General features: G+C 42.2%; 1 long non-coding RNA gene and 1 pseudogene across 2 annotated transcripts; both read left to right on the top strand.

The window, feature by feature from the left end:
* Positions 1-12,037: 12,037 nt before the first annotated feature.
* On the top strand, positions 12,038-14,091 carry LOC100981922 (prohibitin 1-like; annotated as a pseudogene).
* An 18,718-nt stretch (positions 14,092-32,809) lies between these two features.
* On the top strand, positions 32,810-76,849 carry LOC134729676 (uncharacterized). 2 transcript variants are annotated; one of them, XR_010110967.1, is made up of 3 exons: positions 32,810-33,052; positions 33,919-34,015; positions 74,890-76,849. It is a non-coding gene; the product is annotated as an uncharacterized LOC134729676 (long non-coding RNA). The 2 variants fall into 2 exon arrangements; XR_010110968.1 differs by lacking the exon at positions 74,890-76,849 and adding an exon at positions 57,910-57,999.
* The last annotated feature ends 67,330 nt before the right edge of the window (positions 76,850-144,179 follow it).

Raw genomic sequence — 144,179 nt, 5'->3', positions numbered from 1 at the left:
ATGGAGGGGAAGGTCATGCTGGGTGGAAGGACATGCAAAGACCCAGGGATGTGTAAAGCGAGGAATCCCTTTGGAAAGAGAGGCTGAAAGATAGATATAAACCCTATGTAGTTAAAATCACTTCCTAACTGTGCCACCTCACAATGCTATGCTGTCTGTGTTTGGGGCACTAATTTATACCTGTTGGCCACATGGTTCAGTGGCAAGAACAGGGTTCTAGAGTCTTGGGCTCAAGGTCCATTGCCAGCATCTGTTCACCATGTGTGGCTTAGGCAAGACACTCAACCTTTCTGAGCCTTTGTTTTCTCTCTGGTCAGTTAATCAGCCAGCATTATTTTGTGTCTTCTCTGTTCCAAGCCTCAAAGCTATAGGGATGCTTGGTGCTGCCCTTGGGAACCTATAGTGGCGGAGGAGGCAGACTCTACACTGAGCCCCTCTGTGCATATGGAGTGGCTTCCAGGGCTGGGCTCAAAGTGCTCTGGGAACACACAGGTTAACGCACTTCCTCCATACTTCCCAGGGATTTGGAGGGAGTTTGGAGAAATAACAAAACAGGAAATGCTTGTAAGCTGCTTCTATTATTGGGTGGCAGTCATGGTTGCTGACATTTAGGTGAGGGTTGTTTCGTTTAGGCATTCTCATTGCACTCCCTCATCATCCCTGCCTTTGCACCTTGGCTCACACTATGTCCACTTTATACCTCTCTGACTGTGTAAATCCTATCCATCTTCATGGTCAAGGTCCAGACCCAACTTCTCCAGGAATCTTGTCCAGAGCATCGCAGGCCATAGAAATAGCACCCTCCTCTTAACTCTGCTACATTTGCAGGCACATTAGGCATTTATGCATTAGTAAAAGACAGTTTTGTGCCATTCCAAGAGTGGTCTAAAAACTATCTGGATCAGAGAATTCTGGAGCTGGATGGGACCTTAAAAGGCCATCATCAAGCCTCTAGTTTTATTCCAAGCTAGTACACATGGCAACTAGAGTGAGCATCCTACAATACAGATTGGAGCATATGTCTCTCCTACTTTAAACAAGGTGACTCTGCAACTGATTGCCCAAATGGGGATACTTTCAAGGGTGAAAGTCAATGCTGTTATTATAATGCTTGGACAACAGGCCTAAACTAGGATGACACCAAGGGCTAAACTAGGATAGCACTAAAATTTGGGCACATAGTCCCTGTGTGACCTGCTGACCTCTCCTGTACTCCAGCCAACCTACAGTTTCCCAGCATCTGATGGACAACTAGTAGTTAACCAAATGTTCCTTGCTTGTTCTGGCCACTGTGCCTGGGACATGCTGTTCCCTCTGCCTGAAATGCCATCCTCCTCACTCCATCCATTTCATCCTTAAGTCTCAGGCTAAGGGTTGCCTCCTATGTGAAGCCTTCTGACCCCTGGGCAGAGGCATCTGCTTCCAACATATTTTGTTAGGTCTCCTAGCATGTGGCATAGTTACCTATGAGCCAGTCAGCTGCCACCACTGGACTTGGAGCCCTCAGAGGCTGTGTCTCATTATGGTTGTCTCCCCCATCACTTGTCCAGGGTCTACATCTGACCCACTGTAAACACTAAGTATTTTTTCATTAATAATAATGACAAATGAAATACAAGATTATGACACATGAGATAGTGCACCTTTGCATTTCTTCTTCTGGATTGTCACTTCTTTCTTTTCCTATTGAACTTCGGGTATGTAGGTCAGACACCCAGTGAGGGCAAACTTCTCAAGCATATCACATCGTGAAGACTAAGGCTTATTCCAGGGAAGCTGCTATGGCTCCAGCATTTCCTGGAGCTTCAGAACCCAAGGCATGTGTCTCCTAGAGGGGCAAATATTCACCTTGTAAGTCTACATACATTGTGTAAAACTAGTCAAAACTCTTTCAGAACCAGGTGAAGAGGATGAGTGATGGAAACAGGGACTGGCTCATAATGGGTGCTCTAGTCCATGTTTGTTAAATAAACCAGAGCAAGAAGACATGGAGGGAAGGAAAAAAGGAAGAAAAAACAAGATGAATTTTCTTATTTGGCTCTTAGACTAAACTTAAATGTCACTTTACAAAAAGGGAGTTGGCAGAGAAATAGACAGAATCATAAGAGAAGGAAAAGGAACCAGCTTTTGTTGGGTGTTTATAATGTGTTTAATGGACCAGGCATTTTGTTTATGTGATCTTACTTTAATTTAAATGTGATACCACCCCACCAGAGCAGATATTATCATCTGAGTTCTATAGATGAGAAAATTTGAGCGCAGAGAAGTTAAACAGTTTCCCAAGGCCTTATAGGTTTAAACTGTGGGTCTAATGAAATCAAAACTAGACTTAAACCCTTAAACCGGAGTCTCTGTGACTTCACCTCCCCTGATTTCCCCACATGAGTGAGATGTCTGGAGTCTCCCAAAGGGACTTCTTACAAGAGTCACACCCATTTGGATCCATGTATTCTGAGTGATTTTGTTTTTAGAAATCAGTCTCATTGCTTCATAATCACAGTTTATAGGTACCATGAGGACAAGTGCTGTGCCTTATTGATCCTAGTATCCCAAGACACTATCACAGTGCCTTTCCCCACCAGGAATGCTCAGACCATATTTACTGAAGGCCTTAAGTCAGATTCTCTGGCTTTATATAGTTGATCCACCCCAACATGCTCAATTCTCTGAGTCTTCTGATTTCTTCCTCCCTTCTCGCCCCTGGCTTGTCTACTTCAGTTAGTGTGGGCCCCTAGCATGGCCTCCTGAAAGATCCCCACACCCAATCTAGTGGCATATTGAGACTGTCTCTCAAGGTCCTTACCATGTGTTAAATCCTGTGTAACACTACCGAGTGCTCCCATATCAATAAATTCTCCATTATTCGACTGTCTATACCATCACCACCACCCCCCGCCCCTGCCCACCACCCCCATGTCACCCATCTTGGATCCTCAGGATCCAGTTCTAGACACACACTCCTGGCACCTGCCGGTGCAGGTTGACTAGGCCCTACAGCTCCTTCAGGGTCTAGTTCCTTTCCTGGAAGCCCAGCAAGTCCCTGGCAGAATTATGTTGTGACTCGATCCTCATTTTTGGTCTGTTGGCCTGGAAGGGGAGCAGAAGTGTTCTACCTTGCCAGGCAGAGTCCTCTCTGTCATCTTCAACCAAGGAGGAAGAGTTAGCCCATAATTGGGAAGACTGAGCCACTTCTGCAGCCCAGGAGGTACAAGCAGAGCTGGAATGTCAACATTCTCAGGTTCTCAAGGGCTTCAACCCAGATATTCTTAGCCCACATCTAAGGGTCCCACACCTCCTGACCAGAGCCCTGGCCTTCGTCTGTCAGGATGGTAAATTAGATTTCATTGAAACTCTGCTACCCTTGTAATTAAGTCATGGCCTGATTCTCAGCTTTTCCTGCCCTCCAACTGCAGGAGATAAGAATATGCTGTCAAGGAGGCCCTCTGACTTTCACACTTTGTCTTAAATTGGTGAATAATCACTTCAAGCCTGCACGACTTTCTCCAATACACTGATAGCACTCAGCAGCAGCATCTCATTCCACCATCTTAATAATTGTGCTTTCCTCCATAGCTCTTGAATATCTGATATATTACACCTGTGGGTGCCTTTCCTTTTACTATAACCCCATCTCAGCTCCCTAAAAGTGAAAATTCTCCCATTTGTCAGGCTATAGCATGCCAGGTTCTATCAGTACTCTCCCTGCTCCAGAGATGGGATTTTAGTTGCCAGCCAGACAGCAGGTGATTCAGCTCCAAAATCCCAGTGTAGAGCCACTCTTGGTACCAACTGTCTTAGGTTGAGGTTCAGTGCCTTGGGAAACAGACTCTAAGGCAGATATTTGCATGCAGGAAGTTTACTGGTGAGTGCTTCCGGAAACACCAGCCATGAGGGAGTAAGCAAAGTAGGATTAGGTGGAGGGAGAAGTTGAGCTGGGATGCAGCAGTCAGAGGCTCTGCAGTTTGGATGGCGCTTCTGAATTGTCACAAATTGAGGCCAGGTGACCAGGTTCTTGTACCTTTGACATCAATCCATGATGGATATGGACTGCCAATAGAAACCAGGCATAGCTTTGCTTGGGGGAGTACCATTCAACCAAGAGTAAATCTTGAACAAGAAGAACTGTGAGCTGTCAGTTACCAACACTATTGGCAATTAGGGGAATGATCTTAGTTGGGCATCTGGGCAGTACTCTACAGCATTCTCTACACTGGATGAATAGATGGATGAATGAATGAATAATGAATGAATGAATGTTCTGCTTGTCTTCCTAACTACTTTGGAAATCCTGAGAAAAGGACTTTGATATTCTGTGGCCTTTTTAGACCCAGCAGTGCTGGTTGCCCAGTTATTATAATTGTTGCTTTAGCCTTAGAAAGAACCTTTGAAAATGCCGCTGTAATTCAATTTACTTATTTTCCAGATTAAAAAAAAATCAAGGTCTAAAATGATTAAATAATTTGCCTAAAGCTCCACAGTAAGTTTGTGATTCAGCCTAGACTTCATAAGTATTTTATCAGCCTCAGAAACAGAGGTTTAAGCACATGAGGATTTCCTCTATTGTACAAAAGAAGTCCGAAGTCCCAGCGTTGGTTGAAGGCTCTATGGTTATCAGGGACACCCCCATTCTATCACATGGCTTCCATCCTCAAAGTCACCTCAAGGTCCAACATGGCTTCAGAGATCCATGAAACACATCTGGTTTTAGCTTAGCAGCAGGAGAAATCAGGAGAAAGCAAAAGGACACTTTACTATTCCTTTCGAGGAGCCTTCCCTGAAGCCCCACTAGCCCCTTCTGACTACACCACCCTTGAGCAGAACTTTGTCCTGTGACTTCTTCACCTGTAAGGAGAGCTAGGAAATGTAGCTTTATTCTAGATGACAATTTGCCCAGTAAAGAATAGGAGTTCCGTATTGCAACACAAAGGGGAAAACAAGTATTTGGTAGGTAATTTACAGTCTCTAACATATTGGTTATTGGGCTGTTACAGAAAAGCATACATTTCGGAATCATACCTGGATCGGTCTCCTCCTACATGTAAGACTAGCTTAAAGTTATTTAACCTCTAGACTTTTAGTTTCTACATGTGTGAAACAGACAACAATCCTTATCCTCACAGATGTATTGTGCACTAATGTGTGGAAAGCACCTAGCACAGTGTCAAGTATTTGGATTGGTAGAATGTCTATCCCTCCTACTCCCACATTATTGAATAACTTGGTTAAAACTTAATGGCATTACACCCCATTGTCCTGTTCAAATAAACCTGAAGAACAGTTACTATTTTGTTCTTGGAGCATAGTGTGATTGAGACACATGTCCAAGCTTTCCACCCATTTGCTGGGTATAGTTTAAGGGGGAAGAATAGAAAAGTCTGTTTCGATACTTTCCACTGACTTTTCCTTGCATTCAGGTGGAGGCAGACAGACATAAAACAAAAACCATTCCCAGAGAATTTTTGAAATAAAAGCCTTTCTTCTCTATTTTATCCCATTCAGGAGACCAGATCTGAGTTCACTTGCTGGGCAGATCCTCCCCATGCAACACAGCCACTGCCTCCTCTACGCAGACCTCCCTGCTCCTTTGGGTGGCTCAGCCCCTCAGAGAGTTTATAGTTACATTAATGAGTTAGACCCTGTGCAAGAAGCTGGGGATATAGACATGTGGAAGTAAAGGTTTCTGCTTTTGAACAGCCCCAGTCTAGTGAGAGAGACCAATATGTGAAGAGATAATATCACTTACTTTAATTGGATGCTCTATAAAAGGACATAGGGGGTACAGAGAAGCTCCTAACCCAACTTGGAGCAGGAAGTTCATTGAGGACTTCTCAGAGGTGGTTATGTTTAAGTTGCATCTTAAAGGATGAAGAAGAGGGCAAAGCAGGGAGAGAGTATCCAAGAAGAGAGAACAGCAAGGACAAAAGCTTTGTAGAATGACACAGGAGTGTGTTAGAAACTGCAAATTGTTTCGTAATAGTTAGATTATAAATGAGGACATAGGGAGACTTCATTATTGGAAGGGTCATTGGGTCTGACATTTGAAGTACCAATGCTTTGCCCCCAAGCCACCTCTCTTCATGAACTCTGGAAAGCAGTGACCTCCGACATCAGTGTCGGTATTCAAGCAGTGGCAAATGGCAGGGGATACAGCATAGTAAAGCTGCTGTAATCATTCTGTAATTGATCATTGCTAGAGTCACTTTTAGTTTTAGGATTCTGTGATTCAGGATGCTGCCAGAGCACTTTTTTGTAGATGTGTCATCTGAAAACATCTGGCCTTGAGTTTCTTTGTGTTCTCTTGGCAGTTCCTAATTTTCTTTAAATAGAAAATACACAAGAAAATAGATGAGCAATTTTGAACACCTACATTGTAATAAACAGTTACTTTCACATGCCAGCTTCTGTAAGCCTCACAGGTAATTGTGATAAAAATGACTAGCCTACATCTTAACAGATAATGAAACTGGCCCAGAGAGGTTAAGTGACATGCCTAATGTTACACAGCTGGTGAGTAATGGCATGGGGAGTTAAACCTAAGAGCACCTGACTCCAAGTCTCTGCAAACTTAAGATGCACCATCTTGGCTGGGCGCGGTGGCTCACGCCTGTAATCCCAGCACTTTGGGAGGGCAAGGAGGGCGGATCACGAGGTCAGGAGATGGAGACCATCCTGGCTAACATGGTGAAACCCCGTCTCCACTAAAAATACAAAACAAAAAACAAAAAAAAAAACATTAGCCGGGCGTGGTGGCAGGTGCCTGTAGTCCCAGCTACACGGGAGGCTGAGGCAGGAGAATGGCGTGAACCCGGGAGGCAGAGCTTGCAGTGAGCCGAGATGGCACCACTGCACTCCAGCCTGGGTGACAGAGCGAGACTCTGTCTCAAAAAAAAAAAAAAAAAAAAAAAAGGCACCATCTTAAATGTCCATCCTGGGTAAGACGGAACTTCGTTTTACTCCTCTCCTTCCCTCCTTTCTTCAGTTTTAAATCATTGCTCTTTAGGAAATTTTTCCTGCACTCTCACCTTGAAATTGAGACAGTAACTGAGAATTCCAAAAGAGACAGCCTGAACATGCTGAGGTTCAGTTTTCCCTAGGAGACTGGGGATTTATTTCATAATTCACTCTTTTGTTAGCAAATTCTTGCCACAGATGGTTTTTAATGTCTCAGTATCATAGAAGGTTGGACTTCAGTCTACTGTAAACCAACCCTCATTTTTGTACATGTGAGGACATCAAGGCTCAAAGTGGAGCAGAGTGTTACACATGGTCACTCAGAGAGTGAGCAGAATTTAATGTAATTTCATGAGAATGTTGCTTTTGGATTTATTGTCTCCCTTTTTCTAGTGGATTTTTGGCTCCAGGAAAAGATGCAATAAGCGAGGCATGAGCCTAGACATGCAGACTTTTGGCAGGAGTTGTTGTGCTAGTTCAGAAACTGGTATAAAAACTTTAAAGGGGGTGGGAGAAGATCATCAGGTTTCTGCTGACTTGGGATCATCAGAAAGTCAACTCTTCTCAGCATGAAGCACTGTACCGAAGGAATGTGTAGGACCATGTGGGTATTGCAGAGAATTTTATGTCTCCAGGAGGAAAAGAAGCTTACAGACCATTAAGTACAATTTTCCAATTTTGCAAATGAGCAAACTGAGGCTCAGAGAGGTGAGGTGACTTTTACATAGTCATAAAGCTAGGGAGAGGCAGAGCCAGGATTCAAATCCAGTCCTTATGAGCCAGAAAGGCTCTGCATCAGTCACTAGAGCACCAAACACTTGGGTTCAGTCTCTGGTTCTGCTGCTTTCAAGCTTTGTGTCTTTAGTAAGTTGCTTAACATCTCTGAACATCAGCCACCTTGTCAATAAAATGAGGTCAGTGGTCTATACTCAGAGTGTTGCTGTGAGAATTAAATATTACTATTACATAGGTGGAAGTGTCTGGTACATAGCAGCTATTCATTCTGTGCCAGAGCCTCCCACCCCACCCTGAAGCCTTGGAAATATTCCTTTGAGGCAAGGGAGATAGTGAGTTGTCACCGGTTATTTTAAATATAAAGGTGTCAGTTAGGAAGTCAGTGTGTGAAAATGCCTGGTGTTCTGAAGAAGAAAGAAGCAGCACAGTGTTTCTGGAGCATAGGTGTGAGCAGGAGTCCATGGGGCTGGAGGAACCAGCAATGGGCAGAGCCTGGTGGAGTGTTTTGTTGTTGTTTGCCATGTGAAGTAGCTTACACTTGGTCCTCTATGTGAAGGAAAACACAAAAGGTCTTAACCCAGAAGAATACCTGGATTTGCATGTTTTAAAGGGCCCCATAGAGACTGTGTGTCTAGGTGAGAGCGGATATCAGGGAGCTATTAAGAAACTATTATAATTGTCCAGGAGAGAGGCAGTAGGGCCTGAACTGGGGCAGAAGCAGTTAATGTGGCCTAGATGGCAGAGACAGGGTTTGGAAATCTAGATCAATAGGGTTTGGAAACTAACTTAATGTAGAGGGTAAGAAAGAAGAAAGTATTTACAATGATTCCCTCTTCTGGCATTAAAACATAAAAACTTCCACAGACCAAAGTTACGATAAACAAAGTGAGAAAGACAAGAGACAAATGGGGAAAAGTATTTGCTACGTATATGAAAGATAATAGACTATATACAAGTATTAACTAAGAATATCAATAAGAAAAAGATTTTTAAAAGTCTAACAGAAAAGAACTGATATAAACAAATAAATCCAGAAGAAGAAATATAAATGGGCAGTAAACTTTGGAAAAGAAGCCCAATATCACTAGTAATCAGAAAAATAAAACACTGAGGTGTCACTTCATACATATTGTCACATACTGAAAAATCTAATGATACCAACAGTTGATGAGCACAGGAAACAGTGAAAAGACTCAGACATTGCTGGTGTAAGTCTAAATTGTTACATCATCACTTTGGAGAACATTTGGGCATTATTCAGTAAATTTGATGATAGGTATACTCTGTATCTCAGCAATTTCACATTTAAGTATATATTGTGGATAAGCTCTGCATATATTCACAGAGAATATGCAGACAAAACCCAAGAGCGTATCAATGGAGAAATGCATTGTAGTATATTCATCTCATGTAAGACTTATAACAGTTAAAAATAACTGAGCTGGGACATTCTGGTTTTAGCTAGTGAGCACACTCTAATCTGTCTCTCTTACTACTGACAACTAAAAAGCCTGGAGAGAATACATAAGGAATTATCTGAGGACTCTGACAAGTAAACAATAACAGGTGGGTTGGGAAGGGAAATAAAAACTAAAAGCACAACTGATACAGGGGTGTAATTAGTCAGCATTCTCAAGAGAAAACCAATAGGATGTATATATATATATATTTTTCTTTATGTGTGTATATATATATACACACACATAAAGATATATGTACATATATACACACATACAGATGTATCTATAGATATATATCTGTCTATAGATATAGATATATATCTATATATCAAGAGAGATTTATTGTAAGAAATTGGATCATGTGATTATAGAAGCTGAAAGGCCTCAAGATCTTCAGTCAGTGAACTGGAGGCCTAGGACAGATGGTGGTATAGTTCCATTCTGAATCTGAAGGTCTGAGAACCAGGAGAGCCACTGGTGTAGAACCAGTCCACAAGCTGGTAGCCTCAAGACCTAGGAAGAGCTGATGCTTCAAGTTTGAAGGAAGGAAAAAAACAATGTCCCAGCTCGAAGTCAGTCAGGCAGGATGAGCTCCCTCTTATTCATGGGAAGGTCAGTCTTTTTGTTCTATTCAGGCCTTCAACTGATTGGATGATACCCATACACACTGGGGAGGGCCATCTGCTTACTCAGTCTGTCAATCTAAATATTAATCTCATTCACAAAAAACCTTGTAGACACACCCAAAATAATGTTTGATCAAATGTTTGGGTACCCCAATGCCCAGTCAAGTTGATACATAAAATCAACCATCACTGGGGGGTTAAGTGTCCTGAGGTTTTCTCCTGCTGCTATATCTCCTAGCTTAAACGCTAGGGCAGCCTGGATCTCTGAAGTGTGCAGTAAACATGGACAGAAAAACATCAAGGTGAACTCTCTCTTTCTGGCTGGAAGACTGGGAAGGCGGGCCCTTCAGGACAAAGACTGTAGGAGTACTCTCATTTTACTTTTTTTATTCTCCTAGCTTGGTGCCAAAGCCAGACTTAGTCATGAACTATACTCCTGCAGCAGTGGTGGCAACAGTGGTTCTTAGGCAATAAAAAGTGTAAGAGAAAATTCTTCCCGCTGACCAAAGGAACTGGGAAAATAGACCCCTGTAGTCTAAAGACTGTGAAGCAGTCTCCATTATTTTGTTCCTCCTTTTTCTAACTGCTTCATTCTCAAAGTGGACACAGTTGTGAAAAATGTCTGACAGCACAGGAGGCTAAAACCCTGGCTTTCTATCCAGCACAACAGGAAAATGTGACCCTGCATAAGGAAGAGTGGGGAAATCATAGAGAAGAGGGAGATGGAAAAAGAGATCTCTTAAATCTGGGTATGAAATCCTGGGCTCACTCACAGGATTCACGTACAAGGAACTGACCCACAACAGTATAATGAAGGCTTTGAGTCTGAACTACAATGTGGACCGTTTCCTAGGCCCCAGACCAGCCCCTGGATAGTGTCCACATGGGGCAGACCCTAATAGCACTGCAAAGGCTTTGAAAATGAAGCTAGCATTAGAACCTCATCCCACAAAAAGTAAGTTGGGAGTTGGGGTATGAGCCTAACTCTTTTAATTGCTTTAGAAAAAAATCAACATTCTTCAGAGAATTTTTTTTTTTTTTTTGAGACAGAGTCTCAGTGCAACACCCACACTGGAGTGCAATGGAATGATCACAGCTCACTCCAGCCTCAACTTTCCTAGGCTCAGGTACTTCTCCCATCTCAGCCTCCCAAGTAGCTGGGACAGCAGGTGCACACCACCATGCTTGATTAATTTTTTGTATTTTTTGTAGAGACAGGGTTTTGCCATGTTTCCCAGGCTAGACTCAAACTCCTGGGCTCAAGTGACCTACCCATCTTGGCCTCCCAAAGTGCTGAGATTACAGGCAAACCACCACACCCAGCCTTTTCAAAGAATCTTAACAGGACCTAGAGAATTATACATAATTCAAATGTCTAAGATACAATTCAAAATTAATCAATACACAAAGAACAAAAAAAAAAAAAACAAGAAAATCTCACCAACTCTCAAAGAAAAAAGACAATCAACCAATCAACAGACACCAACACCAAATTGACCAAGGTGCCGATGGTGGAATAAACAAAGACTCTAAGAAACTGTTATACACACACACATACACACCTCCTCCACACACACAAATATAATTAAGCTCCATGAAGTGGGAGAGAACATTAGTGAATATGGAAACAAATGAAAAGATGGACACTTTCAGCAAAGAAAATAGAAGCTATTGAAAAAAAATGAAAATTTTATAATGAAAAATACAATGATAGAAATAAAATAATTCGCTGAAGGAGATCAGTAACATAATGGAGATAGAGTCAGTGAACTTGAAGATGAAGAATTAGGCTGGCTATCTTTTCCTGTAAAGGAACAGATAGTAAATATTTTAGAATTGAATGACCATAAACTATGTCATAACTCCTCAGCTCTACAATTATAGCATGAAAACAGCCATAGATCATATGTAAATTAATGGAAATAGCTGTTTCAATAAATCTTTATTTAATGAACAGGCAAGCTAGATTTGTCCTGTGAACCATGGTTTTCTGACCACTGAGATAGATCAATAGAAGCTATCTAATCTGAAAAATACAGAAAAGTAACTGAAAAACAATAAGCAGTCTCAGGGACAAGTGGCCTGATATCACAAGATGTAACATTCATGTCATCAGAGTGAAATGACAGAATGATAGAAAAGAGAAGTAAGAGATTAGTATTAGAAAAATATTTGAAGAAATCACGGCTAAAACTTCTCAGATTCGGGGGAATTCATGTGGAGGTCAAAGTGGAAACAGGTGTGAGAGGTCCAGCAGAAGAAAACATGGCTGCCAAAGTGTTTGAGTCCATAGGCAAGTTTGGCCTGGTCTAAGCTGTTGCAGGAGGCGTGGTGAACTCTGCCTTATATAATGTGGATGCTGGGCACAGAGCTGTCATCCTTGACCGATTCCGTGGAGTACAGGAAATCGTGGTAGGCGAAGGGACTCACTTTCTCATCCTATGGGTACAGAAACCAATTATCTTTGACTGCCATTCTTGACCACGTAATGTGTCAGTCATCACTGGTAGCAAAGATTTACAGAATGTCAACATCACACTGCACATCCCCTTCCAGCCCATCGCTAGCCAGCTTCCTCGCATCTTCACCAGCATCGGAGAGGACTATGATGAGCGTGTGCTGCCATCTATCACAACTGAAATACTCAAGTCAGTGGTGGTTTGCTTTGATGCTGGAGAACTAATCACCCAGAGAGAGCTGGTCTCCAGGCAGGTGAGCGACAACCTTACGGAGTGAGCAGCCACCTTTAGGCTCATCCTGGACGACGTGTCCTTGACATATCTGACCTTCAGGAAGGAGTTCACAGAAGCAGTGGGAGCCAAACAGGTGGCTCAGCAGGAAGCAGAAAGGGCCAGATTTGTGATGGAAAAGGCTAAGCAGCAGAAAAAGGCAGCCATCATCTCTGCTGAGGGTGACTCCAAGGCAGCTGAGCTGATTGCCAACTCACTGGCCACTGCAGGGGACGGCCTGATCGAGCTGCGCAAGCTGTAAGCTGCGGAGGACATCGCCTACCAGCTCTCACGCTCTCAGAACATCACCTACCTGCCAGCGGGGCAGTCCGTGCTCCTCCAGCTGCCCCAGTGAGGGCCCACCTTGCCTGCACCTCCACGGGCTGACTGGACCACAGCCCTGATGATATTTAACATCGACTTCCTTCTGCCCCCACCCCAGAAATCACTGTGAAATTTCATGATTGGCTTAAAGTGACGGAATTAAAGGTAAAATCACTTCAGATCTCAAAAAAAAGAAAAATTCTCAGATTTGATGAAAGTCATAGATTTACAGTTTTAAAAAGCTCAAGAAACCCCAAACAAGACAAATTCAAAGTAAAATACACCAAGACACATGATGAAACTGAATACAATGAAAAACATCTTGAAAGAAACCAGAAAACATTGGGGAACAATGATCGCATATTTCTCATCAGAAACCGTGGAGACCAGAAAACAGTGAAACAACATTTTTAAAGGCCTATGAGAAAAGAGCTGCAAACCCAGAATTCTATATCTAGTGAAAATATCCTTCAGGAGCGAAGACAAAATTAAGATATTCTCAGATAAAGGAAAATCAGCAAAATGTGTTACTAGTAGACCTGCTCTAAAATAAATGCTAAAGGAAGTTCTTCAGGTGGAGAGGAAATGATAAAACAACAAAAATACTTGGACTTTAGGAATGAAGAAAGTATAAGATAAAAAGAGAAAAGATATAATTTACCAATATTTGGAACAAAAAAGAGGCTATCACCACAGAACTCACAGATTTTAAAGGATAATTGATATACTATAAATAACTCATAAATTTGACAGCTTAGATAAAATGGTCCATTTTCGTAAAATACACAAACTACCAAAACTCACTAGTGAAGAAATATATGACCTATGTAGTCCTATATTTACTAAAGAAATTGAGATTATAGTTAAAGACCTTCCAATGAAGGAAAGTTTGGGTCCAAGTGGTTTTACTGGTGAATTGCACCAAACATTAAAAAAAAGTTAATTGTATATAAGCTTTCAAAAAATAGGGAAAAGGAACATTCTCAACTCCTTTTATGTGGCCAGCATTATCCTGATACCCAAACCAGACACAGCACAATAATATAAAATAAAATTAAACAAAATATTAGCAAATCAAATCCAGTAGCATATGAAAAGGATAATAGCTCACAACCAAGTGGGATTAATATGAAGAATGCTAGGTGATTCATCATCGAAAAAAATCAAAGACTGTAATCCACCCTATTAACAGACTAAAGAAAAACTACATGATAATAGATGCAGAAAAAGCAATATCTATCTATGGCAGTCTCAGCAAACTAGGAATAGTAGGGATCTTCCTTAACATGGTAAATGGCAACTACAAAAATAGAGTACATAATTCTACATGAATAAATCCCAAAGATAAAATGTTGACCAAGAAAGAAAATTGCTGATATTTATAGTATGATATCATTTATATAAAGTTTTGCTATATGCAAAATTATTACAATTGCTTATGGATAAAGTATAAATGTTTGCAAGGGAATAGCAAACATTAAAATCAGAATAGTGGCCACATCTGGGGAGTGACAGAAGGGAATAGGATTGGAGATTGACACACAAGGAGCCACAGCTTTACTGTAATGTTCGAACTCTTCTTAAAAAATCTGAATCAAATATGACAAAATGATAAGATTTGAAGAGCAAAATGAAAGAGACATGACCATTCATTACATTGTCTGTATTTTTCTGCATAGTGAATATTTTATAGTTTTTTATTTTATTTTATTTTATTTTATTTTATTTATTTTTGAGAAGGAGTCTGGCTCTGTCACCCAGGCTGGAGTGCAGTGGTGCAATCTCGGCTCATTGCAACCCTCTGCCTCCTGGGTTCAATGATTCTCCTGCCTCAGACTCCACAGTAGCTGGGATTACAGGCATGCAACACCACGCCCGGCTAATTTTTGTATTTTTAGTAGAGACAAGGTTTCGCCATGTTGGCCAGGCTGGTCTCGAACTCCTGACCTCAGGTGATCTGCCCGCCTCAGCCCCCCAAAATGCTAGGATTGCAGGCATGAGCCACTGTGCCCAGCAAGTTTTTTAACTATGTAAGCACTATATATTTAAAATATATGAACACTCTGATAAAAGCGTCCTCAGGATCTTACGGAAGCACAAAGCGTAGGGGAGGAGGAAAGAATAGGTCTTCGAGGGCTTCCCGCAGGTGACGCTAGTAATTCTTAAACAGTTACCACATGCCAGGTAATGCTCTAACTTCTAGAAGTAGTAGCTTCCTTATTTTACACAACAACCCTATGAAGCTTGCACACCTATCCTCAGTTAGAGATAAATTGAAACCCAGAGAGGTTAAATAACTTGCTCCAAGTCAGAAAGCTAGAAAATAAGAGTTGGGATGAAAACCAGGCAGCCTAGACCCAAATCCTGAACTGGTCAACCACACGAACAATTCACTGAAATGCTTTACTTTAGAGCAATTACTCTGCTTGCTGTGTGGACAACAGTGTAGACTCAGGCAAGGCTGAAGACAGGGCGATAGTGGGCCCTTTTTGCTTATTGATTTCCTTACTAAATTATTTATTTATTTATTTATTTATTTATTTATTTATTTATTTATTTATTTTGAGACGGAATCTTGACCCGTTGCCCAGGCTGGAGTGCAACGGCAGGATCTTGGCTCACTGCAACCTCTGCCTCCCGGGTTCAAGTGATTCTCCTACCTCAGTCTCCCAAGTAGCTGGGATTACAGGCCTGCGCCACCATGTCCTGCTAATTTTTGTATTTTTAGTAGAGGAAGGCTTTCGCCATGTTGGTCAGGCTGGTCTCGAATGTCTGACCTCAGGTGATCCACCCCCTCGGCCTACTACAGTGCTGATATTACAGATGTGAGCCACCACACCCAGCCTCCCTACTGGAATCTTATATATTCTTAATGCAAACCTTTGTGTATTTTATATATTTAGCAACTACTTTCCCATTCATGCCTCATCTTTTCTCTTTGTTTGTGGTGGCTTTTGTATATAGAAGTTTTTACTTACCTCTGGAAAATGGAACCTGATTCAGGGGTGAAAGAGAGGAAAATTCAAGAGAGGTTATAAAAGTGGAGGAAATGGTGAGGTTTGGTGAACATTCCGACCTCCTTGTTTGCAAAGCAGGCTGGCTAAGCAGCGAGAACACTTAATTCTCTCTGCCGTGTCCATGACTAAATTTGTCTTCTGTAGTTTTTGAAGGCAGCCTCACGTTTGGCTTTGCATTTCCCACGACACCTACACAGCACCTGAGGGCCTGGGAGCCTGGTTTACTCCACACCTAGAAGCCAAGGACTGGCCATAGTTTGAGACATGATCCTCACTACTGGGGCAGGGAAATGAGGAAAATACTGGCAATGGAGTGGGGTTCTTATAAAGCTCAGTTTATTCAGTTGAATAAACTTTCTTTTATCATGCATGTGTGTGTGTGTGTGTTTTTCCAAAGGGTATGTGGTTAAAATTTCTTTTTATGCAGGGATAGTGGCATTAGATCATAAATTAATTGATTTCCAATGTTCTCATTTTGCCAAATAAAAAGTTGGCAACACTCTATCGATGTCTCGAAATTATTTTTATATTTTTCTGCTCAGTTAAATTTTAAAAAATATTTGAGAACAACTGTCATAGACAAAAGAGCTTTTAAGTCTCAAAAACATGTGTTTTCAGTTGGGTCACATATATTAGTTCTATGACCAGAATGCAAGTTACTGAACTTTGGAGAATATTGGTTTCTTCACTAAAATGGGATAATTACACCCACCTTAGGGAGATTGTAAGGATCAAATGAGAGAATATCAGTAAGGGGCTCAGTTTCACATATGGTTCACTTCTGGTTTATTTTTCTGCCCTCTCCCTTCCTGGCAGGCAGGAACTAGATTTTACTTGCATGCTCTGACAATCATTCAGTTTAGACCTGGATCATAGCAGGTGCTCAAAAAATAGTCTGTTAAAAACCACCATGAGATGCCATGTCACAGTCATTAGAATAGAATAACTACCATCAAAAAGAACAATAACAGAAAATAACAAGTGTTAATGAAGATGTAGAGAAATTGGAATTCTTGTGCCTTACTGGTGGAAATGTGACATGGTGCAATTACAGAACAAAACAGTATGGTAGTTTATCAAAAAATATTGGATTACCATATGATTCAACAATACTACTTCTGGGTGTATACCCCAAAGAAATGAGAGTAGGGACTTGAACAGATATTTGTACACCCACATTCATAGAAGCATTATTTACAATGGAAAAAAGGTGGAAGCTACTCAAGTGTCCATTAACAGATGAATGGATAAACAAAATGTGGCCTATACATACAATGAAATATTGTTCAGCCTTAAAAATGAAGGAAATTCTGAGATATGTCACCGCATGGATGAACCTTGAGGACATCATACTAAGTAAAATAAGCCAGTTACAAAGGGGGCAAATACTGTATAATTCCACTCCTATGAGGAGCCTAGAGTAGTCAAGTTCATAGAAACAGGAAGCAGAATGGTGGTTGTGAGGAGCTGGGGAAAAGGAGAAATGGAGAGTTATTGTTTAATGAGTATGGAGTTTCAGTTTTGGAAGATGAAGAATGTTCTGGGGATGGATGGTGATGATGGTTGCACAACAGTGTGAATGAACTTAACGCCACTGAATTGCACACCTAAATATGGTTAACATGGTAAGTTTTATGTCTATTTTTCAACAATTAAAAGTAAAAATTTACAATTTAACAAAAACGTTTAATTGTCTGTTAAATAAAAGAGCTAATGAATGAATGAGGAGAAGGATAGAGCCAAGAGGATGCCTAAGGCAAGAAACTTCCAAGCAAGGAAATAGCAAGTGTGTTTGCTCAGCCAAAACCAGCTAAGGGGTTTGCTCACCTGCTGTAGGTAAGAGAGGGGGATGGCAGAGGAAATGAGGGCTGAGGTGTTGCCAGGGGGCAGATCATGCAGGGCTGTACAGGATTTTGCCTTTTATCTTAACTGAATATGATGGGATGTGATGGGAGGAAACAGGTAAGAGAGTAAATGAGTCAATGGAAGTGAGGAAGGAGTACTAGAAGTCCAGAAGTGTGTCCAGATGCTGAGGGCCTAGAGCAGAGGTTCTGTGTCCTCCACTCCCCAAGCACACACCTGCTCTCAGGACTGAGTTGACCCCTGGAACATCCCAGAACCCTGGATTATCTGATCAGACCCCTCCACCCTGGCATGTCCTAAGGATGATTTTGCCTGAACAGGGGAACATGTGTGTCTTCCCCAGTGATGGCTGGGGCTCTGGCACAAATGCAGATCATTACTCTTGGTTTCTAATGTGGGAGGAGGAAGGGTGAAGGGTGGAGGAGGTGTTTCTTTTATCACACAATTAGATTAGAAACTGGCTGGCTGCTCAGGGCAGGGTTCCACCCAAACTAGGCCTACAGGAGAGTTGTCCTGCTGGGTGGCCCCATCTCACTCTTCAGGGGCTTAATGTTTTTAGACCTGACTTCTTCACTGTTCAAATTCTTGAGAAAAGGCATATAGTGTGGTTCACATGAAAACTCAAACCAGATTCCAAAAACTCACTTTGAGTCCTCATATCATTCATGTATTCATTTATTAATTCATTCACTCATCCAACATTTACTGAGCACCTACTATGTGTCAAACACTATGCCAGGCATTGGGAATACACACATAGACTCTAACCTTGAGTTGCTCACAGAATCAATGGTGGAATAAAATAAACCTTGAATTATACTACAGTGAGTTAAGTACTATGACAAAACGGTAATAAAAAATAAAACTAAGTTAGCCAATATTTATTCTTACTACATACTTACTATATGCCAGGCATTGCTTTAATTGATTAGTATATATGGACTTATTTTTTCCCTAGGCAAACCCTATGTGGTGGGCACTATTATCAGCCCACTTTATAGATGACGATAATGACTTACCAAGAGTATTAAGTGGCAGGCACACAATGCAGCTAGAGACTAGGGCAACCAGGAATAGCCCTGCTTATAACTCTCTGCTGCTTCTAGAGGTATGGGAACATAGAGAAGGATTGGCTAGGTATGTTTCACAGAGAAGGTGATGACTGGCCTGATTGTTGCAGGATGAGAAGTTGGCCAATCAGAGGAAGATGGGGGCAGAAGATTGGTGAGGATTTTCACCCATCGAAAGTTTCAAACAGAACTGTAAGTGAAAAGCAGGGAAGCATGACAGGGCATGTGCATTCCAGAGAATGCAAGAAGGGGAGAAGCAGGAGATGAGCTGGGAGAGAGGGCCTGGGCCAGGATGCCTGGTGAGAAGGGAGCTCATTTCTTTAGGCACTAGAGTCCAATGTGCTTTTTTACACCTGAAGTGATGTGATCACAGTCACCACTTTAGGATTTTTGCAGGAGATTTATTCATGGTTTGGGTGGACTAATACTAGCCCATATGTGAATCACAGTAAATTCTCTCTGACCTGGTGATTCTCCGTTTGTACCCCCTTCCCAACCAGATCTGTTCTCTGGTCTGCATTGTGCCATCTGCACTGTGCCATAGAGAGGTTAATGCCCCTGATTGCCTCGGGGGACTCCTTTGCCTCCTATCTTCCAGTTGGGTTTAGCCAGTGGTAGGCATCGGCAAGAGATTAAAGGGTGGGAGGAGAAAGAGGTTGGGAATTTCCTCCAGCTCTTTCCCTGCTTCCGTGCCAGGGTCTGCCAGTGGCCGGGTTCCTCTGCAACCGTCGTTCCTGCCAGCAGCCCCTCCTCCATGGCTTCAGCAACATCTCGCCCTCTTCCTGACCTTGCAGATTCAGGGTAGCAATGGTTCCCTGGTGTTGCAAGTCTCTGAGTGCTTCAACATCTCTTATTGGTTTCCTTAGCTCTGTCCCTATCCCTATAAATTGTTGTCCCTTCATCAAATCCCACTTCCAAGTCCGCGCTGCATGAGCCTTCTTTTTCTTGATCATAACTAGTCATGCTGAGAACTTACCTGATACCAATTACCATTTATTGAGTACCTACTGTGTACTTGGGGCTTCAAATGCATTTTTTTTTCCATTTAATTTTCACCACAGCTCCATGAGTTATAGACCATTTATATCCATTTCAGGAATCCCAAAAACAAGGCAGGCATACATTTAACATAGATGTTAAGTAACTTGCCCAAAATTATATAAGCCTTTTGTCCAGAGTTACACAGTTAGTCAGGAGCAAAGTTAAAATTCAAACCCAGGTCTCTGGACTCTAAAACTCATCCTCTTTCTGTTGCTCTGCGGTCACTGAGTCAATTCTTATAAATGCTTAATTTGTCAGACTCTGGAAAACCAGTAACGGTAGCAGTAGTAAAATCTCTAGAGGAAGAGGGGATAGGGTATTCCGTGGAGGCTATAGGTCGTCTTGAGGAATGGTGGATCTTTAAGTAAAAGTTCCAGAACTTTGCCATTCCTGCATTGGTGGAAAACACAATGGCAGGTGATTCACCAAAATATCCCTTGCTTCACAATGTGCAGTTCCTCTGTGGAGGGGAACTTAGCCCTTACTGAGTTCAGAAAGAAGAAGAAACTCATCCATCCAAGACCCACAGCAGAAAGCATAAGGGTTTATTTATAGAGAAGAATTTTATTATTTTTAAAAATCACTTGTGGGCTTCTGCACCAAAGCGTAGGAAAAAGCATGTGTTGGTTGCCAAGGGTCAAGGGAAACCACCTTGTTTTCTTGACAGCGCTGTGGCTGAAACAGCCCTTCCCAAAAACAATACGTGGGGGGAAGAAAGGCAAAACCAGTGGGAGGCCTGAAAATGCTGTGGTTTGCTTTTTATTTTATTTTTTTCCAGTGTCTTTGGGGCTGAAAAAGGCAGTGGAATGAATACTACAACTAGTTTAAAATGCAGTGCCTCTTGCACTGGGAGCTCCGGGGGCTGCCCTCACATGACTCATGCCTTCCCCAACTCACCTCAGACCTCTTGTCCAGGCCCATCTGTCAAGGATAATAACAACAACACAGAAGTGATGCTGCCTTCACCTCCACCGTAGACTGCAGCGGCTCTTTCTGTTTCCTAAAACTCTTTCATAGTCTAACAAAAATGGCTGCCTTTCTCCTAAGTGCCAGGCTCCTTACTCTTAGGATTTTATCTCATCTGAACCACAACCTTTTGGAGACATCATTGTTATGCTCATTTGACAGATGAAGAAAGCCAGGCTCAGATGATTAAATACCATGCCCCAAATCACACAGCAAGGAGACAAGCTGAGATGTGAAGTTGGTGGTCTTATGCTTCAGAACAGTTCTGGGAATTCACGTTGTCTTCTCATTTTCCAGAGGAGAAAACCAAAGTAGAGAGGTGGAGAGGATACTACAGACCAGGGCTCAGGGTGGCCCAGGCAGTGCTATCTCTAGGCACATGGTTCTGTCTCCTGAGGCTGTGACTTATGACGGTGCCAGACCATCAGCTAGACAAACCACCACCCAATGGGCCACTCCAGCCAATTGCAAACCTTTGGCTTCAGAACCAAACATGTGTCCACATTGGCTCGGATATATCCACAGCCTTGCCTTGTAATGCCATCGGGCCCTCTGTATATTTTAAAAGCAGAGGCCTCAGACCTCCAAAAGGCCAAGGGTTGCTTCTTGAATCTGACCTAAAAGGGCCTAACCTCAAGGACAGATCTGAATTCACCTGACATACAGCCCCAGGAGGAATCACAGAGAAAATGCTCTTACCTGGAACACCTCTACACAGACTGTTGCTGTTCTGCATGCTGCTTGCATTGAACTATGTCATTCACCAGCTGTGTGTCCCCAGACAAGGTACTGAACCTCTCTGAGCCTCACTTTCTTCAGAGGACCAGTTTAAGTTTTCACAGTCAGGAATTCATTCTTTCTAAAAACCTGTGCTAAGGAGACATGGCAAGATGTTCTGGGTCTACAGAGACATGGGCAGAACTGGGTCAGAAGAGCAAAATGGATACGAAAGCTCTAAACCTGCCCACCAAGGTTCATAGTTTATTTTAAATTGGGGCTGTTTTGTGTCATTGCAAAGGAGGGTGAATATGCTTACAGTTATAAAATTCTGCTCTTCTTTCACAGAATTTCAGAGTAGATGGGTTGGTACAAGCTATCTTGTCTGACCACCTCCACATGGTATAGAGATTAAGGCCAGGAAAGGGAAGCCCTGGCTTGATACCTCACAAGGGCTTGAACCCAGACACAGTGCTCTTTCCAGTAAGGGTCACTGCCAATCTAAAGAATTCTCTCATCTGCATATTGGACTAGGAACCTCTAACACATAGCACTTTTCTGAGGATAATAAGAAAAAAGGGATAGGAAAATGTTTTGTACACAAATGCAGTACATGTCTGACAAGAGGTATTATTAATTTCAAATAGTCATGTGATGCTTCTTCAGTGACGCTGAAGAAGGGACCTGTGGCAGGGCTTCTAGGAGGTATGGCTCAACAAGTGTGCTTTAATTTGTCTTTAGTCAGTATACTGACATTATTTAGAAAGTTTAATCAACGTTGAAGGTAGAGAATATCTGATTTGTTTGTCAAAATGAGTGCCTGCATGTTGAAAGATATGGGTTACCAAGAGTCCCCAACCTGCGTGTCTATAGGAACCTGGAGATTAAAGCCTGAAAGTGAGTGGTAAGAATTAAAATCTACCTCCTTCATTATGTTGATGGCTATTTTTTTTTTTTTTTTTTTGAGACGGAGTTTTGCTCTTGTTGCCCAGGCTGGAGTGCAGTGGCGCAATCTCGGCTCACTGCAACCTCTGCCTCCTGGGTTCAAGCAATTCTCCTGCCTCAGCTTCCCGAGTAGCTGGGATTATAGGCATGTGCCACCACGCCTGGCTAATTTTGTGTTTTTAGTAGAGACATGGTTTCTCCATGTTGGTCAGGCTGATCTTGAACTCCCAACCTCAGGTGATCCCCCCACTTTGGCCTCCCACAGTGTTGGGATTACAGGTGTGACCCACCGTGCCCAGGCGGCTATTTTTTTTTTTTTTTTACTGCAGGGATGGGCTTCATATTTTCTATAAACCTTGGGTGAGCCCATCCAAAAATGTATCTTCAAGTCTGATCTAGCCTGTGGGCCACCTCTACTATTGTAGGTGTTCATATCGTGTAGTTTCTTTCCTCTGCACTATTGGCATCTTCTTTCCTTTGTCCAATGGACACCATGACCATGTTACCATGACTTAGCCCTGAGACCAGGGTGGCAGGCCAAAGATGTTGGAAGGCAGAAAGAACACACACCCGTCTGGTGGCTTAAGGATGGATCTCAACTCTGCCTGCCATCTACTAGCTGAGCAAGGGACATAAACTCTCTGATCAAGCCTCGGTTTCATTTGTAAACATATATATATAATACCCACCACCCAAGGTTGTGGTAAGGAATAAATGAGATGATAGGTATGAAAGGTTCAGCCCATAGAAGATGTTCAAATATGGTAGCTTCTTTCTACTTATTACAAATCCTACCTACTGTTCAAAACTCGATACAGGCTGCAGCCTCTCCAGCCTTCTCTGACCTCCTCAGCTCACGGGGCACTTTCTCTTCTGAATTGCATTTGCCCTTCATGGCTTGTGAATTAGTAAACAATCCTTGGCATTACTAGGCAACTTTTCATGTGTATGTGTGATATATTGCCACAATTTGGTCATCAGCTCCTTAAAGGCACTTTTCTCCTTCTCATGAGCTTAATTCTTTATCTTTTACTGTTGAGTAGGCACTGCCTTGTGCGAAATTTTCTCATAACAACCGTGTAAGGGAGAGGGCATGCACCATGAACTGGACACTCCGATGAGGCAACTGGCTCACAAAGTTGGATAGCTGGAAAGAAATCAGTAAACATATAGTGTTCACGGTCACCAAGCAGACCAAGCAAGATAGTGTGGATGATCAAACTTAATCCCACTTCCACTTCCGTAAAAATAATGCAAAGTGCAATTTTCTGAGGGAAAGTGCGGTTGGCTAAAAAATGTCCCCCTAAGATATCAGGTCCTCATCCCTGAAAGCTGTGATTATTTCCTTAAATGGAAAAAGGTGTGATTAAGTTAAGGAGCTTGAGTTAGTGAGATTACTTTGAATAGTCCAGAGGGGTCCTAAATGCAATCACAAATGCCATTTTAAGAGATAGGCAGAGGGAGATTTGACACAGACAGAAAAGAAGGCAATGTGTGGAAAGAAGCAGAGAGGGAGATTAGACTGCTCCAAAGCAGCCATGGGTGCTGAATCAGAGAAAGAGATGCTACGCTGCTGGCTGTGAAGATGGAGGAAGAGGCCATGACCCAAGGAATACAAGGAATGTATCTCTAGACACTGGAAAAGGCAAGGAAATTGAGTCTCCCCAGGAGCCTCTGCAGAGAGTGCGGCCCTTCCAACACCTTGATTTCAGCCCAGGGACACTGATTTCAGACCTGTGACCTCCAGAACTGTAAGAGAACAAATGTGTGTTGTTGTAAGCCACCAAGTTTGTGGTAATTTGTTACAGCGTCAATAGGAAACTATGACATCAAGTGAGGGGGAAAAAATAGCAGAAATAAAGAAATAAGAATGAGGCATGGAACTAATGTGGGGGATTTGAAATAACCCTGCACAAAATCTCCACAGACCTGAGTGCTTGTCTCAGTAATTTCACCAGCTGGCTATTTCATCTTGAGCAGATCACTTCACCTCTGTGAGCCAGAATCTCCTCATCTGTAAAATAGGATAAAAACCTACCTGTCATATGTAGATGCTCGAAAAAGGGCAGCTGCTATTACATTAATATTAAAGAATGACAAAACATGGCCGGGTGGTGGAGGTGGGTTCTAACTCTCCTTTCGTGGAACGCAATAGCTGAACCGATGTGACCCACTGATGAAATTCAATAGGAACCCTCTATACTCTACAAGGAGAGAAAGAAGTCAAAAGATAGAGATGTATTAATTTTATGTTTTGCCTTCATACTTTTTCAACCTTATACTTTCATTTAGGTCTTTGGCTTTTGCCCATCCCAGAAACCTGTTAAGATGGTATGCGACTTAGCACAAAATTATACATTTAGTCATTTCAAGTTTAAAAAAGAAAATATTATGCCTATAGGTGATATTCTGCAGTGACCACCAAGACCCCAAGACTCTTCACATGAACCTGTCTTTGAGCCACTGGTAGAACCTAGCTGACACTCTGAGATTGTTCTGCCACCTACTAGCTGGGTGAGCTTCGGGAAGATCGTCATCTGCTCTCTGACTCAGTTACTTCGTCTGTAAAATGGGAATACCAGCTTCCTCAAAGGGTGCTTTTGTGGAGAGGTTAAAATAACACAGAGAAAGCACTTAGCTTGAGCATATATAGTCAGTGCTCATTAATTAGTAATTTCTTAGCACTATTATTGTTATTATTGTTACTCAGCTCTCAGGGAACCTAATTAACTGTAGTAAAATTTCGACTCCTGTATTTTTGAACCAGTTAGCTTCTGTAGGCAGGAACCTTCTGTTACTCAAACAGCAGAGCTTAGTGATTAAGAGAAATGAAGGTAGAGGCTGTAGTTTGCATTCTATTCTCACCGTTTATTGTGTGGTACTGTGTGATACTGAGCCAATCACGTAAACTCTGATCCTCCGCTTCCTCATCCTCATCTGTAATATGAAATGATAATGGTATTTATCTCACAGAATTGTTATGCGGAATATATAATACAGTGCTTTTGAAGCTGGCATACGCAGGTAGTAGGCACTCAGTCAATATTCAATGAATTAAATTCCTTCACTTGAATTTCCATTTAAAAACACAGAAAAAAGTCTACAGATCTGAAGCAAAGAATGTTATTGGGCTCTTCACCACATGTGAAAACTGCAGCTTGGTGCCCCACCCCTGTGCTCATTTTATAAGGCACAGGGTTTTCAGTTATTCTCAGTGTTTCTAGGAGGTTGACTTCTCAGGAAACGGTACCTGTCTCTCCCAGAAACCTGAGGTGTTTGCCTGGAGAAAAATCCCTTAGCCAAGAGACCGTTGTGACCTTTCACAGGCAAATTTACTCACAGCCTAGGGCGGGAAGAGGCCTAGGGAGCTCCCCTTCCAAGGGCACCGGGCTATGGGAATTTCCTCCAGGGCCTTCCTGGGCCGGCCCTGGCCGCGCCTCACTGAGCTCCTTGCAGTTTCTGTCAGCGCTGAAACTGCTGTGGAAAGTTCAGCTCGAGAAGAGGGAACTAGGGTGTTTTGCTTTTTTCTTTCTTTTTGAAAGTTGAACAACCCTAAGACTTGATTTAGAAATCTTAACTCAAGCCAAATGCTTTTCTGATGGGTGACCACCCCAAGGAGCAACCAGGCAGGGTACTTTGACTTTGCAAGGACACTGACACTGGCAGGAGCCAGATCTCTCCAGAAATCAAACGGCGCAGGTTCACACGCCACCAGGGACGTGTGCTGGAATGTTGCTTTGTTTTTGACTCTGAATTTACAGTCTCACTCCTCCTTCCCCGCCCCCTGGAACGCGATTTATTATTGTGCAGACCTACTGGCTTTTCTCCAACTTTATTTCTTTTTTCAGAAATGAACAAGGGTTTTACAGCTCCATAACCTCTCCAAAGTTTGTTTATTCTTCCCTCTGTATAGTGTGGGCCATGTTCGTTCCCTGGGAAAGTCTCTTCCCTAATTATTTTCACATTTCAACAGCTTTTGTTTCTCTTTCTGTGAGGTTTATGAAAATGCTGATGGTGGATTTGCTTCAGGCTAAATTGTACCGTAAACATTTTCTCCTAGGCACATGGGAGCCTCGGTGACCGGGGACCATGTTGCTATTCCTTATTGTGTACCATGCCAGAAGGAAATTTTAAAATCCTGAAATACTCTTTTTGATGGCTGGAAGAAAAATAAGTAAATTGGTAATACAGAGAAAATCTGCTAATCTTGTACAAGGAATTTTGGACAATATCATGTAGGTAAGAGCCAGCTGTGAAAAGGGCTGCCTCAAACGCTGAGCTTTCATTTTAGGTTGAGCTCTTTCTGCCTCCAACCACAGACTGAAATTTGTTGTGTTTTAAGGAAATAAAGATTTTTAAAATGAAAGGCTAGTATGTTTTAGCAAAATCTTGGGATTCTGGGATAGGTAAATGTTTGTTTCAGGCAGAAGGTGTAAACCTAATCTTGATGTCTGCATATTCGGTTTGAAGACTGAAGAATCTTTCTACCAATAGCAATCCTGAGTTCTAGGAGACATGGAGGCTCAAAAAGATGGTGTATAGTTTCTTTCTCTCATCGTTATATGGTTCTCAGTGCCTCGCTTGTTTCTGTACAACCTCTCCCTCCATCCACCTCTGGATAGTGCTACCACCTATGGCTCCAGGAGCTCAGATTCATGTGTCCAGGCTGCCATAGCATCTCACCTGATATCAGACAGAAACCTCAAACCCACCCTGTTCAAAATGGAATTTTTGCTCTTTTCCCCAATCTGTTCTCTCTCCAAATTCCCCACCTGGTGACACCATCATCCCCAAAAGCCCTTGCAGGAAGCCTGGAGTCCTTCTAACTCTTTGCTGTCTTATCTGATCAGGCCTTGAGTTCTGTTTATTCTATCTGCCCAATATCTCTCAAATTTGTCCACCTTTCTCTTTCCCCACAGCCATTTGCCTCATTCAGACTCTTACTGCCTCTCACCTAGACCAGTGCTACAGCCTCCTTGCTGGTCTCCATCAAATCTCACTCTCTCTGCCCCCCATGAAAAGAATCTCCTCCAGAGCTACAAGAGTGTTCTGACCGCAGTATCATTGCTTCCCTGCTCAGAAACCACCTATGTTCCTCTCACCCTATGCAGCTGGTCCAAGACCTGGAGCGTGGCACTCAGAGCCCTCCCTAAGCCAGTCCCAGGCTTGCTCTGCCACTCAATGGCCACATCCACATGGCCTTTGACATGTGGCCACTCCCTGAAACACTTGCCATGCTCTTCTGTGCTTCATGCTGGTCCCTTGACTTAGGGTGCTCTTCTCCCTCTTCTCTAGCTGAAAAAACAAAACAAAACAAAACAAAAAAACACCCTCCTTATGCTTAAAGGCCCGATTCAAACCCCAGCTCCTCTATGAAGCCTTCCTGAATTCCCCTAAGCAGAGTGCTGCTCCCTCCAAGTGTTTCTGAAGCAGCTTGTACACATCTTCACACTATATCCCTTCTACCCATTGTAGAGTCTGGCCTATGGGAGAGACTTAAGACGGACATAGGAGGCCTTACTGAGCCTGTTTCAAGAGAGGCCCATGTGGGGATGTGCTCATGGTGATGAGGGTGAACACATGGCTTCCAGTATTGCTTAGAAAACCATGGATAGAGCTTTGTCTAGGTCTAAGGGTGACTGAGGAGACTGGAACAGGGCAGGGGCTGCTATTATAGGCAGCAAATTGTGTCCCCTTCAGAGATCCCCTTGGAGAATAAAAGGGAAATCAGCTTGGACCTCCCCTAACTCCAGGTGCCGCGGATTGTCTGGATCCTCCTGCCACCAAGTACCTCCATCCCCTTGGACCCATGTAGGGTCAAGCCTAAATTTGTCATGTCCCTTAAACATGAGGAATTAAAGTAAGGGCCAGCCTGGCTCAGGCTCCCACCTCCCCCGACTCTGATCTGGCCCTGACTCAGCTTCTGTTGCATAGGTGGAAGTCCCAGGATGCTTCCAAGATGATCCCACTTGTGCCTGTTGGCACATGTTTCATTTAGGAATAGGATAGCAAAGAGGCTCTGGGGTTGAGGGCAGGGGTCCCCCTGCTAAGACTTGAATGAGACAGTAAGGATTCTCAGGTCTGAGAGGCCTAAATTCCAGTGCTTGATTCACTCATGAAAACTCACTCTTCAGAGAGCCTATTCTATGCCAGGGATTGAAGCCAGCATCCTTGTCGTACAAGAACTCTTAACTCTGTGTGGGAGGTGACTTCAGGGGTCTACCCAACCCCTGTCTGTATGATAGGGATTAGCACCCTTGCTCTGTTTGCAGTACAGGGGTGTGAGGACCTGCTCTGTAGACCCCTGGGTCAAAGTTAGGGATGCGACATGTGCCAGGTGCAGTGTCTAGCACACTGTGGATGCTCAATAAATATCCGTTGAGAGCATGAGGATAAATGAATGGTTTCTGCTCTCAGCCTTATTGGGGAAGGGCATGACCATTTACAGAACACCCGCTGTGCTTCACTGATGTCACAGCAGCAGGCACACAGCTACAGCTAGGCCTTCCACCACACTGTCTCCCTCTGGGTCTTTGTGTGCCTCTGATGTCTTTTTCTTGCTCTCATGATCTCTTTTCTCTTTGCCCACTTCACTCTCACTCCTATGCAGGTGTCCACCTCTCTCTCTCTCTCCCTCTCTCTCTCTCTCTCCCCTCTCGTATTTAAAAGTGAAACAGCAGGGCCAGGCGTGGTGACTTATGCCTGTAATCCCAGCTGCTCGGGAGGCTGAGGCAGGAGAATCACTTGAACCTAGCAGGAGGAGGTTGCAGTGAGCCAAGATCGCACCACTGCACTCCAGCCTGGGCAACAGAGCGAGACTCTATCTCAAAAAATAAAAAATAAAAAGAATAAATAAATAAATAAAAGTGAAACAGCTTTGGGGCTGACTGGAGTTGGATATAACCTGGAAGTTCTATGATTATACACCCCTTTGAGGGCTAGGATCCAGGTCAGTTTGTTCACCACAGTGTGCCTGACACCTAGCATTAGAGGCCATATTCAGTAGGAACCCCAAATATTGTTGCATAAACACATCGGTTTATATATATATGGGTGAGGAATGTATGCTTGGGAATGCTGAGGGGACCGGCACAGAACCAAAGAACACTGAGCAAGAAGCTACAGTTTTGCTCTAGCTTGGGTCTAAGCTTTAAGAGATGGGTTGAAAAAATTCCTTGAGGTTTTTAGAATGTCCAGCCAAGCTCCCTGTGTGAGAAATCTGACCGAGATTGTGAGTAGAAGCTTCTCTCCGGAATGAAGAGGCTGTGTCTAGAAGCACCATCTCTGGGTTTTATCTCTTAGAGACATGAGGACCTGGGGAGCAGGGGGCTCTACAGAAGCCTAATGTTTTAGGAGCACGTAATGCAACATTCCTGACCTCAAGCAATAGTCAGCTCATAAAGATCTTAACTGTAATAGGGGTCCCTCCTCCTATTCTGCTCTGGTTGGTCGCATCAACCTGCACAAGTCCCCACTCTTTAAGCCCTATCCATCTGTTAAATGAAGGGTGCAGGTTAGATGATCCTTAAGGCTCTGCTGCTCTTGGATTTGTGAAATTAGCTGACGGATGAGCTGGGGATTTAAATAGGATTCCATGCCAGGGGCTTTTACCTTCACAGGACAATGGAAAACTAGGCTCTGATTGATTTCATTGCCTGCAGCACTGAATATGCCTGAGTTGCAGGCTGACTCATATAGGCCCTTCTAGAAGAGCTACTGGCCCAGAGAGGACGCTGCCTTCACTCTGAGGGTGGTCACCAGTACATGTGAGTATGAGCGTAGAAATCCAGGTCTCTGCAGTACAAGTGTCCATAATGGGGGAAAAACCACAAATATTTCACAACTGTCAGAAAAATAGTACTTGGTAGCCTATGCATGTTTATATTTCCCCCTTCAAGTGGTCCTCCCGCCTCCCAACACACATACATGCATATGACCACAACTAATGCGATCAGGCAGTGTATACCTCCTAAACCACACACGTCCACATGCGCTCTTGTGGACATGCAACATACTTACATGTGTTACTTGGACACATGCTTTTGACATATATAGAGATTCTATGTGTTCCACACACATGCATATCCTGCATATTCAGACATTCCATTTCTGCCCTCACCTACTAGCATGTCCCAATCCCTGGAATGTGGCAAAAGGGAATAAAGGATGCAGATGTAATTAAGGATGCTAATCAGCTGACTTTATCTGAGTAGGCCTATGTAATCACAGGAGTCCTTAAAAGGTGGAGGAAGGAGGCAAAAGAATCAGCATCCAGAAGAATCAATGTCCAAATGTGATGTGAGAAAGACCCCACCAGCCTTGGCTGACTTTGAAGATGAAGGAAGGGGCCATCAACCAAGGAATGCAGGCAGCCTCTAGTTGAAAAGGCAGGAAAATGGATTCTTCACTAGAGCCTCCAGAAAGCAGTAAAGCCTCCCACTGCCTTGATTTTAGCCCAGTGAGACCTGTGTCCAACTTCTTACCTCTGGAGCTGTAAGATTATTAATTTGTGTTGTTTTAGGCTGTGAAGTTGTGGTAATTTGTTACAGGAGTGATAGGAAATGAACACCCACAGAATAAGACAGAGTCCCAACCTCATGAGTCTATGGTCTGAGAGAGGAGACAGGCACGAAACCAGGTGCTAGACGACAGAGTAAGAGAGGCCGCAAAAACACAAAGGAGGAATCCCCAACCTACACTTGGGCATGGAGGGAAGATTTCCTCGTGGAAACTCCATAAAGGCAGGGACCAGTATTGACCCAGGTCAGCAACACTGACCACTGTATCTGCACACACCTGATGCCGATAAGTGTTTGCTAGGGGAAGGAAGGAGGGAGAGAGGAAGAAAGGCAAGAGAAAGGCCAAAACTAGGACCCAATAGATAAATAGGATTTGAGGTGGGCGAATACAAGGTGGAGTGAACTGTCTCAGGCAGAAGACCTAGGGCTATTTTGAGAACTAAGTAGAGTTTCCTTTGGCTGGGACACAGTGCCCCACGGGGAACAGGGAAAGATGAGTAGACAGGGCACAGATCAGGAGGAGCCTTATCAGCTATAATTAGACATTTGGCTCGTATCCTACGTGCAGTTGGTGCATGCTCACTCTCGCTCGCTCTCGCTCGTTCTCTCTGGTTCTGTCTCCCCACCCCCACCCACTTGGGTGATATTTTAACATCTTTTAAATGAAGCATGTTTGTTTGATCTCATTTATGCTAAACAATGCTTATGGAACTATTTCCTCTTGTTCCCCAGGCCATACATTTGTCCCTACCCTTCAACAATGATTGAGGACCTAGCTCCTCGGTTATCATTTTGGGTAAGATGGGCCCAGCCAGTGGACAATAAGCACTGGATCTGTAACCACAGCCATCTGGGTTTGAGTTCATACTCCTTCATTTCCCAGCTAATGCTTAACCTCTTTCATCCCTGGTTTCCCTGTCTGGAAAATGGGTCCAGAACAGTGCCCACCTTAAGGGCTTGTTGCGAGAATCAAAAGAGCTAGTTCATAAAAGTGCTTTGAAAGGGCCAGATGTATCCTGAGTAGTCAATGGCAGTTGTCTACCACAATCGACACTCTTTGTATAGTTATTATCAACCAGCCATAACTATTGTTACATGTTACATGAGTTTCCATGGCTCTCCAGATCTCCCTACCCTTCTGTACCCACCTTTGCACCCTAGGAGGCCGATCTGCATGGGCCCCATCAATGATCTCCCTTGCCTTCTAGCTCCCAATTGTGCCCAGCCTTTGCAAGTTACCAGCAAGAGATGCAGGGAGTGGCAGGAGAGTGAGGATGGGGGATTTTTTCTCCCTGCTCCCTCCTTTTAGGATTTTGCTAGGGCTTGGCTGCTTTCTTCTCATGAAGGCAGCCTCTTTTTGGGGAGCCCTCTCCCTACAACTCCCATCTTTTTGTTCCAGGAACTGCTCCCTCTTCTTGCATTTTAAGAGATAGGGAAGGTAATTACTCCCTGCTGTTATAAGCCCCAGAGTTTCCTTTGCATCTAAGTAAATGATCTTTTCCTTAAATTCCCTCCAAGTTACACAGTTTGAGTGTACCATCCATTTTTTGCTAGAACACTGACTGAGACAACTTTTTTTTCAAATACTGGGACTGCTGGCTTCACAGACCGAGACTTCATCCTGATAAGGAAGCCCTTGTCCCTTGTCCCACTGGTTAGCTCTAGAACATTCAGCAAGGTGATCACATTGTCACAAGACCACTTCTTTTTCATTCTGCATGAAACTGAAAATGTCAAGAAAATTTCTAAGTTTAATAGACAACATGATCATACTCCAGACTAGAAAATGAAACCAAAACCAATTGACCTAGGCAGAAAGTTAGGTTGTAACGGGTTTCCTGCAGCCAAAGAGCCATGAGTCACAGCAGCTGGCTCAAGGCTGCGAGGGGAAGTAAAACACTAAATCTAAGGACCACTCTATTCACCCTACAGTGACTGCTCTTTTTCCCTCCTGCCACGGTCCAGGGTAGGAGATACTTCTCCAGGCTCTCACTTATGGGGGCTTTCCTGCTCGCTACATCACTGAAATGGAATCTCCTAGTGGCCCTTCTCCCTCTACAGCTCTGGTGTTACACTGAAAAACTAGAAGGTCAGTCCCTTTTATATTTACCCCCATTAAGGTTGCAGGAGCCCAGCATGTCCCCATAGGCCTCCTTCTCCATTCTCCTCTTCCCCTTGTTTTGTGCCTGGTTTGTTTCCTGTCCAAATTGGGTCCTCCTTTTCTAGACCATGAGCTTGCTGAGGTCAGGGAATGAGTCTTCGTATCTTTAGTACCCAGTTCAGAGCCTGCCTTTAGGGAGTGTTTACTCTAGCACTGTGGTTAGGCAAAGAGATGTGAGTTTGAGTCTTGGTTTCCTTAGTCTTTTATCACTCACTTCTCAAATTAAGCCATTTGTATCTTTTTTCTCTCTCTCTCTCTTTAGAGACAGGGTCTCACTCTGTCACCCAGGCTGGAGTGCAGTGGTGCAATCATAGCTCACTGCAGCCCTGAACTCCTGGGCTCAAGCCTTCCTCCTGCCTCAGCCTCCCAAATAGCTAAGACTACAGGTGCACATCAATGCCTCTGGATAATTTTTTTTTTTTAATTTCTGTAGAAACAGGGTTTCACTATGTTGCCCAGTCTGGTCTCAAACTTCTGGCCTCAAGCAATCCTCCTATCTCAGCCTTCCAAAGTGCTAGGATTATAGGCATGAGCCACTACATTCAGCTACTGCTTGTATCTTCTGATTCTTGTTTTGATACCACTGACCTTAGGTAGGGTATTTTATCTTCCTGAATTTTATTTTTCTATGTGTATAAAGGAGATTAAATTATCCTTCTAATAGGCTTGTTGTGGGGATTAAGTGAAATAGTGTATACAAAGTTCTTAGCATACTTTGAAGCTATTATTTTTCTTATTATGCTAGTAAATAAAACTTTCTGGAATTAGAGACTCACATGCCTGTTTGTCTACAGTTTCAAAACAGACAAGGGAAAAAGAGAAACATCAGAAAGTCTGATTAAAGTAGAAGCATCATATTTCATATTTCTATCAACGTATCCACTGTGCTTGGTAAGTGGCAGTCTCTCGTCCTGTAAGAGACTTGGGCTTTGAAAAGGGCTTTGGATCTCAGATCTGTCGACATGGGCCTTGTCATGAACCTCAGCTTCCTCATCTCCAAAACTGCTATAGGCCAGGCAAGGTGGCTCACGCCTGTAATCCCAGCACTTTGGGAGGCCAAAGCAGTTGGATTGCTTGAACTCAGGAGTTTGAGACCAGCCTGGGCAACATAGTAAAACCCCATCTCTACCAAAAATACAAAAAAAAAAAAAAATAGCTGGGTGTGCCTGTGGACACAGCTAACTGGGAGGCAGAGGTGAGAGGATTGCTTAAGCTCGGGAGGTGGAGGCTGCAGTGAGACAAGGTCATGCTACTCCACTCCAGTGTGGGTGACAGAGCGATACACAATCTCGAAAAAAAAAAATGGTATAGTAATAGCCTCTGCTTGAGGTTACTCTTTCACTGAATGATAAGTGAGCACCTACTGTGTGTCAGACATTACTCTAAGCTGTAGATACAGCCTCAAAAAAGACAAGCTAACCCCTGCTACCATGGGGCTTATATTTTAATTGGGAAAGGGGCTGGAAAAGACAGACAATAGACAAATCAATAAATTCATTAAAAAGCTAACTTCAGGAATTGATAGGTGTTATGGGGAGAATGAAAGAGGACCCTGGGATATAGAATGACTTTGTGGGGGAATCAGGTTGGGATCCCTGGGTCAGGTGGTCAGGGTGGGACTCTCAGAGAAAATGACTTTTGAATTTAAATAAGAATGAAAAGAAAAAGCCAACCGTAGGCAGACCTGGGGACAGCCAGTGCAAAGGTCAGAAGTGAGACAAGGTCATAGGGTAACGAGGGTTAAAATAAGGTGGTGCGGCCTAACTGGCCAGAACAATGCCTGACAAAGGTGCTACTTTCCCCAATATCTTCAAATCCTTAAGGATCTACTGTGTGCTGGTGTAAGATGCAGAAATCAGTAAATCATGCTACTATCTCTAAGAAACTCATGGTGTAATATAGGAGAAAAAAATACACCATCAAAATAAATGAATCAAGACCAGGCAGATGAACATAACTGAAAACAAGTGATAGCAACCTGGGAGATGACATAGACATGGATATGGATATGGATATGGAAATGGATATGGATATGGGTAGATATGGATGCAGGTACAAATGTGGATAAAGGTGGGGATGTATGTTGGGAAAGGCAGTCTCTTGCATGCCATCTTTCCACCCCTGCTTGGCCACCTAAGAATGCGCGTTAGGCCTGGAAGACTTCCTTACCAAGAAATAAAGAATCCTCAGCCTGTGCTGGACTTATCACCTTTTGTGGGAATATCTTTTTCTGTTTGTACTCTTTTGCTTTGCTTAAGGGCATGCATCATATGGCACTTAGAAACTTCGCTACTGTATCAGTCCTTTGCAGGCAGGGGATGGGCCCTTCTGCTGCAGCATAAGAGGGGTCATTCAATGGCCTGTGTCAGCTACTGGGATGGACCTGCTGTCCATGGGATACTGACACCCACTAGTGAAGCAGATCTTGCTCTGTCTCTTCTCTGTGTGAGTAAAGTCCTGTTCCATCCAGTGCTTGACTGTGTTGTGTTTTTCGTGGCAATTTCAATACCAACATGCAGTGGGCACAAGCGCTTAGACTTCTACTCCGGTTAATAGGAAACAGATACCACTTGCTTGCCAGTTGGATGTGGATATTGGATGTGGATAGATGTAGATATCAATTAAAAGAACAAATGAATACGTGATTGAATGAGTGAATACATATAAGGAGGGAGAGGGTTGGGTCAGGGTAGATGAGAAGGGGGCTGAAGGAGGCAGAGGTGGGCAGAGGTGGTGATGTAGAAGAGGTGTTCACCACTGGGAAAATTCCAACTGGGCTGGAGCAGAGGATCCTTGTATGGAAATCATGTCTGGAAACTAGCAGAAGACCAGTTATGGACAATTTTGGCTTTGCTTTGTGGGCCTATCATGCTATTTATACTTATATGATTAACAGACATTTCTATAACATACCAGACCTGACAAAGCTGCTACAATACACCTGAGTTCATATAAGTATGTATTGTTTCTCCAGTTTCCATTGGTAAAGGTGCAGTGCAGAAAATCGTTTTCTGCCCTTTCTCCGTGGCCACTTTGAGGTCAGAGATTGCGTCTTAAATTCAACAAGAACAGAACTGGGATAGTAGAATCTTGTTTTGTTGTGTTTTTGTAAAAAACATAAAAAGGCTCATTTTAGGCTTTAATAAAAGAGGGGGCCTGGAGGCATCACTGGTGATGGTAAAAAAAAAAAAAGCCATAATTTTATGTCTTTATAAGATTTTAAAATGTTAAAATCAAATTATGAGACATAAATCAGGATGTTCAGAAAAAATCATAAGAACCCTCATGATGTTTATCAATGAATGATCCGTTTGATTCTGTGCAGCCTCATGGCCAAAACCAAGCACAGAGTTAGTCAGATCACTGATCTCCTTTACACATATGATCTTCTTGGGGGACTCTGTTTGGCAAAGGAAGCTTTGGGGAAAGCTCATATAAACCACTGAGTATAGTCGAATGATTTAGACCTGAACACTTTTTAAAGTAGGAGTTATCTGTCCACTAATAAATATTTTAGTAAAGTGTCATGGAACATGCAGTTTTTTTTTAAGGTGGACAAATAATTTTATTTTGTGCATGCAAATACACGTCAAGTACTGCAAACTTTTTCCATCAATTTTCTCTCAAACACTGAAAATCATGATGCCCTATTTTATGAACAGCCAAAGCTAGTATCTCTTCACTTCAGTGCCACAGCAAAAACATACAGAATTCACTCTTTGCTATTCACTATCATCATAACCCTCGTTGTTTCATCTCTGCCCTCCCCTCTTATACAGCCCTTATAAATTCTAGTCTTATCCCATTTAATCCTATTCCTATAGCACAAAGGCAAACATTACAATTTGGAAATTCAAATTGAAATAAATGGCATAGAATTTATTCCCATATATATCCCCCATTTCATTATACAGAATTATTTTAAGTTATAGTTAAAACTATGACTATAAACATGCAGTTTTGAGCGATATAACTTGCCAATAAATATTCCAGGTTAAATTAGTTGCCAATTATATTACTAAAGTTACCAGGAAAAGAACTTGAGCTATTGTAACGGTTATGGGCTATGAGACACTTACGTTTTTGTAGTTGCCAGCTCAAAATAAAGTTTCAGAAGTATTGATAGTAAGCCACCCTTGCTGCCAATAATTTGATAGACGATCACTTATCCATTTAAGTAATAAGTTTAGTCAGAGGGAAGATTCTTTTTTTATCATCTCTGTGGGAATGTGGGATGGGACACCTTTGTGACTTATTATACAACCACGATAGGTAGGAACCAGTGCTGGCCTTTGTAGTCTCAGGGTCTATATGAAGACAGCCTCAAAAAATGATGCTTGTTGGTGATGCCAACAGAAGGTTGCAGCTCTTCAAAAAAAAAAAAAAAAAAAGAATAGGTCTGGGCATGGTGGCTCATGCCTGTTATCCCAACACTTTGGGAGGTTGAGGAGGGAGGATTGCTTGAGCCCAAAGTTCAAGACCAGCCTGGGAAACATAGCAAGACTTTGTCTCCCCCCACAAAAAAAAAAAAAAAAAATAGCCTGGCATGGTGGTGTATGCCTGTGGTCCCAGCTACTCGGAAGGCTGAGGTGTGAGGATCTCTTGAGCCTTGGAGGTCAAGGCTGCAGTGAGGCATGATTGCATCACTACACTCCAGCCTGGGTAACAAGGCAAGACCCCCCTCCAAAGAAAAAATAATCAGGAAGTGAGTTTATTTTGCTTTCCCCTTGTGTAGTCAAATTGATTTGTGTTTGAGGCATGTGAAAGCTAAATGCCTGGCCCTGTATAGGTCATGAGTCATCCCTATATCCTACAGTTTAACAAAAGACAGCCCTGCCTGTTCCCTTCCCCTCCCCATGCCCACCACTGAAATCATTGTAGAGGTAGTGGTCTTCTAGTATGTGACCCTTGGGCTACAATATCAACAGGTTCTAGGCCATATTTCCTTCACATCCACGTAATGAGCCCCGAAACCCAAGTGTCCTATTTTCCTTGAGGACATCTAGACCCAAAGCATCCTCATTTTGGAAGCCCAGGGACTGTGGAGTGGGAAAATATGCCTCCATTCCTCTCCTTCACATGTGTTTTTAGGTTAAAAAAGGCAGGTGCAAATCACAACTGAATATGAAGCCTCAAAAGAGGCCAAAGCAAATCAACTTAACAAAAATAACTTCTTATCACCAAACCTGGAGAAAAACTTCAGCTGTGGCACCTCCAAGCAATGACCACGTCCCTGGCTGACTTAAAAGCCCCTTCAGGACCTCATGTTGATTGAATCCCCATGATCTAGCCTCAGGTGAGGGCTGAGTGGGCTGTTCTTGAGCCAAGTGTCTGTGGTTGTGGATAAATATATTAATATCCTAGCAACTTGCAAAAGCCAAAGTACCTTAGACAGAATTTGTCTTGCATTCTCTTAACAGGAGAGCAGGTTTGAGATGGAGATCTGAGGATATTCTGAGCCAAGCAAAGAGGTTCTTGGTAAATACACAAATTCATTTCCTTCTGGTCATGCTTGGCTGCCCCTTGCAAATTGGAGTCATTTTCTCGTGCGGCCTTCTAGTGTTCTTCTGAAATTTGAGGTTTGCTCTCTGTTTTCAAAATGTAGAAACCCATCTCAGTCATCCACCAAGCTTTCACTGAGCAACCAGATGCAGGCATTGTGCAGGGTTATGAAAGTGGAGATGTTTAAGACATGGTTTCCACCTTCAAGAAGTACACTGTCTAGTCAGGAAGACTCACTGCAACATCCAGACTCAACTTGCTACACCCCACCCTGGTGTCCTCCCACTTGCCCTTTCTTCTACCTTGATGGAATGCCCTTGGCTCTCTTCCTCTTCTCTTGGAGGCTTCTCTCCACCCCCACCCACAGCTGAGTTGCCCACACCTCTGGGATTCTCTGTACTTTGGTCACACATACATTTCACATTTTCACCGAGCATGAGATTATCTGATATCCCATTTATCACTTCTTCCAGACACATTCCTTCAGCCTGTAATGGTTCCTGGCACGTGACAGGCACACGATCATTATTGGTGGAATGAATGAGTGAATGAATTCACAAGAAACATATGGCACTCAGAAACCTCAGGACCTCAGCTTAAATTCTAGCTCCAATGCTCATGTGTTGAGTGAAACTGACTGAGTTATTTAAGCCTCCTATGACTCATTTTTTCTATTTGCAAAATGGGAATAAGGGTTGTTGTGATGATGAGCAAATTCTTGTTTACTGCTTATCAAAATGACTGCCAACTGGTAAGCGCTTCATGAAGAGTAGCCATTAAAACAGTTATCACTAACAGACATCTACTGAATCCCGACTGTGTGCCAGATAATGTGCTAGACACTGAGGCTACAAAATGAATAAAGTAAGATGTGTACTTTCAGTGAACTCCCAGCCTGGTTGGGAAGATAGATGTTAACAGAAATTAAAAGGCTATCTTACTAAGTAAGTGGGATGTTGGGAACATGAGGTGGGGCACCTAACCCAGGCTGGACCAGATCAATGAATTCACAAGAGAAATGGTACTGGGGATCATGAGAGCTAAATGGAAAAGTCAGAGTCAGAATCTTTAAGGCCTTCCCCAAACCCTGCTCTAAATATTCCAACATGCCTAAGTGTTTTCCTTTCCTTATAAATCCCTTCCTCTAGCCATATTGCTGATTATTCTTATTCTGTGAATTACATAAGTGTATTGTTTTACAATTTACAAAAAATTTCCACACACCGTGTGTCACTGGATTCTCCCAACTTCCCTATAAGACAGATAAAGCAGATAATTTAATATTTAATTCATGGGTGAAGAAGCTGAGGCTCTGAGAAGTCACACTGCTTCTAAATGATACTAGCTAGACATAACCCCAGGGGCTGATGCTAATTCTGATGCCCTTTCAGCTCCCACAGCCTGGACACTCATAACAAGCCAGGAGCCCACCACCTCTGTTCCTTTGCCACACAGTGCCCCCTACCTGGAATGCCATCCCTCATCCCTCGTGTTTGTCTAAATCTTTCTCTTCTTTGAAGTCTCTGTTCAAACCTTAACTGCCTCCCCCTGCCATCTAGTCTCTCCCCTGTCCAGACAGCCTATAGGGGTCTCTTGAACTCCTAGAAGGCCCACTCTCTAGGCTGAAATAGGACTCTGACATCCTATGGCGGCCTGTTTATGGTTCTTTTCATGTGCCCATGTCTGCCTCCCCAACCTGGCTGTGAGCCCCTGGAGGAAGAAACTGTGTCTTACTAATCTCCATGGTTCGGATATAGTAGATGCTTAGTAAGTGCCTGTTGATTAAATGAATGGTATCAAGGTTTTTGGTCAATCTTCTGTTTAGGCTGACAGAAACATACTTGTGAGAGAAGGAGACTAGCTTTTACTAGACAGTTAGGCCCTGAGTGCAGAGATGAAAGACATAGTCTCTGCATCAGGAAGCACCAAGTCTAATCAAGAGACAGCAAGTACATAGATAATAACTGTACATATTGGAAAGTTTCAAATACAGTACAAAGTACAAGGTGCAATTGGAGAACAAAGGCCATGGGGGAGGAGGGAGTAGAAGGAGGAGATGAAAGCAACAAGAGGAAAGAGGGAAAGGTGAGGTCTGAAGAAAGTCTTATAGCGTGAGTAGAAATTGACCGGGGGTACAAAGGGTGGCAGAGTACAAAGTACAAGGTGCAGTTGGAGAACAAAAGCCATGGGGGAGGAGGGAGTAGAAGGAGGGGATGAAAGCAACAAGAGGAAAGAGGGAAAGGTGAGGTCTGAAGAAAGTCTTAGAGCATGAGTAGAAATTGACCAGGAGTACAAAGGGTGGCACGATGGGATATAGAAAGGGGCTCCATGGTCTAGAAGAGTAACAGCAACAAGAAGAATAAAATAGCCCAGAGGCATGAGAGGAACTGAAATCAATATAAAACTTTCTTGGGGGATTATTTAAATACCATCCTGAAGTCCAGATAGATTCTACCTCCTGGATGGTTGGATGGACGGATGGATGGATGGATGAATGAATGGGTATTATGAACATTCATGTAACAAGAGTAAAGAGGGTATAAAGAGGACGCATAGGTAAAAGATGAGCTCTTGATTCCAAATATTAGAATTGTTGTTATTAATAGCTATGCTTTTGTGTTAACAAAAGCAATATAAGTTTATTATTAAATAACCAGGAAATAAAGGTAAGTGATTTTTAAAGTTGCTCTTAATCCCTCCATCCAGATATAACCACTATTAACATATTTATGTTGGCCTTTCCACGCTTTCTTTGGTGTCTTTCTATCTTAATCATTTGTCTGTCCATCTAACTATACATTTGTTTACATATCGATGATCTTTTTATTCATTTATCCATCTATACTTTTCCAAAACAAACATAGGCTCATTTGGTGCTTTACATTTTGTAACCAATTTTTCTAACCAATTTATTGTAAGAATCCAGTTATTTCTACCTATTTTTAAGTCAAATGTTAATAGCCACATAATATTCCATCCTATGAAAGTACTACACTTGGTTTAATCAATCCTTTCCCCCTTTTGCAGTTATCAAACATATTTTAATGAAGATTGGTGCTCTTATTTTGGGCCAAAGTAACAGCAAAGGGGTTACCTTTCTCTAAAGTTTATGAGGCTCTGAGTTGATTGACCAAAACTTGAACTTGATATAGGGTCATATTAATCCTCTGACATAAATCAGCTGCCTCCTGAAGTGACATCTCTATCTCCACTGTACCTTTCCCTGGAAATGCCAGACAGGGCAGAAGGGCCTCCCCGACAGTGCAGGTAAATTAGTGCAACCATCAGCAATCACAGGTTATCTTCTGCTGATGGAGTCTGACAGCACCAGCTTTCCCACATCTTCACAGAGCTGGTGATGCAGAGCTGTCAACTAACACAGCTGCACGGAAATGCCAACGGTGGATTTATGGTGTGAGGCAGTAACTTTGTGACCCCCAGATGGAAAAACAGATGCCTTTGAAATAAGATCAGTCAATGTGGCAAAATGGGAGAGGGAGGCACTTACCTTATAGTAAAAGAGAATCCATCCTACCACTTCCTTGAAACTTCAGATCTTCAATGGCTCCGTATTACTTACAGGAAAAGTCCTAAGCTTTTCAGTCCAGCAAAGAAGTAATGAATGTAGTGGAACAAGGACTGGCTGGAAAGCCAGAAGCTATAGATTCTAGCTGCTGTTTTGCTACCCACCAGTAGTGTGACCTGGGCAAGTCACCAGTTCTTGAGTTTATTTTCCTCCATCTCTAAAATGATCATACATAGATAATGTCAGAGTGTTTTGACAAATGAGTCAGTAAAAAGTCATGCATCATTCAAAAATCATTTACTGAGGGATTTAATGTGCTGAGGGTGGAGTTGAGCAAGATAGACCAGCCCCTGACTAGGGAACTTGCACTCTAGGAAGTAGGAGTCAGAACATAAAATAATCAGTAGACTATGGAACAGTGATCAAGTGCCATGTTGAATACAAAGTGTTGGGGATGGTAGAGACCAACGTAGTGCCCGGGTTGGGTTGGGTGGTCAACAGATGATGACCTAGCAGCTATGGTTGGATTGAGAAGCTAAACAAGCCACAGAGAATCTGGGGAGAAAGAATTCAGGCTGAGGGATAGCATAAGGCCCCACAGGCAAAGGTGAGCTTGGTGTTCAACTAACTAAATGCATATTTACTAAGTGTCCTTCTGCTAGATTCCAGGGATTCAAGGACAAGAATACCAGAGTCTCTGCCCTCACTAAGCTTAGGGTGGCCAGGCGCAGTGGCTCACGCCTGTAATCCCAACACTTTGGGAGTCTGAGGCGGGAGGATCACTAGGTCAGGAGATCGAGACCATCCTGGCTAACAGGGTGAAACCCCGTCTCTACTAAAAATACAAAAAATTAGCCGGGTGTGGTGGCGGGTGGCTGTAGTCCCAGCTACTCAGGAGGCTGAGGCAGGAGAATGGCATGAACCCAGGAGGCGGAGCTTGCAGTGAGCGGAGATGGAGCCACTGCACTCCAGCCTGGATAACAGAGCGAGACTCCGTCTCAAAAAAAAAAAAAAGCTTAGGGTGAAGGAAGCAGATGATTAAACAGATAGACCTTTTGCAGTATGATGAGCACTGTGATGATGAAGCAGAAATTTGGAATGCTTCTGGGAAAATGTGACAGGAGCTTCTACCTTAGCCCAGGAAGCTCAGGGAAGCCTTCCCTGAAGAGGTGCCCTGGAAGCTGAGATCAGATCAAGCAACATCAATTTTTTTTCAAAGCCATCATGGGACTTGAGTTCTAACCTACTGATGGTCTACCTGCCCATGCACATTCTTTGGCCACACCTGGGATTCTGCTGAACCCTAAGTGACTTTGCAGAAATTCTTTACTCATTTGGAGGAAGCCCAGGGCATTGCAAGGAAAATAGATAAGGTTCATTAAAGCATTCAAAAAAATATGTTGTCATATTTATTATCACTTACTGGTGTAGTTCTCAAACTTGAGCGCACATCGCAGTCCCTGGAAGTCTTGTTGAAACACAGATTGATGGGCCTCATCCCCTGAGTTTCTGATTCAGGAAGTGTGTTAGACCATTCCTATGCTGCTATGAAGAAATACCCAAGACGGGGTTATTCATAAAGAAAAGAGATTTAATTGACTCATAGTTCTGCATGGCTAGGGAGGCCTCAGGAAACTTACAATCACGGCGGAAGGCAACTCTTCACAGGGTGGCAGTAGAGAAAATGAGTGCAAGCAGGGGAAATGCCAGACCCTTATAAAACCATTAGATATTGTGAGATGCACTCACTATCACGAGAACAGTATGGAGAAAACCACCCCCGTGATTCAATTACTCTACCTGGTCCTGCCCTTGACACGTTGGGATTATGGAGATTACAATTCAAGGTGAGACTTGGGTGGGGACACAGAGCCAAACCATATCAGGAGGTCTGGGTAGGGCCTGAGAATTTGGTCAAGCAAGTTCTCAGGTGGTGTAGATGCTGCGAGTTGGGAAACCACACTTTGAGAACCACTGACTTTGAGTGCTTGGCATTTGGGACATAGAGGTGGTTTTCTAATTCCCCTTAAAGCTGGTGGAGGGGAACAGAGAGAACAGAGCTAGGGACTGGAGCTCCCAGGCCCGTCCACTTGAGGCCCTCTCCAGCCTGGTTTCTCCTTCAGAGATTTTATAGCCAGCAGACCCCAAAGTACAACATCTAGCCTTGCTTTGGCATTTGTGTTCTAATGTGTAAATAAACTTGAAACTTTTCCTAATCTTCTGAGGAAAAAGTAGAGGGGTGTTTGCCAAGTACTGTGGTCTGAATGTTTATGTCCCCCAAAATTCATATTCTGAAATCCTGACCCCCATGGTAATGCTATTAGAAGGTGGAGCCCTCAGGACTGGGATTAGTGCCTTATAAAAGAGGACCCAGAGAGCTAGCTAGCCCCTTGTACCATGTGAGGACACAGCTAGAAGGCTCTACATATGAATAAGAAAATAGGCTTTTGCCAGACATCAAATCTGCTGGCACCTTGATCCTAGACTTCCCAGCATCCAGAACCATGAGAAATAAATTTAGTCTATGGTGTTTGTTACAGCAGCCCAGATGGACTAAGACTCCAAGCCAAATAAACAAGCTCCAAATGCACATTCTCATCTTGTCCTCTTGGGTAGTTTTCTCTCAGTTATTTTTTTCTCAGTCAGGGAATTGCCAAAGTCCATACTGATCCCCTACTGGGTCACACTCCTCAAATACCACTCTGGTCCAATGTGGCCTCTGGACTCTGATGACATCAGGATAAACCCACACAGGTATCTTGTAGTGAACAAAACCCCAGCCTTGCAATCGCATAATTCTCAGTCTGAATTCCAGGACAACCGCTTAGCAAGGATCCTTTGTGAGAGCTACTTGAAAGCTCTTTGAGCCTTAGAATAGTGCAGGGAGGGGCAGCAATAGCTCCACAGGATTGTTGGGATAATTACAGAAGACTATGAATGTCATACCTTTGGGTATAGTAGGTGCTCGGTAGGTTAGGGATGCTTACAACAGTCTGTCATTTAAAGTGGTCCTCGACATAGAATTGCTAGCTCCAGGCCCACCACCTTCTCCCATATTTCCCCAGGCCTCAAGGGTCCGCAATGGGTGATGGTGGGGTTATCCTGCCATGCCTACTATGCTTTCTTCCAGGACACAATTGCAGGCCCTTGACATCTTTTGCCTGGGTTATTGCAACAGCCTCCAGAAGGACTCGTCTGTCTCCATGATACCCCTCCATCCTCCTCTGCATCATCACCAAGGGAATCTTTGTAAAGCAAAGGCATGATCATGCTTATCACCTGGTGGAAACCCTTCAGAGACTCTCCACTCCCCAGAGCAGGCACCACATCCTTAGAGTCTACAGAAGGCAGGAGGAAACAGAAATGAGTGCCAGGTCCATAGGTAGGCAATGGGGAGCAGTGGGGATTGCGGTGAAATGGAGCTTGGCTGTCTAAAGGCATGCAAACTCAGAATTCTGTAAAACCTTCTATGGGCCAAATAAAGTTTGTCCTGAGATTCCGTGCCTGGCCTTGAGTACCAGTGTGTGAGAGCTGGCCTGGCAAATGAGGTATAAGCTCCTTAGCCGCGCTAACCAGTTTCAGCCTCCTTCTTGCTGTGCCCCACCTCACTTAAAATTCATATAGCAACCAAACTGTCTGCAGTACCTCCACACCTGCCATGCTGGTCCTCAGCCATGTCCTTTGATCAAGTCTGGAAAGCCCTTCCCTTGCTCTTCACTTGGTGAATGAAGAAGTCCTGCTCATCCCTTTAAAACTCAGTTCAGGCAACACCTCCTCCAGGGAGCATTGTTTCGCACTTATTCCCAGTTTTTCCATATGGATATGTATCTTCTCCTGGTGTCCCAACAATATCTGTTGCCTTTCTTCATCATTATAAGTGGCAATGGCAATATAATTGTCTCTTTTGTTGCCTCTGTCTCCTCTGCTAAGGTGTAAGCACCTAATATCAGGGACCAAGTGTTAATGACCTTTGTGTCTAGCAATAATGAGGTGTTCAATAATTGTTAAACGAATGAATGGAGAGGCAGGTCCCCCTGCCACCGCGCCTCCACTCTCCCCCATGAGGTAGGAAGCGATCTGAACAGTGAGTGGCACAGCAGCCACCTGGGAGAGGCATAAGACTGGTCACCTCTCTCTCCCTTTCCACCACAGGAATGTGTTGAGGACAGTACAAGCAATAAGAATTGGGGAACAAGAACGCCTTTGACTTCATCTCTCAGCTGTTACAAACTGTCCCCTATTGACGGTTCAAATTTCCAAGAAAGATTCTGATCATCCAGTGAAATCACCCAGGCTCCAGTGGGGCAGTGGACCACACAAGCTCTCCCCAGCTGCCTGCCAGACTTCCATTGGCTGCTTGTAGGCAGAGGCCCTTCTTTGCTCCAATGAGGACAGGTGCATCTGCCAGAAAACATGGCACCTTCTATGGATAGAAACTCTATCTTAGTCGGTTTGGGCTGCTATGACAAAATATCATAAACTGAGAGGCTTATAAACAACAAATATTTATTTCTCTCAGTTTTGGAAGCCGGGAAACCTAAAATCAAGGTGCTGGCAGATTCAGTGTCTGGTGAGAGCCCTTTCCTCATAGATGGCACCTTCTATACATCCTCACATGGCAGAAGAGGCAAAGATGATCCCTTGGTCCTTTTTTTTTAATATAAAGATACTAATCTCATTTATGAAGACTCTGTCCTTGTGACCTAATCACTTCTAAAAGGCCCCATCTGCTAATACCATCACATTGGGGATTCGGAGTTCAACATATGAATTTTAACCAGGGGAGGACACAAACATTTATATCATAATATTCTCTAGGAAGGTCTTTGACTGGCAAGTGTTACGCAGCCTGGGTGGTGTAGGACTTAGGGCCAAGATTAGGTAAGCTGAGTGAGGGGTCTTGGGTGCAGAGTTTAAGGAGGGGTCCTCTTAGAGTCATGTAGGTGCCTCATTTGCCTCATCCTAATTTCACCCCTAACGGCTAATTTCATGCATGACTTGAAGGCAGTCACTGTCTCTCTGACCATTAGTTTCTTAACCTGTAAAATGAAGGGGTCAGAAGACTATAAGGCCTGTTAGGTTCTCTGGGTTTGAAACTGCTGCATTGTTCCATAGCTCCTGAGACACAGCTCACCCTCTCCATCCTACCCACTGGACTTTTCCCCCTTTGTCTTAGGGGGCTGCTCATCTGTATAGTTAGTTTCCCCAGTCATGCCTGGCTTCACTGTCAAGGGCTCAGTTCACAAGCCACTTAGCAAAGGCAGTCATGAAAGAACAACATAGCGTCTGTTCTGGGCTTTCGCGGAGGACGTGCTCACATTCCTCCCCTCAAAGCAAAATTGATCGGCCATGACCTGGGGCCACACCAAAGAGAAGGAATCATTGGGGGCTGGGGTGCCATTCGGTGCCCAGATGAGGTCAGTCACCACATGGTCCTCAGTAGCCTCGAGGAATGAGAGATATTTGACTCCCCTATTAATCACCTGGAAGAGTTATGAATATCTTGGGTCAAAGTGACAGTTTGCCTCTTGACAGGAAAGGGGCCTAAGTTCTGACTCCCACTTAGAAAAAGTTCATGTAGTTTTGTTCCTCCAAGATAGAAACAGAGGACCATAGAGATGGGGAAGGGGAGAAATTGAGAAGGAGCGAGAAGGCGAGAGGGTGTTGTTTATCCAGTTCAATCTCAGATCCCACACTTGAGCCCAAGCTCAAAGGGTTCAGTCAGTCATCCTGAATATGGAGACTTCTCCAAGGGGAGCTCTTTTGATTGTTGGGTAACAAAAATTATTAGAAATATTTTATTTTTATGTATTATATCTATAAATATAAATCTATATAAATACAGATGTGATATATAATATAAATATATTAGTCAGTGTGAATGAGGAACAGGTCAATTTCTCCTCCAAATAGTTGCCCTTAAAATCTTTGAAGACATTATCATATTCCTCCTGAATTTCTTATTCCCCATACCAAAAAAAAAAAAAAAAAAAATCCCACAAGGTCAGGAGCTTGAGACCAGCCTGGCCAACATGGTGAAACCCTGTTTCTACTAAAGAATACACAAAAATCAGCCAGGCATGGTGGTGTGCACCTGTAATCCCAGCTACTCAGGAGGCTGAGGCAGAAGAATTGCTTGAACCTAAGAGGCGGAGGTTGCAGTGAGCCAAGATTGTGCCACTGCACTCCATCCTGGGCAACACAGTAAGACTCTGTCTCAAAAAAAAAAAAAAAAAAAAAAAAAAAGACTTGTAATATAAGGAAGGGGCCAGGTATGGTGTCTCACGCCTGTAATCCCAGCACTTTGGGAGGCCAAGGTGAGCAGCTCAGTTGAGGCCAGGAGTTCAAGATCAGCTTGGCCAACCTGGTGAAACCCTGTCTCTACTAAAAATACAAAACTTAGCTAGGTGTGGTGGTGCACACCTGTAATCCCAGCTACTTGGGAGGCTGAGGCACGAGAATTGCTTGAACCCGGAGGCAGAGGTTGCAGTGAGCCAAGATGTCACCACCACACTCCAGCCTGGGTGACAGAGCGAGACAAGTCTTCCAGGCAATCCCAACCCCTCTGTTTCACCTGGTCCCCTTCTTCTGGAATCACAGTGTATCAGTGACCTTCATACGGTGTTGGTCCAGAACCATACATGGTTATGCAAGCATGGAGAACAGAGCAATCATCTCTGCTTGCAGATGCCATTGGGTGATGAGAGAGCCAGAACAGAGTCCCATTCTGCTGATCCCCAGGCACCTGGGATGATGGAGAAAACACCAATAAGCCAGCAAGAGAAGTGACTAGCCTTCCCAACATGCAAACACTATGTGTGGAATTTACCATGTTTGTATCATCATTCAGGGACCACAGACCATGCATCTAAACACCACCAGTACGTCCATAGACGCAGAAGCACTGACCAAATGGATGTACTATCCCCTGACTCAAACCAGTGAAAATTACATGGCCAATCTTTTAAAAAGCAAGTAGTGGGCCAGGCATGGCAGCTTACGCCTGTAATCCCAGCACTTTGGGACGCCGAAGCAGGCGGATCACGAGGTCAGAAGTTCAAGACCAGCCTGGACAACATGGTGAAACCCTGTTTCAACTAAAAATGCAAAAATTAGTCAGGTGTGGTGGTGGGTGCCTGTAATCTTAGCTACTCGGGAGGCTGAGGCAGGAGAATCGCTTGAACCTGGGAGGCGGAGCTTGCAGTGAGCCAAGATCTCACCATTGCACTCCAGCCTGGGCGACAAGAGCGAGACTCCATCTCAAAAAAGAAAAAAGAAAAAAAGCAAGTAGTTAGTAGCGTAGGGGGAAAGTCCTGGATAAGAACTCATGCCTCTTTGATTTATACCTGTGTTGCCTAAACTGTCTTCCTTTCCTTGATGACTAATATATATGTTAGCTGCTCAGCTTTTCTTTATACTACATTTTCAGGAGATGCACACTCTTCCCTCACTTCCCTTAGCCTAAAGTTCTGGAATAATTATCCCTTCATTTCATGTGATACCAGATTTTGCATACTTCTTTTAGTGATCCAATGATTCCCTCTTTAAGATATATATTAGTTCTATAAATATTACACAATATTGCTATGGAAATGGAAAAAGACTGTTCTTAACTTGTCCCAATAGTTTCAGCTCTCAAACTATTTATTTGACGTCTCCTGAACTTTTATCCTAAACCTATATCTGAAGCTTATATCCAAAATTGTCAGCTACCCCTATCCAAAGGGACCTCTCCCTTGGGGATCCCACAGGTACCTGAAATTCATCATCTCCCCTCCCCTATCCATTCCTCGAATTATTTGCCACAATCAATGGTCTTACGACCACTGCTGATCATAGCACTGGACAGTTGAAGGAGAAAATTCACATTCCTTGAGCATCTACCATGAAGGTTAACAACCTGCAGTGAAAATATCATCCTTAGTTCACAAATAAGAAAACAGGGGCAGATTCTGTCATGCCCCACATCTAATTCTCCAACAAATGCAGTGGGAACTCATACAACTCAATAGCAAAAATACAAATAAACTGATAAAAAAACAAACAAAAACCTAATAGAGATTTTTCCAAAGAAGATCTACAGATGTACAACAGGTGTATAAAGGTGCTCAACATAACTAATTATAAGGGAAATACAAATCAAAACCACAATGGAACATTAACTGGAATTTGTTAGGATGGCAATTATAAAAAAAGACAAGAGTTAACAAGTGTTGTTGGCAAGATTGTGGAGAAAAGGGAACCCTTGTATATTGTTGATGGGAATGCAAATTGGTATAGCCACTATAGAAAACAGTATAGAGGTTCCTCAAAAAATTAAAAATAGAATTAGCATATGATGCAGCCATCTCATTCTAGGTATATATCTAAAGGAAATAAAATCACTATCTCAAAGAGGTATCTGCACTTCCACATTCATTCCAGCATTATTCACAAGAGCCAAGATACGGAAACAACCTTAATGTCTGTCAATAGATGATGGATTAAAAAAAGACATGCTATACAAATTTATACAATGCGATGTTACTAAGCCATAGAAAGAAGGAAATCCTGCTATTTGTGACAACATGGATAAATGTTGAGGATAATATGCTAAGTGAAATGAATCAAACACATAAAGACAGATATTATGTGTTCTCACTTATATGTGGAATCTAAAAAATTGACCTCTTAGATGTAGTGAGAAGAATGATCACTGCCAAGGCCTGAAGGGCGTGAGGGAAATAGGGAGACATTTGTCAAAAGGTACAAACGTTTAGTTATAAGATGAATACGTTCTGGGGATCTCATGAATACCACAGTGACTACAGTTGATGATACTGCATTGCATACTTGAAATTTGCTAAGAGGATAGATCTGAGGTATTCTCACCACACACACACACACAAACAGTAACTACGTGAAGTGATGGATATGTTAATTACCTTGATTGTAATAATCATTTCATGATATATATTAATACATACATCACATCATCACTGTGTACACCTTAGATTTATACGATTTTTATTTGTCAAACATACCTCAATAAAACTGGGGAAAAATACAAACAGAAAACCAAATGCAATGAACTCCACTTTCCAAGTGCATCTAGAATTTGTGTGCATCTTCATTTCCAGCATAGCCACCTTGGTTCTGGCACCGTCACCTCTTGCTGCAGTCATTGCAATCACTCTCCCACAGCTTTGTCTGCTCCCATCATTGTTCCTCTAAAAGCTCAACTTTGCAGAGCCCCAGAGAGAAGTTTTCAGGGGATTTAAATCAACTCTGAACTGGATTTCCATCTTATTTAAAGCAATGTCCTTTCCACCGGACTCAAGGCCCTGCATGATCTGCCTCTAGTTGTCTTGGAGCTCATCTCCAATTGCTCCTTCTCCTGCCTCCTGGTGCTGCCTCAGACTCTCCAAAGTGCTCTTGCCTAAGGGCACTTGTACCTTGCTTCTCTTCTTCACCTGGAACACACTTCCCTCAGACAGCCACATGGCTTGCTCCCTCATTTAATCCCCCTGCTCAAACTGTGGTCATTCCCCTGACCACACTCTACATAAATTGTCTATCCTCTCCTTTCCTTCCCTCCTCATCTCCCCACTGAATTTTCCTCCATGACACATCAACAGCTGACATATGTAGTACATTTTTGTTTGTTGTTCAGCTCCCCTCATCAGAATGTAAACCTCATAAGCTTATAGTCTAGTGAAAAAAACTGTTTCATGTGACAACTAGTAGGTGCTCAATAAATAGTCAATGAATGAATGCATAGGAGGCAACTGGAAAAGCAGGGAGTGTCCAAAATAGTATGGGATTCAGAGACAATTTCCAATAACAATTATTGGAGGGAAATTCAACTTGGAAGGCAGCACTAATTTGTAGAACAAGGAAGGGAGTCATGAGGACTGACTTCAACTGCTTGAAGAGCTGACATACAGAGTAGGAGCAGACTCACTCTGCATTTTTCATAAAGTAAAACTCCTAAGTAGTTTTCCAGGCCAACAAAGTGGGTGTGGCAGGCATTCAAGACACAGAGAATCATATGAGCCCTGTGTCGAGGCTGAGATTTGGAAAGACGTGGCTTGTATGTTAAATACCAAATTAGTCATATGCAGCTGGAGGGGAGTGGTGGTCCATGAGGTCAGAAAGATAAACTGGATGGGCTTTTATTGCATTCATTTATTAATTCATGAGAGTATCAAATGCTCTACATTTAATTAGCACATATTATCTCCCAGGCTCTGTGCTAGGTCCTGGGGATATAAAGCCTGTAATTTAGAAATCCTGTCATTGAAAGATAAGAATGAACATTTGTCAAGGCCTTAAAGGTCTCTGTATATAATAGGTACTCAAAAAAAAAAAAAAAACTGGATCCCTGAATGCTGGTGTCTGAGTCCATTTGGCTACTATAATAAAATACCTTAGACTAGGTAATTTATAAACAATAGAAATTCATTACTCACAGTTCTAGCAAATGGAAAGTCCCAGATCACGGACTTTATAAAGGTGTCAGCAATTCAATGTCTGGTGAGAGCTCTCCACTTCATAGATTCATAGGGAGCTTCATAGCGCTCTCTACTTCATAGATTCATAGGGAGCTTCATAGCGCTCTCTACTTCATAGATTGCACCCTCTTACTGGGTCATCACATGGTGGTGGAAAACAAGCCTCTTTCTATGAGGCCATTAATCCCATTGATGAGAGCAGAGTCGTCATGACCCTATCACCTCCCAAAGGCCCTGCATCTTAATACTATCACCTTAGGAGTTAAGTTTCAACCTATGAATTTTTGGGGTGGAGGGCACACCAACATTCGAAGTATAGCAGGAGGCTATGTTTTTCTAGTTAATAATCATATTAATCCTATGAGGCAAATATAATTATGCCTGTTTTAGAGGTAAGGAAACTAAGATTTAGTTTCCTGACTTCATATAACTCATATGATTCTGGGCCATGCTGTAAATCTAGCTCTGTCTCACATCAAAGTTTTTGGGTTTTTCCCTGCCCCACTATGTCCTCTTGTCTCCTCAAAACAGCTCAAACTCTTAGAAATAACTTCCTAGACCAGAGAAGTAAAAACAGGAGGGATGGATCCACTCTACTCATACAGGAAGGTTTTGAGTGGGGGCCTTAAAGGATGAGTCTCTTTAATCTCCCTGGCCCAGTAGTTACCAGAATTGCCTTGCTATCAATCCCTGGGGAGCAATAGGCACTGTTGTTAAGTGTGCCAGCCTTGGGTTGCACAGTCTGGAATTTGAATACGAGTTTTCCCCTTGATTAGCTATATGACCCTGGGCATATCACTTAGTCTTGTTAAACCTCAATCTTCTCATTCTTAAAATGAGGACTAAAAATTATACCTCTGGGGTGCCCCTGTGGCTCACATTTGTAATTTGAGCACTTTGGGAGGCCAAGACAGGAGGATTGCTTGAGCCCAGGAATTCAAGGCTACTGTGAGCCATTACTGCACTCTAGCCTGGGCAACAGAGCAAGACTCTATCTCAAAAAAAAAAAAAAAAATTACACCTCTAATAGAAGATCACTATGAAATTAAATTGGATAAATCATGCAGAATATTTAGCAAAATTTCTGGCACAAAATAAATGATCAATGACTCTTAGCCATGGGATGAAGAAGATAATGGTGATGAGGATATTCTGGCTCCAGGTGACAAAGTCAAGGACATATCTGGCTGATAAAGTCAGTTTAGCAGCTTCCATTAAGAAGTTATTCAGAAAAAAAGCTGGGACCCTGTCCTTTACAATCCCACAGTGAAATGTACTGTACTTAAGGAAGAGCAAGGAGGAAGGAGAAGTTCCTATCCACACCACAAAGCGAAAAAACCCAAGAAGAGTTTGGTTTTGCTCTGTTCTCAGTCTTTTTTAACTGAGTTTTCCTTTTTAAAAAAATACTATGGCCTTTGCCTGAGGCCTAATCAGGATGCCTATAAATGTGCATATTTATGGATGTTAATATAATACACCTTATAAAGTTCCCTTTGCTTTCAGATGCTGGTCTGCATTTTGTGCATGTCTCAGCTATGTGCTGGGTGGCTGCTACAATATTTCTGCTGAGGCAGGCAGAGTACACCCACCCAAATGCATTTCATCTAAATGTAGTTTGGTCTGGGACATCTTGGTAATCAGGGAAGACAAAGCAGATTCAAATCATGTGAGAGGCCACTTTCCCAGCGAGCTCAAACATGCTCTGCTGATAGAAACCACTCCACACAGGGCATGGGGGTGTGACTTTGTGGGGAAGAGGGGGAGGTGGAAGGATTGGGGTCACGTTGTGACAAGGAGGTGAAGGTTTGTTCCAGCCAAGGGGTCTGTCTGGGATGCCAGCCACGAGGAAAGCAAGCTTCAGCACAGATGTCTGTGGTGTGGAGTAACCCCACGTATATTTCAAAACGGATTTCCTGGGGGAAATTTTTTGGGAATTCACAATATGTTGTTAAAACCAGGCAATCCTTTGAGGTTTGTTATTCTTCTTCTAGGACTCTGTAATAGTCACTGGCAGGAAAACCCAAGGGAATGACTACTATGACATCTGATGGTGAGACGGCGGCGTTGGTTGAGGGGAGTGAATGGGTTATATCTATTGAAAATCTACTATGGGTTTTTCTTCTTTTTTCTCTGATTATCACAGAAGAGGTTACTAAGTTTCAGAAAGAAGCAGGAATTAGTGCTTGGAGACCCAAACATCCTAGAAGGACCCTGGAGATCCTTTGTGAAGTTGAGAAGGAGGGAGATTATTGTTTAAGGTAGCTTCTGAGTTGTGCGCCAGGCATTGGAAACTAAGCCAAGGACACAGCCAGCCAGTGAGCAAGGCCTGCTCCAGATCATTCCGGGGAGTTCTGCTCTAGTTTAGAGGGCTGTTCCAGGTTCCCTCAGTGGTGATTTTGGAGGCTTCAAAGGACTTCCCAGTAGAGATGAGCAAAGAGAGGTCATCCCCATTCCCTTGAAACTGATTCAGCCACGCCTTTCATGTCAACCTTCTGCACCAGTTGAGCAAAGCAGTAATCACACCCATTCAAGTCTTCTAAAGGGAAAGAAATCACCATCACTTGTCCTTATTCTGTTGCACTGGAAATAGATTTGTCAGATAAAATATAGGATACCCAGTTAAATTTGAATTTCAGATAAATGATAAAACTTTTTTGGAATAAGTATGTCCCACATGTTGCATGGGACACACAAACTTGATCTGAAATTCAAATGTGACCAGATGTCCTGTACTTTTATTTGCCAAATCTGACAATTCCTTCCACAAGTCACTAGAAACATCTCATAATTGTGCCCCCCTGCAGGTGGTAGGAGGTACCATGTCATAGCACAACCTGCAAAAAGTGGTTAATGATAGAACATGGCACTGAGGGGTAGTGAGCCTCTTGTCACAGAGAGCTTACCTGGCTGTTTTCATACCTTCCCTGCACTTTTAATCCCTCACTCCTCAGCTCCTAGGTATAAGGAGCATGAACCCTGAGGGAGGTTGCTTGGATATGAATGCTGGTTAGCTGATGGCCTTACATTAAGTAATATAACCTCTCTGTGTTTTCTAGTTTGCTCATCTGTAAAATGGGGGCAAGAGTAGCAATTACCTTGTAAAGTTGTTCTGAAGCTTCAAAGTGCTTAGTTCAGTGCTTGGCCCATGGGGAAGGAAGAAAAGATATTAATTATTACTGTTATTATTCCCTGGTACCTACATACAAAAGGAGTTGGGCTATTGAGAATCATGTGATCATGTCAAAGCTGGGGCAGAATTTAAGGTCTCAGAAGCCATTGCTGAACCACTGCCACTCAGAGAAGAAAAATATTTTGGGAGCATTTAGAGGAACTCTCTTGTTTTAGAAATGAAAACTCAGGCCAGAAAGGCCAAATGGTTCGTTCCAAACTTCACAGGTGGTTGAGAATAAGATCTTGGGGTAGAACGGCAGATACAGATAAAATAACCCAAAGGAATGGTGGAGAGCCTTTTGCTAGGACTCAGTAATTTAAATCACAGAATTACAGGATTTTAGAGCTACCAGAAGTAGGCAAGAGAGAATTTGCCCCAGGGCCGGCCTAAAGCAAGACACAGACATAGGAGTCAAATGTTATTGGGGTTCTAGTCCCAGTTCTGCCCTGGTGTTTCTTACACATCTTTTGGCAAGTCCTTACCTTCCCTAGCCTTCAGTTTCCCATCTGTACAACGGAGATAATCATCTGAGCTCTGTCTGCTTCCTCTGGCTATTGCGAAAGCTTTGGAAGGAATGACACCTCGGCTGCCTCCCAGGAACTAACCATCCCACTCTGCCCTTGTGGCCTCTCCCCAGCTTGTCAGATTGCTGCCTTCCTTCACGTCCTTGGCTTCCAGCCCTCACAGGCATGGGATATCTGGGCCCCAACTGACTGATGACCAGCAGATTCCAGTATGTGGGGTGAGGGTGGGGAAGGTTCATTCTTGCTTGACTGGCCTGCATTGCCCATCAGCCTAGATTCAAGCCACGCAAAGAAGGCCTCTGAGCTCAGCTCTCAACTGATGCTTTTTGAATTGAGCAGAGTGACCTTGCTGAAAAGTAAGTCTGATCACGACACTCACCAACTTAACCCTTGCCTACAGGTGTTAACCTGGTCCCCCATCTGCGTTACCACTTATTATCTCTCACTCAGACTATTAGATCTCAGCTTTTCTGTGCCCACTACCCCTGCTCAAATCCATTATTTGCATAGTCACCAAGAGAGCCGTCTAAAATAAAAATCCAATGAGACTGCCTCCCCTCTTAAAACCCATTATTCACTGCAGGGATTCTTTTCTTGTGTTTTCTTTTTTGAAACAGAGTCTCATGGTGTTGCCCAGGCTGAATACAATCGTGCAATCATGACTCTCTGCAGCCTTGACATCCTGGGCTCTTCAAGCAATCCTCCTGCCTCAGCCTCCCAAATAGCTGAGACTACAGGCACCCACCACCACATCACACTCTACAAAAAATTTCTGTTTTTTTGTAGAAATGGGGTCTTGCTATATTGCCCAGGGTGGTCTCAAACTCCTGGCTTCAAGTAATCCTCCTGCCTTGGCCTCCCAAGGTGCTGGGATTACAGGTGTGAGCCACCACACCTGACCAACTTCAGGGATTCTTTATTTGAAGATCATGGATAGGTTTCAGGAAATATGTGAACACCCTGAAATGTATACCCTAGTTCTGTTTGTGTAAGTATTAACTTTGATCAGATTTTCAGAGAGGTCTGTGACCAACCTGCTGCACTAAAAAATGTTTACAAACCACTGCTCCACAGGATAAAGTTCAAACCTCTCAGTCTAAAGGAAATGCAAAGCCATTCATGACACAGTTTTTACATACACCATCTTCATTTTGGATTTCTCAGCCCCAATTGCTCAAACATATCTTGCCATTTCTTATCTCCTTGCCTTTGCTCAAGCTGTGTCCTCTGTCTTGAAGATCCCCTTTTTCTCATTCTTTCCAGGGACCTCCCTCCCTTGGTTAAGTCCCAGTTAACTAGTATAACTTCATTCAAGAGTTTCTTCTTCCAGGAGCTTCCCAATATGATTTGGCTGTGGGCCCCACCCAAATCTCATGTTGAATTGTGATCCCCAGAGTTGGAGGTAGACGTGGTGGGAGATGGTTGGATCATGGGGGTGGTTTCTAATGGTTTAACACTGTCTCCTAGTGTTGTTTTGTGACAGAGTTCTCACAAGATCTGGTTGTTTGAAAGTGTGTAACACCTCCTACTTCGTGCACTTTCTCTTTTTCCTGCTCCACCATGTGAAGATGTGCCTGCTTCTCCTTCACCTTCTGCCATAATTGAATGTTTCCTGAGGCCTCCCCAGCCATGCTTCCTGTATAGCCTGCAGAACGGTGAGCCAATTAAACCTATTTTCTTTATAAATTACCCAGTCTCAAGTATTTCTTTATAGCAATGTGAGAATGAACTAATACACTTCCTCTGACCCTCTCCTCCACACCCATGCTGGGGAGATGTTCTTCCCTGGGATCCCACAATGGACATCCATCTGGCTCTCTAGAATTGCACTGTTCACGTAGTGCTCACAGAGATGAAAGCTCTTTGAGAACAAGACCACACATTATCGCTTTCTTCCTCTCCTTTTCTCAAGCAGTGGTTCTTGGGGACTGCAGCATCTCACCTTCATAGAAACTCAACACTCAGACCTCACCCCAGACCTACTGAAACAGAAACTCTGAGGTTGGGGCCAGTGAGCTGTGCTTTAACAAGCCCTGCAGGTGATCCTGATGCCCGCTGAAGCCTGGGAACCATAGTCCTGAAAAAACGTCCCTGGCTCTTGTCTGTTCTGTTGTGATAGCTCCTAACTGGGCTTCCTGCTTCCTCCTCTGTCACCTTCCAATCTATTCTTCATCCTAGAGCCAGAATTATCTTTCTACAACATGGAAGGAAGGGCCCTCCTCAAGAGCCTTCAGTGGCTTCCATTTGCACCTATAATTAAATCCTGATCCCTCACCATGACCTACAGGACCCTGTGTGACTTGGCCCTGCATCTCTCCTATGCTGACCCCCTACCACCAGGCACGATGGTCTGCTTTCAGCTTCTCAGGTCAACCATCCCTTCTTGCCTCAGGCCATGTGCTGGGATGGGGAGAGGAATATGGGTGAGTCATCTTCTCCATCCTTGAGGAGGTATAGTCAACTAGGGGAGACAGATATGGACACAAATAGACATGCAGTTCATAGAAAGCAAAGTAGCAGGGCTGTGCATATGGTACAGAAGCAGCAAAGACTCATTCTGTTTAGGGACTTTTGTTTTGCAGTGATTTCCAACTCTGCTTCTAAAGTTTGAAGGTGTAGTTTTTCTTATTCGAACATTCCAATACTAGGCATTCCATTGCCCTGAGCCTCAGTCCTGCTACTGCCATTCAGAAGCTATGCCCACCATGCAGTGGCATTGGAGGGAGTACACGAGGATATACATCAAACGTGCCAAGCGGAGGGCAGGGTCTCTGCAGGGATCAGGGACTCCCATGTTTCTGGAGCAGATTCAAGTTTTGATGTTGTGGGGACTTACCCTTCCTGAGCTTCAGTGGGAAACTAAGTATCCCCTGAAAAAACTGAGGTGTTAAGGAGGAGGCTTGAGGTTGGGCCTACAGCAAAAGAAAAGTTCCCCTCCACTTTAAGAAATCTCCCTCCTGTGGGTGTGGTAGTGAATGTGAAAGTAGAATCTGCCTCCTGGCCCCTGCACTTACCAGAAGGGGCAGTGGTACTTGCAAAGGAGTTACAGAAAGAGCAGCAGCTGAACAGGAACTGGGGCCACCGGTTCTGGGAAGCTGGGGCTTTGGGGGCAGCACCTGGCAGACCCCAGTGTTTACAAACTTCAGGAGCACCTGAACCCCAGCCTGTGTTAGGCACAGAGCAAATTGTGGTGAGCTACTGGCACAAGTCCTCTGGAGCCAGAAAGTCAGACAGAAAGCCAGGATAACTCCTCTAGGGCCCAGGGCTCACAGTTCCCTGGACAAACAGCCTCACTGTGGCCTCTGGGAAAAGGTGGGAGGCAGAGCAGGCTGGTGGGTTAGATATTCATTCATTCATTCCCAATTTCCTCATCTGTGAAATGGGGAAAGAAATTCCTTCCATGTCTACTTGGATTGTATATAATGGGGAAGGGTAGAGAACGGGTTGCTATGGAGACCAAATGAGATAATACATTCAGTTATTCATTTAATATACACTAAGCACCTGCTACGATAAAAATAATAATGGGCACTTATTGAGTACCTAGTGTACGCCAGGCACTATGCTAACTACTTTAATCCTCACAATCATCCTCCAAGGTAGCTGCCCTGATTTCCATTTACAGATGAGGAAACTGAGGCTCAGAGAGATGACTTGCCCAGATCACACAGCTAGTCAGTGGTGGATCTGGGATTTGAGAGCCACAGTGTTAAATGGGGCTCAAGTCTCAGCTCCTGCACTAGAGTCAGGGATCTGCAAGGTCAGGAATTATCATTTACCAATCTCTGAATCTTCAGTGCTTAGGCCATGGCCCAGCACATACTAGCTGCTCACTAAATGTGGGTAGGCCTCTTGCATATCTACAAGACAAGGTGAGATGAAGCAGTCTGGTGGGGAAGTCAGGGAAGCAAACCAGCAGCAGGTGATGTAACAGGATCTATAGCAGATGTGCCTTCAGAGAGCTCCCTGAGGTTTGTGCTGGGTCACACTGTGTACCAATCAGGGTCCCAAGAGTCTGACAGCTCCCAGGAAATAGCAGATTTCAAGGAAGGATTATATGCAAAGGTGCAGATATAGAAGAATCACAAAAGAGAGAGTAGGCACTTAATAGCTCCTGAACTGTTCTCACAACTCTTTTTTTTTTTTTTTTTTTTTTTTTGAGACGGAGTCTCGCTCTGTCGCCCAGACTGGAGTGCAGTGGCGCGATCTCGGCTCACTGCAAGCTCCACCTCCTGGGTTCACGCCATTCTCCTGCCTCAGCCTCCCGAGTAGCTGGGACTACAGGCGCCCGCTACCACGCCCGGCTAATTTTTTGTATTTTTAGTAGAGACGGGGTTTCACCGTGTTAGCCAGGATGGTCTCGATCTCCTGACCTCGTGATCCGCCCGCCTCGGCCTCCCAAAGTGCTGGGATTACAGGCATGAGCCACCGCGCCCGGCCTCTCACAACTCTTAATAGCTGCTGAACTGTCCTGCAGAGTTGCTTTCCTTAGGAGGAGCAGTGAGGAACATGGCCAGTTCAGTGACGTTGCAAACAGTGTATCAAAGGAATATCATACTCTCTCCCTTCCTCTTTTCCCTCCCTCTGGTCTCCTGTGGCTCCCTGTTGGCCAAACCCAACTAGAAACAGAAGGTTCAAGAACCCACCAATTCAATCCCCATAGATCAACCTCTTGAATACAGAGCAGATGAGGAAAGGTAATGTATGGATCTAGAGGGGCAAATGAAAGGTATTCTGCATGGACCATGATATAGTGTGGATGTGTGTCCCTGCCCAAATTTCACATTGAAATGTATCCCTTATGTTGGAGGTGGGGCCTGGTTGGAGGTGACTGGATCATGGGGGTGGATTTCTCATAAATGATTTAGTACCATACCCTTAGTTCTGTCTTCATGATAGCAAGTTTTCACATCTTGTGAGAGATGTCATTTAAAAGTGTGTGGCATGCTCCCCACTCTCTCTCTTGCTCCTGTTCTGGCCATGTGTTGTGCCTGCTCCCCCTTCGCCTTCCACCATGATTGTAAGGTTCCTGAGGCCTCCCCAGAAGCCAAGTAGATGCCAGCATCATATTCTCTTTACAGCCTATGGAATCGTGAACCAATTAAACCTCTTTTCTGTATAAATTACCCATCCACAGGCATTTCTTTACAGCAATGTGAGAATGGCCTAATATGGACTGGAAGGATATGCAGACTTTTCCTGGAAAGCAGAGTTGAGGAAGGACATCCCATGGAGGGAAAGAATGTGCAATCTTTTTGTGTGGAATGCTTAGAACATTCTAAGTACTTTGGCATAGCAAAGGCATAGGGAATGAGAGACAGCATGGTAGGAAATAAAAATGTGTTCAGAGAGTGGCAGGGGCTGGCTCATGGAGAGCTAAGGCAGGGAGCACTATTCTGCAGGCACAGGGGACCATGAAGGGCAGTTAAGTATGGACTTCCTATGACTGCAGAGTGGGTAACGATTCAAGGAAAGGGAAGGGGTCTAGAGGCAGGGGTCTCCTTGGGAGGCTACTGCAACCATCCTACAGAGATGAGGGTGAGGGTCAGAAGAAGCAGAAGCCTACCCTCTCTTAAGCAAGATGAAGACAAACCAGACCCGTGGGCTCCATGGAGGCTGGATCTACATCACCATAATGCCATTGCCTTCCTTCAAGGGCAAGTGAGGAACAGGTATGGCTGCTGGTCAGCCCTTGCACTGGGCTAGTGCTCAAGACCAGAGTGAGGTCTTAGTGTCCTGGGGAGAGTTCTGGATTAGGTTTCTTTTTGGGTGGAGGGAGGTTGTGAAGGGGACTTTGGGAGAGATTGCAAATCTGTAAATGGGCAAGGCTACCTTGACCACTGAGAGAGGAAGAGAAGGATACAAGAGATCAGAAGATTAGAAGGAGCTGGCTTTGTTCTTAGAATATGTGGGAGGCCATGCTCAAGAGAAGAAATGGATGCCGAGAAGGGAAAGTGTGTGCATCTGACACTAGGAAACAAATTGGAAGAAAATTGGTAGATTGCTTTGATTTTTTTTTCTTTTGCTAGTGTTAAAAATCATGGAGAACTGGGAGAGAAGGAGGGGAGTAGGGGAGACTGGGAGGATCAGAAGCAAACACTTCTGAGGTAATAAACAACCTGAAATGCAGAGAGGCTGGGAGAATAAGCAAAGATGAAGGTGTCTGCATTCAGAGCACATCACAGAAGGGCTGATGTTTTAGAGGTGAAGCATTTTTTTAGCTTCCAGGGATTATTTTGGGGGTTATGGTTTTTTCCAACATTGAAGTATAATAATGTCTGAATTTCTTGCAATAAGTTAGGTGACAAGTAATAACACGGGAGGTGGCATAGAAAAAGTAATACTTTACTTTAGTACAGCAACAGAACAACACCTTACATTGGGGCAGATTAGAACTGGGGTGAGGCTTGCAGATCTTACTTCTCCTTCTAAGTGGGGAAACTGAGGTCCAGTGAACAGGAAGTATCTTGCCCCAAATTATATATATACACTCCCACCTTCATTTGACCCTCATAAAGTATTTGGTTGGTACAAAGGTAATTGCAATTTTTGCCATCACTTTCAATGACAAAAACCACAATTACTTTTGTACCAACCTAATACTTTAGGCCAATATGGAGAGGAGACAGTATAGCTGAGGGGTTGGCAAACATTTTCTCTAAAAAGACAGATAGCAAATATTTTGGGCTTTGGTGGGGGGGGGGGGGGTCACATATGATCAGTGTTGCATATTCTTTTTTAAAAAAAACAATCCTTTAAAAGTGTAAGAGCCATTTTCAGCTCACCAGCCATACAAAAATCAGGCCATGCAAAAACAGGCTGTCCAAAGAAAAACATGGTATTGAATTTTGACCTGGGTTTGAATTTTGGTTCTGCTGTGAACAGGTCATGTAACTTTTGGCAAGTTAATTAGACTTATTTTCCTTCTCTGTTAAATGACCACATCTACCTCACCAGGCTCCTAGGGAGACAGAAAGAGATATGTCTGGTCTCAAATCCTAGCTCTGCCATTTGTTTTCAGTGTGACTCTCGCTAATTAAACTCTCTGTCTCTCAGTTCCTTCATCTGCAAAATAAAGATAATAGTAGTACCAACTTTATATGACTGATATGTGGATGAAATGACCTATGTGTAAAACTCATAGAATAGTTTCTGCCATGTAGAAGTGTTTTTTGTTTTTGTTTGTTTGTTTGTTAGTTTTGAGACAGAGTCTCGCACTGTCGCCCAGGCTGGAGTGCAATGGCATGATTTCGGCTCACTGCAACCTCTGCCTCCCAGGTTCAAGCGATTCTCCTGCCTCAGCCTCCCAAGTAGCTGGGATTACAGACATTCACCACCACACCTGGCTAATTTTTTGTATTTTTAGTAGATATGGGGTTTCCCTATGTTAGCCAGGCTGGTCTCGAACTTCTGACCTCGTGATCCGCCGGCCTTGGCCTCCCAAAGTGCTGGGTTTACAGGCGTGAGACACTGCACCCAGCCGCCATGCATAAGTTTTACATAGTAATAAGTATTTCTTTTGTACCAGGTACGTTATATGTTCATATAACATTATTAGTATAACATAATATTTATATTATATTAAACACATATTTATATTGATATATTAATATATGACATTATTATAGGACATATAATACATAATAAATATATACAAATATTTATATATGGTATATATGGTAAATATATACTTCTATATTTATTAGGAGCAGTGAGGAACATGGCCAGTTCATCAAATTACCAATATTTGATCAATTTTGACCTACAAAAATGGGAACTTCAATATATATTATAATATATACAATATATTATATAGTATAATCAACACATTATATAATTAACATATAATTATATATAATATATAATACATTATATAATTAATATATAATGTATTGATTATACTACATAATGCATTTTATATCTTACAATGTATTTATATTAATATTATATCAATATAAGTATAAGTGGATATTTATATTAATATTATATTAATATAAATATAAGTGGATATTTATATTAATATAAATATATGTGGATATTAATATTATATAAACACATAAAGTACCTGGTGCAAGACAGATACTTGGCAAATAGTAGCTAACCGCTGGGCGTGGTGGCTCACGCCTGTAATCCCAGCACTTTGGGAGGCCGAGGTAGGCAGATCACCTGAGGTCAGGAGTTCGAGACCAGCCTCAACATGGAGAAACCCCATCTCTACTAAAAATACAAAATTAGCCAGGCGTGGTGGTGCATGCCTGTAATACCAGCTACTCGGGAGGTTGAGGTAGGAGAATTGCTTGAACCTGGGAGGTGGAGGTTGCGGTGAGCCGAGATCACGCCATTGCACTCCAGCCTGGGCAACAAGAGCAAAACTCCGTCTCAAAAAAAAAAAAAAAAAAAAATAGTAGCTAACCATGGCAGCCACTCCCAAATGAGAAATCAGACTTTAGAAAATTAAGGAAGGTTGGGCCATATTGTAATGGCCTGGTCACGCCAGAGTTCACCTACAGTTCACTCTTAAGTCTGTCCTGTAAGATGCAGCAAGTAAGAGCAGCTGCATGAAAGTAAGCTCTGTTTCTCTGCCCATGTGCGGGGCTCCCACCTCCATCAGATAAGCACTTGTGTAACCTAAGTCTATTTTGATCTCAGTAGAGATCTGTGTACACATGCACACATTTGGCAGCCATGGGCTACAGCCGTGGTGCTCTTGCTTGCGATTCGAGCCATGTTATCAATACTTATGTGTGTAAACTTGAGAGATCAAAGCTATCTTGGTTGGGAAGGCTAATATTTAAATTCCAGACTTGCAGGCACAGCACTGAAATTCCATGGCTCAAGATCAAGTTCATGTATAAAATCAAGTCAAGCATTTGTTTGACACAGTTGTAGGGCTCTGGAGTGTGGGTGAGGTTTGAATTCAGGAGAAATTTAGGGGCCTGCCCAGAATGGAATTCTGTGAAATTCTAGCTGTGGATAGTTTTTAGGTTCAGTGATTTGTGTGATCGTAATTAGAGCAAACACATCTTCACGGCCCAGCTTTGGTAATCACAGAGATGTTTACAGTTTAGAAATAACACAAATCTGTAGCTCTCAAGCAGTAAGATCTGGAGATACCACCACTTACCTTGCAAGGCAATAGAAAAACTAAAGATACTGGACATAACTTTCGGAAACCTAATAGGCTCTCAACAAATGAGAGCTTTGTCTTTATAATTGTCCCTGCCATTCCCATTGTTCCGTGTCTCTCACCACCCTGGAACTTGTAGTCCTTGCAGACCAAGGACTACATCCTTTTGTGATAGCAAATTAAATGTCTTCTGCCTACCTCAATGAACCTTTGGTGAGTACATTTCACAGGCTGAGTAGAATGTAAGGCTCATTGTGAGGGCAAAGGTGATTAAGATAGGCCCTCAAGGAGATGTGTCTGGCCATGGGTCACACATACTCTACTACTTATAATGCCATACAAATGACTTGGAAGCAGAGTAAACCCAGGTCTGTAGATTCACAGGAAAAGGAAAGATTCAGTCTTCTGGTAGTAGTGGATTAGCTTTCAAAGGGGAGCTGAACTCTGACTCCTTCTGTAACATAGTGTAACAAATGGCCAAGAAACCCAGGTTCAATTCCTGGCTCTGTCACTTTTTGAACTGTGTCATCTGGAGCAAATAGTTTAACCTCATTGAAACTTTAGTTTCTTTGTCTGTAGAATGGGGATGTAATTATTAGTACCTACCTCATGGAAGTGTTGGAAGAAAAAAATGAGATAACCCATGTAGCACTGCTCCCCATAAAGTTAGCACATGCTAACCCTATTTGGCTACCATCATTATAAAAGGGAATCAACTTAACCCTTCATCTTAAAAACATGGTTTTCTTTTCTTATTCTGCTGACTTGAAATCAAATTAGTCATATTTTACATCCATATAACACCTTTAACACTTTTACATTAAGTGGAAATATATAAAATTGCCAATATTTGATCAATTTTGACCTACAAAAATGGGAACTTCATAATAGCTCTCCAAAGCACCCTCTTCTGCAATGGCTCATTTGATCTCCACAACAACTCTGTGAGTGTGTTGACTCCTCTGGGATTTCCTCCAATGACGTTTTTCTAAAAGATTCTCCTCCCCTACTTCACACAGATGCAAAGACATTATCACAGTCAATAGTTACTACTGTTTGGTCCAAGGGTAAGCATATGGCCTAGCTGGACAAATAAGTCCCTTCCCTGAGATTTTACTTGTTTTTCTCATTAACTCATTTTATTTTTTGAGCAGAACCCTAGAGAGTTTTGTTAGCTTTTTTCCAGGAACTAAAGTTGTTGGATATTAAACACTGAATAAGTTGGTTGCTATGTTTTCTACCACTGATTTATGCAATTAATATTTATTGAGCACCTTCTATGCTCCAGGCACTTCACTGGGTGCAAGGGATACAGAAATGCATAGGATTTTTGCCTTCAACATATTTTATTGTACTGAGAGACTGAAAGTAAGCAAGAAAACAAATAAATAAGTTAATACAGAGTGTGATAAATGCTGCGCTGGGACTATGTGGAAAGAACCAGGCTGTATTGAGAGAGAAGAATATCAATACACTGATAGAGACAGAGATGAAGTTGGAAGGAAGACTAGTGAGAATTGAGCCTCTGGCTCCAGCAGCACCTGAGGTCCAGCTCTGTTGCTGTCCCTCCAGCACCTGGATCATTTTGTTCTTCCATGGATTTCAAGAGCTGCCAAGATATTTCCCTCATTGTTATAGTTGCATTGAGTTAGGTTTCTGCCATTTGCAATCATAACAGTCCATTCTGATACAGCAATCTAGATGGGAGCGCTTCTTCTTCTCCCTGTATAAATGGTGCAAGTAAGGACTTCTTTGGGGAAGTGGGTATGAAACTTGAGCTGCATCAAATACTTTTTGGATATGATGCTTAAATGTAAATCATAAATAAAATGTAGCCTGGGATGTTGCATGGGATTAAAAAATAGTTCAACTATAGCTGGGGTCATTGCTGTCATCAGCGTCTTTGACCATTTTTTATGGTCAACAATATTGAACGGCTGATAGGATCAGAGTATATCTGAAAGCTGCAAAGGACTTTAGGGATCATTAAATCAGATCTCATTTTAGAGATATTGAGAGGGAGGCCCAGAGCCCACACATGACATATTCAAAGTCACATAGCTTGAGAGCAGCCAGGTAAGATTTGAACCCAGGATGCCTGACTCTCAGTTTATTCTCAGGTTACTATTGACTGATCTATTCATTCATTCAACAAACATTTTGAGAGCCTATTGTATGTCTAGGTGCTGGAGCCACAGCGGTTCCTGCTCTGATAGAGTTCATTCTGACTGGGGGAAGAGAGACAACAAATAGAAAATCTGGTGGTGCATGTTGGGAAGAACTTGAAACAAGATGATATGAGAGAGTAAGACTCTGTGTACAGAGGGGAGGGAGGTCATGTTATTCCAAATGGAGTGGTCAGGAAAGGCTTCTCTGAAGAGGTGTCATTTAATTCAAGATCTGAAAGTACAGGTGAGTCAGCCATGTGAAGACTGGAGGGAAGCATATTCCAAAGGGAGGAAACAGGTGATGAAAAAGCTCTGGCAATGGAATGATTTGCCCAGTTCGAGGAACAAAAAGAGCGCTGGTGTGGCTGAAGCACAGTGAGAAGTGGAGAACGGGATGGTACCAACTGAAGTTGGAGAAGTTAGCAGGGGCCAGAGTGTTGCTTCCAGGGCCAAGGTAAAGGCCTGACTTTTTATCCCACGTGCAGCAGGGAGCCATTTGGGCATCTTTAAGCAAAGGAGCAACATGATCAAATTTGTTTTAAAACATGATTCCAATCACTTGCTGGACAACGGAGAATAAAAATAAAGAGTTAGCGGTGCAGACAAGAATGCTGGGAACCTGGACCATGGAGGTAGAGAGAAGAAGATGAATTTGAGGGGTGCCATGCAGGTAGAATGGATAGGACTTGCTGATGGCTTGGGTCTAGAGAAAGACAGACTCATGATCAATTGCTAAGTCCCAGGCTTTTTTGTCTTAAGAAATTAAATGGATGGTATTACCATGCACTGTGGGTAATTGGGGAAGATGAAAGTTTGAGGAGAAAATATAAATCAAGAGTTCTGCTTTGCATATCACTCTACACCCTTGTGGTCTATATTTAAGGTCAAAAACAAAACAAAAAAAAACCTGAAAAAGAATCACTAGAAAATCTTAGAGGATAGAGATCATGGACTGCTCTCCGTTACAATACAGCTAGCCATCTGGTTTTCTTATCTGCCACTAATTAATCAATGTGAAGCAGCCAGATAAGTAATAATTACCATTATAACAAACCACAGAAAGGTATCCAGAGATTGCCAAGAGGTCCATCCTAGTGTTAGAAGCAACCAGGTCAAACCCCATCAGAAGATGCCTAGTCAGACTGGGAGGGACATTCCAGGCAAAGGCACAGCTTGTATTCCAGAAGCTCAAAAATGGGCAGGAGCACAGTGACCTGGAACAGAGAGATAAAGGGATGCTCATGAGAGATTTACACTGTAGGATGATAGATCAGCATTTTATGTTGTAAGTGAGAGGCAAGTACAGGGAAATATCATCATGTGAAACAGCTGGGAAGAAAAACAGACTCATTCATTTGTTCATTCATTCATACATTCATTCAACAAATTCTTATGGAGCCCAATCTTTGTGCACAACTGTTCTAGGTACGAGAACTAACAATGAACAGAACAAAGGGGTGTGTGATCCAGTCCTTGCTCTGTTCACTGAGCTCTGCCCAGCGGCTGGTTGCTTTCACACGAGGAAAACCTTTTTTTCTGCTCTCTTGGCACAAATTGCTGGAGCTGAATGTACCAGGGTGGGTGAAGGGGAGGATGAGGTCAGAGAGGTAACAGGGCCAGGCAAGCCATTGTCAGGATTTTGGATTTTACTGTGTACGGAATGTGTTTGCCAGAACAATGCGGGAGTTGCAGAGAGAGGTGTCCTGTGTTTGTTCCCAGTCTTCCTTCATTCACCTGCACCTGCCCCTGCCCTGCTTTGGCCAACATGTTCTATGCAGGTAGGTAAAAAAGTTGGAAATTTCATTTCTTTCCCTGTGTCTCTAAGATGACATCTATCAAACCTCTGATTCTCTTTTGGTTCTTTACAGAAACCCCACTTGAAATTTTCAGGTAAGATGGGGAGAAGGGCAAACCTATTGTTTCCTTCAAACCTAGTAATGTCGAAATGAACCCTCTCTATCGGCAGGGTGGTTTTGCTGATGAGACAGCTGCAGTTTGGGGAGTGTGATATCAAGGAAAGCAGTGTCTTGAGTCTGTCACTTTCTCTCTCTGTCCCATTGGGTAAGTCAGTTCTCCTTTCTGGTTGAGAAGGAGAGGGTTTGGGACTCAAACTTTATTCTTGTTAGTTTCCTTTCTCCTCTAATATTCCTTGAACACTTGTCAGTTTTTTCCATCTCAAAAGTTCCCCTCTTCAGGCTTTGAAATGTGTGAACTGTTGAAAAAGACTGGGAGGTGCAGAGTGAAGAGGGAATGGGGGCTGGGCAGGCCTAGAGGGGTCCAGCACCAAAGAGCAGCCAGAGCCCCGGGGGGCCGTCTTGGTGACTGCTGGGGAAAGTACTAGCTCTCCTCGCAGAGGGAGCTCTGACAGGCTCAATCCAAACCAGATGTGCAGCAGAGAGAGCACAGCCTATTACAAAGTGTTGTGAAATGGCCCAGGGGAGGTAAATAAGCAAAAACAGGCCAGTTGCCTAGCAGCACATACAACAAAACAAGCAGCCAATCCATTCGCATTGGACAGGGCAGAATAGCTTTCTGCAGTAGGGAAAAAGAGACAGGGAGGGTTTGAGTCTGATGAGGACCCAGGAGACCTGCTCTCCAGCAACCTGTTCCCACTCCCTCCAGGCCACTCCTATGCTCCGGGGTGGCAGGGCTGCCACTGGACCTGCTCAGCCTGGTTCCACAGCCTCGGGGGCTTTGCACCTGGCTAACCCACAGGGTCATGGTCAGGGCCTTCTTCCCAGTGGTGGATGGTTGGGGTGGGGGCTGTCTGCACCCACTCCTGAGAATGGTGCTTGGCTGTATCCACTAGGAGGGGACAGGACTACAAAAATCTGCTAAAGTTCTTTGACAAGGTGCTTTACATGTGACTCTCCGTCATTCATTCCTTCATACACCATGTATTTCTTGAGTACCTTCTATGTACCAGGCACTGTGACTGACTCCAGGAGGAGACGTAAAGGAAGAAAATAGAAACACTCTTTGCTCTCTAGGGATCTACAACCTATGGGAGGAGACAGAAATTAATAAGGAATTGCACAATCAAATGCATGATTGTAAATCATGCTAAATGCTTTAAAGGAAAAGAAAGGGGTTGAGGAGTTGGATTCAAACAAAGTATTCTGGGCAGGCCTCTTTTAGGAAGGTAAGTTGAAACTTAAAGAATGAGCAGGGATTAGCCAGGTAAAAAGAAGAGAAAGGGAGTCCCCAGAAGCAGGCAGGCAAAAAGGCCTTGAGGTGGGGAAGAGGTGGCTGCTTGGGGTAAATTACAAAAAAGAGAGTGGGGCTGGAGAACTGTCAGTGAAGAGGGTGGTGAAGTAGAGAGGGAGGCAGGGGCCAGATCACGTAATCCTTTCCATGAGAAAAGGATATGAGATTTTGTCCTAAGTACAATGAGAAATCTTTGGGGTTTATTTACTGATGACAATATTGAGGAAGCTTCAAGAGTCCTGAGTTGATCAGATTCACTTTTTAAAATTAAAAAAAAAGTTGTGAGACAGGGTCTCTGTTGCAAGTCTGGAGTGGTCTGATCATAGTTCACTGCAGACTCGAACTCCTGGGCTCCAGCAATTCTCCTGCTTCAGCCTCCCGAGTAGCTGGGACTACAGGCATGCGGCACCACACCCAGTAGATTAACATTTTTAAAAGATTACTCCTGGGTACGACATGGCAATTCTGAAAGGGAATGAGAGAGGGGACAAGAGGGAGGGGTTAGGAGGCTAGGATTTTAGCAAAGTAAAAGTGTAGAAGTCCATAAACTGGCCCAAGGTCACAGGCAGAGCTGAGATCCAAGCCTGGACCTATGTGGTAACCACCAAGCTAGTGTCTCCAGGTTTCTGCCTCCCAAGACTAACTTGCTGGAGCTGTGGAAGCCACCTCAGCTCCTCTCCCAAGGAGTAAGTGTGTGTCTCCATCAGAGCTGGGGGGTAAGCAAGCACTGGCCTGGAAAGAACTCATTATGACAGTAGCTAGCCATGCCTTGCTGTCTGCCCCCCTCTGTCTGTCTCTCTCAAGCGCTGTCTCTCTCTCTCATACACACACACACACACACACACACACATGCACACACACACACATATACACACACAAATACCCTCCCTTCATTGTGACTCTACTCCTCCTACTCTGCCAGAACCTGAATTGAAAAAGCACTTTTTCTCCAGCTTCTCAGAATTTTCGGTAGTGTCAAATGTTCTCAGGGAATTCTTTCAGAGAAGAGCTCTTTGCAAGCACAGAATACATCCCAGTTGCTTTTGTAACCTCAGCATGAACTAGTGGTGACAGGTGACAGATGGACCATGAGTCTGGGAACTCAGTTTTGATTCAGGCTTTACAATGACTAGGTGTGCCTTACAAACTTTTTAAAGTGGGGACAAAAATGCTACTTGCTTTTCAGGATTATGAGGATTAAGTGAGACAATGTAGTATAGGAAAAGGCTTTGAAAATAGCAAAGCTGTGTATAAATATTCATTGTGATATTGACACAGATTCTGATCAATCAAAAGTTGCACCTGAATGGATTGGTGTTTTCCTGTCTCCCCACCTGTGACACACCTGTGCACAGAGTCAGGGGTGCAGCCCTTCCTTCCAGCATACACCTAATCCAGCTACCTGTCTATACATATCCTGCAGATGTTAAGCACATACAGGACTAGCCCTCCTTTCTTACCATGCACACCATCAGCTTCATCCTCTGCCTGCTTCTGTTCATATCCTGGCAAAGGGAAATGAGAAAATTCTGGTCATCCCATAGCATCAAAGGCTTCTTTCCATAATATTACAAAATTCTACTAAATCGTGATATGGTAAGATATAATAATAAAGTGTTGTATTTGGATTATCTCGATGATTCCAAGATATTAGTCATTTTTGCTCCACCTTTGTTATTTTTGCCATATATGGGTATCATCATGTTATATTGCCGCCGATGCGCTTCAACGTCATTCAGTGTAGATTCAGTGAGCTCTGCAAGTCTGTGTCAGCGTATTAGTCCATCCATTCTTTTTTTTTTTTTTTTTTTTTTTTTTTGAGACGGAGTCTCGCTCTTTCGCCCAGGCTAGAGTGCAGTGGTGCAATCTCGGCTCACTGCATAGTCCATTCTTACATTGCCATAAAGACATACCTGAGACTGGGCAATTAATTTTTTTAAAAAGAGGTTTAATTAGCTCATGGTTCTGCATGCTGTACAGGAAGCATGGCTGGGAAGGCCTCAGGAAACTTACAATCATGGTGGAAGGCAAAAGAGAAGCAGGCACGTCCTACATGGCCAGAGAAGGAAAAGAGGGTGAAGGGGGAGGTGTGATACACTTTTAAGCAACCAGATCTCATTAGACTTACTCACTATCACAAGAACAGCAAGGGAGAAATTCAACCCCATGATCCAATCATCTCCCAAACCCCTCCTCCAAAACCGGGGATTACAATTCAACATGAGATTTGGGCAGGGACACAGACCCAAACCATATCAGTTTATTTTATTCTACACCATGGATGTCTAGTGACCCTAAGCAGGAAAACACACTGCTGGAGTATTAAGCCAGCATTTACTCAAAAGGCCACTCCAGAGCCATTTCAGTTACTTTCATCTCTGTTCAACACCAGAAGTTTTATTAGTTATCATAATAGAAATTATAAATAGGGCTTTATTAATGAAATTAATGATTTTAAAGATACGTGGGTTAGGAGATTGTTTTGTTTTGTTTTGTTTTGTTTTGAGATGGAGTCTCACTCTGTCACCCAGGCTGGAGTGCAGTGGCATGATCTCAGCTCACTGCAACTTCCACTTCCTGGGTTGAAGCAATTCTTCTGCCTCAGCCTCCTGAGTAGCTGGGACTACAGGTGCGTGCCACCATGACTAGTTAATTTTTGTATTTTTAGTACAGACAGGGTTTCACCTGCAGGGAGCTTTTTACCCTTCACTCTTTGGAATGATGACTGAAGCTTAATCTTTAAACAGTTGAGTCCAGCCACTGATTTAGAGCATTCTAATTGCTGCTATGGTGGCCATGACAATGGGCTCCTCAGATCTCAAACTACATGGAGCATAAGTGCCCTCATTGCTGGGCACTGGAATCCATCTCTGCACCTGCATCTGGGCCATGCTCCCACTGCTGCTCCCAGCCAATCACTGAGCACTCTGGGAGTACTAAAATAGGTCAGGTCCTGGGGAGATCGGGGGCTCCTCTGATGAGCCAACATTAGCTCAGGCCTCCCCAACAACATTGCCACACTTCTCTTAGAGGTGCACTGCAATCTAGACCCTTAATGCCCAATTTCCCTTCATTAATTCCCCCTCTCTTCTGCACTTGCATCACTTGCATTCTCTCCCACACTCCCAACTTCCTTTCCCTTGTGTCTCGTAGGCACTTTCCCTAATAAATTTCTCACACATTGAAGCCTATCTGGTGTCTGTCTGTTTCTCAGAGAACCCAGATGAGTGGTCCCTGGAGTGATCTGAGAAAACAATAAGATGATGCAATGGTCTGAATATTTGTGTCCCCCAAAATTCATATGTTAAAACTTAATTATCAAGGTGATGATATTAGAAGGTGGGGCCTGTGGGAAGATGATTAGGTCATGTGTGTTCCACCCTTACAAGTGCCCTTATAAAAGAAACCCCAGAGAGGCAGCTAGACCCATTTCTACCATGTAAGGACACAGCTTCCAGGGTGTCAGCGTCCTGTCACATGGCAGTGAATGCCCAGTGGTGGCAGGGTCACCAGCAACATTGTAATAGATTGTTCTTGACCAGCATTGGGCTCTGCTTGATATCCAAGCCTCACCTTTGTGCCTTCTTGTTGATTCTGTAAGATAGATACAGGGTGTCCTAACACACATAGTGCCTTTGTATGGGTTTCTTAAAGGCATGTCCCTCTTAGTAGATCATTAGAAAGAAGCAAACCTTTCTTCAAGCTGAACACAGCTTTCACTCACCCTCACCCAGGAAACTTTCTGCTGGACAAAACCTGCACAACTCTACTTGGTATCACTAGCTATGCAAATACCACTTCAATTTATTTTTTTCTGTTGAATTCAACAAGAATTTGTTTGTTTGTGGCTGCATTTATGTGTTCACCCAACCTCACTTCCTTTTCATCCTGGACACACAGCTGACTACATTTCCCAGCCTGCCTTGCAGTTCTTTGGCTCTGTATAACTGAATTCTGGCCAATGGAATATGAAAAGAAGTGATGTACTTCCAGAGCTAGCCCACAAAAACTTCCCACTTCATCAGCTATTTGCTCTCTTTCCCCAGCTGCTCACTGATGTCACTTAGAGGAAGGCAGGGGCACAAGATGGGAGGACCCAGAGCTCCTGGTTCTTAAGTAAGTACATAGAACACAGCCCCTCCTGCCTCGCAGTCCCTTCATGCCAAGAAATAAAGTTGTACATAATGTCCAAGCATTGACACTTTGTGTTTGCCTGTTAAACATGTTAACCTACCATGACAAATACACTGTTTGCAAACAAGAATCCTGATTAGTCCTGGTCTCCTTAGGTTACTTAATTTTGTCCGTGTCTTGTCATCTCAATTAACTTGTAAGCGCCTTAGAAATGAGAGCTAGGGTTTGAAATATACAGTTTTTCTTTATTTAATACCTAGCTCAGGGTATGCCTGTGGGTAAATTAGAGCCAGAAGATTATTTAGAAATATGTATTATTTCTCTCTGCCCCAGTTTCCTCTCCAACAGCATATATTTCACTAAAAAGGAAGACAGAAAGAGAAACAAACTAAGGTTTGGAGAAAGTAAAATCTTAGAAACTGAAAGAATATCAATGGAATATAATTATATACAACTGCTGGTTCTTAAATCAGTTTTCTATATTCACTGATTAGGAAAATAAAGTTGGAAAAATATTTTCTTTTCATCCTTCCATAGTTTCTCAATAAAAGAAACTTCATTCGTCTTCTATCGCTGCATAACAACTTACTCCAAAACTTACTAGCTTAAAATAACAAACGTTTTTAATCTCAATTCTGTGAGTCAGGAATCTGGGTGTGGTTTGGCTCAGTGTCTCTGACTTAACGTCTCACAAGGTTGTAAGCAGTCAGCTGAGGCTGCAGTCTTATCTGAGGGCTATCAGGGGCAGGGATGGTGATCTGCTTCCGAGCTAACTCATGTGTTTGCAGGCTGTGGCCCCACAGTATGTGGGTCTCTCTATAGGACCACCTAATAATCCGGCAGCTAGTTTTCCCCAAAGTTGGCAATACAAGAGAGAGTACCTAAGATGGAAGCTACAGATTTTTTAAATAACCTAATCTTAGAAGTGGCATAATCAATCCTGCCATGAATGCTAGCATGTAAGTATCATTGGGGGCCATCACAGAAGCTACTTACCTTAGGAACGTTCTAGAATTTTTCAAAGAACCTTTATAAAAGACTATTGGAGTTTCCTGAGCTCTTTTCTATACCAGTTCTCCTCCTATTTCTTCTCCAAACCTAGCCTAATATGTCCATTTGTGCAGTGGTTCAGGATACAGAAAAAACACTTCGCTTACCTTTAAGAGAGAATTTGACATAAAGAATTGTTAACTAAGTGCTAAAGAACTATAATAACAAAAAGAGTAACAAGTGTTAGCAATTACAGGAAATAGTTACAACCCCTACTGCTGAGGAAACAAAAGGAGAGGTTAGAATGATTAAAAGGCAGAAACTTGAAGGATTAGCCCCAGAGCACTCGAATACAGGTCACAAATGCATAGCAATTGCTCAGCTGGTGCTGAGGTCTCTGGGCTAGGAAGAGGAGTTCTGTGGAGCTGGAAGCCAGACCTCTTTGGAGGAAACTCCAGCAGCTATGTTGGTGTCTCTGAGGGAATGCAACAAGGCTGCTCCTCCATGTATTGGAAAACTGCAAACTGGACTCAACTGGAAGGAAGTGCTGCTGCCAGTGTGAAGAAGCCAGCCTGAGGTGACAGAAACAGAAGCAAACAGGAAGCAGCCAGTCTTTTCTTCCTCCTCCTGTCATACGGTCTCTCTCGAGCATCCCTTGGTTGGCAGGGCCTAAAAGGGAGCTGCTGACAAAGAAGGAATTTGGTTTGTAGAGTCCCAGCCCAGTGTCTCAAAACAGAGTATGGGGGTGAAAGAATTTGTAACTGAAACTGAGAGATAATATCCTCATCACTTGTACATGAAGCCATCCCCAATTCAAGTGACAGTAATTTGGAATATTCTTTAATTTCCTTTAATGCCTCATAATAATAATGTGTTGACATCTGTACGTCTCAATACAGTTCTTTCAAGCCGTTATCTTGTTTAATCTTGTGAGAATGACAAAAATCATTCTTTCCCCATTGAAGACAACAGTGCCCAAAAATGTCAATCACTTGCTGAAAGATGAACAATATACAAATGGTAGACTTGGGATTCAGTCTCTCTGATTTCAAGCCCGGGATCTTTTTACTATATCGTACTGTCTCCTCAAAATGTTCATCAAGAGCCCTATCCTTATTAGTAAATCCTCAATAAACCAGAAATGAATTCATGCAAACACCTTTACTTATGATCATTTAAATTCTCCTTGAGTGATAGAAATTTCTAGGATTCTCATTCATTCAACAAGTATTCAATGAGCACATTCTAGGCTATAAACTCCTAGGAGAAACCATTTTAAATAGGATAGGGTATATGCAAGAGCAGAGTCTGCATCTGGCCCTCTCACCTGCATGCTTGAGGTGGCAGAAGATAAAATCTCCCTCTCTCCTGTGTACCTTGGGCTAAGGATTCTTCTCTGGATAGCCAGGACCCAGTTGATCCTGAGCCCCCATTGCTAAAGAAATTCTCATTGTTCTTGGTTCCATTAGGTCACTCTTTGATGTCACAGGACATTTTCTAGGGAAAACATGCACCAAACTTTCCCCCTAGTAAGTGGGCAATGGCCCCACAGAAAGATTAAAGAGGAAAAAGCCCCTATTTGGAAAGCCCCAGGTGACTGGATTTCTGAGCCTGTATTTTCATTCTCCCTTCCTTAGCTCTGTGAAGATCCCTTTCTGAAGTCACCATAACCTCTAAATCCCCATAGAAGAATACAACACAAAGAGCTCTGGTCCTCCACTTAATATGCCCAAGCTTGCCACCTTGTCATCTACCACACTGGGGTGTTGCAGTGACTTTGAGCTAGAGAAGAAACTTTAACTCCTTCCAGAAAACATACTGGAGGCACACTGGGCAGGGACAGCTGAAGGCCGTAAACTTTTGTATGGGTCCTCATATTCTTAAGTACTTTGCACCATTAACAATAGTTCTTTTGGGAGGTAGAGTTACCAGGGCGCTTCCACGTTCTGTGTTTTTATATTTCTGTATTGTTTGATGGTTTAACGACCTATGATATGTGTAATTTAATAAATGTGTATATAAGCATATATTTAAACCCTTTGGAGCTGTTATTGTTACTAAGAGAGTATGTGATACACGGAGACCAGGAGTGGGAGGGAGCTTTTGAAATCATATATAGGCCCTACTACTCCAACTGTGTAGCAGCATTAGCTTCACCTGGGATTCTGTTAGAAATGCAGAATCTCAGGACAACCCTGGACCTACTGAATCAGAACCTGCATTTTAACAGATGCTCAGGTGACTTATATACATATTAGCAGTTGAAAAGCCCTCATGTCATTGAGCCAAATTCTGGATTTCACTGTGAAGGAAACAAGAGGGGTAGAGGGAATCACTTGCCAAAAGTTCACACAGCCTATCAGCACCAGAAGTAGGACTCCAGTTCCCATCTTTAGAATCCCAATAATCATGACTTCAGGCTGCCTCTCCAGCTTGCAGTCTTCCTTGCTTTATAAGAAAATGTCTTCTAAGTCTCAGGGTAACATGGAAGGTGAGCCTTAGTCCTTTAATACAGCTCAATACTGCTAGGTAAGTTAAGGCACTGGCAGGCTGGGAACTGGGCTCACCAGCCCTGGATTAGGCCCCGAATCATATTCTCATAGTGTTTGAGAGAAAGCTCAAAGTGGATTTAGGAACAAGTGAGGGTGGAAAAACAGGTAAAGCTAGTGATGTCAGGGCATCTCTGGAAATTCAGGGAGGGGCAGAGGAAAGGTTTGGGAATCCCTTACGTATCGCTTCGCATTTATACAGGTGGCAGATGAGTCAAATGGTGGCTGGTGTGTTATGGAGAAGGGAATTGCCTATAATTGAGTTGTGAGTGCTCGTACAAATGCTAAGCAGGCCAGCTGTTTACAGAGTTTGAATTCTGCTCCCTCACGCAGATGGAATCATCCCAGCTTGTTGGCATGTCTGGGGTCTGTAGTGTTGCCCCCTCCTCTTGATCTGAAAACATGCTCAGATTGGGGTATGTCTGATTCAAGAAAGGGCTGAGTTCAGCATCAATCAGCAAAGGGGCCAGAACATAAGAGGGCTCCCCAGGGCCCCAGAGCTGGAGTTGAGTCTTTGCCTGAGACGTTGGGAGATACCAAGGCCAAAGGTGCAGGCTGAGTGAAAAATACACAGTAAAGGCAAAGTACTAAGCATCAGAAGTTCTGCCTGAAAATTAGCTCACAGGGCAGGGAATGTGCACCAGGGAGAAGCAGCCAGTAGGCAAGAATGATGTGGTTAATAGCTAAGAGGTGGGTTATGGAGAAAAGTGCAATTCTGGCTTCACCAGCCTCTGGCTATGTGACCTTGGGTGAGTGACTTCTTTCAAAGGCATCACACATCCAATTAATGGATAATTATCTCAAGGTAATGTCATATCTTTTTGTTTAATGAAACACTGACTCTTGTAAAAAGTCGAATGTAAAGTCACTCCCTCTTTTCTGAAGCACAGTTTTGTTTTTTTTTAAAGGGGGAAAAAACAAAAACAAATGTTGCCTTTTATTCAGACACACAGATGAACTTACTCAAGGTTTTAGTTAATAAGTGATAGAGTGGGATTCAACACAGTCTCACATCAGAGTCCAAATTCAAGCACAAAGCTGTGGTGTGCATCATCATCAGGACTAAGTTTAGGCATCACCTGCCCAGGCCTTCCCTGAGCAGCCCAGGCCTTCCCTGAGTAGCGCATCCGCTTCCCCATGCGTATGTGTGGCCCCTGTGAGCAGCCCTGCTCTGCCTTCCCCAGAGCTGCGGGCTTCCCTCTGTAAGGAAGGAAAAATGCCTTTTCCTCACCATCCTGGGTTCAGGACTGAAGCTCCTCTAACAAAAGACGGATTACGAGAGAAAAACATACTCATTTATTTAATGTAATTTATATATATTTATCAATATATTTAACATTTTATGTGACATGGCAGCCTTCATAAGGAAATGAGGACCCAAAGAAACAGTTAAATCTGAATAATTTTATGCTAGGCTTGATGAAGTATAGACAGCCATAGAGAAATATGATAAGGCAAAAATGGTATGATCTAATGGGAATAAATTGAGGAAACTTATCAAGGCTGGTTGTTCAGATTCTTCTCTGTATCCCTGTGTCTTCAGAAATCAAAATGTTCCCTTCTTCCAGGTATAAGGAAGGCACCTCTCACAGGGAAGTCTTATGATTTGCTTAAGGGAAGGCCAAAAATTCTTTCCTAGGTTTTAAGACCCACTTCAGGGGAGAAGAGCACAGGAAAGTCAGAGTCCCCTTCCTGCCTTTGCTGTTTTCTTCAGTATGCCCAGGTGCCATACTTTGGGGGTAGTGTGTCCTGAATCCCATCACCTCACAGAACTTAGCACACTGAGTTGTAAATTGCATAGATGATCCTTTGAGGGTCAACTGTGTCAACTGAGCTGTAACCACAGCACTTAATGCTGCAGCTGACACATAATAAATGCTCAAAAATATCTATTGATTAGCTATATACCTTCAGGATTTGAAAAGTTTACTATGCCAGATATGGTGGATTGGCAGTCAAAATACATCTTATCTTCTTTCTAGTATGTATCCCCAGTGTGAAATCTAGAGAGAAATAAGATATGTCCTAGACTCTCTCACAGCTAAGCCAGCTAAGCAATGGGTGAGAACTAGGCTTGGCCAGTCAGATGCAGGAGCACAAATTCTGGAATGGAGGAGTGAGGGGACACACTTCTGCTGCCTCTACTGCACCTGTGGCCAACATAGTTGTGAGAGTGATTGGTTTTTCTGCAGCCCCATCAGTGGAGGGCCCAGTGCTGGGTCACTTGCTTTGTGGGGACCAGGAGGCAAGGCACTGAACATCCATTCTGTTGGTACAGACTGTATCATACATAACATAGCTCTTCCAGGTTAGGGCAGTGCTGAGGTAGTTTTGGAACCAAAGCTTCCATTTCACAGAAGGTCCAAGGAAAAAAATAGAAGATCCCTGTATTGCCCAGGGCTTTGGAATGATTTATAAAAGCTCAATTCTACAAGCTATTTTAATACTAATATATTTTAATTAGGACACTGTGTTGGCTGACTTACCAAGATAAATAATGGACACTTAAACAAAGTAAAAGTTTTTTTTCTCTCTCACATAAAATTATAAGCTGGTAGGCAGTCCAGGGGAATATAGTAGCTCTATCTCCCAAAGATATTCAATGACTTAGTTTTCTGCTTTCTTGGTGTCCTATTAACCTCTAGAGTGTTTCCCACCTGAAGCTTTTTCCCACCACCAGATCCCATCATCCAGTATGTGGGAAGTAGGGGAGTAGAAATGGAAGGCAAGCAGCCTCCTTTTAAGGAAATGACTTAACACTTATGTGTTACTTTTACACACATCCCCTTTGCCATAATTTATCCACAGGACCATATCTATCAGCCAGTGGATTGGCAAATGTAATTGCAATGTAGGCAGCCACATAAATGCCCAGCTAAAACGTGGAAGGGGATAAAGTCCTAGTCTTGAAAGGAAGGAAATGGATATTGGTGAATAATAGTCTCCTGCATAGTTGACCAAAAAAAAAAAAAATTCTGTCCACCTTAAACTAGCTAGAAGAATTAAATATACTCTCTGCAACTGAAAACTGTTACAGTTACTTAAACTGATATCAAGAGGGGCTTTCACCTTGTGTTGGGCTAGAATTAAGCAGTAGATGTGGAGCCCACTTTGTATCCTAAAAGTCTCATTAGCAAAATGAAAAGTAACATAGAATTAAAATGTGGCTTTTGAGAAACATATAATGCAGTTGAAAAATCTAAGTTAACACACAAGAATGGCCTTGCAAAAAAAACAAATAAAAAAACTGAGCGTTACACCTGAAGGTGAGGTGAACAAAGAAGTCTTAGCCTGACATGTAAGTAGTGTTGATAGAAAATAAAGATTTCAGGTCATGGGATACTGCATAACCAATTCTATTTTGGAAGAGGGTGGCAGAAAATATAGGCAGCTCCTTGTTACAAGTAAAATTTAGCTGAGAGGCAGGTGCTAATATTTGTCAGGTGCTTATATTTCCAAACACAGTTCAGTAGTCCCCCCTTATTTGCAGTTTTGCTTTTGGCAGTTTCAGTTGTGGTCCAAAATATTACATGGAAAATTATATAAATAGACAATCCCTAAGTTTTAAATTGTGTGCCATTCTGTGTAGCATGATGAAATCTCACGTAGTCCCACCTGGGTCTCGAATCATCCCTTTGTCCAATGTATCCACACTGTATATACTTCCTGCCTGTTAGCGACTTAGTAGCCATCTCAGTTATCAGATCAACTGTTACATTATATCACAGTGCTTGTGTTCAAGTAACCCTTATTTTTCTTAATAATGGCATCAAAGTACAAGAGTAGTGATGCTGGAATATTGTTATAATTTATTTTATTACTAGCTATTACTGTTAATTTCTTACTGTACCTAATTTATAAATTAAACTTTATCATTGATACATGTGTATAGGAAAAACTCTAATATATAGAAAGTTCAGTAGTATCTATGGTTTCAGGCAGCCACTGAGGATCTTAGAATGTATTTCCCAAGGATAAGGGGGGACTACTGTCCTACATATTCACTTAAGTTTGTATTTTTCCATTAGCATCTGTGAATATGAATACCTCAATACACCCTCCAGCACCCAATAAAGAAGGCATTATTATTACCATTATAGTTGAGGAAGCTGAAACAATGAGAATAAGCAAAGCAACTTTCCCAGGGTTATCTGGGTCATGTAAGTGGTAGGGCTGGGTTTCACACCCAGGCAATCTGTAGCCTATGCTCTTCAGCACTTCTATATATGTGTTCCATGCTTACCTGTGGCTACAGTTTCCCTGTTTTGTCCCCTAAGACAACCACTACCAGCTCCAGATAGAAGACTTGAAAATGCACCAAAGAATCTGGACAGTCTGTAGATGACCTTGTATATGACTAGTTACTATGAATAAAAAAGCAGCAAGACTTCATCAACGCCTATTCTTTTCTTTTCTTTTCTTTTTTTTTTTTGAGACAGAGTTTCGCTCTTGTCACCCCAGCTGGAGTACAATGGTGCGATTACAGCTCAGTGCAACCTCCACCTCCCAGGTTCAAGCGATTCCCCTGCCTCAGCCTCCCGAAGTAGCTGGGATTACAGGTGCCCGCCACCACGCCCAGCTAATTTTTTGTATTTTTACTTGAGACAGGGTTTCACTATGTTGGCCAGGCTGGTCTTGAACTCCTGATCTCAGGTGATCCACCCACCTTGGCCTCCCAAAATGCTGGGATTACAGGCGTGAGCCACCACGCCCAGCCCATCAATGCTTATTCTTTGCCCATTACTATACAAAGCCTATAAGATGTGGTCCCTGCCCTTGAAGAACTTAAATATTCCCTAAAAGTAATATGAGGTACACAACCATTAATCTGGGGGCTAGATAAAAACCTACAAATTCCTTAACAAATAATTAAGGAGTAATGACTCTATACCAGTCCCATGGTTTTATGAGACAAAAAAACTGACAGGATTTCTGCCTTCCTAAGGCTCAAAATGCAATGGCTGAGATAGATATTTAGTAGTTACAAATAAAACACACAAGTGCATTAAATTGTATGTAAATATTTACAGTGTGCAGTAAGAAAAATGGCAGGGGGGTGTTTGCTTAGACTTTTAGATGATGCAATAAAATAGATAAAAATAGATATTTCAAAGCTCAAAAGTTAGAGAAGGGAAAATCCTACATTGCATCAATAAAGGTCCAGCCAAGAGACAGAAATATCAGAGAATGGAAAAGGTATGTTTAGTCTCAGCTTTGAAAAATGAAGAGGAATTAGACTGAGAATTGGGGAAGAAGATTTTGTACCAAGGGAGCAGCAAGTCTAGAGTCCCTCAGGTGGCACAGAGCTCTGTGAATTTAAAGAACCCCATGAGGGCTGCTGTAGCCAGGATATAGCAATTGAGGGAAAGAGTGGTTTAGGCAAGGCTGGAGACACTGGAAACCAAACAAGGTCTTGCAAACCGATCAAGGAGTTTAAGTAGTTGTAAGTACAGTAGGAATCCATTGTAGGTTTAGAAAGAGAAATGATTTACGATTAAGACAATCACCCTGGTTGCAGTAGGCATGGTTTATAGATTTAAGACTGAAATAAGGAAAACCAATTAAAAGCTTTTACAGTACTCCAGGTCTTTGGATGCTAAATTTCAGATACTTTTCACAAACCACAACGTGTACTTCGAGATGCTGCAGCTAGAACACTGCAAACCACATTTCAGCTTGACTAGCTAGTTACCTGCTGAGCTCAGCCCATGGGGGCCACAGCAGGAGGCTGCACACCCGGAGGAGAGAAAGAAGCGATTGTTCCTTTCTGTTTGCTTCCTCCTTTCTGTTTACTTCCCGTTCCTATGTTCATGAGCAATGTCTCTTCACCATGGCAGCAGCAGTTGTTTCAGGAGCAATGGTTAAATCCAATTTGCAGTTTTTCTAACACTCACAGAAACAGCCTCATTGTGCCCCCTCAGTGACACTAACCAATCTGAGCCCCCTCCTCAGAGATCTGGGTCCCAGACCAATGAGACTTGTCCTTCGAACTCAGAAACACTATCATCAGCCGGGCAGTGTCCCTTCTCAGAATCTGAGTTTCATCTCTGCAGGGCCTTCTCTCCCATATTTCTAAGTTTTAATAATGCCAACCTCTTTCTTTGATTGTCCCAGTCCCAGAGGCAGCTGCTTCCTGTAATTGTTGGCTCCATGATACCTTAGCATTCTCTTTTTGCCATTTTGGTTGTTGAGTTCCCAGGCAGCAATTCTCTATATTAAATTCTCCATGTTAAAATAACTGGTATAGTTTCTCTCTCGGCTGGACCTTTACTGATGCAATGTAGGATTTTCCCTTCTCTAACTTTTGAGTTTTGAAATATCTATTTTTATTGTATCATCTAAACGTCTAACCAAATAAAAGGGCAGACCCAGCCATGGAATAAGTATAAGTTTTGTAATCAGAAAAACAGCAGAGCTACTTACTGGAAGTATGACTGTGGGTCTGACCCTTAACCTTTATAGTCTTAGTTTCTGCATCTATAGAATAGGTGCAGTAAACCTCTACTTCAAATGGTCATTGTGATGGACTGGCACAGGCCAGGCACATATTAGGTAAACAATTTGTGGCAGCTATTATTATTAAAGTATCTCTCATAGAAAGTGTTTTATTTTAGATAATTTATTCAACAAATATTTTAGAACATGCCCTGTAAGTGTTTTCTTCCTGTTCTCTCCTGCCCCCCTGCAGGTGCCTCTGACTCATGACTTCCTCTCTCATAAGTGTTCCTCGAAGTTTCCTCCCTACACGTTTACTTGCCTCCATGTCCTCTCTCCAAAACCAGAATCTTCACAGGGTCAGGAAGAAAGCACTCAACACAATATCCAACATTTTGTATAGATCCAATCATCATTTGTTGACTAACCTCTGCTTGCTAACAGTTCACTACGGCTTTGTCTGGCTTCATACATCCTCTGAATACCTTGGCTTCCCTTGGGATACCTCATGATGGGGCCAAAGCATCAGGACAAAAGAGCAGAGCAGAAAACATGCAAAGAAGACACTTCCCACCACACTCCACGGCTTCCTATTCTCAAGGCCAGTGGCACTTCAGCAACCTGCTTCCCTTTAACTCTGTCCAGCTGGAGCCCTCTTCTCAGCCGCCCAGGGCTGGTAGCGAAGGCCCATTCGCAGTTGATTAAGGAGTAATTAGCAAGCCCAGTCAGGATCATTAGCATTTCTATGTTCCCACTTGTAAATAATAACTGGTTTGAGTGAGGTGATTAAAAAAAAAAGAACAGCTGGTGGGAGATTTTAGAAATTTACCTACAGGTCCAGCTGAAGTGCCCACTGGGAACCCTTGGGAGCCTCAGTAGTCCAAACACCAGACAGATGCCCTCTCCCTGCCCCAAAACTATCCTTAGAGGGAACAATTGCAGAGACCTCTACACCCTCCCTATAGCACGAAAGTACAAATGTCTCCTCTCCTAGTAAGAGAGGGCATGGTCATAATAGAGAGGGGAAAAAAAAAAAAAAAGAAAGAAAAGAAAAGAAAGAAAAAACCCAGATTTTGGTGTTAGGCAGACATGACTTGAAAATTCAGCTTCTACACTTACTAGTTTGGTGACCTTGGGCAAATATCAGCTTCTTTATCAGAAACATACTCTTTGTCCTTATGGATGGAGTCTTTCTTTCTTTCTTTTTTGTAAACAAATCAAGACGGTATTCAACAGTAAACAGATGAGTAGTTTGTTCAAGGAAAAGAAAGGAGAGATGAGCAGGTGGAGCCCATGGAATCTTTAGGGCAGTAACACAGTAATCTATATGATACTGTAATGGCCAATACACAACATCATGCATTTGTCAAAACCCATAGAATATATCCAAAAGAGAGTAAATCATTTTACCAAAAAGACACATGTATGTTTATCACAGCACTATTCACAATAGCAAAGATATAGAATCAACCCAGGTACCTACCAATGGTGAATTGGATAAAGAAAATATGGTACATGTATACCATGGAATACCATACAGTCACCAGAAAAAAGAATGAAATAATGTCCTTTGCAGCAATATGGATGCAGCTGGAGGCCATTATCCTAAGTGAATTAACACTGGAACAGAAAACCAAATATCGCATGTTCTCACTTATAAGTGGGAGCTAAATATTGGGTCCTCATAAAGAAGGCAACAATGAGGCTGGGCACGGTGGCTCACGCCTGTAATCCCAGCACTTTGGGAGGCCGAGGCAGGGGGATCACGAGGTCAGGAGATCGAGACCATCCTGGCTAACACGGTGAAACCCTGTATCCACTAAAAATACAAAAAATTAGCCGGGCGTGGTGGCGGGCACCTGTAGTCCCAGCTGGGAGGCTGAGACGGGAGAATGGCGTGAACCTGGGAGGCGGAGCTTGCAATGAGCCGAGATCGCGCCACTGCACTCGCGCTTGGGCGACAGAGCGAGACTCTGTCTAAAAAAAAAAGAAAGAAAGAAAAAAGAAGGCAACAATGGACACTGAGGACTACTAAAGAGGGGAGGCATGGAGCGGGGCAAGGTCTGAATGTCTATTGAATCCTATGCTCACACCTGGGTGACGGGATCATATGTATCCCAAACCTCAGCATTATGCAATATACTCATTAAATATACCTGCTCAAGTACTCCCTGCATCTAAAATAAAAGTTGAAATAATTTTTTTAAAACAGAGAAGAGATTGTGTAAGTCATTGTAGTTGAGGAAGAAAATATATTCATTTCAATTAAGAGATCTAGCCTTAAATTTTGCCTTTGCTAGTTGGCAGCCTTGTGACTTTGGACAAGTTAAATAACCCCCCTGAGCCTCAGTTTTCTCATTTGTAAAATTTAATTAGAAATACCCTCAATTATCTACTTTCACGGGGTTATTACAAGCTTTAAGTTTTATAATGTACCTTAAATTTTAATAAATTGTAAAATTTACACCTCAAGAAAACCCACAAAAAGCCATAGGATGTACATCACAAAGAGTGAGCCTCAGTGTAAACTATGGACTTGACTTAGTAATAATGTAATATTGGTTCATCCATTGTAACAAATGTAGTACACTAATGCAAGATGTTTATAATAGGGAAAACTAGGTGAAGGTAGAGAAGAGTATATAGGAACTTTATACTTTCTGTTCAATTTTGCTGTACACCTAAACCAGTCTAGAAAAAAATCAAGTCTACTAGTGATTCTTTTTTTCAAGGAATACTTGACTATTCCTTACCCCAGATAGCCTAGCCCAGTGCCTTTCAAACTTTAACGTACATGTTAGTCACCTGTACTGCAGGTGACTTTGTAGGTCTAGAGTGGTGCCTGAGATTCTTTCTGCCTTTCTAACAAGGAACGCTACTGATCCATAACAACACTTGGAGTAGCAAGGCTCAAGATTGAAGCAGTAATTGTCTAAGTAAAGCGACTGGAAATGATGGGTACTCCACAAAGTGGGACACTTGCTAATAGGATTCCCTTCCCTACCATTGTTCAGTAACCTTAGGATCAAAAGAGACCCTAACACTGGGCTCTGCGATTAGCTAAATGAATACCCCAAACGTTAGGGACTTTGCACTTAAAAGACAACTGAATCCATTTAGGAATAATTCCCAGATAAGATTCAAGTCACAGACAGGTGTGGTGGCTCATGCCTGTAATCTCAGCACTTTGGGAGGCCGAGGTGGGGGGATCACAAGATCAGGAGTTCAAGACCAGCCTGACCAACATGGTGAAACCCCTGTCTCTATTAAAAATACAAAAATTAGCCAGGCATGGTGGTGCTCACCTGTAATTCCAGCTACTCCAAAGGCTGAGGCAGGGGAATCGCTTGAGCCCAGGAGGAGGAGGTTGCAGAGAGCCGAGATCCTGCCCCTGCACTCCAGCCTGGGCGACACAGCAAGACCCCGTCTCAAAACAAAACAAAACAAAACAAAACAAAACAAAAAACAAAAGATAAGGTCACCCAGTTAAATGTGAATTTCAGATAAGCAACAATAATTTTTTAGTATATGTCCCACATAAGCGTGTTCCCCCAGGAACCAATTCACTTAACCAAGAGAATGCCTCTTTTTGGTCACTTTCTTGTCCTCCCCTTCTTCAGGAGCAAGTGACCAGTAATGACCGTGTGAATGGAAATACTGAGCATGTACAGGAAATGCTGCTATTCATTTCTATCAAATTACTATTAGCATGGTGTACCTGACTTCATAGTTTACAAAACACTTTTACATCTTTTAGTCTAGTGTTTGTCAAACTTTGACATGTATGCAGATCACCTGGGGGATCATGTTAAAAATGCAGATTTGGGCTCAGCAGTTCTGAGGGTTCACATCTCTAACAAGCTCCAGGGGGTCTGATATTGCTGTTCTGTGGCTCATATTTTGAGCAGCAAAGGTTTAGATATTCCCAGATGATAGATAGTCTGTATCACCCCCATTTTATAGTTAAAGAAACTAAGGCTTAGATTACATAGACATTCTCAGGTATACGCAGAGATGGAGGAGGAAGGGGCGTGGAGCGAAAGCGAAACTCACCAAGATGTATGTCAGGCTCTACCATATATCTGCCTCTGCAGAGGAGAGAAACCCTGGGTCTGCATCCCTTTTCAGTCCTTCGCAGGCTGCGTGATCTTGGAATAATTATTTGGCCTCTCTGAATCTCTGTTATCTCAAAAGTAAAGAGGTAGGGTAAACCTCTCAAAGGCTTCCATGAGAGGCTAATGAGATCTGTGAAATGTTTATATTCTGTAACAGGATACAAGCAGTAATAATTGTTTTATTATTATTATTAAATCCTGAATACAGCCCTTTAGAAGGTTGTTCTAAGTAGTTTACATGTATTCACTACTCCTCACAACACCCTTGAAAACTAGGTACTATTGCTATCATCCGCCTTTTACAGTAAACTGAGTCATATAGAGGTTGTGTGAACTGGCCAAGGTTACAGAGCTAGTAGGAGCAAGATATGGACTCTGGCAGTCTGCTTTAAAGCCTATGCTCTTAATCTCTAGCTATGTTACTTCTCTCTGGGAGTTATCCCCATCTCTCCCCCTGCTGGTTTTATAGATAAGGAAAACGAGGTTCAGAGAATATGATTTTTCCAGTGGTCAGTCATATAGCAAGACTGTAAATGTGATGAGAGCTCAGGCCACAGACAAGTACCTACTGAGTGCCATGCAGCACTGAGGGAGAGGTACCTACTGTGTGCCATGCAGCACTGAGGGGGAGGTATCTACTGTGTGTCATGCAGCACTGAGGGGAAGAGGAAGCCTGGATCTACAGAATGAGGGAGTAGAGATGGGCTGGGCAAGGGGAGAGGGGCAACGACTCAATTTGGCAACTTTAGTATAACCTTCTTTGTCAGGCAACCCTACTGATGCTTTGGGAAAGGTAACCAGTGACTTCCGAATGACTATGAAGCTCTGAACCTGCTTTCAGGAGGTGAGGTTGGCAGGACATCAGACTCTAGGAAGGAGTGACTGAACTGAACAGATGAGCTGCTCAGCCTGGTCAGCTGGTGTTTGCAGGGTGATCTAGGAAAGAGTTCCTGACTCCAACCATGCTAAGAGCAGTGGACTCAGACAGACTTGTGTTTGAGTCTTAACTCTCCCTCTTATTACTAAATGACCCTGGGCCTGTGACTTGACCTCTCCATGCCTTGGTTTCCTCATCTGTAAAATAGGGATAACAATTGCACCTGTTCCAGAGTTCTTGGAGGATACATGCGATCACTCATTTATTATTATTGTGAAATAAGAGATCTCAGGAAAGCATTTACCATGGTGCCTCAAGTAAGCTCTCAATCAACAAGGACTGTGGGTCAGAAGGATAAAGGAAATACATTTCTGTAGTAATGGAGCGGTGGGAGGAAAAGACCAACTGGCTGAAGCCATTAAAACTCACCGTCAGTAAAAGTGATTTGCCTACTCAAATCTTAGAGTTGGGAAACTGCCATTTCCCTAACAAGAAGATGCAAATCAGTTTATTTGCCTGTGGGGACTGCATTTCTTTCTTCTTCTCCTTCCCCAAAGACATCTGTTGTAGGAGAAGAAATCTCAAGTATGCTGAGTAACTGCTTTGTGTCAGGTCCTGTATGGAGATCTTTCTTTTATACCCATCTAACACCTTTTCCAGGATGTAAATTCTACTAACTCCATTTTATAGAGGAGGAACCAAGTCTCAAGAGAGTTTGAGAGCTACATCCAACATCCTAGGCTCTGGAGTGATACATCCTGGATTCAGATCCACTTCTGTTGAGCCAACATCAAGACTGGTGGGCTCCTTCCAAGGAGTCAAAGCTCTCCCTGGGCCCAGCCGGTACTCACCAAGGCTTCTGCGATGATACCACTAGGTGCCAGATGGTCTTGAAAGCACTTCATCTATGGGCACTCAGTCATTTTCCCACAGGCCAGGTGGTTACGTTTTATTAGCCCCACTTCACCCCTGAGAGGAGGCAATTGAGTTAATTATTTGAGCTGAGAGCCCCTTGGTGGTATCAGCTGAGATAACTATCGCAGCTCCTGGCTGCCAGCCCTAACCAGAGCTTTTGTTCATTATCTTCCCTCAGAGAAACTCAGCACTCAATTGCTCATTAACATGATTTGGATAATTTTCTCAACAGCCCTCCAGTGGAGCAGCTAAAGGAGAAACTGTAAAAGCCTGTGCCATTCAGATTGCCCCCCACCCCCAACCTTGCTCTTTCTTTCTTAAGTAGTGGAGAAAGACAGATCTGCATTTGAATTCTGGCTAGGACATTCACTTGCTGGGTGATCCTTATTATTTCCTCTCCCTAGGCTCCCCATTCCTCATTTGTAAAATGAGAATATAAATACCACTTGCTTCATGAGTTGTTTCAAGGACTAAACCAGAAGGAAGTTAGCAAGAGGGAGGGAGGTTGGTTGGTTTATGGAGTGCCTAATGGGGAACAGAAAATGCATGGACAATATTATTTGATCATCACAATGATCCTATGAAATTAAGAAAAGGAAACTGAGTGACAGAGCGATTTACTCAAAATTTTACAGCTAGCAAGTATATGTAAGGGCAATGATTCAAACGCAGTCTGGGTGACAAAAAAGCCTAACCTATCACTCTCATTTGCTCTTCTTCAATGTTCCTTATTCAATTTTTTGGTTCTTTATTCTCTTTCATTCTTTCTCATTCACTCTTATTTGCTCCCTTTCTTTCATTCTTAGTCTTTCCTATTTCCCTATATAACCAGCTAGAAAAAAGGAAAGATAAAAGATTGGACAAAGATATAGCAGTCCGGGTAGTAGATGAGAGGTCTGAGCCCTGGTCTTTTGTGTAGACTCTGAGACTGAGAGAGAGACAATTAGAGATTGGGTGGGTTAGGAAAGCAAAGAGAGTCTTTCCTGTATGGATTTACATTCCGAGGGTCAAGGCCAAACCCAAGGTGAATATTTAACCCCTGCAACAACTCCTGTAAGTAAAAAAGAAAACTCCCATCTTTTTCTTCTATCTCAATTTCATAGGTGAGGCTCAAATCTCACTTAGAGCCTGAGTTCAAAGCTCTGGCTCTGCCACTTTAGCAATGAGACTTTGGACAAAGCCCTCCACATCCCCTGAGTCTCAGTTTCCTCCCCTGGGCATGGTAGAAACATCCCTGCCCCCAGGATTTAGGTGAGTATTAAACTAGATCAGGCAGGTGCAATGCTCAGCGCCCTGCTTGGCACCCAACAAGTGCTTGGCAGTACTAGTCTTTTCTGCCCTCATTAACCCAGTGACTAACTTATAACCCTGCTTTCCTCAAAACTCTTCTCCAACATAAAGGTCTTTTGTAAATGTGAACTTTTCCCTTTCTGCAGACTTCCCATGGTGATCTGGCCCCTTTAACTACAGAGATGTCAAGGAATCTTTGTGAATCAGCCGTCAAGTGTGGGTTGCTTGACGTGACTGTGGGGTTAACTTACAAGTGACTAATTTTTGGAGGCGAGATTTTGTACCCTTCCCACTGGTAGCACCGTGGCTGGGTGTAATTACTTAGCTGATGAGTTTACTGAGGGGCTCATTAAAGTTTCAGTATTAATATCCATATGAATACTTTCAACAAAACCTTTTGTTCTTGGAGTAGGGGATGTGGGAGGTAGTTACAGGAACTGTCTTGCTTTTCCAAATTTAATTGTCTAAATACAGTGCTGCCTCAGCAATCCAGGACATTTTTCTCACTCTTCTTTCTTAACAGACCTCTGCCAAAAGCCTACTTTGGCAACAGGAATGATTAGTTTGTGTTTCAGTAAACTTGCTGCATCAGAGTCACTATCCCAGCAGGGGCAGGGGGAGTTGAAATGTGCTCTATTTAACCAGTTTGAACTGTTATTTATTCGAATTGAGTCTGGGGCAGATGTTGTGGGAGTTTTTGATAAGAGGAACTTAATGGCTCATAAGCAAGTCATCTCTCTTTTAGCAGATACTTTGGACTACACATGAATGTCCTAATCACAGTCTCCCTAAAGGTAGATCAGCCCCCTTTCCAGAGTCTGCTGAATTACTCACATTGTTCAGAGCACTCAGCATTCTGCAAAGCTTTGTTAAATTAATCTTCACAACAACACCCAGGAGGAAGAAGTATCATCAGCACTCTCATTTTGCAGGGGGGAAACTAAGTCTCAGAGAAATTAAGGAATTTGCCTAAGTTCACATCGAAATAAAGTGGGAGCATCAGCATCTTACCCGGGTTTGTCTGATTTCAGAGCCTGCGCTCATACTCCTCTGGTATTTGCAGCAGTTTTGGGGCTTCTGGCACACCACTCTCAGGCTTGCACAGGACCATGGATTTTATAACTGGAGGGGACCTGTAGGTAGGGCAACCAACCGTCCTGGTTTGCCTAGGAATGATGGGGTTCCTGTGACGTGAGACTTTCAGTTTTCAGGACCAGTCAAACTAGGATGAGTTGGTCACCCTATGGGATGAAAGGCTGCTGAAACTACCAAAAGAGATAAAAAGTGAAAAAGCTTCTAGACTAATATGAGGTATTCTTATTACCTTTTCCCCTCTAAATTTGCAGATGAGAAAACTGAGGCTCAGAGAGGAAAAGTGACTTACCCAAGGTCACGCATCTTATGAGTAGATGGAGCAGTAATTGGAAAACAGATCTTGGGATTCTCAAATCATTTCTCTTTTCCAATAAGGGAGGCTGCAGAGTTCAAGCCAAGGAGCACCTATTGAGCTCCTACTGCATGAGCAGTGAAGCTGTGGGTTAGCAAATACCCAGGAGAAATAGGAGGTGTCCAGGTAATGCTGTCAAGTAGAACTTTCCATGATGATGAAAATGTCCAATATCAATGCTGTCCAACACACTAGTCACTAGCCATATGCAGCTTCTGAGTACTGAAATGTGGCTAGAGTAACAGATAAACTGAAGTGTTCTATTTAATTTTAATTAATTTTAATTTAAATCGTCATGCATGACAAGTCGCTACCACATTGCAAAGCACTGGTCAAATGGATATGATTAGTATTTCAGAAGCATTTTATTTCAGAGAACAGATTCTGTAGTGTGCACATTCTTGAAGAGGAAATGCTTTTTTTTTTTTTTTTTTTTTTGGAAGGGAAGATGGGGCAGAAAAGAAGTAACATTCATGGATGGCATACTGACATACTGAATAGCAGCACTGAAGTTAACATTGCTCCCTTAGTCTTCCAACAAGCTTGTGCAATGGGCATCATCTTTCCTAGTTTATGAGTGAGGAAAGTGAAACCCACGGGAATTCAGTAAACTGCCCAAGGTCTTATTTGTAGAATGGGAATTTGAACCCGGGTCTGAATCTAAATCATGTCCTCTATCCCATGCACTACCAACTTGAATGTACATATGAAACATCTGCAGATCTTGTTGAAGTTCTGATTCTGGAAGACTGTGACTGGTGATTCTTCCTTTATAACGAGCTCCCAGGTGATGCGAAGTCTGTGGCTCATGGGCCACACATTAGCCAGAAAAATTCTCTCTCTTTTAATAAACCAAAACTTCCTCCCTTCCTTAACAATCAAGAAACACCAGATACCTACAGAAAGGAGGATAAATTACAAGTTGTAAAATAATGATTAAAGTTCTGAGAAAGAAAGTGTGCCCTTGTTGACTTGAAAGAGGGCACCTTCCCCATTGGGCAGTGGAGTGGCTCTTCACCAGGCGAGGTTCACCTGCCATCCAGTCACATCTCAGTTTCATCAGATAATGCAAAATCAGCCAGGAAAGGGTTTTTAATCCAAAGGGTGGGGTAGTCTAAAGAATATGTGCTTTGGAATGAGGCTGGTTTGGGGAAGAATCCCAGTTCTTCCCCTCTCCAGTGATATGACTGTGTATGAATCATCCATCCCTCTGAGCCTCCATTTTCACCCCGGGGAAAATGAGGATGAGCATTTGTAATTCATGGAGATGTATTAATAGTAAAGACCAAGAGAAATCCTATGTGTAAAGTGCTTGACAGAGCGCACACTTAATAAATGAGTGTCTCCTCTGCCCCTCTTTCTCCCTGGCCCTCTCGCTCGTTCCCACCCTTCCTGTTTTTCTCACCTCTTTTAGGAAATCTTCTCCAAGGGCAACTCTGAGTGGTGAAGAGAGGATGGAGTCAGTTGACTATAGACCTTGTCCCAGTCTACTACTTTCTACTATGACCTCCAGCAGGGCTGGGAGCTACACAGGCCAGGGACTTTGTTTTCTTCCCCGTCTTCCCTCAGGGCCCATCACAGAAATGCCTTTAGGCCCTCTTCACCACCTCACATCTGCATCTCAACTCTAGGTGGGAAACACAGAAAAGAGAAAGAGAGAGTGTGTGTGTATGCGAGAGCACTAGTCTCATCACTAAATTGTCGGTGCTGAAATCCAAATAACTTTAATTTTAAAAATTAATTATGTGATCTCTTTGACAGGCAGCAGAGTTCATATCAAGGGCCCATGTTTTAACTGAATATAACGATTTTTTTTTTTTTCACCTTGGAAGAGTCTTAGAGGCAAGATTAGAATGTTAATCTAAAAGGAGTGCAAATTTCTTCAACCATTCCCACAGAGGAAGGTGAGCTCAGACTCACTTTCATCTGTCCCTCTCCCCCATGTGCTTGGCCAGGGAAAGGGACCGCAGGAGGGCCCCTCAGTCTCCCAGACAGCTGACTCTCCCTGTGTAAATAATTCTAATGCTCTCAGTTATTCACTACTCATCTGAGCCACCTATTGAACTATAAGCTTCAGAATTAGCTTTGTACAACCCACACCCAGCACAGGGTCTGGCATTTATATGTGTTCATAAATGCAACAAATAAACATTAATTAAAATGCATTGATTTGTTCAGTTTTGTTTATACCTCTGTGGTGGATTGCAATATTGATTCCAATTCTACAACCCACCCACTGCCATCTTTTCCACAGCTAAGCCCCCTCCACGCTTCTACCATCCATACACATGCACTTTCTGATGCTGTAGGTTTCGGGTGAGACCAGAAGAACCTCAATTATTAAAAAAAGAGCTTTAAAAATGCCCCCCTTTTTTTTTCCTCTTTTAGCTTCCCCCCAAATACCCCACCCTCCTTTTTTTTTTTCTAAATTTGAGACAAGGTCTCACTCTGTTGCCTAGGCTGGAGTGCAGTGGCACAATTTCAGATCACTGTAACCTCCACCTCCCAGGCTCCAATGATCCTGAGTCAAGCAATCCTCCTACCTCAGCCTCCCAGGTAGCTGGAGCTACAGGTGCACACCACGGCACCCGGCTAATTTTTGTATTTTTTTTTTTTTTGTAGAGAGGGAGTCTCACTACATTACCCAGGCTGGTCTCGAACTCCTGAACTTGAGCTATCCTCCTGCCTTGGGCTCCCAAGGCGCTAGGATTACAGGTGTGAGCCACTGTGCCCAGTAGTTTTCACCTTTAAATTTTAAAGGTTACTGTTGCAGGCCTCAGGCATGACGGACAATGAGCAGGTGAAAAACCAATAGAAAAGTGTTCAAAAACTCCTGTGTTAACTAACAGGCTTCTGAATGTATCACTGTGGTCCACAGAGAAGGCTGGAGAAAGTAGCAAGAAGACGCTATGTCAACTACTACAGCCTTAAAACAAAGGTGGTGTCTATGTAGCTGAAATTTTTCATATGTAGCTTGTGTTATTTTTGTTTAATCAAGCAAATAAGAGGGTTTTTCCATGGCAAACAAACTCCAATGCATACCTTCTTTTCTTCTTTTTAACAATGAATAAAAAAGGAAAGAAGGTACAGTTCTAAATTGACCCAATTTATTTTTCTTTTCTAAATGAGATTAAGATAAAAGTTGGAGAGAGGCCACTCAGATATGCTCAGAAATGATAGCTCAGCTTCTAACGGTTACTCAGCTTACATCTGATTAAGGTTTTCTGTAAAACAAAATTGTTCCTCATACCAGGCCGACTGGACCTGGACAGCCCTAGTCTGGGTTCTGGCCTCACAGTGCTGGGTCTCTCCGGGGCCCAGGCTAGGGACTGGAGATCCTGAGCTCCTGTCATTTCCCTCCCCTCCTTCCTTCCTTCCTTCTCCCCTGGCAAAGACTGTATCCTGTTGCTCTGAGCAAGGCCCAAGAGAAAGGCCAGCAACAGGTTATTGTGCTGGGAAGGAAGACAAATGAGTCCCTTTTCTGTGGGGCTCCTGGCATCCTGTTGGAGGAAGGAAAGGACAATGCTTTGAGGGAACTGGCTTTGCCGACCCCCTCCTGGCAGGCTCTCCCCTCTCCTTTCCGGTGTACCGTTTGTCAGCCCCAAAGCCTCCACTTCCTGAGTAATCACTAGATGCACGTGTGAGGTATGTGGTTCCCCCATGCCCAAGGCAGATTCCTGGCCCCACTTCAGGAAGTGCAGCTCAAAGAGCCCTGGACCAGGACCCTGAAACAAGGGAGAGTCTTGGCTCCTCTCTGTCTACCAGGGTAGCTATTGCCAGATCATTTCACATCTTAGGGCCTCTGTTATGGCAATTGTGTAAGTGCCTTCTGCACACTTGAAAATGCCCCCTGCATCAGGGATTCCCACACCTGCCTGTGCATCTGAGTCACCTGGGGAGCTCTGTTGCCATGCCTGGACTCCAGGCAAAACAAGCAGACACTCCATCCCCAGAAATGTTCTGTGGTAATTCCAGTTCCCCTGAAATTAAAAACAAAAAACAAACAAACAAAAAAACTACCCTTCCTATCCTCTTACCTAGCTCTTTCCTATCCCCCTTCAATAAAGTGGTGGATTGATAGGTACACAGATACAAGAAGCAGTAAGGAGTAGTGACTAGGAGAGTGAATTTCATAGACAGACTTCCAGCAATCAAAGCCCAGATCCACCACTAGATATGTAAGCGTGGGTAGAACTTCGAACCATTAGGTGCTTGCTTTTACTTATCTGTAAAATGGTAATAATAATAATATTACTTTCTAGGACTGTTGTAGGTTTAGGCTAATATGTTCAAAGCCTTTAATATAGAATTTAGCTGATCGAGGATACTATATAATGGTTAACTATTATTATTATTATCCCAGAGGTTCATTGAACATACAATGAACTTTTTTTTTTTCTGGAGCTAATATCAAGCCAAGCACTGGCGACTTAGGAATGAATATGACACATTTCCTGCCCTCAAGAAGTTTTCAGGTCAGTAGGGAAGTCAGACTTATGAAGAACCAATTCTAACAAAATATTGTTACAGGATGGATCCCCCTAGGAAGCAGGCTCAGAAGGTGTTTAGCACTCAGGATGTTCTCAGGGAATGCCTTGAGATGAACACTTGTGGAAGAGGAAAAGGCCACAATCAGGACTGGCAGAGCGAGAAGGCAAAGCATGATGCAGGCTCTAAAACTATCTTGGCCAACCCCACCAACAGCTCTGGAACTAAAATGACCCTTCAGAGTTGTCAAAAGTGAAGCCAAGAAAGCCAGAGCTCTTTATACTCCTGTATCAATCAGTCACTGGATGTAGGTTGCTACAGGAAGGAGTGTGACTTGGGATCAGCCATCTCTTCCCTAAAGGTTGACAGTACCTCAGGAACTAGATTAACAAGTTCTTGATTGAAAAGGGATCTGGAGCCAGATGCAGTGGCTCACGTTTGTAATCTTAGCACTTTGGGAGGCTGAGTTGAGCGGATTGCCTAAGCCCAGGAGTTCGAGACCAGCCTTGCCAACACGGTGAAACCCTGTCCTATCAAAAATTACAAAAATTAGCTGGGCATGGTGGCACTTGCCTGTAATTCCAGCTACCTGGGAGGCTGAGGCAGGAGAATCACTTGAAACCAGGAGGTAGAAGTTGCAGTGAGCCAAGATCGCACCGCTGCACTCTAGCCTGGGTGACAGAGTGAGACCCTGTCTCAAAAAAAAAAAAAAAAGAAAGAAAAAGAGAGAGAGAGAGAGGAAGGAAGGAAGGAAAGAAGGAAGGAAGGAGATATGGGAGATGCATCCCAGTGTCCACCTCAAATCTATAAGGTCAATTTTGATGAAACAACAAAAAGTACAGAGAAGAAGATGAGTAGCTAATAATATATATTTAAAACCCTGATATTTCTATGGCATTTTATATTTTTCAAAGCATTCTCTTAGACAAAAGCTTACTCATGACTTCCAGTCTAGGGTCTTGAGGTAGGTTGGGAAGCCATATGTTGTAAAGGAGAAAGCTTTGGATTTGGAGCAGAGAGGACACCGTGAATTGCAGCTCTGCCGCTGTCTAGCAAGGAGTCTTATGCATGCCTCTCATGTTTTCTAGGTCTACTCTGTGAAAAGGAAATGATCATACATAATTCACACATTTGCTGTACGGATTTAATTAAATGATAGACAAAAAGTAGAGTGGCACAAGTCAAACTCAAAAAATAGTAACAACAAAAACAATTTCAAAATAAGCAACAGCAATAAATGTTACCTACTATTTTACGAATGAAAATATTGAGACCAATAAAGGTAAGATACTTTCTTAAGAACTCACAGTCAAATGTAGGTACATCCAAGACTGTAACTCACATACTGAGATCAGTTTCATGTGACCTCATAGCTTGTCATCTTACCTATAGAACCCACAGAAGTTGATGAACCTCTGAGGGATTGATTCAGGTGTTTTGTTTGTGATTAACATTGGAAGGAATCTTAGAGATCATCTTGTCGCCTTCAGAAATCCGGAGCTTCATGCGGCCCAGTCTTTGCATTGACTAGAATATAAAGAAGCATAACCCAGTAGTAATTAGAAACAAATTCTCATCTTCTCTTATGTCCTTTGAAAACTTTAAGAAAGATCAATTCCCAAAAAACATGTCTCAAGAAATCTTTCTTTCCTTACTAATTTATTGAATTTGACTGTTGTTGCAGGACCACATCCTCAGCAAACACACTGGCACTCTTTCTCAAACTTCAGCCTTCAAGGTGCTATTTTCTTTCCTATATCTCCTCTCAATTCTTTATAATGTAGATGAACTGAGTTTCTGTCTTCTGCCTTGTATGGACTACCTCTCCTGCTTTTGTCTACGCATATTTCACATAAAGCACCACAAAAATCAAGGACTCATATTAGCAAAGATAGAAATCTCCATAGATGGACTGGGTTCATGAGAGAGGAGGAAGGAGAATGGGGCAGAAATGGTACTCAAAATTATTAACAATGGATATAGTAAAGTGTATTAGTCCATTTTCACACTGCTGACAAAGACACACCCGAGACTGGGAAGAAAAAGAGGTTTAATTGGACTTACAGTTGCACATGGCTGGGGAGGCCTCGGAGTCATGGCGAGAGGCAAAAGGCACTTCTTACATGGTGGCAGCAAGAGAAAATGAGGAAGAAGCAAAAGCTGAAACCCGATCATATCTCGTGAGACTTATTCACTATCACAAGAATAGCATGAGAAAGACCAGCCCCTGACGGTTCAATTACCTCCACCTGGATCCCTCCCACAACACATAGGAATTCTGGGATATACAATTCAAGTTGAGATTTCGGTGGGGACACAGCCAAACCATATCATAATGATACCTATGAATCAGAATAGATTAGCCAAGGAATTGGATTAGGGTCCTCAAGGCCCTCTAATGTCCAATGACTTAACCACTGGGCTGCTGACTCACAGCGGGGTATGGAAAATCCTGGAGTAGAGTCTGGAATGGCTGAGGTAACAGAGAATATTCAAGGGACTCAGGGCAACAGAAATCTATCAATTGGTATAAAAATATTTCAATTTTTACTATTTTAACAACTGGTGCAGCCTTACAGGTACATTGCAAACTCTCTCCAAAGCCTGAGCTCTTACCACCACCCCACATTCCCCAAAATGCATGCAAGGAGTCTGACTAGGGAAAACCGTAGCACGTTTCCTCTCTTCTCTCTCTCATAGGCATTATAGTATACGTAGCCCTGGAATCAGAAGACCAAGAACATACAAGAGAACATAGCCTTGGAATCAGAAGACCAAGAAACAATTTAACTCTGCCCCTCTAGAGCTCTGAGAACTTGGGCAAGCCTTTTACCCTCTGTGAGTTTCAGTTTCCTCATTTATTTAATTGAAATAATAATACAGATCACCTGAAATGTAATGAAAATTAAACATCCTTATGTAGGTGAAACCAATTGGCAGCATGCCTGGAATATAGTGAGTGCTCATTTGGTCTCTTGTATTTTCTTTCTATACCCTACTTCTGTTCCCTTGGATTCATACACCTGAATTGGAAACACCCAAAGTCAAAAAGAATAAGAAAAATCTTTAGAAATGTAGCATATTACCAAGATCTGCAAATTTCTGCCCGGAGCAGATGGTTCTAATAAAGAAAGTCGGATCTTATGTTGAGTTCTTTTCTGTCCAAGAATAGAAGACCTTCCCTCTTCTCCAGTAGTGAAGAATAGGATTCATCAGCCTTGGGGGCAAAGTTAAAAACTTGCTCTAGAAAGTGGCCTGGATAGTCAGAAACTGCTTAGACTCACTCCATCTGTTCTATACACATACACACACCTTTGTTTGTCAGTAAAATATTCAATGAGACTTGATAGTCCAATCCTTTGAAACCAGAATAATATTTGAAATTTTGATGATTTTGTCTAACTGCTAATATCACTTGCAGGTCATCAGTGTTTTACATCCAACAAACTAATGGTCATTTGCTGCTTTATAAAGAGCCGATATAATTTTGTCTTCCTTGTTATTAAAGGATCAAGCAAGGGTGTTTCTGTACCAGTTCAACTTTCCTTATTTACTTATTAGTCAGTAATATTCAAGAAAATCCTAGTTTTAAAAAATGTCATTACATGTTAAACTGTGAAAAGAGTCACCATCATTTGAATAAATCTTGAGTAAGCCCACTGTATTAGTCCATTTTCATGCTGCTGATAAAGACATACCTGAGACTGGGAAGAAAAATAGGTTTAATTGGACTTACAGTTCCACATAGCTGGGGAGGCCTCAGAATCACGGCAGAAGGTGAAAGGCACTTTTTACATGGCAGTGGCAAGAGAAAATGAGGAAATGCAAAAGCAGAAACCCCTGATAAAACCATCAGATCTCATGAGACTTATTCACTACCATGAGAACAGTGTGGGGGAAACCACCCCCATGATTCAAATGATCTCCCACCAGCTCCCTCCCACAACATTTTGGAATTATGGGAGTACAATTCAAGATGAGATTTGGTTGTGGACACAGAGCCAAACCACATCAGCCACTCTACTATCATGTTCTTAAAAAGTTATGTTTGTGACACCCACGTATGCAGAATTACTCTATCAGTTAAGTGTATTTTGTAGAAAAGTCAGTAAGAAACCTGCTTTACTAAGAACAGAAAGAGTCATCTGTAAATAATAATATGATCATTGTCATTTACTGAATACTTATTATGTGCCAAGCTACTGCTATTGTGCAATTGAGTTATTCTTGTCTGCTTCCCAGAAAAGACAATACACTGAAAACAGCAGATGTTGCAGCAGAGAAAGAGTTTAATAATCACAGGGCAACTGAATGAGGAGGACAGAAGATATTTCTCAAATTTGCCTCCTTGAGAAATCAGAAGCTAGGGTTTTTCAAGGATGGTTTGGTGGGCAGCAGGGCTAGAGAATAGAAAGTGTAATTGGTTGGATCGGGGATAAAATCATAGGGTGTCAAAACTGTCTTCTTGGCTGGGTGCTGTGGCTCATGCCTGTAATCCCAGCACTTTGAGAAGCTGAGGAGGGTGGGTCACCTGAGGTCAGGAGTTCGAGACCAGCCTGGCCAACATAGTGAAACCCCCGTCTCTACTAAAAACACAAAAGTTAGCATGGTGTTAGTGGCACACACCTGTAATCCCAGCTACTAGGGAGGCTGAGGCACAAGAATCGCTTGAACCCAGAAGGCAGAGGTTGCAGTGAGCTGAGATCATGCCACTGCACTCCACCCTGGGTGATAGAGTGAGACTCTCTCAAAAACACCAAAAAACTGTCTTCTTGCACTGAGTCAGTTCTTAGATGGGAGTTACAGGACCAGTTGAGTCAGTTTCTTCGCATGGGTTACCAGTCCAGGTGGTGCCAGTTGGTCCATCAGAAAGGAAGGTCTAAAAAATATCTCAAACACCCGTCTTAGATTTTACAATAGTGACATTATCTAAAGGGGCAATTGGGGATGTTATAAATCTTATGACCACTGGCTATGTGACTCTTGAGTAATAAGCAGTTCCAAAAGGCAGATTATAAAACATAGCCTGGTTACAGTTTAACAATACCTGCATCTTAGCAGGAGAAACAATGACCAATTAGAGTTTATGCCTACATCTCAGCATAATTGAGGCCCCCACCATAATTCTACCTTGTGGCCTTTCATTAGTTTTACAAAAACAGCTTCAGTCACTGAACAAGAAAGGGGTTAGTTTTTGGAGGAGGCTATTATCATCCTTAGTTTAAAATTAAAATGTAAACTAAATTCTTCTCATAGTTAGCTTGGCATACAAGTAGGAATGAGAAAAGGTAGCTTGTGAGGTTAGAAGCAAGACTGAGTCAGCTATGTCAGAATTCTCTCACTTATAATTCTGCAAAGGTGATTTCACTACCCAATATTAGTAGTGAAGGGTGTAGTAATGGAATGAGATAGAGAAATTTACTTAATGGAACACCTTTCAGGTGGGCTCTGTGAGTTTAGAAGGAACTTTAATAGGTGGCTTAGCGTGGAGGCAGAGCTGAGATCCCTAAAGAGTTAAACAGCTTCTAAGGAGGCTCTGCTAGTTCATGGAAGCACTTTGTGTTTGTTGAGTAGGATGTGTGAGTTTAGATGTAAAATTCAGTCAAGACTAAGAAGCGGTGAGAGACTGAAAGGATCCTGGAAGAATTTGAAAGTTGGAGAATGGAGCTTTGCATGGTAGACAGATGAGCTAGTTTAGGGGCAGCACAGAAAATAGATTTAGTAAGTATATGAAGAAAGATAACAGAGGATTCCAAGTTCTTGATCTGGAATGTGGGATGTAAATTACCTCTTCTGTCTCCCTGATAAGATCTCCAGCAAAATCCATTTTTGGTAGAAATGAATTTCTTCTGGAGAGTGGAAATTAGCGCTGAGACCTGCATAAAGTTGAGGCAAGGGTGGGGCTGCAGGTGTGCACTGCCTACATTTGGGAAATAATAATTAAAATGATAACAGTAGCAGCTTCATTGCTGAGCCCTCATTAAAGTTAGGGTCATTGTAGATCTTATCACAGTTAATCCTCATTGCCACCTCTTAGTTCAGTGGATTATCCCTAATAATATAAATGAGGAAACTACAGCTCAGAATGTTTAGGCAACTTGCTTAAGGACATTCAGTGGTATGTGGAAAAGCTAGAATGAGGACAGAGTCTGTCTAACTTTAAAGTTGTCTGCTCCTATTCACTGCTTTGTTTCCTCATTAAAGGTGGAGGTGAGGGGCAGGCATATAGATTAAGCAGTAGCTTTTCCAAGATGTACCTGCTATGTGGGACAGTCAGAGTGTTTGACTACTTCCATTCCTGGATCCCTGGTCTCTGGTGTCCCAGGAGAGCCTATTGATTTCCAGGTACCTTCCTTATAGGTTCTTGGGAAGATTATATAAGTTAATGCATGTAAAATATGCTTAAAACAATGCATGGCATTGGACATTCCCAATAAATGTTGTTCATTATTACGAAGAACTTTACAGACATATTCTCATTTAATTCTCACAAATGTATGAGGTAGAAACTATTATCGCCATCTTACAGAAAATAAAACTGAGAGGCTAAGTAATTTGCCTAGGTTCACACAGAAAGAAGGCTATAGAGCATGAATTTAGCCCCAGATTGAAGGATTCCAGACTTGTCACTATATCCACTGTTCTCAGCTCCTTCTCTCTGACTCTAGCTCCCAACGTTTCTGAAGTCCACTTGTGATTCAAGCATTCATGCCAAATGAATGTACAAATTGTGAACTTCTAGATCCTGCTTCACTCCATATTCCAAGGAGCCGGAGGCTGAAGCCAGCAAGTCAGGCTCCTCTAACATCCCACCTTCTGGCATGAATGTGAGCATGCAATGTTTAGTCTATTGTTGGTTTCCAGCAAGTCTGAATTTCAAGTCCTTTTGCTGGAGGATTACAACTTAGGAATCCAGAACGAATGGCTTTTCCAAAGCACTCCTGGTCACATCTTCTGCACTTATTCATGCTAAGATATTTTATCATGTTACTTATCTCACGTGATGCAAGTAAAAATGTCTGTTATCATGACATCTGAGTTTAAGTAACAGGCGACTCAGAGGTGTGGTGTGCATAGGCATGTGAATCACATTCTCACCTCCCAAAAATTTGTTTTGAAGTTCAGAACTGTTTGCAATGACCACACTGAATATTCAAAACTATACACTATAGTTACAGTTATTCTAAACTTTGAAAAGGACACTTGGAGGTATGTGATAATGGATTCTGGAGTCTAGTCATTGACTTTAGGGAGATGAATCCCACTTGCTTCACTTACTAGATGTGTCACCTGAGACAATTAACCTTATCTCTTGAGGCCTCCATATCTTCATTTTCAAGAGAAAATAATAATAGTAGTAATATTCTTCTTAAGGCTATTGTGAGGCTTAATGAGCAAGTGCATGTAAATGCTTAGACACATGATAATAGCTTGATACTGATTGTCTGTTATTAGGAGCCAATAACCCATGATTCCTCTGGGAACTTAGTAATTTGGATAAAAACAACTAGCACAATGTTTGGCACAGAATAACTACTCAATAAATGTTTGTTATCAACAGTGTTGCTGTTGTGGTTGATCTTATCATTAAACCGGAAGTCTTTTACCTTTGATTGATTGATTGATTCATTTGTTCCTAAACCTGAAGTGCCTTCTCTGTGTTAGACATTTCTCTTGACATTGGAATGGGTCAGTCATCATTCCCGGTATCAAGAAGTTCACAAAATCATGAAGGAGAAAGATCAATGAAGAGAGAAAGGTCTTAGATGCCTCAATTAGAATGAAAGGGTATACTGGGGTCAGTCAGGGAGGGAGATTGGTAGACATAGTAATTTCTGTATCAGGAAGAGAGACCAGGAAAAACTCCACTAAAGAAGGCACTGAGCTAAGGCTGAAGGAAGTGTGGATGGTCACTGGAGACAGGGTAAGGGGGAGGGCCACTTCTGGTGGGCAGCCTTGAAATGTAAAGCAGCACGTGTTGAAGTTGGCAAACAACAGAAGGTCCAGACTGACTTGTACATAGGTACAAAAACATAGTAAAAGACTCAAATGAGAATATATCTGGATGAAGCATAAAAGATCCAAGGGTGAAGGCCCTCTGTGCACAACAAGGACTGGGGTTCCATCCCAAGTGGAGAGACATTGCCTAAATTTAAGTTGGGACATGAAATGATGGTCTCTGTGATGGTCTCCACATTCTAGAGAATGGGTGGAGGATGGGTTGGAGGGGTCCAGATGGGGAGAACAATCCTGAGAGATGAAGAGGACCAGTGCTAGGGCAAATAGAGCAAGGAGAAAGAGGGGAGAACAGACTTCCCAGGCTTTGCTAACTGCTGGAAAGCAGGATATGAGGCTTAGGCAACTAAATGGATATTCACACCATCTACAGGGAACACAGGAAGGCAAAAAGCAGGTCTCATTTAACAGTGATGAGTTCAAGTTGGAAAATATTAGGACAGTAATGCCCAGGAGACAACCACCAGGCACTGATGTACAGCAGCATCCTGGGAGCATCCAAGTCATAGACAGGTTATCATCAGCATGTAGGTAGTTCGAAGCTGAAGGTAGCTGAGGTTATTTAAGAGGAGACTGCTGAGTTTATGAAGAAGAGACATGAAGATAAAACCTTAGTGAACCCTGATATTTGCTAAGCTGGCTGGAAAGCAATGCCCACAAAGGAGACTGATGAAGAAGGATTGAGAGGGGTTGGAGAGAAAAGATGGCATGATGGCATGGAGCCCAACTAAGGCCATGGTCTTGGGCATCAGATAAGAGTAGACTTGAGTCTAGGTTCTGCCACTGTGAACTCTGTGAGCTTGTGCAACTTAGTTCACATTTGAGCCTCTATTTCCTCTTTGGTAAAAGGAAACAACAATGGCATCTAGTTTATAAGATCGTTGTGAGGATCAAGTGAGATGTTGCAAGTAAGATTAAAAAAAAAAGTGTCCTGCAATTACTAAGAGTGTGGTAAATGTTAATGAATCAGGAGAATGTGTCACAGAAACACAGAAGGGAAAGAGTTTTGAAAAACTGACCGTCAATACTAGAGATGTCAGAGAGAAAAATCAAGTGAGAAGAGGCCTTAAAAGTAACCAGTGGTGACAGGTTCTGCTATACCCTACACCTCAGCATCAGGCAATATATCTTTGTAACAAATCTGCACATATACCCCCAATTCTAAAGTAACAGTTGAAAAAGAAAAAAACAGGCTGGGCATGGTGGCTCATGCCTGTAATCCCAGCACTTTGGGAGGCCGAGGCAGGCGGATCATGAGGTCAGGAGATCGAGACTATCCTGGCTAACACGGTGAAATCCCGTCTCTACTAAAAATACAAAAAATTAGCCGGGCATGGTGGCAGGTGCCTGTAGTCCCAGCTACTCAGGAGGCTGAGGCAGGAGAATGGTGTGAACCTGGGAGGCAGAGCTTGCAGTGAGCTAAGATCATGCCACTGCGCTCCAGCCTGGGCGACATAGTAAGACTCCATCTAAAACAAAAAAAGAAAAAGAAAAAGAACAAAACACAACAGAGGCCATGAGGTTCACTCTGCCACTGTGGGAGGAGCTGCAGTCACATGGTCCAGAGAAAGGTGAAGAACTGGTGCCACTTCTTTAAGCTGCCATCTCACATCCACAAACGGCTGCTACAGTCAGTTCATAGTGCAAGATGGTGGAACACACTCAGTACACTTTAAAAATAACAATATTCCTCCCCTGACTCTAAAAGTAATACATGCTTATCATGAAAAAGTATGAAGGGGAAAATGAAAATCACCATAATTCCATCTCCTCACATGATCCCTGTTCGGATTTTGCTGCATATCCTTGCAATGTGCACATCGGGTTACGTGCTCAAATAAACAAAAGCATAGATTTATATATAACGAAAGTGAGAGCATTCTTTATTTGGTTTTGTATACTACCTTTTTCACTTAATCTAATTTTATGAGCTTTTTCTTGCAGGAGTAAATATTCTTATCGAATAAAAAATTAAATAAATAAAATGTAAAGTTTAAAAAGGTGACCAGTGGATTGGGCAGTTGGAAGGCCAGTTAATGATTTTAGAGAGGACAACTTCAGTGGCACCGCACCCATAGAAGCCTGTTACAGTGGTTTCTAGGAGTAGGGAAAGGAGCTTCAGTGAGACCTAGTTCCTCATTGTAGCTTTATTATTAGACACAGGTAGAGTATATGTCCTACCCTGATTGGAATCACTCCATCCCTGGATGATTGCAAATAATCCCACCAACCTCCAGCCCAAGTGCCTGCCCTCCCCTCCCATAGCTCCTCCCCATGTCCTAACCCCATCATGTTTCTGGCTACTTGTCCAATGCCACCCTCCCTGCTAGAATGTAAGCACCACAAGAGCAGCAGCTGTGCAGGCCTTGTCCAATCTGTGATGGTTAATTTTATGGATCAACTTGATGGGGCCGTGGTGTGCCCAGACTACACATTATTTCTGGATATGTCTGCAGGAGTACTTCCAATGAGACTAGGATTTGAATCAGTGGACTTAGTAAAGCAAACAGCCCTCCCCAGCCTAGATGGGCATCATCTAATCCACTGTGGGCCTGAATAGAACACAAGGCAGAGGAAGGAAGAATTCACCCCTTTTTTTTCCTCCCTCTCTGCTTGAGCTGGAAGCTGATCTCATCTTCTCCTGCTCTCAGACTGGGAATGACACCATTGGCTCTCCTGGATCTCTGGCCCCCAGACTTTTAGACTGAATTACACCCCCAGCTGTCCTGGCTTTCCACCTTGCAGACAGCAGATTATGGGACTTCTCCATCTCTGTAAGCACTTGAGCCAATTCCTCATAATAAATCTCCTTTCATATTGGTTCTGTTTCTCTGCAGAATCCTGAATAATACAATATCTGGGTGCAGAAGACAATGAGTAAGAGAATTCCAGCTAGAATTTCAGCTAGTGATGAAGGTTGTGAAAGAAACCTAAGGGTGAAATGGGGTAGAGAGGGGTCTGGGGGTGGAGGAAAGCATTAGCTGTTGTGGGCAAGAAAGACCTTGGTGAGGAGGTTGCTTTTAGCTGAGAGAGGCAGCCATGCAAGGCTCCTGAAGGAAAACATTACAGACTCTGAGACCAACAGGCTCAAATGTCCAGAGGTGGGGACCAACAGGACCTATTTATGGAGAAGAAGGAACCAGAGAGTAGAAGGCCACGAGAGAGGTAGGAGACAAGTCTGAAGGAGAGGGGCCAGGCCTCATTACTTCTGTCATGGGCTCTCAATTTCCTTGCAGTGGGAATGTCCCAAAGGCCACTGATACACGGACTGAGCGGACTTCACGGACGTCACATCAAGTGTCACCCCTAGCAGTGGAAAGTCTCCTCGGCTCCGTGCTGATAGCTGCAGACTCACACCCCTGACCATCCACTGGCTTTTTGGCTTTAAGGACCCAAGGCATGTGACAAGAGATAAGCATTGCACTGAAGGTCTTTGTGTTTCACTCTATAAATGGAAAGAGGAAGAAAGACTTTCCCCCCACTTTTTATTTGTAAAAGTGTCAAAGCTACAGAAAGATTGCATGGATAGTACAATGAGTACAAGTTCATCAAGCCACCAAGCAGCCCACCAAGGGTTCACACTTGGCAACATTTGTGTGCTCTCTCTCTCCTGTGTGTATGTGTGTGTATTTATTTTCAATTTTTTTGCTGAACCATTTTAATACTAATTGCAGTCATGATACTTCGATCCAAATACTTCAGCATGGAGCTTCCAAGAACAAGGAAACAAGAATATTCTCCCACATAACCACAGTTTTCACACCCAGGAAACTTAATACAATACTATAATCTAATACACAGTCCAGATGCAAATTTCCCCAATTGTCCTCAAACTGTCCTTTAAAATTGTTATGTTTATCCAGGATTCAATCAAGCATCATGTAGTTTAACTATCATTATTTTTAGTCTCCTCAACTGGAATTCCCAGGTTGTTGTGTTTGTTTGCCTTTTGTCTTTCATAACAGTGAAATGTTTGAAGAGTCTAGGCCAACTGACATGAAATATCTCCCTCAGTTTGGATTCATCTGCTTATTTCTTCTTGATTCGATTCGGGTTAACCCATTTGGGCATGAATACTAGATAGGTGATGTTCCTTCTCAGGGCCCGACAGTATGCTCTATCATTGGTGATATAAATTTTGATCACCTGGCTAAGTGATGCTCACCAGATTACTCCACTGGGGATGTAGCTTTATGCCTTTGTAGTTGATAAGTAATCTGTAGAGTACTATACTTGGAGACGGTATGAATATCCTGTTTCCCAGCATCTTTTCATGCAATGGTTTTAGCTCCATTGATGATTTTTGTTTGAATCCAGTATGATAGCCATGCTGATTTTCTATTTTTAGAGTTCCTGCTACATTTCCATATTGATATTCTTTAGTAAGAAAGAGCTTTCCTTGTCACCCACCTCCAGAACATATCCATTCTTGCACTCTTCGTGCTTGGGTTACACTGTTCAAGATTCAAGTTCCATCCAAAATCAAAGTCCAGTTGGTCCAGTTTAGGAAAGGGTGATACAACTTAAATGGACAGTTCCACTAAGTCTGGAGGAAGAGGTCATTCCTCAAAGAAAACGTGAAGTGCAATTATTAAAATCAGGAGAAAGGGAAGCCAAGCAGACAAAAGCAACAGCTGTCCTTAGAGCAAGGAGTTAATATTAGCGGGACTTCTTCCCATCACTGTGTGAGACATCTTAGTTCTCAAATAGCCATAGTTTAAAAAGGATAGGGGTTTAGTGCTTACAGCATCCCAGACTGTTATCTTATGCTTCCTTGCATGTGGCCTTCATTCCCAAAGTTACTTCATGGTCCCCGATAGCTCCTCTAGCTGAAGTTTTCACCCCAGTATTCCAACCAAAGGGAGGCAGCGGAAAAATGGGAGAAAAAGAAGGCCATGCCTTGGTACTTTAAGGATATTTCCTAGAAATTGGACATGCCATTTCTGCTGACCTCCCGCTGTGCAGAACATATTCATGTGGCTATCCCCAACTACAATAAAAACTGAGGAAATGTTGTCTTCATTCCAGACAGTTGTTTGCTCAGCTAAGAACTAAGAGTTCTATTTGTTTTTGTTTTGTTTTTTGTTTTGTTTTTTTTTTTTTGAGTTCTATTATTATAGAGGAAGGAGAAAACTAAACTGGGAACAATTAGCAGTCTCTTCCCTGGATCCCACAAGAAACATGCTAGTAAGCTCATTTTAAAGGTGAAAAAAAAGATAAAGCTTAGTGAAATTAAACAACCTGAAAAAAGTCACACAGAGAGTAAATTATTGCACCTGATTCCAAAGAACTCTGTGCTAGAGTAACTCTAATTTTTTTTACATTCAGTCCACATCCTGAATCTACATATCAGTATAGTTTTGTTAAATTACCCTCTTTGGGGATTGAGTTGCAGCCTCATGACATAATGACTGGTGATATCAGGTCCTTCTTAGAAACGTGCTGTTCATTTCTGGCTAATGTTCCCTAGACAATCAGCACAGATACTGAAACCCTGATACATCCATGGCAGTGACAAAAGATGCAGATGGAAAGTAGAATGACAGTGGGTGTGTGCTGGAAAGCACCCCAGCCTGGAAGGCTGGATACCAAGGTTCCCGTCCCAGTTCAGTTACTCACTAATTATATGATCCTGGTCAGATCATGACCCACTGTTCCCCAGTTCCCTCCTTCATGTATTCCCTCCAGTTCTGATTCTGTCTCATTTTAGGTAATATCTGCTTGCGTGATGAGTCAAACTGGGATCTGGATCATAAAAGTATTTAAAGCCTTCACTTTTCTATGCTATGCTATTATAGAATCTGTTGAAATTCCAGGGCCTGGCTTGCTAATTGGGTTTACATTTTGCTTTTATAAAACCCCACATGATAAATAGGAAAGGTTCATTAACCAGGAGCTTTATAACAGCAGGAATCATGTTTGGTTTTCTCATCATTATATCCCCAACAACTGGCGCAGCCCCTGGTACACGATGAACTCCAGAATATCGATTTACTTATTGACTGACACAGACAATGTTATTGCTAGATGTATGTAACAAATTATTCTCTTTCTCTCCCTGCCCAAGAGCAAGCATGAGCTTCAAGGGAAGGAATAAGGAAACCAGGATTAACACAGCACTTATTCTGCAATTTACCTCATTTACTTTTCATAACAAGTCTTCAAGAAAGATATTACAATCCCCTTTTTGATTGATGAGAAATCTGAGATTCAGAAGGATGAAGTAACTTAAGATTACATAACTTTAAATTAGAAATGTTCAGAAATTATATGAAGAAAACTAAAACACACCTAAAAGACATAAAAGTAGACGTGAACAAATAGAAAAATATCTCTGTTCTTGGTTCAGACATCTCAACATTATCAGTCAGCCAGTCTACCCTAAGTTAATTTATTAATTTATTGTAATTCTAATAAAAATACAAAAAAGCTGTTTTTCCTGAAGCTAAACAAGCTGATATTAAAGTTTGTATAAAAGGCCAGACGCGGTGGCTCACACCTGTAATCCCAGCACTTTGGGAGGCCAAGGCAGGCGGATCACGAGGTCAGGAGATCAAGATCATCCTGGCTAACATGGTGAAACCCCGTATCTACTAAAAATACAAAAAAATTAGCTGGGCATGGTGGCGGGCACCTGTAGTCCCAGCTACTCAGGAGGCCGAGGCAGGAGAATGGTGTGAACCTGGGAGGCGGAGCTTGCAGTGAACCAAGATTGCGCCACTGCACCCCAGCCTGGGCGACAGAGCGAGACTCCATCTCAAATAAATAAATAAATAAATATTTGTATAAAATAAGAATGCAAAAAATGGCTAGGAAAACACTGAAGGAAACTGCTAGAAGACGGCACTAGCCCTACCAAATATTAAAACATCTATAGGTTAAAATAGTGTAACACTGCTATGTGAATAGGCATACCAATAGACTAGATTAGGAAGTCCAGAAATAAACCTAACCACATATGAAGTTCAAGAATATAATAAAAGTAATAACTCAGATCATTAGGACAAAAATGGACTTTTTTCCAAACTTTTTTTTAATGATCAGAAAAAAATTGACTTTTTAATAAGTGGTATTGGAACAATTAGTTAGACATTTGAAAAATATAAAATTAGATCTATTCCTTGTACCATAGAAAAAAATAAATTCCAAATGCATCAAAGATCTAAATGTAAAATAAGTGAATAATACAAGTATTAGAAGAAAACATGGACAAATTTCCTATAAGCTGACTGTTGAGAAAGGGTTGCTAACTGTGACGCAAAGTCAAGATATGATAAAAGAAGAAAATTGATAAATTTGACTACTTAAAAGATTCAAAAAACCTTTTGCATGGCAAAATACCATAAGCAAAGGCAAAAGACAAATGACAAATTTGGAAAAAGTACTTACAATGCAAATCACAGATAATTTCTAACATATAAAGAGATTTCAAATCTCAAGGGGAAAAACAAAGATTGTATGTAAAAAAACATGAATAGATGCCAGAGATATATGCATAAATGAGCCACTCCTGCTAAGAAATGCTGTGGTAGGGAGCCTCTAACAAGGTGTCAATGATCTCCACCTCTTGGTATTCACACCCTTATATAATTGCCTTCACTTGATTGTGAGCTGGACCTAGTGACTGTCTTCTAATGAGTAGGATATTGCAAAAGTGATGGGATGTCACTACTCAGATTAGGTTACAAAAAGTCTGTGGCTTCTGTTTTGGGTACCTCCTCTCTTTCTCTAACTCATTTGCCCTGAGAGAAGCCAGCTGCCATGTTGTGATCCACCCTCTGGAAAGGCCCACAATGTCTCCAGTTGGCAGCCAGCAAAAACTTGAGGCCTTCCAACAGCCACATGAATGTGCTTGGAAATGGATAGTCATCTTTGAGATGACTGCATCCGCAGCAGACACTTTGATCTGCTGTTTTGAGAGGCCCTGAGCTAGAAATACCAGCTAAACTATGCCTGGATTCCTGACTCACAAAGACTATGAGATAGCAATCTTTTAATGTTTTAAGCCACTACATTTTGGGACAATTTGTTATGTAATGATAGATAACTAATACAAATGCAAATTAAAACTACAGTGAGATACCATTTCTCACACATCAGATTGGCAAAAATTCAGAAGCAAAATTCAGTAATCCTACTTCTAGAGTTTTACCCTAAAGATACACAACCAATAATACAAAAATACATATGCACAAGGTCATTCACTGAGGCATTATTTGTAATTGCAAAAACTACCTAAATGCTCAAATGTGGGAGATTAAGCATACCTACAGTGGCATACTATTGTTTCAGTTATCCATTGCTTGGTAACAAACCACCTCAAAACTTACTGGCTTTAAACTACAACTTATTATGCTTCATGATTCTGTAAGTTGACTGGGCCCAGCTGGGTGGTTCTCTTGGCCATATGAAATAGGTTGAGGTCACTCAGCTGGTGCCGGAACACACAAGATGGTCTCTTGTTCTCCAGGACCACTCTGCATGTGACCTCTTATCACCCAGTGGCCTATCCTGAGCTTCTTTACAATATGGTAGGTGCCTTCCAAGAGTGAGAAAACAAAATCCAATGGTCCTTTTAAGGTCTGAGCATAGAAGTCCCAGAACATCACATGTACCACACGCTATTGCTCAAACAGTTCACAAGGCCATCCAAGTTCAAGGGAGAGGAAATAGACTCTACCTCTCCCTAGGAGGAGCAGCAGATAATTTGTAGCTCAGAGGAGCAGCAAATAATCTACCACAAATACGCAAGTGTAAAAAAAAATAAGGAACATTTCTATGAGTGCACCTGGAGTGATTGCCAGAAAAAAAGCAAAGCGCAAAAGTATACATATAGGATGCTACCTTTTGTGAGAAAAAAAGAAGAAATAAGAAAATTCATATGTATCTATCTCCTTACTTTTGCAAAAAGAAACACAGGAATGATAAATCAGGAAACAATAAAATTGGTTACCTGCAAAGCTTGAGAGAATGAAGGGAGAACAATTCTCTGAGTACACCTTTTTGTATAGCTTGACTTTGGAAGAATGTTAATATTCTACAGATTCAAAAAACAAAGTTAAATCAACAAGGAAAAACATAAAACTGAATACAAACAGAAACAAATATACCAAATAATTACTTCAGATACTGGAGAAAAACAAAGGCTACTGTAAAAGACACTATTGGTACAATTTTAAAAACTAGAATATGACCTATATATAAAAGTGTTCTATTAATTTTAAATTTCCTGAAACTTCACTGGGGTTATATAAGAGAATACCTTTGTTCTTAGGTAGTATATACAGAAGTATTAAAAGGTATGCTATATGGAGCATGATATAGGCAACCTACTCTTAAATGGTTCAAAAAATACATTATATATTATTATATAATTCAGTCATGCGCTGTAAATGATATTTCAATCAACGGTTAGCCACATACATGATGGTGTTCCCATAAGATTATAATACTGTTTTTGTTGTGGTTGTTTTTTGAGACAGAGTCTCGCTCTGTCACCCAGGCTGGAGTGCAAGGTTGCCATCTCAGCTCACTGCAACCTCCGCCTCCCAGGTTCAAGTGATTCTCCCTGCCTCAGCCTCCCGAGTAGCTGGGATTACAGGCACCTGCCACCATGCCCAGCTAATTTTTGTATTTTTAGTAGAGACGTGGTTTCACCCTGTTGGCCAGGCTGGTCTCAAACTCCTGACCTCAGGTGATCCACCTGCCTCGGCCTCCCAAAGTGCTGAGATTACAGGCATGAGCCACCTCTCCCAGCCTATAATACAGTATTTTTGCTGTATCTTTTCTATGTTTAGATACACAAATATTCACCATTGTGTGAAAATTGCCATGTATACAACAGTACAGTGACATGTTGTACAGGTTTGTAGCCTAGCACCAATGTGCTATACCATAAGCCTAGGTTCACAGTAGGCTATACCACATAGGTTTGTGTAAGTACACTCTATGATGTTCAAACAACAACAAAATTGCCTAATGCCACATTTCTCAGAACATACCTCCTTCGTTAAGTGACACCTGACTGTATTACAGAGTGTCCCACAAGTCTTAGTGCAGATTTAACTTTTAAAGTTTTCAAAATGTAAATGCTACAACTTACAAACAGTATCATTTTGAAATTTACTTGTTTCTTTTAATTCAGTTTTGTGACTTCTGAATAACCTTTTTATTTTAATATTTTTATTTCAGTGAAGTTTTGCCACCTTCAATGAGAAAGACTGAAACAAAAAACTCAGAAGAAAGAAAGAGACTGAGATAGCAAATATGACAAACCATTAAAAATTCGTGAATCTGTTATGGAATACTATGCAGCCATAAAAAAGGATGAGTTCCTGTCCTTTGCAGGGACATGTATGAAGCTGGAAACCATCATTCTCAGCAAACTAAAACAGGAACAGAAAACCAAACACCGCATGTTCTCACTCATAAGTGGGAGTTGAACAATGAGAACACATGGACACGGCGGGGGTGGTGGGAACATCACACACTGGGGCCTGTCAGAGGGGAGGGGGCTAGGGGAGGGATAGCATTAGGAGAAATAACTACTGTAGATGATGGGTTGATGGGTGCAGCAAACCACCATGGCATGTGTATACCTATGTAACAAACCTGCATGTTCTGCACATGTATCCCAGAACTTAAAGTATAATAATAAAAAAAGAGATTAAAAAAATTGGTGAATCTGGGCAAAATGTACACAGGAGTTTTCTGTACTGTTCTTGCAACTTTTCTACAGATTTGAAATGTTACAAAATTAAAAGTATTTTTAGAAAAAGAGTATACAGTTGGAAGTGACTGAGGCATGTGTGTTTTTGTACCTAGGGTTGTCTGATACCAAAGCTCAAGTTCATTCTACTTCGTGGCACTGCCTTTCATTTTGAGCAGGAGAATCGGGTTTGCACAGACTCGTGCTTTCTCTAATCATTAAGACAAAGGATCATAGGCACAGTGGCCAGGATTGGGGAGTCAGTTTGCAGCCTTGGAGAAAATGAAGGAAAAAGGCCCCCTCCCACCACCCTTTGTCTTTCAGGGACTCACTCTTCAATCCACTGAGCTAACCAACTCCAGACCTTTCCCTAAAGAGAACCATGTAATAGGCATGTAAAGCGATGAAGGGATTGTTTTGGAAACTTGTGTAAATAGCTCTTTGGGCAGGAGAAAGATTGCCAACACCTGCTATTTGTTTTCTGGTATTTATTAGAGCCACCCTGTGAAGGACCTCTAAGCTTCCTGGATCTTATTCATTTATCTGAGTTCACTCTTGGTTCAGGGTCAACATTTTTCAGGGCCTGGAAAAAGCTGGCAAGGATCAGAGGAGGGTCACTGACTCCGGGCTTTCAGTAGGTGAATATGGTTCAAAGAATGCCAAGTGGATAACAGTGATCTTGAAGCCAAATTTGGTTGCTCATGATGCTTTTCCTAACCCATCACTTTCTATTCCCTTCTGCTTATAGTTATTTATTAATTCATCCATCCATCTATCCATCTATTTACCCACTAGAGTAATAATTATAATTAGGCGGCCAGGCACAGTGGCTCATGCCTGTAATTCCAGCACTTTGGGAAGCCAAGGCGGGCGGATCACCTGAGTTCAGGAGTTCAAGAGCAGCTTGGCCAACATGGTGAAACCTCATCTCTACTAAAAAATGCAAAAATTAGCCAGGCGTTGTGGTGCACACTTGTAGTCCTAGCTACTCAAGAGGCTGAGGCGGGAGACTCGCTTGAACCCGGGAGGTGGAGATTACAGTGAGCTGAGATCACACCACTGCACTCCAGCCTGGGCAACAGAGCAAGACCCTGTCTAAATAAATAAATAAATAATAATTAGGCCCACATCAAAAAAGGCATTGTGCTAGATGCTGGGAATACAGTGATGAATAAGACTGCTCCATGCTCTAGGAAGAGAGAGGGACAGACAATTTTGTACAGCAAGGTAAGTGCTGACATAGTCATAGGTACAGGGTACCATAGAAGAGGGGTACCCAGCCCAGCCTGGCGAGGTAAATCCAGGGACATCTTCAGAGCTGGGTCTGAAAAATGGTGGGACTGGTGGGTTAGAAAGAGAAATACCATGAGCAAAAGCATGGTAACCTAAACCGTTGCCTTTTCAAAGTGTGGTCCATTGATCAGCAGAATTAGCATTACCAAAACTTATCTAGAACTGTTAGAAATGCAGAATCTTGCCCCCCTCAGACCTCCTGAATCTTATCCTGAATATTAGTAAGATCTCCCAAGGAATTCCTAAGCACATTAATGTTTGAGAGGCATTGGTCTAAACACCATTTCTTGGGGAAATTACCAGTGGCTGATAGGCATCTTGTTCTCAGTCCAGGGCTCTCTTCCCCCAGCCACTGTTATCTCCTACTGCTGACTTGAAGATTCAGCTCTGGGCTCTCCCTCCACTCCCTAACTTGCTTCAGACACCAACATCCCAGCCACCTTCAGATTTCTGAGCAGTGAGTTCTTCCCCCTGGGAGAGTTGCTAAGTCTAGTTTTCTTTTAGTTATAACACTGTCTGTACTTTTTGACCCAGTAATTCCATTCTGAGGACATAAGCCCAAAGGGAAAAAAAAAAATCCAAAAGAAAATAGTCATTTGTAGTCAGATGTTAAATGTTTACCACTGTGTCATCCTCAAGCACAAACAATCAAAGGAGAAACCTCCCAAATGCCAAGCAAGCAATGGTGTAGGGGTGGGGTGGGGAGCTGGTTGTTTCCTAAGCACTCTCAGGAATAGCCAGGGCTCAGGTCATGATGTCATGGGAAGTGTCCTGGCTGGGAAGACAGAAAACCTGGGTCAAGTTCTAGTTTTGCTACTCCAGAACGGATCCCCTGGGGTAAGCCCATTCCTGTCTGAGGGTTTCAGGTTCGTCTGTGATCTCTAAACTTTAACATTCAGTCTGTGTGCATTGGTGGCCCCAGATCCTCCCAATATATGCCTGCCCTTCCATGCAGAAGGGCAAGGCTCAGAGCACAGACCCTGGGAGAGGCGACCTAGAGACAGAAATGCAAGCGAAACTGGCAATAACTGCAGGGAGAGAGCAGAAAAAGAACACGTACTGAAGCCTGTGCAGACTCTGCGATACTAATAAAAGCTAATGTTCACTCAAAGCTTACTGTTTGCCAGATGCTGTTTTAAGTGCTTTTGTATGAATTAACTCACTTAATCTTCAGATCAACACTATAAAGTAACAATTATTATTCTCCCATTTTCCAAATAAGGTTCAGAAAGGTTCAGGAACTTGCCCAAAGACACTCTGCTAGAAGGGGCAGGGCCCAGGGTTGAACTCTCATGGTCAGGCCCCAGAGCTCACACACTTGACCTCTAACCTTGTGCTCCTCCTCACCATGATTGCTGGACCAGCATCATCACCATCCTCTGGAGACTTGCTAGGAAGACCATGCTCTCCAACCCACCCAATCAGAAAGTGGGGGTGTGGTACAGTGGGGCCCTCTGGTTTTTTATATTTATTTTATTTTATTATTATTATTATTATTTGAGACAGGATCTTGCTCTGCTGCCCTGGCTGGAGTGCAGTGGTGTGATCATGGCTCACTGCAGCCTCTACTTCCTGGGGTCAAGCGATCCTCCAACCTCAGCCTCTCAAGTAGCTGGGACTATAGGTGCAGGTGCACACCACCAAACCCAGCTTTTTTTTTTTTTTTTTTTTTTTTGAGAGACTGGGTCTCACTACGTTTCCCAGGCTGGTAGCAAACTCCTGGGCTCAAGCAATCCTCCTGCCCCAGCCTCCCAAAGGCTTAGATTACAGGCATGAGCCATTGCATCTGGCCTAGATCTATTTTAACAAGCTTCCCCCACTCCTCAAGTGATTATCATGTATGATACATTTTGAGAACCTTGCTCTAGATACTAACTGCTTTCAGTAACTCATAAAATTTTTTATAATTAAGGATAATTAACACCACTATTTCACTGAGGCAACTGAGCCTCAAAAGGGTCTCATGCTCATGGGTCAAACAGCTAGAAAATAGTACAGCCAGGATTTCAACCTGAGCCCCCTATGCCCAAACACTGGCTTTTTTCACTATACCATGCCCATGTTCAGTACCTCTGCAGAAATCAGTTTATCCAGAAGTAGAAGAGAGGGAGAAAAGAGAGTGGGAAGGCACTGGCCCTGATACCAGAGGAGGGTGAAAAAAGAGGATACATGTGGAAAAATTGGCCAAACCTCATCTCTTTGGTCATCATGCCCCTAAAGTGGTGGTGGCAGCTTGGTTCTGCCTTGTTGGGCAACCTCATGTGTGCTGGGCTGCTGATTTTCCTGGGCCCCATGCATCGGACCTATTTTTAGCTCAGCCCCGATGGGACATGTTTGCTGGGTATTGCCAAATCACAAGAACAATCACACCCTAGTAGCAGGCAGGCTATGCTTGGCTCACAGACCATGCAGGGCTGTCTGGGCATGTACCCAGCCTCCGCCCAGATGCTGGTCCCACCTGGACCAGCCCTAGGTGGGAAGAAAGAGATTCCAGGGGAATCCGGGCCATTGCAAATCCTTTCTCTAGTCACAAGATGCTGTTGCTGAACAGGATCTCAAAAATCCAAGAGGCCCACAGGGGCACTGTAACTTATTGCTGGTCACCCAGACAGTGGGTGGTAAGGTGGAATTCAGAATCCCAGTCTTCCTGACTTCTTTTCCCTATGCCGTACAATCTGAGTTCTCCAATATGTTTGTTTATTTGTGTTCTGTCTGCTTCTGCTAACCAGAAAAAAAAAAAAATTAGCCAAAGAATGCCAATACCCATTGTAACAGATGGAACCTCCCAGGAGGCAGTTTGCAAATGGAGACAGCAAACTGGCGACCCCAGGAGGTGATTTTTTATGAACAGCATTAGGGATCCAGTGGCACTGGTAAAAGGAACAAAAAGTATGCCTCACAATTGTAGGCAGCACTTTTATGCTAATTTCCCCCCCCCAAGTGTTAAACGTTTGCTTTCCTTTATTAGCTAATATCACAAGTTACTCAAGAGAGAAGAGGGGCCAGATGTTTCATTATTATTAATTATAAAGATATAAGTAATGATAATAACTGCTGTCTTTGGTGTCAGGCTTTGTGTTTTACATTCATCAGCTCATTTAAACCTTACAATAATGTCGTGAGGTGAGTAATATTAATATTAGCTTCATTTTACAAATGGAGAAATGAAGGCTCAGAGAGGGTAAGTCACTTGCTCAAGGTCATACAGCTGGTAAGTGTCAGAGCCAGGCCCAAGAGCTCCAAAGTATGTGAGCTTAAACTTATGGAACACCCCTTTTAGAAAAGAGGAGACTGGTTGGGAAAGCAGAAGACAGATGGACAAACAGATGTGACAGCTGCCTTCACGTAGCAAATGCTTTATTTTGTAGAATGAAGAATAAGCAAGACCTGTTTCCTGAAAACACCAGAGCAGCTACATAGAAGTTACAGGGTTGCACATGTCATTCAGTGTAAGAAATGACCACTGTTGACTCACAGAGAAAGTTGTTCAGATGGTAGCCCCCATCTCTGGAAACGCACATCATAATTGCACTAGGTGACTATCTAGTCCAGGCCTCTCTTCTACTCCATTGTAAATGAAGTAGAGAGAGGCCTGGACTAGACAATCCCTAAAATCCCTTCCAGCTGGGGGATTCTACAGTTTGTGAGCATTTAAGCATCTTGAGGGTAGATATGGCATTCAATAACTCTCCATGCTCCCCAGAGCATATGGCACAGGCCTACATAGGCAGTGGTAAGAAAATGTCTGCTGGTGTTCCAGTAATATAATCACTTTCCTCTGCCTGGTCCTCAAAATGGGAGATCAAGGAGATCTCTCTTTGCCACGCTAGCAGGTCTCAATTCCAGCAAGTGGCAATAAAGCCCTCATTTCTCAGTCTCCCTGAGCCCTAGCCCTGGCAATTTGAAACACAGAGGAGGACAAAGGACTAATATCTGGCTAATGGGACATAAACAGAACTGCAGTGTACAAATTCCAGGAAGTGTCCTTAAAGGGGAGAGGGTACCCTTCCCCAGCCCTCCTGTGCCATGCTGCTGTCTGAAAAACAGATATGACTAAAGCTTGAACAGCAGCCATCTTCAGTGATGAGATGGAAACCAAGAGTTGAGAAGGGCAGAGCAATAAGATAGAAAGAGCCTGGATCTGACAATCAGGGAGCTGCCATACTAGGCCTGTGCTGCCTACAGGATGAGACAGAGAAGGAAGCTTACCATTATTTTAGGTGTTCTGTTACTCCCAGTGGAATCCAATTCTAATTCTTATAGAGTTGAAAAACATTCTGAACAACCAAATGAGCGAATAATTGTGAAAGTAAATCTGAGTAGGCTATTGAGATGTACATAATTATAGAAGAAGGGGAGAAAGGGAAAGGGAAGGAGAAAGCAAAGAGAAGGAGGAGAAGGGTAGAAGAAGAGGAGGAGGAGAAAGACTAGGAAGAAGAAAAGGAAGAGGAAAAGAAGGGGGGGGGGAAGGAGGAGGAGATGATGATAATGACAGGCATATGTCTTGCTTACAACCAGACTACAATATTCCTGGAGTCCAAGGTAGAAAGAATGCTACATTCTCACTGCCACATTACATCATCATTACATCTCACCTGAAATGTTGGGTCGGCTATTTGGTGTTTGTCTATAGTCTTCTTCCCTCTCCTTGATCCATTCTGCCAGCTATTGCCCAAGTCTTCAATATCACTCCCTTGCTCAAAATGGGTCCAGGCCGACTTTGTGTTTCAGATGAGAAAAGGAGCCCTTATTCTGACGTTTGCCAAAAATCTATCATTTCTGCCTTATACCTACTTCACACCCCTAGTCCTCTCACAAATGGTCTGTTTCAGGAAGAGTAAATTATTCACTGCTCCCCAAATGTACCTGCTAAATTCCTGCCTCTGTCCCTTTGCTCCCACTGGTCCCTCCACCTGGGATGTCCTTTGTCCTCTGAGTGCTGACAGCTCAACTGTCCTTCACAACTCTGGTCAAATGCCCCCTTTTCTATCAATAACTCCCAACTCTCCTTGCCCCAGCTGGAGTCAATCTCCAAAGCCCATACATGTTTTAGTATGCATGACTGCCTCTTTGGACCCCCACACTAAAGCCTGTCTGTAGCAGGAGGACACAACATCAGCAGAAGGAGGAAGTGGGGGAGGAGAGAGTGTCTTTCTCTGGGGCTAATGATTATGACTGGCCACCACTCCAACTCCATCTGGGATTCCTCATTGCCTCTTAGAGAAACAGTCATCATCTAGCCTTATCTTTCTCTTTATTACTGCAAAGATATCCCTGGTCAGGTAAACTAAATTATATATCCTAAGATTTTTCCCATTCGACATTGTGTATTGCTGTGGCCTCCATATGTAATCTTCTCTTCCACCCTGAAGACTATTCCCATTTCTCAAGGATCTACTCCAGTTTACCTTCTCTGTGGAGCTCTGAGCTATCTCAGTCCTCTATGAGCAATCTTCTCCGTAAGATATTATCTCACTTTTTTGAATTACCTCTTATCTTACAGAGGATTTATTATGTTCTTATATTCTTTCCTCCATAGTATATATCCGAGTTTTTATATTTGCTAGACAGTAAAGAACATGGAGCTTTGAAATTAGACAGACTCATCATTGGACAAGATATTAACTTTGCTCAGGCTCAGTTTTCCCATCTGTAGAATAGGGATTTTAACACCTGCCTCGCAGAGTAGTCATGAAGATTAAATAAGAGAGTCTGGTACTCAAAGCAAGGTTAGCAGCACCTGCTCATGAGAATGCGGCAGAAGCACAGAGCCTGACGTGAAGGAGGTCTTTACCGGGGATGGGGAATTACTGAGCTGTTGAATTGGAGGCTCCTGCTGGAGTCTCTGAAGTTTGCTGGGTGTCACTGTTTGCAGCTGTACAAGTTAAGTGAGTGTCACTGTGATCTTGAAAACACTTGAACAGGATGGGCTTGGCTGTAGTGGAAGAGAAACCCTGTAACTTTCAGAGATAACCTCAGGGAAGAAGCTTCTCCTATGCTCAGTGAAGGCCCTGGGACAGACTCACGTTCTGGAATATCCCAAGCTTCCTTGTCACCAGGAAGCTGAGGAGAGCCACATGGAAGTCCTCCTTAATGTGGGGAGGCTGGTCTAATAAGAGACAGTCGAATGGGAGGCCTCAGGGGAAGTGGGTTGACTGTTGCCCAGTACTCTGTGCTGGTCAGTCTCCACTCAAGGAGTCAGGTTCTGTCAGTGCCACATGCTGGAAGAGGGGCATGGATCCATGCAAGGCTTTAGAAGAGGAAGGCAGCCTGGGGAGAGGATTAAGACACCATCCTTTGGAAAAATGTATTGAACAAGGCATTAAGTCTAAAAAGAGGAAGTTCAGCGAGCATGGGTTCTACTGACCATATTTGATGTCCACATGGGCAGTCATGTGGACATAAACATGTGAAGTGGGCCCAATGCAGGAGACAGCCGAAAGTGATGAAAACAGACTCAGAGGCTTCTCAGCACATCTGACTCTTACACGTAAGGATAGGGGTCTGGTGTTGCAAGATCCTCCAACTTTTCTAGAGAATATTTACCTCTGGGTTAGTTTGTTTGTTTTTCATGAAACCTCACAAGTTTCATTTGAGTAATTGATTCAAAAGCTTTCATAGCTCTGCACCAGCCAACACTGTGCAGACCAAACAAATCATATCTGTAGGAAATGAGTGGATGCCTGGGCTAACAGTTCGCAATCTTTGGATGAGATGCCCTCTAGGGTTGTTTCTAAATTGTACTCTCTAGTTATAAAATAACCCACAAATTTAAAATTGATTGACTCAAATGGCAGGTGTTGGCATCATGTGCCTTAGGAAAAGATGCTCTGTGGTATTTCTAGTGTCCACCATTGCTGTTGCCATCAGCCAAGGCAGAGAGATTGAGAGCACATGTTCTGGAATCAGACAGACTCGGGTTCAGATCCCAGCTCTGTCACTTTCTAGTTCTGTGATCTTGGACAAGTGATTTAGCTTCTGAGCTCAGATTCCTCAGCTGCAGTTGAAATAGTAGCTGAATTTATTGTTTAAAATGTGCCACACACTGATGTAAGTAATTGCTAAATTTTAATCCTATAAACAACCCTCTAAAAGTGGACAAAATCATCATTATGTTCATTTCACAGATGAAAAAACAGGCACAGAAAAATTCAGGGATCACGGCTAATAAATAGAGAGCTGACATGCAAATTCAGACACTCTACCCCCAGGTTTGTGCTTTCAACTGCTTTACTCTACTGGCTGGAATCAAAAATAAGGGTGGTAGTGGGAGTGTTCCCCGGGGTTCTCATGAGAATAGAAATGATGATATACGTAAAAGAACTAGCTCAATGCCTGAACATACTAACAATACATTTAAAAGATGCCTACTATTATGTTATTAACCATTTCCTATGTTCATCCTTATTCCCTCCTCCTTTAATCTACCTTTGACCCAGTTTCTCTGTCTCTCCCTTTCTCTTCTCTATTCTAATTATTACAGTAAGGATCATTTTAACACCCAGCTCTGAACAAATGCCCTCTTTATTTACAACCAAGCTATGGCTTATTCCTGTTCACCTTTCTGCTTCCTTCAATCACTCCCTAGCCCCTCCCCAGCCTTTTTTGTTTAATCCCAAGGATTATTTAGCAGGTAAATCTATCATTAGGTAATGTTTTAATAATATGTTTCCCATCAGATAAATGGATATTACGTATTCCCTATAACCAGCCATGCTCTATGGTAAATATTACCTTAAAAAGGAAATTCATGACTCATGATCAACTGAACACCCAACTGGGAAGCTGGGGAGCTCCCATCTATGAAAATTATTATTGTTTGATAGATTTTTAGCCCACCTGCTCCCTGAGGGTCCTCTGAGTCATGCTGTACACATGAGTAGCATGCAAACTGGCAGGGGCTGGTTAGTTAGGGATGAAGTCAGGGTTATTTAATAACCTGTATTTATAGTATCTACTTACAAGGGAAAAATCTCCTCTGTTTTATGCAGGTACCTCTAATCAGGAATTTGCTGGCAACACACACACACACACACACACACACACAGACACTCACACTGGAACCCACACTTCACCTGCCCCAGCAGGCCAAGGGTGATGGTTCTCAGTTGCCTTCCTCCATCCCACTAGGGAGCTATGGGAAAGATGCTCAGGTTTGGCAATGGTTTATGCCTAGTATGAACCCGCCTCCCATCACTTACTTGCTGTGTGACTCCAGACAAGTAACAAACCCTCTAAGCCTCAATTTCCCTGCCCACAGAGCTATCATGTGGATTAGATCAAATAAAACACTTGGTACATAGTAAAGTGCTCAAATTTTGGTCCTGCTTAGGGGGACATAGAAGAATGTGAGCCTTGGGGAAATTCTGCTCCAGGACAAGAGCAGCCATATTTTTGAGATCATGTCTGGAGAGAGATTAGGGTCCAAACATTCTAGAACCATCGGTTGTCTGTCTACTTTGTACTGATAGGACTGGAAACAACCTCTCCTCCATCATCAAGGCTGAAATTCAAGTTACCTCTCCTTGAGCACTTACTGCTTACCAAGGACTGGGATCGATAGGTGTAGGGTCATTTAGAGATGAATATCATAGTTTCCTTGCTACCACAGAGCTCAGAGGCTAATCAGTGATTCCCTAAGTTATGTGTGATGTCTGGATCACCCGTCTCAGAGTCACCCTGATTCCTGGGCCCCTACCCCAGACTTCTTGAATTACAGTCTCTGGAGGTGGAGCCTCTGGGTCTGCATTCTCACAAGTTCCCCCAATTAATTTTATGTACACTAAGGTTTGAGAACAACTTGCCAGCAGCTGGAAGCATCTAAGATTTATTATGGATTGACTGTTAATTCCTTCATTCAACAAATATTTGTTGAATGTATTTCTCTGCTAGGCACTGTGCTAAGTGCTTTATGTGCATTGATTCATTTAATTCTCTCAACATATCTATACAGCAGGTGCCATTAACTCTATTTTTCTAGCCCAAGAGCTAAGAAAAGTACATACTTAACCTGACTATGTTAAGTATCATAACAGAGATACATAAAATGTGCTCTGGAAATTCCAAGAAGATAGAAATTGCACTTAATTAAGAAAGGTAGTGCAAGCAAGGAAGATTCTAAAACAGGACAGATCAAATGTCATTCCAGCTGAGTGGCATGGTTTTAGATTCCTTCAGGGTGGGTAAGTCGCTACCTCACAAAAAAAGCCAATTTACTCACAGGCACAATGGTTACAGATGCCTGTGAGCCATTCCACAGAGATATTTCTATGTTCACAAGGCCTTTCAGTATCAGGTAAGTTTCTCAGACACATTTGAGAGTTGAATAAAGATATTCATATGCACTGTGAGGGAAGTATTTAATTCTTCCTTTTGATTATGAGGGGAAGTGAGGTGTTTTTAAAACAAGATGTCATTCTTCAACTATTTTGAATAAGAGAAATTAATTTTCTTTAAATAAAACGAAGTTACTAAGTACCATATTTGTTGTTACAGAGCTATAAATGTGATATCAGGTAGACAAGGATTACAAAGAGAGAAAGAATGTTGGAAAGGGTGCGGTGAAATGGACATTCTCAAAACTGCTGAAGTTGATGAAAGGGTAAATTGTTACACCATTGCTAGGGGTTATTTAGCAATATGAATCAAGAACTCAAATGAATATTCATATCCTTGACCTTTATAATTCCCATTCTGGGAAACTCTCCTAAAGAAATAAGCAGAGACTAGGATACATCGAGATTTACAAATCAGAATGCTCTCCCTCACACTGTTAATTTTTTTTATTTTTTAAAGTCATTAAATCAGAAGCAGTTTAAACATCCTACAACAGAGATTTGTTAGGTAAATTATTGTAAATTCACATGATAGATGTGAGACAAAATGTAAGCTCCATCGGAGCAGAAATCTTTGTCTCTTTTGGTTACTGCTTTATTTCCAGAGCCTATCACAGTGCTTGGCACAGAGTAGACACTCAGCAAATATCTCTTGAGTGAGTATAACATCATAGTTAGGCATGAGTACTTTGAAGTTGGACCTTCTGTCTCTCAATCTACAGTTGTGGCAACTTTTCCTCAGTAGCCTCATTTGCAAAATGAAGGTGAACATACAACCTTTTTCATAGGATTGTGTGGAGGACTGAAGGGCATGATAAATACATAAGGTGGCATGAACACAGAGATATTAAATAAATGTTAGTTGCCGTTATTATCCATGGAGTCGTAACATTCTCATGGCTAGTAAAAACTTGTATATCAACTGTACTCAGGGAGATTCAAAATTTGCAATAGAAAAGTACAAATATATTTATATTTAAAAGACTAAATGGATGCCTATTAAGCATGGTTATCTGTGGGCCATGAGGATCACCATAATTTTCATGAGCAGATAGACAGTGTGCCTCTGAAAGGTCTCTGGCTAATGCCTAAGTTTAATACATCTATACCTTAGTCTCTACATTCATAATCTCAGGAGGAATCAAAGCAATTCAACAAAACCTGGAGAAAAAAAAGAATTGTGCTGTAAGCAATTATTGGAATGGAAAACAGAAGGGCTTTAAAAACTTTATTTACATCAAGCCACATGTTTAGTGTTGATTCTTGATCTTTGTCTGCTCGCTGATAAGAGGCCCATAAAATGAAATTTCATCCTTGGCATGCTTCTAGCATTTGTAGATAACATCTGTGAATCTCAAGGAAAGTCTTATCATTTGCTATTTCCAGGTTTTTCCTTAAGCAATTCTATGGCTCTAGACAGAGCACGCACCCAGACCACCTTTCCAGAACTTTGTCTAACAAATTTGATTAGATCTTGTCAATCTAAAGATTCCAAAGGATAATTTGCATTTTTAGGACTTGCCACAAAACTTCCTGGTGGCATGAGCAACTTATAGTAACCTGTAGTTCAGAGCAGTGGTATTGTCTGCGGTGACTTAGGAGTTACAGACAGACATCACAATATGAGGTTATTTTTCCCAGGCCACCAGCTTTAAATGCAATCTGGGAACCCCAAGGAAGGCTTATGACAAAACTGTAGTTTTGTAGTTCTGCCCGTACTGCAGCATTGTGGTGCTGGTGGTCCAAACTTTCCTTGTGCTCCAAGTGTGGGCTGTGGGGATAGACTGGGAGATAGACCAGTCCTGCACAAAGAATTCAAATGTCAATTACTGAAATCAAGGGTGAGAGACCTCTGGCTTAAAGGACATTTATTAGAATATACCTAGGTAATTTAGTAACCACAAAACAAGCAGCATTTTTTTGGTCTGTCTTCAGCTGTCTAAGAATTCGAAGTAGGGAAAGTTTGGTGAGGGGACGTGCTAGTTGAAATACAGATTACCAGGTCCCAAACCAAGACATTCTTCTTCACTGGATTTGGTGTGGGCACAGTTGTTTGCATTTTTAGTAAGGGTGCCAGGTGAAACACACAAATCTAGGAAAACTTTCTGTAAGAAACTAAATGTTCTGCTAAAAAAGTCACTCCAGTTGGCTTTTGGGGCTATGTAATTATAGGTGCTGGGGCTCCTCTTGATGGGAAAGGGCAAGAAAGGATGAGATTTACATTTTTCCCTTTTACAACATAATAGGACTAGAGAGTTTTCCCACCGTCAGCTCCTGTCAGAGTCTTATGTCCTTGAATTGGGGAGAGAAAGGAACAAGAGCCCAGCCCAATGGAAGCAGGCTGCAGCCAAGAGCGAAGGGGGCAGTGAGTCACTGCCTTCAAGGGGCGGAGGATGACTACCACTGACATGCTGTCTGACATTTAGTCTTAATTGTTTCCTCTCCTGTGATGTGACTTTCCTCTTTTATCACCAAAACTTTGGTAAAATGCTCTGTACAGAGCAGTGTCGTGTTGGTGGTGCATTGGGAGGTAAAAGAGAGAGGAGCATGCAGGGATTTTCTGGTGAAATATGCTAGAGAGAACTGGGACAGCCATGAGAAGCAGGGATGAGGGAGTGAGAAATGGGTGAGAACTGAGTTGGATGAGTTCATAGGGTGAGCTCCAGAAACTTGAGTGCACCTCTCTTGGGAACTCTTGGGAAGCCTTCTGGAAACTTTGGGTTTGTGGAATATCATTTATATACAAAAAAGTGTTCCCATTTTAAGTGTATGGTTGAATCATTTTTGACAAATGTATATACCTATGTAATCACCACCACAATCAAGAAAGATATCCACCATTGTCACCTAAAAATTATCTTTCTATCTAGCCAGTTGATCAACCCTAGCCACAGACAACTGCCAAACAACTTTTTAGCACTGTAGATTAGATTTGTCTTTTCTAGAGTTTCATATCAATAAAATTATACGGTATATACACCTTTGTATCTAATAGTATTTTAGGTTCCTCCATGTGGTTGCATTTTTCAGTAGATTGGTTGGTTGAATTATTTGATGAGGAGTAATGTGTTTACCCATTCACCTGTTGATGGTCATTTGGTTGTTTCCAGTTTGGGAACTGTATCAATAAAGCTGTTATGAACATTTGTATACAAATCTTTGTGTGGACATACGTTTTTATTCTCTTATGTAAATAACTTTAAGTGGAATTGCTGGGATGTAAGATAACCACATGTTTCACTTAACAATTTCCCAGAGTGGTTATACTGTTTTAGTTACCACCAGTACATATGAGAATTTTAGTTGCTTTACACCCTTGTCAAAACTTGGTAGTATCAGTCTTTCTAAATTTAGCCATTTTAATGGATGTGTCCTGATGTTTCGCTGTGATTTTAATTTTCATTCCTCTGATAACTAATAATATTAGGCACCTTCTCATGTGTTTATTGGCCAATCATATATCTTCATTTGGAAAGTGCCTGTTCTAAGTTTTTGCCCACTTAAATTTTTTTTTCAGTCTCTTGATGAGTTGTAAGAGTTCTTTATAAACTTTGAATACTTGCCCTTTGTCAGATTTATCTATGACAAACATTTTTCCCAGACTATGAAATGCCTTATTATTCTTTTGATTCTGTCTTCGGAAGAGCAGTTTAAAATTTTAAGTCCAATGTTTTCATATTGCCTACTTTCCATTGAAATATTTGCTAACATAAAGATTGTAAATATTTTGTTCTGTATTTTCTCCTGGGAATTTCTAGTTTTAGATATAGATATAGATTTAGATTTAGAGATTTAGATTCAGATTTAGCTCTATGACCCATTTCAAGTAATTTTTTGTGTTGTGATGTAAGATATTAAGTTGATGGTCGTGTTCCTGATCTTAGGATGAAGGCATTTATTTAGTCATTCACCTTTCTGTATGTTAGTGGGTTTTTCACAGACACCCTTTATTAGGATGAGGAAGTTCCCTTCTATTTTTAGCTCTTGAGTGGCTTGCCTTTTTAAAGTAATAAATGGATATTGAATTTTATAGAATGTTTTTTCTGCATCCATTGCAGAATTTTTCTCTTTTTTCTGTTAATATGTCAAATAACATTAACTGATTTGTAAATATTAAACCAACATTGTATTTCTGGAAGAAACCCTAGTTAGAGGTGGTATATTGTCCTTTTTTATATATTGTTGGATTTTATTTACTACTCTTTAAAAGGATTTTTACATCTAGGTTCACAAAGGATATGTTTGTAGTTTTCTTTTTTTCATAAATTCTTTGGCCTTGATAGTAGGGTAAGGCTAGCTTCATGAAATGATTTGTGAAGTGTTCGCTCCTCCACTCTTTTGTGAAATAGTTTGTGTAGGACTGGTACTATTTCTTCCTTAACTGTTTCATAATTAACCTTGGAAGTCTTTATTATTATTTATGGAAAGGTTTTAATAATGGTAACAAATTCTATAATAAATTTAGAGCAATACAGATTTTCTGTTTCATCAGGAATCAGTTTTGGTAGTTAGTCTTCCAAGGAATTGATACGTTTCATGTAAATTGTTTAATTTTTGGCATAAGGTTGTTTATACTATTACCTTATCATTTTAATTTCTGTAAGATGTGTAATGATGGCTCCTTTTTAATTCTTTTTATTGAACATTCATATCTTCTTCCTCTGCTAGTTCATGACTCTACTAGAAATGTATCAATTCATTTATCTTTTCAAAAACTCAGCTTTAGGATTTGGATTCATTGATTTTTTTTCTAAGTTTTATAGTCTCTTTTTTTTTTTTTTTTTTGAGACAGGGTCCTACTCTGTCACCCAGGCTGGAGTGCAGTGGTGTAATCATGGCTCACTGTAGTCTCAACCACCTCCCAGGCTCAAGCCATCCCCCATCTCTGTCTCCCAAGTAGCTGGGCTGAGACTACAGGTGTGCACCACCACACCTGGCTAATTATTTTTTATTTTTTATTTTCTGTAAAGATAGGGTCTCACTTTGTTACCCCGGCTGGTCTTGAACTCCTGGGCTCAAGTGATCCTCCAGCTTCAGCCTCCCAAAGTACTGAAATTACCATGTGAGCCACCATGCCCAGCCAATTTCTGTTCATATATGTATTATTTTCTTCAAATGTGTAATGATACACACTTGAGTTTAAGTCTATCTTCTTTTTCTAGCATCTTAAGGTTGGTCATTGATTTTGGACATTTCTAATTTTCCAATATAAACAAAGCCATAAACTCCCTGGTCACTGTCTTAGCGGCATCCCACAAATTATAAAGTGAATTTTCATTTTCATTCACTACAGTGTGTCTTCTAATATTCTTTGTGATTCATTTTCTGATCATTAGTTATTGAGAACTATCTTATATAATTTCCAAATATTTGAGGATTTTTCCAGACATGTGCCTAGAAATAGGATTTCTAACATATTCTTACTGTGGCCAAAGAGCATACTTTAAATAGTTTTAATACTCTAAAATTTACTGGGACTTCTTTTATTGCCTTGCATATAATATATCTTAAGTGTTCCATGTGCACTGAAAAAGAAGGTATATTCTGATATTGGTGAAATTTTCTATAAATATCAATAATATCAAATGGTTAATAACTTTGTTAGAGTCTGCTATATTCTTGCTGATTTTCTTTATATCTATGATATCAATTACCGAGAAAGAAGTATTGGAATCTTCCAGATATTATTGTAAATTATCTATTTCTTCTTTCTGTCAGTTTTTGCTTCATGAATTTTGAAGCTCTGGGGTGGGATTTAGGATTATTGTATCCTTTTGATAAATTGATCCGTTTATCATTATGAAGCATCTCTCTTTATCTCTGGTCATGTCATTTATGCTGAAGTCTACTTTGTCTGTTATTATTATAGCCATTCCAGCTTTATTATTATATTTTCACAATATGTTTTTTCCACCCCTTTATTCTAAGACTTTATATTTCAATAGATTTCTAATAGACAACATATTGTCGAGCTTTGCTTTTTTATCTGATCTTAAAATATCTGTCCTTTGAGTGTTTCAACTAGGTTTAATTGAATTTAGCAATACTGTGGCGCTTCACATTTAATATATTTAGCAATGTTGTGGTGCTTCAGTGTACCATCTTGCTTATTTGTATTTTTATTAGTCCCATCTGTTCTTTTTTCTTTCCTTGTTTTTTCCCACCTTCCTTTGGATTGAAAGTTTTTGTATTATTCCATTTTATTGCTACTACTGTCTTATTAGCCCAGTATTTTATTTTATTTTACTTTTAGTTCTTGCTCTAAGGCAGGGGTTAGCAAACTAAAGGCTGCAGTCAAATCTGACCCATCGCTTGCTTTTATAAAGTTATATTGGAACACAGTTGCACTCATTCATTTATGTATTGCCTATGGTTGTCTATCTAGCTGACGAGTTTCATGCTGCGATGGCAGAACTAAGTAGTTGTCACAGAGACCATGTAGCATGCAAAGCCTAAAATTTCTACTATCTGGCTCTCTACACAAGTTTGCCAGTCTCTGCTCTAGGGTTTACTATAGGTTTCCTTAACTTATTACAATCTACCTTCAAATAATATTATACCACTTCACATATAAAAACCTCTCCTGTCTTTTGTTCCACATTTTACTTCTGCATATATTATAAGCTTGCAAATATATTATTACATTTGTTTTGAAGGGCCCATTTTACATTTCCTTGCACATTTACCATACCTTGCACTCTCCATTTCTTTTCTATATCTAAGTTTCCATCTGCTGAAATTTCCTTTCTGTCTAAAGGATATTCTTCAATATTTCTTATAGTTTAAGTCTGCTGGCAACAAATTACCCCAGCTCACATTTGTCTCCAAGTATTTATTTAATTTTATTGCTGAGGAATATTTTTACTGGATCTAGAAATCTAAGCCAACAGTTTATTTTGTTCTTTCATTCAGCACTTTAAATAACATGGTCCATTGTCTCCTTGCATAGTTTCAGATGAGAAGTCCGTGCTTATGTTTTATCTTTGTTCCTCTATACATAATGTGTCTTTTTTCCTTTGGTTACTTTTAAGATTTTCTCTAAATTGTTTGTTTTCAAAAATTTGGTTATAATGTGCTCCGGTGGAGTTTTTGTTTTCCTATTTGAGGTTCATTGAGCTTATATTTTTCATCAAATTTGGAAAATTTTAGCCATCATGTCTTCAAATATTCTACTGTTTTCCCTTGCCCCAGCCTCTCCTTCTGGAACTTTATGTTACATCACTCCAAATTGTCCTACAGGTCACTGAGACACTGTTCATTATTTTTTGGATCATTTTCTTGCATATGATTCATTTTGGATAGTTTCTATTACCAGACTTTGAGTTTACTAATGTTTTCTCTTGCAATTATACTTTCAATCTTTCCAGAAGATGTTTCATTGGCATATACTGTATTTTTTTAATTTCTAGAAGTTTCATTTTGTCTTTTTAAAATATATCTTCCATTTATCTCTTTACTACATATATGTTTACTTTTTATCATTTCGACAGAGCTTAACAGCTGTTTCAAAGTCTTTATCTGCTGATTCTATCATTTCTATGATTTTCTGATTGATTTTTCTTCCTGATTATAGATCACATTTGCCTACTTTTTGGCATGTCCAGTAATTTTTTATTGGATACTGAATATTGTGTTTTGAGCATCTGGATTTTCTTGTTGTCCTTTAAAGACATTGAAGTGTTTCCTGCCAGTTAGACAAGTTACTTGTTGATCGGTTTGATCCTCCCAAGGCTTGTTTTGAAGATTTTTAGGGCAAGTCTAGAGAAGCAATGACTCTAGGGATAATCCCACCACCAAGTCATGACACTTCTGTGGTCTCTACTGAAGGTCCAGGTGATCCGTGAGGACGTTCCGCTCCTGCTGGTTGGAGTTTACATGTCTCTCACTGCTGTGATTTTTGGGGATTACTCAGTCTCCAGCTCCCCATTCATTGCCTGGCCTCATGGAGTTTTGCCCTAGGCATGCATGACCTAATATTCAGTAAAGACTCTGAAGTGTTTTTTCTATGCAGCTCTCCTCTCTGAAACTCTGCTCCACAATTTTGAGTCACTTCAGCCTCCCTGAACTAAATCTCTGTCCTCAACTTAGTGAGACGGCTGAGCTCTGCTGAGGATTCCTCAACCTGCCATGGGGTACAGAATGAGATCCCAGGCAGAAGGCCAAGGGCTTACCTCACTTTTCCCCCTTTTCTTAGGAATCAAAGTATTGCACTATCTGTTGTCCAACATCTGAAAACAATTGTTATGTCATTTTCACCCAGTTTTCTTTTTGTTTATGATGGGAGAATATATCTGGACTTTTGTCATTCCATCATGGCCTGAAATGGAAGTTCCACTATTACACTTTTATTTATACATAAGAGAGAAGGGCAAGCCTCAAGACTGGAGGCAGAGATAGTCGTGTTACAACAACCAAACAAGATGAAAAAGCTAGGTTGGTCTGCATTAATAGAGGTATGGTGTCTGAAACAAGGAAGGTGATCATCCCACTGTTCTCCACACATGACTGGACTTGTTCATTTATTCATTTATTCCATAAGCATGCTTTGACTGCATGCTTTGACCACCTCCTTTGTCAGCTTCTGTGGTAGGCACTGAGGATACCATGTTGCATGAGATATGGCCTTTGTCATTAAGAAACTCATAGACCAGAAAGGAATAGGCAAATAACATGGAAATAACAATGCATCATGATAAGGATTGCAGTAGAGATAAACCCAGAGGTTATGAGAACCCGAAGTGGAGGATACCTATTCCAGCCTGAGCAAGGGTAGGGGAATCAAGATGAACTCTGTGGGTAAGGATGGCTTATGAGTAAAGTCCCAGTGGATGAGAAAGAAAAAAAGCATCAGCTGAAGAAATTGAGGGGAGTTAGAAGTAAAGCACACATATGCAAAAGCTAATTTAATTTCTTCTGGGAATTGGAAGCATTTCAGTGTGGCTGAAGTGCCACAAGGGTAATAGAGGAATGGGGTGAGATTAGGCTGAAAGGAGATGTAATGGATGAATAACATAAGGTCTCATTAAAATTTTAAACTTTATCCTAGGAGAACTGAGAACTATTGAATAGTTTGCCCAGGTAAATAACATGGTCTCATTTATGTTCTGGAGAGATGTCATGGAAAGATGTTTGGAAAATGAGGCTCTAGGGGGGAAATAATAATCCATCAGGCAGCAGTAGCATTAATGCAGGCAAAAGATGACATGGGCCTGAGCTATGTTATTGGAAATGGGAATCAAGAAAAGTAGATGAATGAGAGATATTTACAGCATAGTCAACTAAGCTGGAAGACTGATTGGATATAGAATTAAGGAAGAGGTAGCCATCATAGATAGCACCCAGGTTTTGACTTGGAAAGCTAGAGTATTCTATTAAGAAATACCATATTCCATGGTTTTGTTAGGATTGACTCTTGTCTTGCCATCTATGTGATTTCAGGCTCTTCGTTGCCCCGACCTATGCACTTCCTCTGGATGTGTGAGTTTGTTTCCTGTTCTTAAAGTTGCCTTCCATCTCTTTCCTCTTCTCACAGTCAGAATCTGTGTGAGCCAAGCTCATGGCTTCTCTCCTGGCTCTGTCTGGGTCACCATGTCAGGTTCCTTCTTGGGTCTGTCTCCCCAGCTGTGTGCTCTGGACTCTAATCTCCACTGTTACCATATTTCTTTCTATGACTCATGGAATGTTGTGACATAGAACTGACAAAATAATACTTGGAGATCAGAGCTAGAAGGGAGTTAAACCTTTTTGTGGTACAATATACCAGTTTTTCAATTGAAAAAAATGAAAACATAGTTCCATCATGTCATTCATACATTCACTGAGCATATGTTGATTTTACTACCCTGCCTGGGTCAAACAGGAATAATCAACAATTATAACTCTCCCATATAGAGGTGGATCTGTAGGTTCTTACAGCCCTGTGTGAGGTAAGAAAGATGGTGATTTCCTTCTATTGTGGATATTAAGAGTAGGGAATAGAAGGTTCAAGCTATAAAAAATAGACATAAAAAACAGGAGAACTGATCATGAAAGACTGATGGGACTGTGGCAAAGACTGCCAATCATCCTATAATATTGGTCCTCCTCTTTTTTAGTAAAACAGCCTTCAGTTTTTAGGTTGAGTACATGGCCCATAATAAAATCCTTATACTTAAATGGATGTGTCAAAGTCCGCACATAGTATAGATGATATATTCAAAGTAGAATAACTCCAAGAAGATTGATTTATAAAGGGGCTAATGACTGAGATTGGGTATGGAGAAACTTTAAGAGTAGTGTAGTAAGCAAAGCTCATGTCAGTGAGGCTGTTGTTAACTACTTTGGGGCCTCATGGGATGGAGAGAAGGAAGAGTTACCAGAACCTGGAAAAAGAGAGAGTCAAGTAGTGTCATTCATTTTGCACGGATCAGTTATCTTGAGTTGAGGGAGAGAGCCAGCCAATGCAACCTTGATGGGAGGGATCCAGAAAAATAAATACCCTGACCTCACTCTTCTCTTTTTCTGATCTCCTGCTAGAATCCCTACTGTCTGAGCTAGAACCATAGAAGCCAAAGGTTACAATAGCCCACTGATGTGGTTGACACATGCCAACCCACAAAGACAGACAGCAGACGATGAGGAGTAGGCAGTGCATTTGGGGAGGCAAATGGAAGATAATTGGCATATGGGAGTTATGTAACTAAGCAGACATGGTGTGTTCAGCTTCTGGGATACATCTTTAGAGGGAGGAGCATGTCTTCCTCCTTCCTGTAAGCTAGAGTAATGACATGATGCCTGAAATTTGAGCAGCCATCTTGGTCCACAAGATGAAAGCTCCATCCTGAGACTGGTGGAACAAGAATCCCTGAGGGAACCTGAATCCCTGAGAACTAGGCAACTAGACCTGGTTGCCTACATTCCATTGAGAGAAATAAACTTGTACTCTTTTTAGGCCATCGTTATTTTGGATTTTCTATCACTTGCAGCTGATGCAAATCCTAACCAACTCAGAGACAAAACAGGAAATTCTTTTGGACTACATTGGTCATAATTTTTTTTTTTACTTGTAAGCATCTAAAATGGACTTCTTCTGCTTAAGCAAAGGAAACATTTATTGGAAGAATGCTGGGGGTGTCTCAGAGAATCAAAGGAAATGCTGAACTACCAAGATAGGAGGACCCAGGGCAATTCTGGTTTCTTGAAATTCTTCATGGTCTCTCTTTCACCCTTGAGGACTGCCACAAACATGACTCTTTCCCCAGCAACTCCCAATCTCTTCAGCAACTCATTTCAATTTTCATATTTCTATTAAAGAGAATCTGACTAAGGTAGCTTGGGTCAGGCTCTGGTGTCTCTGTGGGTTAAGAGGTCACAATACAGACAGGGCCATTGCAGGGGCACCTGAAATTCTTAAAGCCATGGATGCGTAGTGAGTCGGTCACCCCAGGAGGTGTGATTCAAAGTGAAAAAGGCACCAACCTCTAAAACATTTGTGTAAGTATAGTGTATCTCCACAATGAAGTCACAGCTCTTTGAGAGCATGTTTCATGCTTTTTCTGGAAGCAACTTGGACAACAAAAATGCCTGGTTTATAGTAGATGCTGAATAAAGGATCATTTCCTTTCACTTTCCCCCATAATCCCTGATATTACAAGTCTCTTTACAGGAATAGGGGTGGCAACAACTGAAAGCCAGAATGTTTTGTAAATTTTGTGCAACCAGATTCACCAAAATTCTCAATATCTACCATATGCCAGGCGTATATTGAATGCAATTGACAGAAGAAAATAGTAAATGTTTTTAAGAGCTCACAGTCTGGCAGGGAAGAGAAGCATGTAGATGACTCACAATAATAGTGAGTTATATGCTGTAGTAGAAATAAGTATAAGATGCCTTAAGAGTATAGGGGAGAGAGCAACTGAGAGAGTTGGAAGAAGTGACATTTGAGGTGGTGTGTGTGGATGAGTAGGAGTCCTGCCGGGATAAAATGGATGAAGAGAATTCTAAGCCAAAGGAATAGCATGTTCAATGGTACTGAGGCATAGAAATGCTGAGCTGTGTTCAGGAAACAGCTAAAACCTTCATGTGAATAGACTCCTAGGCATAGACTAGAACCTTATTTAGTCATTTGATAATAACAATTGAGTACCTGTACTGTGCAGGGTTACTAGGGGGTCAAGGAAAAATGATAAAGAAAATGTGGTATATATGCATAATGGAATACTAGTCAGCCAAGAAAAATAATGAAATTATGTCTTTTGCAGCAACATGAATTGGAGGCCATTATTTTAAGTGAAACAACTCAGACACAGAAAGAAAAATACTGCATCTTCTCACTTACAGGTGAGAACATAATAATGTGTACTCACGGGCTTAGAGTCTGGAATAGTAGACACTGAAGACACAGAAAGGTGCGGGGTGGTAGGGGGGTGGATAATAAGAAATTACTTAATGGGTACAATATATGTTATTCCAGTAATCGATACACTAAAAGCCCAGACTTCACCACTACACAATATATCCATGTAACAAAATTATACTTATACTCCATAAATTTATACAAATTTTGTGTAATTTTTGTACAAATTTTGTATAAATATCAGTGCCAGGCACTGTGCTATGGATTTTACATGTTATCTCATTTAAACTGAGGCTGATCTACAATTCTTACAAAGAAAAATGAGATGTACTTCTCACCTTCAGTGGGAAGGGCAACCACAATGACTATGATTAGATGAGTGCAATACCAGATGGGGACAAAAACTTTCCTGTGAGTTTTTGGGGGAGTTTTAGGGGAGGGGACATGATCTATGGACTCAGGAAGAGGAGCCCAGAGCTCTAGGCATGGGTTGGAGATTTGAATGCCATGCAAAAGCTGCTTCAGTTTCTTTATCTTGCAGGTCATGGTGCCCTCTAAAATTTTTCATACATGTTTGTTAAGCAGGAAGGCTCATTTGCAGAGGTTGCTTTAAAACCTTCTGTCTCAAAAAAGGACAATCCCATTTGTTTTATACTTGTTTGCCAGGCACTGTGCTGTGGATTTTACATGTTATCTCATTTAAACTGATGCTTATCTGCAGGTGGAGAGGGCTGTGTGGCCAACTTTGGAGGTGAGCAAGGCAGAGAACAGAGAAGAGTGCTGTGTAGTGTCGGTGGGGATGGATGGGCATGTTAATGCTGTTTTATGTGTAGGGTGCAGGGAATTAAATTCTCACAGTTCAGAGAAAGGTTCCTGCCTTGATCAAAATGGCTGCTATTCATTGAGTATGTATGATGAGTCAAAGCCTTAATTACTCCATCAGCCAGAAATATGGTGAGCTGCAAATCACTTCAACTACCTACAGTCCACTTGTCTCAAGCCGTGAGGAGTCCAAGAAAAGCAGTCCAACAATACCACCGAAGACCCACTCATCGTTATTCTAAGACAGCTGTTGCATCTCCAGGTCTCTTTTCCCTATTCCAAGAAGGAAGAAGAGGAGAAGAAAGGCTTTTACCAAAAAGGTTTAGCTTTCTTATTCAGGACCAGATACCCTTCCCTGAGACTTATGCTTACATTTCATTGGCCAGAACAATGTCATGTGGCCACCCCCAGGTGCTAGGGAGACTGGAAAATTGAATGTTTTAATAGGGTGTATGTGCTGCCTCCTCCACCCTAAATTAGGCATGAGTCACTAAGGAAGAAGGGGGATATGGGTAGCAAGTAGGCAACATATATAATCTCATTCCATGCTTCCAACAGTTCTGTGAAGTAAAGTTATCTACATTCTACAGATAGGAATATGAATGCAGAGAGGAAAGTAAATTGCCCAAAGTCACCCAAATAGTGAGTCATGGAATAGAGATTTTAAAACAGGCCTATATCCTTCCAACTGAAAGGATTATTTTATGATATCATCCTGTCTCCCTTAGCTGTGTGACCTTGAAGAATTTACCAAACCTCCCTGAGCCTCAATTTAAGATCTGTAAAATTAGAATAATCATCCCTGACTCAAAGCTTCTTGAAGCATCAAGTTACATGCAAAGGGTTGGAAAGGATAATATCAATGGGACCCCAATTATTATTGATTTACCGTTTGCCAAAATGTCTCATCTAAAGTTGACAAGCAATGAAGGTTCTCTGAACACAGCTTGAACTTTGGTATTTGGGGTTGGCACCAGTAAAATCTCTTCACTGGCATTTCCTATTTGGGCCTCATTATGGATTCCCAGGAATTTCCACTGGCTGGATTTCCTTTGTCCACCTCAATAGCTGCATATGCAGATGAGTTATGAGCCACATTCCACAGCAGGTCAGATGAAAACAATGTGCAAACAATCCATTGTAGCTTTCTTGCCTTCTTTCCCCATGGCTGCTCCCCAACTAGAGCTAAACCCAGGCTGTCCCTTAGACTGTGCTTCTGGTGCCCCCTCCCAAGATGGAATAAACTGTCTGAACACCAAGGAAGTCATCCTGCTGCAGACGCACCACAGCTCACATGGTTTCGTGCCTCTCGGATTGGGCTCTTGTGTGCCTCTGCCTGGAAGGCTTTGCCGTCATTGTTCTCCCAGTCAAGGCCCAGGCAAAATCTCAGGTCTCCCATTTCAGTGACACCTTTCCCCGCTCTTCCTGGTGGGATTTTGTTGTTGTTACATTTTTTTCTCTATTACCAAAGGGCTTTGTCCATACTTGTGTTACACATAACACTGTCATCACATCAAGAGTCTGGCTTTGCTTTTACTGGACACCAGGATTTTGAAAAAGAACAAATAAAGTAATAGTGATAACCCCAAAAAATGTGTCGCTGTGGTATGAATGTTTGTGCCCCTAGCCCCCAAAATCATATGGTGAAATCTTGACCTTCAAAATATTAGTATTGGTATTGGTATTAGTATTGGTATTAGGAGGTGGGGACTTTGAAAGATGATTAGGTCATGAGTGTGGAGCCCTCATGATTAGAATTAGTGTCCTTATGAAAGAAACTGAAGAGAGCTCCTTTGTCCCTTCCACCATGTGAGGATACAGTTAGGAGGTGCGATCAATGAGGACGCATGCCCTTGCCAGACACCAAATCTGCTGGCATTTGATCTTGGACTTCCCAGCCTTCAGAACCATGAGAAATAAATGTTTGTTGTTTATAAACTACCTAGTTTATGGTATTTTTGTCATAGCAGCCCGAACACACTAAAACATTCATGTACATTATAATAGAAGAAAGGAAGGATGAGATGGGAATCAAAAATGTAAACGAAAAAAATTATATTCTCCTTTCCCTTCCCATCTGTATCCCTGACAGCCACTTAGTTATTTCTCTGGTGTGGCACAAGCAAGGACCAATCCAAGCAGGCAAAGAGCTAGAGCAGAGTGCTAGAGGCCTCCTGTGCAGCCAAGGTTCATTTTCTTAGGGCTAGAGTCTGGTCATCTTTTTGTGTCAATACATACAGACCTATTCTATTTGTTTTCGTTGCTCCCTAACTATTGCATGAATATACCACGAAATTTTTAGGCCATTTTCCTACCTTGGAAGCATCCAGTGTTTCACTGTTACAAATGTTGCTGGAATGAATCTGCTTGAAAACATATTTGTGAGCACACATGCTGGTATTTCTGAGTGACAGAATCCTAGAAACAAGGTTTGGGTGGAGACTCCAAAGTTGCACTCCCACTTAATAGGACATAAGCATACGCGTTTCCTCAAAGCCCCACTGAAATCAGATATTGTTGATTGTATTAACTTTTGTAAACGTTGAAAAACTATCTCATTACTTAGTTTGAATTTCTTTAATGATCAATTCAGTTGAGCTTTGTTCTATATGTTTATAGGGGTTTTATTTTTCTCCTGTGCTGCGACTACTAGCATCAGGATCTTGATTGCAATAATCAGGGAGTTCCCCTCAGTCCTGAGGCCTGACTCCAACAATACCCCATGAAATTTTTCAACACAAGTGTATGTGAGAAGAACACAAGAATTTGTTAACAATGGCTGAGCCAGCACTCTGGGATTAGAGCCCCAAGAAGTTTTCCTTTGCCGTTTACTGGGCATATCCATGTGTGACAATCACATGTACCATTCACTGAGGTTCTAGTGGCAACTTCTAGACCAAACACTTTAAACATGTATTAAGGGTCTTCTGCTTAGGTAGGGAAGGGAAGGGTCTTACGTTTTCTAGTTTGGGGGCTTTTGGGGCTTTGCAGGGTTTTCTGTTATTTTTTTGGTTGTTGTGTGCATTGCTGTTGTCTTTGCTTTGTGCCAGTCTGGCAGAGTATCTTCCATGTGAAATGATGTCTAGCTCTGCAACATTCTGATGGGGGATGTCACCTTCTCAATTCAGAGCCTTTTCTATTAAATACGGTCCATTGCCTTTGCATAAGAAGTCAATTTTATTTCATTTCAAATTCAAGGAGCACCTACTCTGTGCTAAACTTTGGGAATACAAAATTAGATCACACTAAGTCCCTATTTCAGGAAAGCCTCCAGTCTGGTGGAGCTGAAAGGGAAATATCATGGTCATATAATCAAGACGGAGTGATGCTTGGGATTCTCTGGGAAGATAGGACCAATCCCCTGCTTTCCAGTTGCTGTGATCTGAGTGTTTATGTTCTCCCCAAATCCATATGTTGAAATCCTGACCCCCAAGGTGATGGCATTAAGAGGTGGGGCCTTTGGGAGGTGATTGTATCCTGAGGGCACAGCCCTTGTGAATAGGATTAGTCCCTTATAAAAGAAATCTGGAAAGATTTCTCACTTCTTCCATTCTTGTGAGTTTACAGTGGGAAGATACCCATCAA

Source organism: Pan paniscus, chromosome 1 (assembly GCF_029289425.2).
Source record: "Pan paniscus chromosome 1, NHGRI_mPanPan1-v2.0_pri, whole genome shotgun sequence".
NCBI lineage: Eukaryota > Metazoa > Chordata > Mammalia > Primates > Hominidae > Pan > Pan paniscus.
The sequence above is the reverse complement of the archived record's forward strand: the minus strand, read 5'-3'. Positions and strand labels throughout refer to the sequence as shown.